Raw genomic sequence first — 144,179 nt, forward strand, 5'->3', positions numbered from 1 at the left:
TGTGTGGAGTGTGGTGTGGTCTCAGTCCTGGCTGGGTGACCAGCAGACGACCGTGATGAATAACACACACACACACACACACACACACACACACACAAAGATATTGACCACCCTGATTAGGCCACATTTGGAATATGCATCAGTAATTTGGTCACCATACATGAAGAAACATGTCAAGAAACTGGAAAGAGTGCAGAGGTTAGCAACAAGAATGATACCAGACTTTAAGGAGGTACTGTATGAGGAGAGGTTAGATAGGCTGGAATTAAGCATGTTGGAAGAAAGAAGAGTCAGAGGGGATATGATAACAATGTTCAAAATAGTACATGGAGTGGACATATTGGATAGGGAGAACCTGATCACGATGGCATCCAGTAATTACCTAAGAGGACACCCAAAGAAAATACTGAAGGACTTCTGCACGAGCGACATCAAGAAGTATAGTTTCCCGTATCGGAGCATTGATGCATGGAACAAACTGAGCGTGGATGTGGTGTGTGCGGCGAGTGTCAGTCAAATGAAGGAAAAATTGGACAAGTGTGGACAAAGAGACAGGACATAGAGAGCTACGGCTCGGGCTCTGTAATCACAAATAGGTAAATACAAATAGGTAAATACACACACATACACACACACACACACACACACACACACACACACACACACACACACACACACACACACACACACATATACATATATATATATATATATATATATATATATATATATATATATATATATATATATATATATATATATATATATATATATATATATATATATATATATATATATATATATATATATATATATATATATATATATATATATATATATATATATATATATATATATATATATATATATATATATATATATATATATATATATATATATATATATATATATATATATATATATATATATATATATATATATATATATATATATATATATACACACACACACACACACACACACACACACACACACACACACACACACAAACACATTTGTAAATAAAATTTTATTATACTTAATTAAGGCATGTGCCGCGTGTATGATCATATGCAATGTTAACAACTACATTTAATTTATGGAAAATAGTGAATGACTAAAGATGTGACAAGTCTGCTTTGAGATTGAGCTATATGCACACTACTGGATGTATGTCGTGTATAAGAATATTCGAATAATGATATGCGCATCTAACACATGGGCACTGCATGCTATATACATTTCTACACGCCCAACATATACCGTTCTTCCGTCATTAAGTAAAGCAACATAATTAATTAATCAAATCTTTTGAATCTGTTAGGCAATGATGCAACATTTATCTCACCGCTGCTTTCATCTTTTGAACTGTTTGATGTAAGATAACAAGTCCTCTCATGCAAACAATTTTGTCGCAATGCCAGGCACCCCAATTACATCAAAAAGCTTCATATTAAAACAAAATATATATTGATCTACGGTATCCAGGGAGTGGGTGGCTAGGTCCATTCTCCTCCTTTGTTGTATTTCATTATTAATGCAACAATAAATCTATCAATCAATCAGGTTTGCTCTGAATATGCATGCCATCACATCTCTCTTCACAGTGTAAAATAAATAGTATTAACTAAGTTTTCACAATAGGAATAATATAATATACCGTAAATAATTTTATTTTAACATAAAAGGCAGCTTCATTGTGTTACCAGAGTTTAGACTTGGCGTCACCCTGCTACTCATTGCCAATTTCCTGGCGCAGTGACGAGCCCCCACCCCTCTTCCCTTGCCCGGCCAGCATCCATCTCCTGGGGGCGGTGGGGACAGGTGTCAGCACTCACAGGAACAATGGGAAACCTGATTACGTACGTATTGGACAGGTTCCGATGCCTCTGTTTACTTTCACGAGCACACACATGCTTTCATCACTATCATTATGTGCTGCCGCGGGTGTCCGATTGAGATGCACACACGAGAATGAAGTAGTGGAGTAATTCATTCATAACAATGGAAGAATATTACCAGACACGACTCTCACGTACACGAATAGTTTTCTAAGACTGACGGTAAGCTATACCTCAGACAATGGCAGGACGCGGATACTTAGAGAATCAAACAATGATGATGACCCAGCACAATACATATATCACGCACACCACACCCCACACTAACACACTGACGCACTGCACCGCCTGTGTAGTGAAAGAATGAAAAAGACGCTGACCATGTATGAATATATACTCTCCATGCAAGTTACTATATTATGCTTCACACGATACTGTACGTATGTACTAGTAATAATGTCAGTAACTATAACAAGAATAATAACAAAAGAAAACAACTCGAACACATTGAATAGTAATTACGTGACCAGAGCAACGTACGCGCGGCAAGGGCCAAGGGGCCGGTCTCTGGAGGAGACGGGGCTGAGATAAATGAAAGGACAACCTAGCTCCAACTCCGCTACTCTTCCACTGGGACGTGGCTATACTAGAGATCTTATAAAGATGATCTCTAGGGAAGACCTGTCGGGAAGCAGAGCAGCTGCGCCAGGGAGGCTGGAGAGTCGAATAACAGGGCGACGGGGCTGGAGCAACATCCTGCCACTCAGCGATGGGAGTTGAATAGTTCACTAGGAACAAGGGCGCATAGGATTTGTACAAGACACGTACGGAACAAAGATACGTAAGGACTCTGAGATAAAAGTTTAAGGAGTGAAGGATATGTGAGAGATGGTTGATGCGTGGCAAGAGAGGACAGATACAAGGTGAAGCTATCTCGGGTAGTGAAGAAATTAAAGCATACTTATGAGAGAGAGAGAGAGAGAGAGAGAGAGAGAGAGAGAGTTGAGGGAGTTGAGTTGAGGTAGGGCGGGATGTAGGTAGAGCTCTTTCTCTTCCTCATCTCCTTGTGATAGTGACAGTGACAACATTGACTGCTTATAAATACAGATTATACATATAATGTAATATTATTATAACTGGATAATGGATATAACTATACATCTGTACACTTCTGAATGATACAATCGTTACACCATTCATCTCTCTGTGTGTATTTGACAACAGCAGTACGTGCAGTGCTTCCCTTTTAATGTAAAATACCCTAAACTAGGGTAATTGGACCCTTCTTAGGGTAGTGTTTAGGGTAATGCATAAACTAGGGTAATTTTAGGGTAATCTGCCGTCCTACGGATAGGTGTGCTTGGAATGATGCCAATCTGGTGACAGGCTGGTTCTCTTTCATGTTCGATTCATGTACACAATCATCCCCGTGACTTGTATCATCCCTTCACCCCCGCCATCCCCTTTCTGCACGTGTCTCCCAAAGCTGTGCCTACACCTACGGGAGACACACTGCATCACATGACAGGGTGGCCATGAGGCTCAGATTAGGCTACAAATACTTTTGGGAAGTCAGTGCTTCTCCTGGTGTGTGCTGTGTGTAGTGTGCTACACCAAGGGGACACACTCTGCGTCACTATATCATGGAATGTCCTCTCATTGCTAAATTTAGGCCACAAGGTCAGCATGACTTGTACAGCCTCATTGACCATCTCCTAGACTCTGCCACCCTCAGGGATATACTCAGGGAATATCCTCAGTTTACTCCCAGACTGTAGGATGTCTTAGGCAATAAGGTGTGTAATATGTGTATTTATTTATTGAAATACTTGTATTCTTGCTGTGTATACTGTCCAGAGTTATTTTAATGATACTTTAACCTTAAGTCCTTGCCCAGGGGGTGGGTGGCAAGGCCCATCCTCCTCCTTTGTTGTAATTATTTATTAATTCAACAATAAATGTATCAATCAATCAATCAATCCTCAGTCTCCACTCACCCGTCTACTATGAGTACACGTTTTGGACCTTCGGACGGTTAGATCACAGTTCACACACAGAGTCAGTCACTTGCGAGGACGAGTCCACACAGAGCAGTCGCAGTACTGGCTGTAGTGTGTAGTCCTGTGTGTGTGTGTTTGGGGGTGGGGGGCATATTTAAACTTATATATGATAAGAGTGTATTAATCAACAATTATTGGGCAACTTTGACAATCTAGGGTAAAATCGACAAAAATCTAGGGTAAGATTTCATCAACTCATGGAAACACTGAGTACGTGGCGGAATATCTATATTGATAATGAAAGAAGAGAAAGTACAAGTCTTGAGTTACTACATTGAGATGCCACGTAATGTTTGTTGTACCTTTACGTCTTCACCTTTCATGTACACCATCACTGGCAACACTGAAGCCAGCAACATATGTGACCTCAAACGCCAACGGAACACTCAAAGTTGGGGACATGGTGGACAAATTATGGCCGTTTTAGATATGCAGTGTATTAGTATATTAGACCGTAGGAGGTGGGGTCTCGATCCCGATCTATTCCTCACGGTTTGCATCTTTCAATAGGATAGAAGTTTAATGATTAGTCTCATGAAATTTTGACTTGCCTTCCGTCACATTTAGGGGACTGGCACATTCAGTTGACATTTTTCTCCTAGCTTACATGAACAGTCACGTAATGGGAGTTCAAAACCTATTTTCACTTCATGTAGTGTAACTAATCTCAGATACAATACATGATAAATTCACCGAACATCACATGCTCATGATTTCATCATGACAACTTTCCCGTCAACCAAAGGGAAATTAGAGACACTGGAGGAAACAGTGTTTTAATTTTAACTCCCTTGGGTACAGGGAGCATACATCACTGACAGAGATAGTTGGGGAAAGGCAAGGCAAGGAGTCAAGAGCCCATGGGAGAAATACAGGAGTAAGCAAGGTAGTAATAGATACAGTTAGGTGCAGGGCCGTCAACACTTGAAAGAGTACGGTACTCTCTCAGTGGGTTGGAATAAGATAGCTGGAGTTAGTTGGTGACTGATGTAGTGCCACTGTACGTGTACATACGTGGCTGGAAAGTGAGTGGTGAACTTGCTCTAGATGAGAATAGATGTTTGATGACCTATGTATGCCTGCATGTGTTACATTACATAAGAGGAAAATAAAACTTAGTCTTACTGCAAAAATGAAAGGATTTATGCGTTTTGTACATACATTACACAAATACAAAAAGAATGAACATTTTGTACACAATACCATTTACAAACAGAGTGGTATTAACATTTTATCAAGAAAACTTACACTTAACTAGGAATGGAGAAAGCCTAGAGTAGGTTCCTCCTAGCTGGAACAGGAGAATAGTGTACATGTGGAGAGCTTTGGCAAGCTATTTACAGTATAAATAATAAAAAAAAAAACTCTTATAAACACAATCATTACATAACTGGTAAGCATCACTTGATATATTAAAATTAACACACGCAAGAGTTAGCCTTCTACAAGCAAAAAAACAAGTACTCAAGTCAGTTTCTAAGCCAATTTTACATGCTAACAGTACAAGGGCTGATTATGAAACCTTCACACTTTTATATACATCTAAGTAAAATAGTTTATATTTCTATAGTCACTGTAGTCTTAAGATGTGGATGCCCTCAAGCTAATTACAAAGGAATAATTAACAGCATTCTGAGTAAAAAAGAAAAAAAAAGTGATTGTACATGACTCTTCAGCTGCAAAATGTAAAATACTTGGCAATTCCTGTTGTTAATTACAAACATATAAAACATTCAATACTCATGTTGCATTGTTGCCAATGTTAAAAAGAAATGTTTTCAATATGAAATACAATTCAAACTACTTGCCCTATTCAACTCAGAATTGTCATGAATAGTGAATTTCAAGTGCCTTTCCTGGTAATGAAATGGTTTTAGGCATGTAAATCAGAGATCTCCCTAGAAAGTAAGAAAGCAAATATTCTGCATTAACATTGCTACTTCTCTTAGAGCAAGGACAATTAAATACCATCACCATCAAAGATAATGATGGTCAAGCATATTTTCCCAAACTTGGGAATACAAACACTACAGTGATAAGCTACTTTATGTATATAGGAGTGGGTCTGTCTCTTACATAATTTCCTGGTACACTTCAGTTCCATGTTTCTGTGGTTATAGTATGGTTATTGGATCACAACTCATTTTGTCTTCATTTTTACAGCTCCATTCAGCCAGAACAAGACAAGATGCTGGACTATGATGCTCTGTGCTGATATGACTGCTCTGTTCCTACTGATTCTTAGAACTTTAGTGTTGGCAGACACATTAGTCTTAAGTCTGGCATATCAATCCTATGAGAGCTACAAGATAAGGATACACAGCATGAACATTCTTATAGTTCCCATGTTGTAACAGACCCACATCCATAATGAACACATCTAATGGATCCACACTTCATGAACTTCCTATGCATGAAAAGAAAAAAGAAAAGAAAAGTACTGCAGACTGGGAATGTATCACAAAGAGAACATATAGCTTTACTATAGATTTTACTTATATATGCGACATATTCCCTTTGGTAGAAATACTAATAATTCTATGAGAGTACTGGTATGGACAGCACACTGGTTCCTCCTCCACTGGCCATCAGTTACTGAGTAAAGGACTATCACTGAGGAGCCACATCACTTTTTCTCAACATAGCTTTTGATCCATCAAGGAAGTAATACTACCCTATTGATTTTAAGAGTTAAAGAACACCACTTCTCTATCTTTACAAATCATAACATAACCCACTAAGGAGGGTCTCAAAAAATTATGATATAAATTTAGATATAGCAAAATCACTAATGAGAAAGTATTTACAGTTTGCGCAAGACAGGCGTTAAGAACCAGACAACGTCCACCAAAAGCGTATCAATCTGTGTGACCCAACAAGGTGCCAAATTGGATGAGCCGCGAACTCTTGAGAGGAATAAATCCTGATTTGGAAACTATAATTTCCATATGGGTAAATTATACGGAAATTAAATTATGTAGGAAAGGTAATGAAAATATAAAAAAGACTAATAGGAAATTTTAAATTAAAAACTTTCAAGCTGTGATATATACATATATATATATATATATATATATATATATATATATATATATATATATATATATATATATATATATATATACAAAGCTATATATAGTCGTGAATTGTGAAATAAAAGCAATATATATTCTTGAGAAAAGAGATAAGTTCTTTGATTCAGAATTGTAAAGTAGTGGAAGTCAATTCACTGACAGACAGGAGGGAAACACTGCATCACACTTGGATTTGTCTAAAAGACTTGGACTAACACCAGTTTAAAAGCACTCAGGTACAAATGATCATTGTGACCTTACTGGTCTGACATGATACAAAGATGTGCATCAAGCCAAGCCATTGACCACAGAGATTTTTTTTTTTAAATCAGTGGTCTGCAGTCTACTCAATTTAAATTGGAAATGTATGGCACTAATATCCCATTAAAAAAAATTGTGCTGCAAGAGCTCACACAAGTGAGCAAGTTTTTCAGAGTATAAAAATATTTTGAAATATGAAAAGGAACGTTAAACTTTTAACACTTAATGCTTATTCTGTGGAAAGAGATGAAGACTGTTGTTTCAAAGCACTATCATTCATAAAGATCAACAATATCATCAAAACTACAGAAGCCACATCCTTTTGTCTTGGGAGAAGATATTTAGCTCAAAAATACCACAGGTGAGCCATTAAGTGTCCTCTACATAAATGAATCACAGAATGGGATATAGCTGCTTATTATCTACTGCAGTCCTATTGCTAGTATGGATGAATCTCTCCTCAATCACCAGTATTTCTTGTACAGTCACTAAAGATGGAACTTTTACATACACATACATGAGGATTCTAGCAAAGTCCTACACTGCAAGAAACACAAATTGTTTTGTTCACTGCAAAGAACCACTGCTGGAGCCTCTGGCAGCTCTAGTGGACACTCTCCTTCCACTGCCAGAGGTGCTTTTCCTTTGTTCCCCTCCCACACAACATGAGCATTTCTTTTTCTTGGCATGGTCCCGTGAGGATGAGCGTCTAGTATTAACACCACTAGGGGGAAATTCATGAGAGTGTATTGTGAGTGGACTGCCATCCCTGCTGCTGGCACTGCTCTCTCTGCTGTGCCGCCGCCGTCTCCGTCCCCCACTGATGCTAGGGGTGTCAAGAGCTGCTGGAGCGACGGCACACTCAACACTATAATTGCTGCTGGTATCCGAGGTGCCACTGATGTGGCGGCCACGGTTCCCCCGTGGTACTGCAGAATCCTCATCCAAATGGTTTTGCACTTCCTCTTCCATCAAAACATAGCCATCACCTCGTTTAGCAGCCCGTGCACCTCTGCCACCACGCCTCATCTCCTCACCACACTCCCCTTCACTAAACTTCATGTCAGTGGTATCCTCACTTTGCTTAATTTCTCCACCTATCTTTTGCTCCCCTTGACTCTCTTCCTCCTTCATTTCCCCAATGCTGTCTGTTTCTGTGCGCTTCTTTGCCCCCCTAGTTCTTCCGATTCCACCATCACTGTGTTCCTTTATGATCTTTTCTAGTTTTATAAGTTTTTCATCTTTGATGTCAATACCTAATAATCCAGATCCATGCTCTTGTTTAATATTGGCTTCACTTTTCAAAGACTTTGTACGAGTTCGATTCAATGAAGTTGGAGAAACTGCATTACTAGAAGCTGCTATAGCACGTTGAGAGCTTCTACGCTTGTTTCTACCAACACTGCTGTTTCCAATTTTAATATTAGAATGTGCAGGATCATCTTCATGTCCATTCTTGGTTGGTATTTCTTCTGTCTTTACTTCATTTTCATTTATTACACTTAGTTTTCTTTTGTCAGGGGGGCAAGCCGAATACTGACTACGTTTTCTACTGTTCCCTTCTTGAGATTTCTTCACTTCACCATCGATCTTTCCATCAGATTTGCTTTGTTTCCTTGTTTTTTCCATTCCCTTCATTGCAACAACTTCAGCCACAATTCTGACATCCTCAACTTCTTGTTCATTCAATTCTGTGTTGTTTCCTCTTTTCTGTTTGCCTTTTTGGTATGATGCTTGAACTCCATCATTCTGTTTACCTTGAACATTGTTTGATGGACCTGCAGTTTCCTCTCGATCTGCAGACTGCTTATCATTATGATGCCCATTAGTTGGTTCTGATGGCTGATTAATGACACTTTTAGCCTGTGAAACAATGGTGTTGTCAAATCTCCAAGGTGTCTCCTGTGACCCATGGTTTATAATGATGCTTCCTGATGATGGTATGTTATGGGTAGTTATTCCACGAAGGGTGGCCACAGGCAGTTCTAATTGAGTTGGTGACCTTGTAGAGGTGATGGTGTGGTCTTGTTCACTTTCTCGGGGATGCAGATCTATTGTCACCTCTATTTGTTCCTGTGACTCTAGATCTGGTTGTAAAGTGTGTTGCTGATTGTTTGAAACACTAACTGTGTTGTTTCCAGTGTCTTCACTTGTGCTTGAAGACACACTGACACCATCTCCTTCAATTGAGAAGAGTCCAGGGAAACCAGTGGACGAGTCACAAAGAGAATCTTCACTGTGATTAACATCAAGAGGAATGTTTGCTGTGAGGGCATCATTTAAAGAAGGAGACTGTGCCATCATGGAATCTGCAGATCTAGGTGACCATGTAAGGAGAGGTCCTGAGGACACCAAATCACTCAAGGCTGGAGAATGTGTCCTAACTTCCATACCAGAAACTAGGGGCAGTGTCCCTGCTTCCAAGCTCTCCAGCCCTAATCCAGTACCAGACTGATGAAGGTATACATCTCCAGATGGTGAGGTCAATGCTCCCATTTGAGTGTCACCTTCAGGAGAGATCCCTGTCACAGAGAGGCCAGGAGCAGGTGGTGCTGAGGAGTGGCCAGGCTGTGTCAAACCACCACCTGAAGAATCATCTGAGGTAGCAGGAGGTTCAGTGAATGGTAAGTCATGTGTTGTGCTTGGGGAAGAGTAGGAGGATCCTGAGTGCTGTGACTGTGAGACTGAGGGAGACAGTGCTGCTTCAGTCATGTATGCACTCTGAATCTGTTTTGTTAATGTTGCTGGACTTGGTGGAATCTGAACCTCTTCAACACCTGCAGAAGAATACATACCAATTAGAAAACATACTTAAATAGGTTATATTTTCAAAAATAAAATTACATCCACCATCTTACATGTTCTTGAGATATAATGAGGTATACAATGTTCAAAAAGGTCTGTAGCCTGTTTACAACATTACAATTTCCCCAATTAACACATTCAGAGGTGCATGTGTTTTTCAAAGTTACAGATTTCTTAAAGTACACAATCTATGCATGCAGCTCTTTTCTTTAATATTCTATGAAGATATTTCACATTTTATAGAAAACATGTTAAGCTGGAGAGTAAGAAAAAGAAAGATACTTATCGGACAAGTATTTTTACATAAAAAAGTTACTTACTAAGATCACTCTTTAAGGAGTCAATTGAATTACTCCGCATGTCTTGGGGTCTTGTTGCCAGGCGTATGCGAGACTGTGCATTGGCTTGCAATCCCTCATGACTGGAGCTAGACATGGATGATGTGGTAATTCCTGCTTCTCCTGTGCCACTGACAAGTGAACCTGCTGTGCCAGGTGCTACTGTTCTTCCATTTGCATCCACAGCTCCGACAATTAACCTTCTTCCAGGATTCCCTCCTCCAGACCGAATTACTGTGGTTGGTTTTCTGGGAGGTTGTGAAATTTGCAACTGGACATGTGACTGATTTCCTCTTTGGGGAGTTTTGTTGTGTGCTACTGAAGGAGATGCTGTAGCTGTTTCTTGAGCAGCTCCTGAACTGTTAGCAACTTGCTGTATTCCTGTTCCTGAAGTGAAGCACTTATCTGATATTTTTTGTTCTGGCTGAATTTTTTGTGTTTGTGTTTGCTGAGTTTGTGGTGAAGGCTGCTGTGGACTTCTCATAATGAATGATTTTAAGGTTAGAAATGGAGGCAGTGGTCCAGCAAGTCCCTCACCAACACTCTGTTCACTACTATTGCTCTCTTCTCCCATTTGAAAAGATGACGGGGTAGGAGATGGTTCTGTTGCAGGAGAGGGAGTATGGGGAGAGGCTGATACAGGTTGTGGAGTTGGAGGTGATGTTACAGCATTTACTTGTGGAGTGAGTGGAGAGTTTGGGATGGAAGAGAGGGAAGGAAGTTTAATAGGGCCACTTGTGGTAACAATGCTAGTACTATTTGCTGTGGACAGTGATGGTGAAGGGATGCCTGATGTGTTTGTAGGTGGTGATGGACTTGAATTTGTGGATATTTTAGAAACAGCTGGTGCACTTAGAACACTGGTGTTTGCAATAGTGACCATATTATTGGGAAGAGTATTTGGCAAGGATGCCATACTGACTGGTATTTGAGAAGTCTGTGAACTTGCACCCGACAGTTCTTCCTTACTCGCAATGCAGAGTTGTTGAATTACACTGCTTTTCTGTTGAGGTTTTTGCTGTTGTTGTTTGACTGGTGAAGTGGGAAGCTGTTGAACTGCTACCTGTTGTAATACTTGCTGTCCTCCTGATGTTTGCACCACTACTTGTTGAACTCCTTGGTGACTAGCCAGCTGCTGCTGCTGAACAATCTTACTGACAACAGATGGAGTCTGTGTCAGAGCTGAACCTCCTCCAGTTAACAGAGATGCAATATGACTTTCCATGAGATCATTCATACTGATTCGTCCCTGTATTGTGACATTAGGAGGAGGGCCTCCTTGATTGGCAGATTTTGCTTTATTTATAGGTTGACGAGTTGTGATTGTTGTTACTTTTCCACAATGTCGAATAAGCTGGACAAATCTACCTCCTGCAATGCCTTGTGCAAGGTTTGTTGAGTTACTTGATAAATTACTTCCTTCAACCTTTACATTTGACACCATTACTCCCTGGAGTATTTGTGGAGCTGAAACAACAACTTCAGGGCTACCTTCAGCCTTTATCTTCTCATCAGGAACACTGTGGTTTCCAGGAGTAGTGCTACCTTGACTAGACACAACTTGAGAGGAGAACTGAACTGGCTGGCCACCAGTAGCACTACTTGAGGGACCAACTGAGTTATCATTAGCAGGACCTGGTGAAGGACTTGGGGAGGGGCACCCAACTATGGAGCCTTCTGAGACTGCTGGACTATTCCCTGCACCCCCTTCAACCTTCTTAACTGGACTCTTTTTTTTGGTGGATGTTTTTCCTTCATTTTTTGGAGGTGGGCAGTTTTTTCTGTTTCTAGGGGCTGGTTGAGGCTGTGGAGTATTGGCCAAATCTTGCTTGTACTGCTCCAGGATAGCCTGAATACGAGCTTTGGTTTCATCACTTTCTTCCAATTGAGGTTTGGCCACAGTTGGTTTAGGAGCTGGAGCTTTTGGAGGTGGTGGAGTTTTGGGCTTGGCCACTACAGGCGGAGTAGCTGGAGGGACAGTTTTTGACTTTGGTGGTGGTTTTTTAGTCTTACTGGAAGTAGACGATGGTGACGATGCAATAGATGAATGAGACGAGGTAGAAGATAAAGCTGGTGAAGCTGCAGGAGGAGGCTGCTGCTGGTTCTGTACACCACTGGCAACAGTGACTAATCCTGTGCCAGAACCACTGTGATTGACTAAAATGAGAGTACCTGCTTGAGTAGTACTAGGAATGGTTATGTATGTTCCTTCAGTTAATCGTGTTCCACTTGCATCATAGACAGTTGTGGGAACAGAATATACATAACTTGAAGATGTTGTGACTGCAGGATTATCATTAGCCATACTCAAAAGCTGTGCAGCAATCATTGACTCCTCAGAGGACATAGGAGTACTTGTGTAGCTGTCCACACTTGCTTCTCCATCAGCTCCCTCTTTTCCCGATTTATTTGATACTTTTTCAAAGACAGATTCAAATTCCCTTATCTGCTCCAACGTTTCAGAACTGACTGCATTAGTTGGAGTCAAAGGAAGAGAAGGTATATTTGCTTGTTGTGGAGGTGTTGGACTTGTTGAAATGGTATTGGGAGGACCACTCATTCCAGGGATGCCTCCTGATAGAGAGAGAGCTGCATTGCCCCCACTTCGTAAATGGTTCATGGCAACTTGATTCACTAACTGACCTGCTGAGGGCTTCACAGCTGTTGTCAAGGTCTGAGTTCCAACACTCTGGGTACTTGTAGAGCTTGCAAGGGCAGTCTTCAGGTAGTGACTAAGACGTTCACCAAGACCCTCATCTTGGGGCAGACGAGCCACAGTCACATTAGTGGTGGCAGTGGCCCCTGTGGTTTTCTCTCCATCAGTACCTTGTTGCTGCTGTTGTAATTTTGCCCCCAATCCTTCTTCAAAAGGAGCCGCATCTCCTGATGCTTGAGTAGATGAGGTCTGAGGCCTAACAGTGCGGATGACCAGTCCACTACGGCTTAATACTTTCTGGACAATAGTGGTAGGTGGAATTTTAGCCCTCACTGTAGTAGAAGGAACTTGGGGCTGTATCACTCCACCCTCTCCTGCTGTTGACACAGATGTGCAGGTTCCTTGGCTTAGAGAAACTACTTGAGGCTTCAACTGACCTGATGGAGTATTTAGACCCTGGAGGGCAACAGGATGTGGTACAACCACAGTGCGGACTATCTGTCTGTTTTGCACATTCTGTAGAATTTTTACATTGTGCAACACATTGACCTGGCGACTACCAGTTTGGTTTATGACTCCAGTCACTTGTTGTTGCTGTGCAGCTGTGGTTCGTATTGTTCCGCCACCAGGTTTTATCACTCTTGTTCCAGCTGGTAATCTTAAATCTAATGAGGAAGATTGCACAATTCCGATACCTGTTGTACCATCACTAGTGTGAACTTGAACAATTTGGCCAGGTAAAAGCACCTGCTGCACTGCTCCAGAGCCACCCTCACCAACACTACTGTTTACTCCAACACCACTACTGCTGACAATTCCACTGCTGGCGACTACAACACCTCCTCCTGTGGGAGCTCCAACAACACCACTCGCCATGATCACACCACTGTTGGCATTTGATCCACTTGCAATGACTACATTGCCAGTATTGTTGCCAGTACTGCTCAAGGCACCCACCACAGCATTTGTTACCTGGCTCTCCCCAGTAACTGCCATAGGAACACTACTGCTACCTACTATGGATGTTATGGTACTAGGTAGAGCAGCAGTAATGGTGGTGATAGCTGTGGTGGACTGGGTATGGAGAGGGCTGGGAGGAACTGGTCTGTCTCTGAGTAAAGTCTCTAACATACTAGCTGCCCTGGTGTCCCCCGGAGGGCTAGCCACGGTGGTGGTACAAGTGGTGGCTCCTCTGGTGGTGCTGCTCATTTGGGTGATGGTGGTATTGCTCTCAACACCACTTAAACACACACCTTCATTTTGAACAACATCCCAGGATTGCTGCAGTAGTTGCTGTTGCTGTTGCTGCTGCTTGCCAGTATTTCCACTTTGTGTCCCCATGGGGGAACTGCTTGGAACAGTTGTGAGGACACTACCTACCACCGTGGCTGAGACTAAAGGGGTCGGCGTTGAAGAGGAAGAGGATCCTGACCCAGAAGGGACACCTCCTGGTGTAGACGGAGAACTGTCAGTTAATGGAGGTGATGTACTCCTGTTAGTAGCTGCCTCTTGTGTTCCCAGGCTGCCAGTAACCACCACACTACGGGAATAAGTTGTTCGGATAGTTGATGCATTTGTTCTGACAGCCATGATGGAGCTTCCTGAACGAACGACTGATGAGACTGTTGTGTTGGGACGAGCAACTACAGTCGGAAAACTTGCTGGTCTGGAGACCACAGTTCGGGTACCAGAACTGCTACCTGATCCACTGTTATTGCTGAGGCCGCTGGGTCCAGCTCCATCTGATTTGGGTTTTCTCACAACCGTAGTACCTTTGGGTAAGACCCGACTAAGGTTAGCAGGACTTGTCTTGTCTGATGGAGGTAAGTTCGGAGGATTGTTACTGACAGGCATTGCAATTGCAGTTCGACTACTTATGGCTGATATAGCATTTTCTGGGGACATTATTCTGTTTAAGACAGTCTTCTGAGCATTTGCTAAAGCTAAGGCAGATCCTGTTTTTCTTCTATAAGTGACTGTTGTACCTTGTTTTTTAAGATAATCTAGGCTGGCATCAAGTGTCATACTCTTTCTGGTTGCATCTTCTGGCCCTTTACCTTTGAGACTGGGGTTTTGCTGCAGCAAAAATTTTGCATAGGAATCATCATAACCTGATGTTGGTCTTTTCAGCAGCTTCAAATAGTTATTTTGACCTGGGTTAGGGGGACGACTGCCAGCTAGAATGGATCTATTGAAGGAAGCAAAGCGCACTTTGCCATCTTTGTGACGAACATAACATTGGACTGAAGGTGAGCGCGGGAGAGGGACTGAAGTGGTTGGACGAGCAGCACTGGTGGGATTGGGTGCCACAAAGGATCCTGCATATCTCCAAGATTCACGTGACTGACTAGACTGAGTTGCTTTCCCAGAAGCAACTCTTTTCCCTGCCATAGCTGTTGTCATTGACCTCTGAAGCTGCTGATCTACAGCTGATTTATCCCTTTCTGTTAAAACAACACGTGGATTAAGATTCAACGAACTGAGAGGAGGTGCAAAATTTTCAGCAGAGCGCTGTAACCCTTCAAATTCAGAGTCATATATAAGATCACCTCCATATTTTTGGTGTCTAAAGAGTCGCAAGCTATTCAGTAAGCTCCTATCTTTTCGTAGTTTGCCCGTCTCAGCATCAATCCTGATACGCTTACTTCGGTCTTGATTGCTCACAGCTGTTACTCTCTTGCCTTCTATGACCCCGCTTCGCTCAGAGTCAATGTGTAAGTATGTCTTATTTTTATTGTCTATATCAGACTCTTCTGATTCAGACATTGAAATCATGTAACAGGAAGATCCCTTCAACTGTTCAACAGCATCAAGATCTGAGTCTGAGTCATAAGGTCTACTAATTTGTGATATTTTCTTTGGTCGTCCTCTTCCTCTTTTTGTTATCTTTGCTGTATCAGTGTTGGCCAACTCGACAATTGGAGAGATGTGACCTCCCTTAGGATGTGCACTGCTCTCATCATCTGAGACTTCATTTTCAGATTCATGCTCAATAAAGTGTTCATATCCCTTTTCAATGCCAGTGAACTCTGTAATTTCTGCAGATGGCATGTTTTGAAACTGACTATAATCAATATTGAGATACTTCAGTTCCTTGGTCATGTTCTTAGCACTGTCAGCATCCTTGATGTACTGCCCACAAATTTTTGAGAGCTCACCCCAGTCCAACACCCATGATAACACTTGCCACCGTGGACTGCTGAGCACAACTGCTAGGTCATCACAGAGTTCTTTAGTAATACCTAACTGTTCTGCATCAAGGACTTGGTTAGGTTGGGTCAACACATCATAATTCTGATGCCCTGGAGAAAGATTTGTCAATTTAGATTTACTGGGCGGCTCTTGACTTAACTGTTCGATAAAGTTTTCTGTACTTTTGTAGAACTTATCCATAGAATCTACATCATCTTTCATTCTGGATTCTCCATGGGATATACTATCCAATTCCTTATCATTAGTACTTATATCTTTGGTTTGTGACAATGAGAGATCTTCCATCTTATTTTGAGCACTATTTTCAATGATCATCTGTGACTCTTCAGAATCAACAACAGATGACATATTTGGGTAAGGTTGTCCTGTGTCTATCATGATGTCTGTTCGACAATGGTCTTCACATGATAGACCTCTCTGATCACTCACTGGAGACACAAGGCCTTTAATGTTAAGCTCATCAGTTTGTAAATCATTTTGACTCACTTGTACTTCACTGGAACTAGTCACTTCCATGTTATCAACATTAACACTATTTTGAACACCAACGTAATTAAGACTATTGTGGACTGGGTCACTGACTGCAGAGTTTTCCAATGTGGACAAATCAGGAATTTGTGAGTCATCTTGAGAGCATGGTGTTGTATGAAAATCACTTGAAGATGATTGAAGGCAAGTGGTGGACTGTGTAGTTTGTACAACACCAGTGCCCTCTGATGTGTTGAAGGAGCCTGTTTGTATGTCAGAAGTTGAAGTGGACTGCAGGCACGTGGTAGACAGTTCCATTTCTGTACCATCACTGGAGGCTTCAGGACGCAAAGTGGCAGATGGAAAATGTGGGGCAGGAGAGGATATGCTATAAGATGTGGGAACAGTAGTGAGTGGGGAGGATGGTACTGGATGAGAAGCTGGGGGAGCATGAGAGGGGGATAAGTGTGGAATACTTGGAGATGAGGAAAATTGGGGAGGAGATCCTGGTTGATACAAGCTAGGTGGTTGAGACATATCAGATGAATGTGGGACAAGTGATGAAGGTGCTGGAATGAAAGTAGGAGAGGACTGATTAGTAGAAAAGGAGGATTGTGGCAGAGGAGAGATTGGATGTGGTGTCGAGTGTTTTGAAAATGAGTGTGGTTGTTCAAGAACATGGGAAATATCAGATGACGGAGAGCTGCCAGCAAAACTGCTGAGTAAAACCAGGCGTTCAGTGGTTGGGTGAAGGCTAAATGCAGTGAGGACACACTCCCTTGCCACACTTTTGTGATGGGTGAAAACTGTGGCCAGATCCATGAATCCATCCGCCATCTGTCGCTCCAATTGCACTTGCTCTTCTTTCTGAGATCCTTCAGTTTGTTTCAGTTTTAGGGCTTCTAAGCTGTTCATGTCCATTGTGAGGGCACGAATCAACAGCTCAGTCACAAGTGAAGCCAAGCGATTTCCAAACTGAAATTAAAGTTCTTAATTAGTATCTCAAATTATATATATATATATATATATATATATATATATATATATATATATATATATATATATATATATATACAGTGGTACCTCGACATACGGATTTAATTCATTCTGTGATGGTCGTTGGATATGAAAAAATCATATATCAAATCAAATTTTCCCATAGAAATCAATGGAAACAGAATTAATTCTTTTAATTCTTTATTGTGATACAAATTATCCCCCCAAACAATTAACATGCTTTAAATACCAACCTAATATAGATTTAATGTTTATTGTATACATGATATAAATGTACTATATTGCCCAAAATAACAACTTAACCTGCAAAACTCGGGACACGTCGATAGATGTTCATCACGCAAGACTCAGAGCACGTCGATAGACGTTTAGGCTTTTTACGGCTATATTTAGGCTATTTTCTTCCCATTTTCTTTGCTTGTGAGCTGGCAACACTCATCAGGAGTAAACATATACTCTATGTCACTGTGTCACCAATGATGGATGGTGGGAGCGACAGTGATTTCACGGTGTCTGATTTTGCCACCTCTCCAGCGTGCCTTACTTCTATACCTCGGGTATCTCACCATGTTGTGGGGAGACAACTTTTGAATGAGAGTGGTATCAGGACAGGCGACAGGGGGCGAGAGAGAGAGAGAGAGAGAGAGAGAGAGAGAGAGAGAGAGAGAGAGAGAGAGAGAGAGAGAGAGAGAGAGAGAGAGAGAGAGAGAGAGAGAGAGAGAGAGAGAGAGAGAGAGAGAGAGAGAGAGAGAGGATACAAGAGGCCTGTTTTCTATCGCTCTAGCCAAGGCCACTGAACCCAATCGGATGCAAGGATGATACCACCTCATTCAACCTGTGATATTTTGGTAACCATGACATCTAGACTTCTGGCTTTTTGCATTGCAAAGAGGAAGAGTTGCTTGTGGGCAGAACACCATTTGTACTCATTCGTTTATTATTGAATATTTAAGTGTAATCAGTATGTGAATACAAGCTATTTTGTGTGTTTCTCACCAAACTTTTATTTTTGGGACCCATGTCTTGAGTTCACAAAACTTAAGAAAAAAATACACACTGCCGAGGAGCACAGACACATACATGCACAAAGAATGATTGATACATAATGGAGGCTGAATGTTTGGGTGGACGCAGGTAGCCAAGCGACTGCTGCGCCACCTCCCGATGGCTATTCATATCTTAAAATTATCTTCGTATTTCAAGGCGTAAATTATATTAAATTTTTCGTCATAAATAAAAAAATTGTATGTTGGGGTGTTCGTATCTCAAGGTATTACTGTGTGTGTGTGTATATATATATATATATATATATATATATATATATATATATATATATATATATATATATATATATATTAAGCCCCTGCACTTGGCGAACCTCAGCTTAGTGAAATTCACTTTTGGCGGTAGGGTGGCCACAGACCACCGAGTGCATGCTTGGCAATTTGAATTCAAACTTGGCAGTCTCCTGGCGGCCGCATGGTGAACCACACGGCTCCCAGTGACGTCAGACCTCTTTCTAAACGTATCAGAACGCAGTGTGAGAGTCCCTTTCAGCCATTTTGTTAGTGCTACCCTCTGCTCTGCTAGCGTGGGGAACGAATTCTGGTGATTTACCACAAACATGGCCTCTACCAGCGCAACAGGTGGTACCAGTCGGGGTAAAGACAATGGGGGTGGTGGCGAGGACGAAAGTGGGCGACGGAAACGGGTGGAAAAACGGGAGTTACAGCCTTTTTATCATGTCTTATTATTTATTGTTTATTGGTATGTTTTGTACATGTGTTCTAATATGTGAAGGCAAAAGATTTTATTTCAGCTTGAAAGATGGTATTTTAGAGGTCAAAAGAGGGACTTTGGCAATGGCCAAAGACTGATTGAGTAATTTTTTAGGCAATTTAAATTGTATAAAGAAATAATGCTTGGTGAAATTCGCATTTGGCGGTAGTTTTGCCAGACTAATTAATTCGCCAAGTGTGGGGGCATACTGTATATATATTCAAAAGCATTATGAAATCAGTAGTAAGAATGTTCTAGATCAGAATATTACACACATACCTTCTTGTGAAGGATGGAACCCATAGAGTATATGTGCTGTGAGGCTTCACACAGCTGCATATATTTGTGGATCATTTGAATTAGTACATCATCAGCAACTGCAGCAGCTTCTTGGACACCACACCACTCGAGAAACACAGCCCTGTAGTAAATTATGGAAATGAGTGCACCAGTATCACACATTAACTGATTTCAGTATTCTTTTTGTAAAAAAAAATATGTATATAAATCAATCCTGAAAACTGCAATACTGAATGAAAACAAACACACAATAATAATCACACATCCCTTCTCTCTTTCAACTTTACTGACATACTGTCTGCCCAGCTCACATGGGACTACCTCTTGAATACCCAGCACTACTATATGTACATTGTGCACTAACTCTTCTCTCATTCTATTATTCCATCTCAACAAACATGACTCTGGACAGAATGTCTGGCCCATTTACAGTAATTCTTTAATTCCTTAAAACAAATCATCCAAAACTTTCATTAATTACTTATTCAACTTTATGGATACACAAAGTAGTAAAACAATTTATTATCTCTGATGTTCAGTTTCTACACCTTAAAACATTCATGACTAATTGCAGTCATCTTCCTTCTTTGTAATCAACACACCACTATCTTCAAACAAAACTGTTCTCCAGTTATGATCATCTGTGCATATTTCTGTTCCAATACAACCAACTTTTACCTTCATTTACCTTACAACTCAATCAATAAACAGAGTTATCTCACCATGGCAACAGTACACATCCTTGTTTAACAATGAAACTTTCATCTCCCTTCCTTTCCCCAACAATAACTTTATTGCACTACAATAGTAGCAGCAAAGTGTACATGTGAAAGTGGATATAGTTCTGAGCAATGTCAAGACTATGTACACTAAAGTCACACTTGGAGAAATGTTGCTTGAAAACTGCTTGATTTTGTGATACAAAGCACAAGCTCTTTGTATAACCTCCACTGCCTTTTCATATACTAATGTGTATATGATGTACTGATGCATCAGTATCGATAGTATCAGCTCATTTAAGGAGTACTGGTATTGGTATCAGTATCAGCTGATTTTCTGCAGATACTACCGATACTTAAAAAGGAATTTATTACAATATGTATCTCAGTCTACAAGTTATTCTGTTAAGCAGAATTTGGATGTTTTATAGTGATAAAAATAATTTATCTATGATTATTTAGTATAATACAGTGTATTGAGTCCATGGTGTGTAGTAATAGAATGCAGTCAACTCTCGATTAACATGAGTTTGAATAATGCAATTTTAATTTAACGTGACTTAATATTTACCATATTTGACGGCTTGCAAGACGCATCCTAATATTTGAAAGAAATTTCTAAGAAAAAAAAGTAATTCTCATACAAGAACACATTCACCATATACCCGACCACTGAACACAAAAACATAAGCAAGGAGTCTGCAAGACACTATTGTATCACCACTCATTACAAATTTGCTGGAGCACTTACCACAAATTCACAACTATGTAAATAAAAACACCATAGGTAAATATGTACACACAGTGAAGCAGTCCATCTCTTCTTGTTTTAGTGGCGGGCGACGACACGTATTGCATGTATTGTTTACATTATGTAATCACTTGTCCGATTTTGTTTGTATGGCGATGACATACTAGTTGGTGGTTAGTTAGTGTGAGCAAACCTTTTATACTGTAAAAGTCCTCAATTTCTGAGGTTAGTCATTCGGAAATTCCAAAGTTTCGGAAATCTGGGAGGCTGAATAACTTAGGTTATTAAAATAGCTGAATCTGCCAATTGCCAATACCGAACATGTCAGTGCTGCAGTTTGTATTTATTTTATTTTGCAATCGTGCTTCACAGGCTTTATCAATGTGAATATAATTCACAAGTGGAGTTTTGACTCTTGCTTGAACGAGTAATCCATTTGGATGTTCTATTAACCCCTTCACTAAGGTGACGCTTAAGTGGGCGTCATGAAGCCCCAGTAGCAAATACGGTGACGCCTACATAGACGTCATATTTCTTTTCTGAGCTTTCTTCAGTTCAGTTGTCCCGTATAGTGTGTTGGACACCAACTACACACGCCGTATGCTGTCCTTGAAATCCTAGTGCTCCTCCCACCATCCTTGTCTCCACCAATCACTAAAGATAAGCTACATGCGTCCTGCCTTGTGTCTAAAATTACCCAATGGCATAGACTGTTCCCATCTCTCTCTCTCTCTCTCCATTCCCTCCCTCCCTCCCCATCTCCCTTCTTTCCCTCCCCCTCTCCCTCTCGAAAGATAAGTTACATGCATCCCGCCTTGTAACATTCGTGAAAACACACACACACACACACACACACACACACACACACACACACACACACACACACACACAGTTAGTGTTAGGAGAGTGGTTAGAGCGCTGGCCAAGCCAGAGGACCGGGTTCGATTGGCCGGGTGGAGATATTTGGGTGTGTCTCCTTTCACGTGTAGCCCCTGTTCACCTAGCAGTGAGTAGGTACGGGATGTAAATCGAGGAGTTGTGACCTTGTTGTCCCGATGTGTGGTGTGTGCCTGGTCTCAGGCCTATCCGAAGATCGGAAATAATGAGCTCTGAGCTCGTTCTGTAGGGTAACGTCTGGCTGTCTCGTCAGAGACTGCAGCAGATCAAACAGTGAATTACACACTCATACACACACACACACACACACGAACGAACTATAATGATGGGAGATTTAAATTGTAAAGAGGTGTGTTGGGAGGACTGGTCAATGGAAGGATCAGAGACAACATGGGGAAATACACTATTGACACTGGCAATGGAAAATGTGTTAACTCAGTGTGTCAAAGAAGGTACTAGGTTTGGAGGAGAGGGAGCATCGTCAAGACTGGACTTGGTCTTTAGTACAGAGCCAATGGTCATTGAGGAGATGAGGGTGGAGTGCCCTTTAGCAAAGAGTGATCATGCAGTTTTGGAGTTCAAGGTGATAGATGAAGAGAAATCTAGAAGAAATGAAGAATATAAAGTGGGAAGATGGAATTATGCCAAGACAGATTTTGGAAACCTAAAGAAATTCTTTCAAGAGACAAATTGGATGAAATTCAAGAGTGCTAAGGAGCAAATGAAAAGTGGAAGGAATTTATAAAAATATACAAAGAAGGTGAGAAAAATTTGTACCAATAAGACAACATAGAGAAGTTGGAAAGCAGGACTGGTTTAACGATAGATGTGAAAAGGCTAGAACAAGAAAAGAGGATGCATGGAAGAGGTGGAGAAGGAAAAGACGGATTAAGCAGTGGGAAAGTTACAAAAGAGCAAGAAATGAATATGTGTTGATTAGAAGAGAAGAAAGAAAGAAACAAGAAAAGGATATAATTGATAAATGTAAAGACCAACCAAGGCTTTTTACAGACATGTGAACAACAACATCAAAAATAGAGAAAGTATTGAAAGTTTAGAAGTAAATGGAGTATGCAGTGAAGATCCCAGGAAATGGCAGAGGCTATGAATGGATGCTTTCGGAAGGTATTCACAAAGGAGACTGCTTTTGACAAACCACTGGTAATGGAACAGAAAGGGATTATGAAGGAGTTTCAAGTAACTGTGGAGGAGATCAAGAATATGATGGGGAGTTTAGAAGTGAGAAAAGCTGTGGGACCTGATGGGGTATCAGGATGGATTTTAAGAGAATGCAGGGAGCAACTGGCAGAAAAAGTTTGTGAAGTAATTGATGCCTCATTAAGGGAAGGTGTAGTGCCCCAAGACTGGAAAAGAGCTAACATTGTCCCAATCTATAAATCAGGTAACAAGAGAGACCCATTGAACTATAGACCAGTGTCACTTACAAGTGTGGTAGCTAAGATGTGTGAGAGGGTGGTGAAGAATAGATGGACAGACTTCTTGGAGAAAAATGACATACTTTGTGAGTGTCAATTTGGTTTTAGAAAAGGGCGTTCATGCACGACAAACCTGATATGTTACTATTCGAGGGTGATAGATGTAATACAGGAAAGAGATGGTTGGGCTGATGGAATATATCTGGATTTAAAAAAGGCCTTTGATAAGGTACCACACCGGAGACTGATCTGGAAACTTGAAATGGTAGGAGGAGTGCATGGCAGTTTACTAAAATGGATGGAAGACTTTTGGTAGGAAGAGAAATGAGAACAATAATTAAGGACAGACCATCAGAATGGGGCTTGGTGGAGAGTGGAGTTCCACAGGGATCAGTGTTGGCACCAGTAATGTTCGCGGTCTACATAAATGACATGGTGGATGGGGTGTCCAGTTATGTGAGCCTATTTGCAGACGATGCAAAATTGTTAAGAAAAGTGAGATGTGACAAAGATTGCGAACTACTCCAGGAAGACTTGGACAGAATATGGAAATGGAGCTGTACATGGCAAATGGAGTTCAACACGACAAAATGCAAGAAAATAGAGTTTGGCAAGAGTGAAAGAAGAATCAGGAGTATGTACAAGATAGGAAATGAAGACATAAAACCAGTCATGAAGAAAAAGACCTTGGGGTGACAATTACCAATGACCTATCGCCAGAGAGACATATAAACAAAATAATTGGAGAAGTATTGAACTTATTGAGGAACATAAGAGTGGCGTTCAGATATTTAGATGAAGAAATGATGAAGAAAATAATTACTGCAATGATAAGACCGAGGCTTGAATATGCAACAATACAGTGGGCTCGAACTTAAAGAAACACATAAGGAAACTAGAGAAAGTACAGAGGGCTGCAACAAAAATGGTGCCTGACTTAAGAGATTTGACTTATGAAGACAGACTGAAAAGAATGCAACTTCCGACCCTGGAAAACAGAAGAGAAAGGGGAGACCTGATAGCAATATACAGAGTGATGATTGGCATGGAAAAAATGGATAGGGAAGATCTGTGTATGTGGAATGAAAGAATGTCGAGAGGGCATGGGAAAAAACTAAAAATGGCCACTTATAGGAGAGATGTGAAAAAATATAGCTTCCCTCATAGAAGGGTGGAAGCATGGAATAGTTTAGACGTGGAAGTGGTCAACGCAAGGAATATTCATGATTTTAAGAAAAAGCTGGACATTAATAGATATGGAGACGGGACAACACGAGCATAGCTCTTTTCCCGTATGTTACAATTAGGTAAATACAATTAGGTAAATACACACACACACAAATACAAAAACAACAAATTTTCTAATCTCTCTCTCTCTCTCTCTCTCCCTTCCCTCCCTCCCCCTCTTCCTCTCGAAAGATAAGCTACATGCATCCCGCTTGTGTCTAAAATATTAGCAAATGTCACACTCTCTCTCTCTCTCTCTCTCTTTTTCTCCGAAGAGAGAAGCGTCCACTTTCCTCTTTGAAGGCGATATAGTGACTAAAAAATAGCAGCATAATACACAAAGACGACAAGTATGACAAGCTTGCACGAGTTTCCCGCGCTCGCGCTCGGGAGCGCGGCACTACCACCCGTATATCATACAGGCGGGCTTTTTTAACATCCGGCACGAAGGGGTTAATAAAGGTATAAAGGCACCTAGCACATGTGTGCGTTCGTGTGTATGTATGTGTGTGTTGCTATGAGACAAGGGAGTGGCCCGTTTTCTCCACATGCCGAGTAGGCTCCAGGAAGGATTATGGTATCGGAAATACTTGTAGCAGCTAAGTACTGAGTTTACATCATATAAAAGGCTGAATTAAATAGTACTTATGCTAACATAACAATGTATTGACTCAACATACAAATCCAGGTCGCTATCGGTCAAGTGTCCAAGCTCACTTGAGGCTGGGTATTGCCTTACAATACATTTGTCTTGGAAGATGCACTAGTATTTTTCAGGGTATTTTTTAGGTAAAAAAAGTGCATCTTGTAAGCCGTAAAATACAGTAATCCTTTCGCTACCATCCCGTACACAAGTAGGTGATATGGAGGTCCTATGGTATATACCATCATGTACTATGATATGTGATGAAGCAAAGTTATCCATTTAGGACAGTATATTTCTGTTTATGTTGGCTCTAGGACATGGTGTTAGCTACTGGTATGTCTAAGCTCCACCCACAACTACACCCACAACACACACTAGCCAATTAGTGACCACTATGTGAGGCGCCCCGAGCCAGAGGGTACCAACCCTCAAAAATACGAAAATTGAGTTAAAGGCGGGATCATGTTGTCGAAGTGGAGTGATAATGCGTAAAAAGTCGCGACAAACTTCTCCGATCTGCGAGCAAGAAGGTACCAAGAGCAGGGAGGTGCGGCTGAGCCTCGCCGTCGCTCCCTTGCCAGGCCCATTACTCCCCCACCTCGGCAATCAGCTACACCATACACACATTCTCGATTTGCTCCGCACCAGTTTTGGTCTTGGCATCAAGAATGGCTTCCTCCAGTGATGAAGCTGCTGATCAACCTACTGCTGAAGGCTCTGATATAGCTAAGAAGAGGAAGGTTAGAGATGTATCAAAGTGGAAGAAGACTATAAGCAAGAAGAGGCGAGACAGTGGACAAGAATACACGAGCCGCTTTACGCATTGTCAGGATCATAAAAACCATGTTCCTGATAATGAACTTAACTGTCTAAAGCCAGTGTAAAGGATGATAGCCAATACCACCAAAAAAATCTAATCATATCTTAATAATAATGCATCTTATTCTACTTTGTAAAATCATAGAAAATAAATTTTAAAATACAATATCACAATCTTCTATACAGATACATCTCACACTATAATCTCTTCAGAAATGAAGAGAAAATAGGGAAATAAAACATTTTCGGGAATAAAAGTTGCGCTAGGGGGAAATATTGCTTTATTCGCTCATAAAAAAAAATCGTAAAAAATCGAGTTAAAAGCATATCGTCATAATTTTTTTACATAATGCTTGTTTTATTATACACTTTGAAAAAATAAACCTAAAACATAACCTTCCTGGGAAAAAATGTTCTGCTACGGGTGTAGGGGTATTTATAATAATCTCTGTAAAAGTTAGAACATAGAATATACTATTAAAAACCACATGGCATGACAGATCTTGCCGAGACCTTTCAAAATTATGTATAATATGATAATATTGTGACCGATCTTACGGTAGGGGGAAATATTGCTTTATTCGCTCATAAAAAATTTCGTAAAAAATCGAGTTAAAAGCATATCGTCATAATTTTTTTACATAATGTTTGTTTTATCATACACTTTGAAAAAATGAACCTAAAACATAACCTTCCTGGGAAAAATATTTCCGCTACGGGTGTAGGGGTATTTATAATAATCTCTGTAAAAGTTAAAACATAGAATATACTATTAAAAAACACATGGCATGACAGGTCTTGCCGAGACCTTTCCAATGATGTATAATATGATAATATTGTGACCGATCTTACGGTAGTATTAATTGTTCAACTTTAAACGCGTTTTTCTCGAAAGTAGGTTCGTGTGGGTTGGTACCCTCTGGCTCGGGGCGCCTCATGTATGGTGTGGCAACATTTCATATTTTGCCTTTGATCTCAAATGATTTAGTGTTGCTTTGACAGCATTACAGTGCTATATATCTCTTATTAGTATCACCTGGGCATTTTTGCCTATCATGAACGTCTGTGTGATGAAAATGGAAGAAAGCAGTATTTCTAGTTCTGGGTCAGAATAAATTATATGGCATCTGTTTTTACAAGTGCATGAGAGATGTTTCATTATTTAACTTTTCATTTACTTTTTTTTATAAGAAAGTGGTTGATAAACTGCATCAATGGATGAATGAAAGAACTGAACAGTACTTTAACAACAAAAGATCATCACCATTATCATCATCATCATGGTGAATATACTCGTAGCCTAACAACCAAAAGCCTATTCAGCTGCTGCTACTACTGCTGCTGTTACTACTACTACTATTACTTTTTTCATTTCTACTTGTGCTAGAAGCATACAACTACTTTTGATAATAGCACTACCATAATGAATGAGTAAACTCGTAACCTAACCATTAAAGGATTATTCTGCTGCTGCTGTTGCTATTACTGTCACATGCTTACATCACAATATAAAATATGAAGAATCAAGAAATGAAGAAAACATGGATATATATATATATATATATATATATATATATATATATATATATATATATATATATATATATGATAGTTTACAGTATGTAGTGTTATCGTACCTAGCTATAAAAGGGATTAGAAGGGGAGAAGGGTCACAACGGGAAACAGTTTTAATGACCCAGGCCAGCCCAGGCCAGGGTACCTGGTAAAACATCCTGTGACAAGACAACAACTAGATGTTTTTGTCATTCTTATATGTTGTTGGTAGCACATAGGGTTTCACGTGGCTTTTACTTGAGGGGCGTGTTGTCAAGACATGCCCGCCCCCTCCCCCGAGATTCCTGAAGGAAAACTGTAGAGGCATGGGTCGAAGAGAAACGAGAGGAAGCAGAAAGGGAGGACAACTGAGGGTCTGAGCGGGGCCACCCTCAGCTGTATAGCTGAGGAGGCATGAGCATTTTGTACTTCATATAACAAACAGTAAGTGGAGCTATAAGTTACAGTGCAGTCTTTGAGGTAAATTAGGATGAAGGAATCATGATAGGATGTTCAGGTATTATTCTAGTATATGTGGTTATGTGTATGTACTTGGATCAATATGATGCCATTATATACTTACATTCCTGTGTTACAAGTAAAGAATCGTGTGTGCATCTTTGTACGTATGATGCATGTGGTAATGCTTTGACGAGTAAGTTACATAACATAATTACTTGTGTGTATTCGTGTACGAAGTTAATTTAGTTCTTATGTATGGTTACCAAGAAGAAGTGGGTTTGTTCCATATGAGATTTGTTGAATGAAATTACATGCGCGGATATATCAAGATTTGTCATTACATTCAGTGGTGTGTTATGATGTCATTTTAAACGAAGTAAGGTAACCAAATGTGAATGGTAATATATTCAGTGGTGTGTTACGTTGGTTGCTTGTATTCATGTACTAAGTAAAAGTAATTTTTATATATGGACAACTGGGTTGAAAAGGAGAAGTTGTAATTATTGCATATGATATTCACTGATAAATGAAACAGTGTTTGGATGTTGTAATAATGTTATGAGGATATAGTGAAAGACATTGAGGTAGAATTCATTCTGATGTAAGAATATAAAGAGGAAGAGAGAAAGTTAGAATTATTGCACCTTAGAATTATGTTCAGTAATGAGTTACATTGTTGCACTCGTATATGAGGTTGGAGTAATCTTTATGTGTGGTTGTAAGAAGAATTGTAATGATTTGCAGTGGAAAAAGCGACAGAAGGAATTGTGATTGTCATTTGCTGTTGGTACTATATCAAACATCTTATGTATAGATATTTTTGTTAATTAGAAAAAAATAAATTAGCAATATAAATAAAAAATAAAATAAAATAAACTAATAAAAAACATTGCTTATTTACAACAAGTAGCCAGAAAATTTATGCAACGTTGTGCAACACCTTGGATATGACACTACTAGTACTACTACTACTACTACTACTTCTGCCTCTACTAAAAGCATACTACTACTTATAATAGCACTTTCATAATATTTTCTTATCTTCTTTTCTATTTCAATTTTTCATGTATTTGATTGCCTATATCATCATTATTTTTTATCATTATTGTTGTTTTGCATATGCCTAATGTATACAGTGAATGTGGAAAGGGTTTTTAAACAAATACAAAAGAAAATTACAATGGGAAAAAGGTTTGTGAGTGATAGTGTGTTACCGGACATCATGTGGGCAACCGGTTGGTGACCTGAGGCAGTATCGTGGCTGGCAGTGACATGCAGTTGGGCAGTAGTGAAGGGGGTTTTGGAGATATGATTAACTGACGCGATTTATTCAATTTAATACGGATTACCTTGACTTGATGATGTCATGCGCACTGACAAGAAATCAGTATTCTCAAGAGTGAACGCTGCCTTCTAGCAGCTCAGGAAGGCAATGATTGTTGCAAAGATGAACCAAGACTCATGCCTTTGTCATTAACTTTGAATAAATTTTTCCTAAACATCTATTATTATTAGTTTTCTTGTGAATTAACTGGCTTTAGAAACATAAAAAAATATATGTTATTGTTCAAATAGCCTACTTTACAAAAAATTGTGATTGAGACCAAACCCCGGGGTGGAATTCACAAAATTTGTTGGTAGTGCATCAATAATACCAAAGCCTTAGTGAACGAACAGGTCTGAGGAACATCATCATCGCTGCATCTCCATTTCCCAAGTTTTCTATTAGAATTCTACTTGCTTGATAAGTACCCATTTATGTAGATAGCTGGTGGACTGTCCTCTTCCCAGCCTGCACAGTTGAAAGAGGTTGCATTTCTCTCCTGTGTTAAGGCCACTATAAGGCCATTTGAGCTTTTACTTAGAAGCACTTTTTCCTGCCTCACCAACTCTAGTAATAAATCACGCTCTGCAGCAGTAATAGAGCTGGTTCTCTCAATAAAATTTTCCATGTTCCCTGTTTTGGAACAGTGAGGCAGTGTGGTCTGGCTCAATCAGCTGTGATGATAAACAAACACTGTTACCAACCACCACCAAATTACACTCATGGCTTATTTCAATAAATGCATTAATAATAAATGTATGAATATGGGATAATATTCCTGGCTTATAAACTCATATGACAAATTATGTTGAATAAATAATTTTCTTATTTCCCCTTTTTTTTATGTAGGAGAAAGGGCCAGCAAAAAAAAAAAGGCCCACTTGGGTACTGGTACTCTAGAAGAAAGAAAAGTGTTAGCCAAAATTAGGGAGTAAATGTTTTGATACCTCCTTCTTAAAAGAAGATAAGTCGTAGAAAGGCAGAAATACAGAAGTAAGTACTATTTAACTCTTGCATTAGAGAGTTGGACAGAATAGGGATGAGAGGAAGAAGAAAGCCTTGTGCAGCGAGGCTGCAGGAGGAGGGGAGGCATGCAGTTAGCAAGATCAGTACAACAGTCAGCATGAAAATAGCAATAAAAGATAGAAAGAGATACAACATTTCGGCGGAGGGAAAGAGGCTGAAGACAGTCAGAGGAGGGGAGTTGATGAGATGAAAAGCTTTTGATTCCACCCAATCTAATAAAACTGTGTGAGTGGAACCCCCCCCCCCTAAACATGCAAAGAGTACTCCAATCAGGGGCAGATAAGACCCTTGTACAAAGTAAGTAGTTGGAGGGGTAAGAAAAACTGGTGGAGATGCTTCTGAACACCTAACTTCATAAAAGCTGTTTTAGTAAGAGAAGTTTCCAGTTAAGATTATGAGTAAGGGACAGGCCAAGAATATTCAGTGTGGAAGAGGGAGACAGTTGAGTATCATTGAAGAAGAGGGGATAGTTGTCTGAAAGGTTGTGTCAAGTTGATAGATGGAGGAACTGAGTTTTTGAGGCATTGAAAACTACTAGATTTTCTCTGCCCCAATCGGATATCTTAGAAAGATCAGAAGTCAGATGTTCTGTTACCATCTACCACAGCAGCAACAGAATGGTCAGATAGGAAACTTTAGATATAGTTGCAGAGAGAAAGAGAGAAACCGTAGAGAGGCAGTTTAGAAATCAGAGCTTTATGGCAGACTCTATCAACAGCTTTTGATATGTCTAACGTGAAAACAAAAGTTTCACCAAAATCTCTAAAAGAGGATGACCAAGACTCCGTAAGGAAAGCCAGAAGATCACCAGCAGAGCAACTTTGATGAAAGCCATACTGGTGATCAAATAGAAAATTGCAAAGTGACATGTTTAAGAATCTTCCTATTGAGGATAGATTCAAACACTTTAGAAAGGCAAAAGATTAAAGCTATAGGACAGTAGTTTGAAGGATTAGAAGTCACTCTTTTTTAGGAACAGGCTGAATGTAGGCATACTTCCAACAAGAAGGAAAGGTAGAAGTTGATAGACAAATTTAAAAGAGTTTGGCTAGGCAAGGTGCAAGCATGGAAGCACAGTTTTTGAAAACAATAGGAGGTATCCCATCAGGTCCATAAGCCTTCCGAGAGTTTAGGCTAGCGAGGGCATGGAAAACATCATTACAAAGAATTTTAACTAAGACATGAAAAAGTCAGAGGGAGGAGGAGAGGCAGGGACAAGCCCAGAATCATCCAAGGTGGAGTTATTAGCAAAGGTTCAGCTTTAGACAAAAGAGATGGCAGTGGTGCCATCAGGATGAAATAAAGGAGGGCAAAAGATTAAAGCTATAGGACAGTAGTTTGAAGGATTAGAAGTCACTCTTTTTTAGGAACAGGCTGAATGTAGGCATACTTCCAACAAGAAGGAAAGGTAGAAGTTGATAGACAAATTTAAAAGAGTTTGGCTAGGCAAGGTGCAAGCATGGAAGCACAGTTTTTGAAAACAATAGGAGGTATCCCATCAGGTCCATAAGCCTTCCGAGAGTTTAGGCTAGCGAGGGCATGGAAAACATCATTACAAAGAATTTTAACTAAGACATGAAAAAGTCAGAGGGAGGAGGAGAGGCAGGGACAAGCCCAGAATCATCCAAGGTGGAGTTATTAGCAAAGGTTTGAGAGAAAGGTTCAGCTTTAGACAAAAGAGATGGCAGTGGTGCCATCAGGATGAAATAAAGGAGGGCAAGATGAAGGAAGAGGTGAAGTTATTGGACATGTTTTTTGGCTTGATGTCATAAGTCTCGAAGGGAGTTTGAGTTTGAAAGATTTTGACATTTTCTACTTATGCAGGAGTGTTTGGCAAGTTGAAGAACAGACTTAGCATGATTCTGGGTAGAAATATAAAGTGCATGAGACTCAGGAGATGGAAGGCTCACAAGAACAGGCTGTGTTAAACCAAGGTATAGAAGGTTTAGGTTGAGAAAAAGAATGAGGAATGTACACCTCCATGCCAGACACTATCACCTCTTTTAAGCGTTCAGCACACATAAATGGGTCTCTGACACAGAAACAGTAATCAGGCCACACTTGAATTCATGAAATATGCAGATAGCCCTATTGAAGACATTATGGAAGAGGTGCAGGAAGTTAAGTTGGAAGCAGAACAATGCTAATCTGTGTAGTTGGCCAAACCAGCCTTGTCTACTAGCAGGAAATTTTGCACTATTCTGAACTGTTAAAGAAGAGCTTCATGAGCTTCATCAAAGATTCTGAGCAGTGTATAGAGTTCAAAGGTAATACGGAAAGAATATTCATGTCACTCGATAGAGCAGAATAAAAGATCATCACTGCTTAAGCCATTGACTGCTTGCCAGCCTTCCTTGAAGAATGGTGACTCTAAATAATGGGACTGTGATGCTGCAGTCCAGCCATAGCTGCTAAAGAATACGTGAGAGGTAGTTGTAGTTATCAGCCAGTCTTCATTGCTCAACCCTGGATACAATCGCCAGCCATGCTCGTCAAGATGATAAACAGAGAATGTGTAAGCACTCTAATCAATTGTTAATTAATCTTATGCAACAAAAATGTAATTTACTATATCATCTGGGTAAAGGCAAGATTCTGAACAGTTCTGTTGTATTATATAATATTTTTTCTTAACCTCTACACCAATAACTTCATAAGGATTTTTCATCACATCTATTGAACTTATGTATCAAAATTCTAGATACAGCTTACCCACATACAATGTGTTAATCATATACATTAAATTGCTCTAACATTCTACATTGATGCCACTATTACACAACATTGTTGCCAATTTCTTTGTTCCCTTTTAATGTCCAAACAGGCAATGTAAAAAAAAAGTTCAATTTAATCTGTTGCAAGTATCAATTTTATCTACTCTTGATCAGCTAAACATTGAGAGATTTTAATTTGGTGAGGACGACAATACCCACAGCCTTCATGTCTAAGGGTCTAGGACAACTGGCCATGACCACCTGGCTACGGAAACTGTGAATACATAATTCATGTACTCAAGGCTGATCATTTCTGTATTCAAGGCAGCTCATTTCTGTACTCATGGCAGCTCCTCATACCCTCATCAGTGAATAATTGATTCTTGAACTAATTTTTCAATTTTAAATTCAGCATTAAGTAACAAAAAGTAAAACTATGAAATAAGAAACAAAATAAAGGAGTTTAGATTATAAAACTTGAAAGAATCTTCAAAGATTTATTAAATTACTGAAGAAGGAACCAATTGTGAGCTGTATGTACTTTGAAGGCTGTAGTATATATAAGTGAGGCCTCTGAAAGATGTCAGTCAGGTAGAAGTATCAGCAAGGTCACATTCCCCTGCTCATCTGCCATGTTTGTATTATATAAACTTTTATGGAGAAAACATGTCTTGATTTTTACCTCAACAGTGATGTGCAACAGTCATAATGTTTTTGGAAATACACTAATTTATATTGAAAAGGAGAGAGAAAGATAGAGACAGAGTGTAAGGAGATGGAGCGAGGTTGGAGAAAGAAAGCAAGACCATGATTTATGAAGAGCTGGAAATAGCGGGGAAATCCTGGTGAAGCCCACAGCCACACCTAAAAGGCCAATTTAGGTTGACCCGTACATAGTCAGTCCTCATTCAGCCTTCTGGCTGCCATATTAAACTCTTTATTAAAAAAAAAAAAAAAAAAAAAATCTGGTAAAATTGCTTTATGACGTATTTTATTGGAATAAATAATTAAAGATATGTATGCAAAAATCTATGAACAGTGCTAATAAAAGTAGTATTGGTAGTTATTAGTATTTGTAAAAAATATTTCAATGTCTTTATTGATTATAAAACAATTTGCATTGGTAAAACTGATAAAAAAGATGATCAAAATTTCCTTATGAAGTACTTTATTTAAATAGAATAATAAAAGATACATAGGCAAAAATCTATGAACACTCCTAATAAAATTATTATTGGTAAAAATAATTTTGCACTTTCTTCACTCATTAAGAAGTAATACCCAAAGCAAAAATCTATGAAAAGTTTTGGGCAATTCCCCAAAGACATCAACAACATTTCGTCTCTGATATGTACTGACAAATGTTTTAATTCTTTCATTTGCTTCCCTATATTTCTTCAACTTGACAGGTGACTCTTGCGCTGCAATCACCTGCTCTTAAAATATCTCTTCCACATAAGGAGCTGCCTTGAGTACAGAAATGAGCTACCTTGAATACAAAAATTATCTGCCTTGAGTACATCAATTATGAATTTGCAGTTTCCTCCCAGTCTATATGGTGGCCAGTTGAGCTGTGTCCAGTTGTCCCATTCCCCATGTCTAATATATAAATATAAAATTTTGCTTATGATGGAAAACTGACTTGCCACATTCATATTGCAAAAGTTATCTAACTGATTCAAACACTTAAATTCTGCAATAGCAACAGGGGATGGAACTATCTGAAATGGAACATAATAAATTAGCCAAACATCTACATTCTATAGCTGGACTTACCAGAAATCATGACTGTACTTCTTAACAATTGATGTGGCTAAAAATATTTGAATGGCAAGATCAGCAATCTTTAGTCGATGCTTCCAAACTTTTGCTTTGTCTTGCTTAGTCACCAACCGCTGAACAAGATTAACTCCTTCGTGTACATCCAGTGCCTTCACCTGTTAAATGATGCACATATTGAAAACGTGGATTCCTTACATTACTTCTGCCCCATCACTAATTGCAGAATAAAACCCATCAGAATAATATAATAAAAAAAAAATAAAAAAAAAATATATATATATATATATAAAATAAATAAATAAATAAAAATCATTCTTTTACACCTCAATGGTTACTGAAACATAAGATGACACTATCAGTGCAGAACTTTAAATCAATCAGTCAAATACATCAGTTATCAAAATCACCTACTACACTCAAAATTCCTCATATAACTTTCAAAAACATCCACATATCTGTATACATACATACTACGATAACACTTAAAAAGAGAAAAGAAAAAAAGACCATTATGAGCTTGCCTCAATCCTAAAAAGAGTAAATAGATATACAAACGTTTCACAACCATCCATTATACAAAAAAAAAAAAAAAAAAAGTTACTCTAAAATATTTTGTTGGCACCAAGAGAATTTTCAGACTCAATCCAAGATACAGGATACTTTGAGCCAACAAAAATAAAGACATTAACTGAGATGAAGTTAATAAAAGGTGCTATACTATAGTTGTACACTCTATGGCTACAAGAACACAACATACTAAACTCATTCTTCAAGAGGCTTCAATATTCTTTTCATCTTACAAAGTGATTCTTTACTTACTTCTTCTAAAAAGGCTTTGCGCTGAAATTTGTACAGTAATACAAAGTAGAGATCAACGAAGTGGTTATGATCTTCATCTGTGTATAGTGGGACACCCATGCCTTCTGATCTCAATCGTATGCATCTGAAAAAACACAGAAACCAATAAGTTTGCATGTAACTTGTAACTGGCAAGTGATGAGGTACCTGTTAACAAGACAGAAAATTTTACAGCAATAAATAGCAACACTATATGAAAACAAAAAAATAAAAAATACACCATATAAGTTGTTTAAACAGCTTGCTCAAATCAATGTTATGATGAATTAAGTTAAAAATGTAATCCATAATCAAGAAAGGGTAACAGCGGAAAAAAAAAAAAAAAAAAAAAAAAAAAATATATATATATATATATATATATATATATATATATATATATATATATATATATATAAATACACTTACATACCTTATGCACACTTTGAGAACTCTGAAGGCAAGTTCCTCACATCTTGATTCAACCATTGTGTCCACACGCACTCGCACAACCTCCCAACTTTCATTGGAGATGTATTTTATAGCTGAAAATTTGATGCATAGTAATGTGTATTCTTTTAATTGTTATCTATAACCACAAAAACACAAAATCCTTTAATGAAAACTAATTACTATTAACATAATGCATGACATGACTATATACCTAGTAAGGACAAATACAGATGGTTCTTGTATAAATTCTAACATACCTTCTTCATCTTGAACTTCAGAATCCGAAAATATTGTCTTTGTTGTTTGACCCCAGGGGTCGGACACAAGGGGAAGAAGAGTGCGACACAGAGGCTGAAGCACAGCCACTCTGGAACACCTTTGCAATGTCACACCAAGCCGTGTTTTCACAATTTGGGCAAGACCAGGCCATTCTCCTTGAAGAATTAAACGTAAACTCCATCTGAAAAGATTTACAGCTTGCAACTTCATGCCAGAAAAATAATACAGTAACTGTATTTTCAAAAATCAATGCTAGAAGAGTATGATGTAATAAGGTTAATAAAAATAGGAGCCAATAACACAGGCAATAACATCATTTAGAAAACTACCATTTTCTGTATAAAAGCAAAAACTAATTACATACCTATAAAGAAATGTTGCAAGGGGCTGCAACTGGCCAACATCTCCTTCAACAGTTCCTGCTAGGTGCTCCCAGCCTGACAGAACAGCACTAACTCTGTTCTCATAGCTCAAACCTGGCCGACTGAGTTGGTTTTCGATCTCCTGCTGACATGGGGAAGAGTGTCATACCAATGAATTCCTTACTAGTGAACACACTGATGTAACTTTAACATCTTTTATGTATGTTAATATATTACATAGATATTATCAAACTTATTTCATAAAATTACAACATTAGACAATGATCCCATATCAACTTATCTATACAACAAACTTATTCCACATATTTACTAAGATTAAGCAGAGATCCTATATCAACTTATCTATAAAAGATAAATGGATAATTTTTCAATATTTTAAGATCATGTGGGGAAACTTTAGTCAATCTGGTCAATCATAACCTTAGACAAAAGTGTATTGCAAACATTTCAAAAGTAACACACGAGTAACATTATTCATGATGATATAACTAATAAGCACTTAATTGAAATTGAACAAACATTTTCACGTTATTGGAATCAATTTTGAATTGAATGTGACCGAAATGTCATCAAATATTGGTTAAATTATTACTTTAATTTTAATGAGACATTTTAATACTTTCTTGAAGAAAAATTAATTGTGGAACTACTGTCAAGGTGATAATAGCTGCCAGTAGAGCCAAAAATAAATGCTACAGAGAAAACCACAAGTAAGATATGGTAGGCTGAGCAATGATCACACTAATAGGCCTAACAACATTGTCTCGTGCAGGAATGTTTCCCTATAGACAATTTTATATTTTGGATTTGGTAAACAAAAAAGGATTGTATAATGACAGTGAGTTTTAACATTACCATACCATAAATGGGATGGCTGCTCACTACAGCTCCTAATTTAGGTCCCTGTCTTTTACAAGTGGCTGCACTAGTAATGACACAGGTTGGCATTTGACAGAAGTGCAAGCAGGTGAGAACTTCAAGTAAATCTTTTTTCATTGTATATTACATTAAATACCCATATGATTAATATATCTAATGAGTACATCAAACAGCTTAAGGAAAACAACCAACATGAAGTATGTTACTGCTTTTGTGTGTGTGTGTGTATTTATTTATATATATATATATATATATATATATATATATATATATATATATATATATATATATATATATATATATACAATACATAGCAAATAGAAACTCCAAATCATAGGCAACACCAAATTTCATCTAGTGAATAAAGCTATAATGCAAATTTTACATATTTGCCAAAACTCTTTTGCAATTAATATTTCAATAGACAGTAATGATGAGGTTGGGATTAGAACGATTAAACTAAACATTTTCCTGTAAATTGATATGAATGAACAAAAGTAAAGGGAATGAAATGGAAAAATGTCGACTAGCGACTGCAATTATATATAAGATATAGAAACTACAAGAGAGAGAGAGAGAGAGAGAGAGAGAGAGAGAGAGAGAGAGAGAGAGAGAGAGAGAGAGATATATATATATATATATATATATATATATATATATATATATATATATATATATATATATATATATCCAGTTTCCTTATTCTATTGGGGCTAACATGTCCTAATAGAATAGGGTTACCATATGCCAAAACCACTCCTCCTGATGAAGGACTATGGGAACCATTACCCTAAGTGAATGCCCTTCCTAAGCTCAGACTGTAGTTAAGATTCAAAACCATGTGCTTGAGGACCCTGCAGCTTCCAAAACATGGCTGGTCCCATTGTACCACTGCAGCCACCATATATATATATATATATATATATATATATATATATATATATATATATATATATATATATATATATATATATATATATATATATATATATATATATATATATATATATATATATATATATATATATATATATATATATATATATATATATATATATATATATATATATATATATATATATATATATATATATATATATATATATATATATATATATATATATATATATATATATATATATATATATATATATATATATATATATATATATATATATATATATCACACATAAACAAATGCAACAGAAAACTAAAGTAACTTTGTTCCGCTGAAGCAAATAGACAAGATTATGGGAACTAACTTAAATAACATTATGCAATCATTGAATGCCTGTTATAACACTATCAGATGTCAAATTATGAGCTATGATGACAGCAAAATAGTCTGAGGCACGAACAGTGAATTCATTAAACACTAAATGTGCTATGAAGAGCAATGACTAGGTTCACAATTCCATACAAAAAAATTACATTATAACCTAAACTAATACTGCCATGAACTGAAAGACATACAACACCAAACCAGGTATTCAGAATAGATGAGAGAGGGTAGGCAGGAGGGTGTCTGTCTATTCAGGTGTAAATATTTAAAAAATAAAATTTAATAAACATATAAAATAAACATCTAAGTCATGACATATTCCAAGAGTAAAACAAAACTTGTGTACTTATTGGTAATTCTAATGAGACGGAAAATATAATTTCAATAAAAGCATAACTTCAGTCATAAATGTGTTAGTGTTTGTGGCTGTGTCCCTAAGATGGGAGTAATGAGGACGTCCATAAAAGCACAGGGCACTGATGACAGCTTTATACAAATGCACATTCCATAACACCACTCACTTGGCCCTAAATATTACACACAAATGTCTACAACTCGCTAAGAAGAGTGGACGAAATTTACATATGTACACACTTAGAATCTCACCCATATATCACCATTTTCCGCACTCAGGCTTACCGTGTACACGGTTGGCACTAACCCTAGCCATCAACACCAGGGCAACACTCATGCATGCCTTTTGACCCAAATATTAAATACCACTGAAATTCCAGCGTCTACGTGACCGCCGTCAGTCATTTTTCACTCCACTAATATTTATTTTTTCTCTATACACACCTTTAATTTGGCACTTGGTGCATCATTACCTCACGGGAATGGTAACTCGGGGTATGCAGTGTATAAAACAGCTACATGTGTTAAATTAAACCCCCAACATACCTCGAGAGCACAGTATTTTACCAAAAACAGGGACATTTTCTGGCTGTCAACAACGTTTATAGACCTCATTTCTCGCTTATCTACGCTAAGAAAGCGGCCCATAATATTTTTCTAATATTCCTCGGATCCTCAACTTACTTGGTGAATGGTAGAAAATTGCTTGCTAGTCTCATGTGTAGCAGAATCATCATTTTTACTATCACTTTGACCTGACTCCTCCTCCGAGGCAGCCATCTTCTCCCCTACAGCCCCGCGCCGCCCATTGGCTGACGCTCGCCTAGCCACGCACATCCATCTCCTCCTGAAAAGTAATCCCTCCCTTAGAAATCCCCCATACACACTCCCAAGCTACATGTCTTATCCAAATTTGGGTGAAGAAATATAATCTACGGGTTATTTAATTCATCAATGTCCAGTTTACAGCGTTTTTTTGTTTTTCTTATGAAATCAGGAATATATTGTAATCTCTCATATAAATCCCCTCCAAGACTGTGTAACTACATAATTAATATAAATTTAAACAAAAAACGATAATGTTTAAGCTATCTAATTCATGGAAGTCCAGCTAATTGAGTTTTATTTATGAGAAAATACGTAATCTACCTAGGCAGCATAAATTCTACGAAAAAGAGATCTTTATTTGCTCTAGTAAGTTGAAAAATAAGATTTTTAGCTCACCTAGTGAAGTAAAATTTATTGCAATGTTGTTAAAGAGATTTGAAAAAAAATCAGTTTTGATACCTCGTGCATCAGAGACGTAAATAAGGAAGATTAATACGAATAAACTAAACAAACATGCAAATCTAACCCAATACAATCCAATAGATAAGGAAGAATGAATAGATAATAAATCTCAGCAGTGGTATATAATTCCCCACACACATCGCTTCAAGTAAGAACGAACAATTAACAAAAAAGAAACATTTCATATGCAGATTCTGTCATAAAGATAGCGAGGAGAGTGGCATAGTAAGGAAATAGTAAGAAATAGTAAGCGCGTGGAGGGAGGAGTGTCAACATTATAGGAACGCGAGGGTGTTGTTGTTGTGTTGTGGTGTTGCAGACGACACGGTGTTGCGGCGGTCAGCTGGTACTCCGCGGTCTCACGTAATGGTATGCACTTAACTACCCACTCTATTAGCACCTCATAGTTATCCTCATAGTGATAGAATAACCATGTTTTGGGTTGTTTACATTGAATGTTATGCACGTGGTGTCTGTCATGTGCTTATTTTTCCCTTTAAATGTCGTCGGTGTTATTAATGCCAACAGTTAGAACATCAGAACCTCACAGCGTAACGTCAAATATGCTTAAAGTCAGATAATAGCTTTGTTTTTAGCTACTCTCTACTTTGTGTTGTTTACATGGTGTTTAGTTTTTACCTTTAAATATTGTCGGTAATTAGATTAGGAATAACTGATCTGATAGTGATTAACAGCTTCTCAGGTATGTGTAAGATGAATAGTAATGGTTTATTTTTTATCAATTTGCAGTTTCATCCAATCATAGAATCTGATGTGGCTCGTGTTTTTTTATTTTTTTTTCTGGTGAGAAATATAGTTAAATGATTGATGGTATATACTATTTCCGTCACAAGTAAATATTTTCGAGCCATGACAGTTTTCAACTCCAACTTGTGCCTACATCTCATTCCCAACGATCATGCGGGACGTCGTTTACTCACCTGGTTGGCTACGCTGTTCAAGACTAGGGAGATTCATTTTAGGTAGATAAGGGAAGCCCACAACTTGCTGGCACGCCAGCTCATTTTCTATGTACCTCATGAGTTATAATTTCTGGAGAAAGGGCTGAGTTGTGTACCATATGCACAGAAGATAAACAGCTAGGAATAGTGGTTAGGATTAATCAACATACTCAAAGAGTGTTTGGCTTAACTGAATATGAAGGTACTATTTGAAGGAACTAATTGAGTCACAACTAACGGTGTCATCAGACAAGGAGTTCCAGAGGTCAATACATCTGATACTGAAGAATCTGCATTTACACTCCAGTGAAATATGGGGCTTGTATATCTTGAATCTGTGACCCCTGGTGTGTGTTGTTGTAGAGAGGGTAAAGAGATCTTGAGGTGAAATGGAGGATTGATTTTGGATTATTTTCCAACATTGAATAAGGTCTGCCCTGATTAGTCTACCTCGGACAGAATAGAGGTTCAGAGCTTATAGATGGTCTGCATAGGTAAGATCAGTCATTCCTGCGATTTGTTTAATCCACCTCTGCTGTGTCGATTTCAGAAACTTTAGGTCACCCAGGTATCCTGTGTTCCATACAGTAGAGCTAAACTCTAGTAAAGGTCTGATGTGAGGTTTGAACACGGTGATAATAAATTCCTTGTCGCGACAGAGTGTTGATTTCAGCAAGTTATTTGCCAGACCTGCAGCTTTCTTTACAGTCTTTGAGATGTGACAGTGGAATTTCAGGGTAGAGTCAACTGTAATACCCAGATCTTTGTGGGTAGATACAATAGAGAGGGCAATGGTGTCCATAGTATAAAGGTGTAGTGGGCCAGTGTTGATGTGGTCTGTTGATCCTCTTTGGCAACGCAGCACAGCACACTTATCGAGGTTGAAGTGCAGACCCCATGAGTCAGCGACTCTGCATACTGTGTTAGTGTCCCTCTGACAGATTTGCATTGCAAAAGACGTTGTAAATCAACAAAATCACGTAAAAATCTCTGAAAATACTTTGATGGTGGAAGTGGTGGTGGTAAGCGTTGCTTTGTTTATGTTGAGCAGAGTTGCCAACCCTACATTTCTTGTTGTGTCTACAATCCCCGATCCAAGTGTTACCAACCAAACTCAATGTAAATAAAAACTAGCAGGGGGCTGTGCCCTCCCCCAGCAACCCAACTCCCAAGGATTACTAAGTAAATCCAATGGAATAACATTCTAGGTCGGGGGCACTGCACCCCCAGACCCCTCCCCCTTCATTGATACTAACCAAACAAAACATTATGACTTATGCTTGTCAGAAAATCGTTGGTTGGGTGAAATTAGAAATTGTCCAGCTCATCCTCCCCTCTCCTGGCTTAAGGTGGTAATTCGATGACTCGATATCAATATCGGTTTTTTGGCTCTCCCATTGCTATTTTTTCACCGAATTCAATAATATTTATACACAAGGTGTACGTTTATGGTGTACGTCTTCAGTGTTAATTTGGTACACAAATGTGGCGTAGTTTTTTTGCAATAAATATTTTTTTGGCGATAAGAAAATAATTCAAAATACCATTATAAAATCAAAACTAATAACAGTGTGGCAATTTCCTCTTAACCACATATAATATACATAACAACAAATAAATGTTAGCATCGGCATACACATAACCTATGTTATAACAATTTCATTACACGCCAAATTGTTACCTTTTTTTCATCAAAAATTTGAGTTTATAAGCCTGTTGTAAATTTATTTGAGTGAGTTCATGCATTATCATGCTAGCATTTGTTAAGATGAGGTTGTTGATCATTTTGCTGCAAAAATTTTTGAAATTGACCAATTACTGAAAAAGTTATTCAACAGTATATGCTGAAAAACTGAAAGTCGAGAAAACGCATTTTCTGTGAACATCTTCAAAACCCCCACATAACTCGCTTCCTCACTCGGGGCAACGGTTTCCTAGCAGGTGGGCTTTAAGATAGGAGGTACCCTAAAAAGTATCCCCTTTAGCCCATAAATTCCCATGAAAAGCCCACATGGTATAAAAAAAAAAAAAAAAAAATAACTCACTCCAATATGTACCAAACTCAGATATGTACTTACATAATCCCTTGACAACTGCTTGGAGGCTGGTAGTGGCTGTTTAGATAGTTTCAGGCCATGTTACATCATGGCCTTACACGTGGCATTGTCACAATTTGGGAACCCAACACGTGTAAAATACGATCAACAGGTAGGCTGCACGCACGCCACTCCGTAAGGCTGTATCGATTGGTACTGAGGGAGTAGCGTCTTCCTCACCCTCACTGCCTGATACTAAACTATCGTACATCACGCAAAAATAAATAAAACAGCTCAAAAAAAATAATAAATACAAGCAAAACAAAGACTAGAAGAAAAAGGGGCGTATGCACGCTTGGGTATTGAAAGGGCTGGCCCTTTAAACCCGCCATTACCAGGTAAGCAGTGCGTTATGTGCCTGGCAACTTCGGCCATGGCTTCCCTCTCCAGAGACGAACCCAAGTACCAAGTTTCCAATTTTTCAATTTTTTTGACCAAATTAACGAATTTCCACCTTAAAGGTTATTATGTCAGGTTTAACTAGTTAATAACCCTTAGGGATGATTTGAGGAGTGCAGCCTCCAGCGAGAAGGTTTGGTTAATAATCCTGGCAGGGGTGATCCAGTGTACCCCTGGCTAGAAGGTTATAAGGTTGGATTTACTTATTATGCCTTGGGGAGGGGGTGATAGCAGATACAGCTGGAAATGCTGCATTGGCAACATTGCTCAACATTAACAAAGCAACGCTTGCCACCACCACTTCCACCATCAAAGTATTTTCAGAATTTTTAATGTTATTTTGTTGATTTCCGACTTCTTTCACAATATACATTAGCTACTCAAATTAATGCTCCCCTAACCAAAACCTCAGTTTCCCACAGGTCCCACAAGATCGTTTGGAATGAGATGTAGGTATAAGATGTAGTTGAAAAACTGTCATAACATGAAAGATATTAATATGCAACTGAAATTTGATATACCATCAATCAATTCACTACATTTCTCACCAGAAAAACATGAACCACATCACAGATTCCATGGTTGGGTGAAACTGTAAATTGACCATTTTTGTTCTATAGGAGTGAGTATGACTCCGAGTTTACAAATTTACCTTTTCTGTGTACTGTAATTGTAATGTTCTTGTAATCTGTAATTATAGCTGTTTGAAATGTATTTATGAATGAACCAATGGTGAAATATAGCTGAAATCAAGGATTTTATAAAAGAAAACAACAATCGTTGTAAATCTCTGATCATGGTATATTAATTTCAGAACTTTATGTAGCAGTCATTGAAGCTAATGTACTTCTTTCATACAGCAATAAGAGAATGGTAATGGTTGACCTCTACAATGTCAGGTAAGCTTTTTTTTTGTACTTCATGTTTGTTTTCCATTCCCTTTATTTCATGTAGATCAGTTATGAAAGAAAGGTGTAAGTACATATACATTATTATTTTTTCTGTTAACCTCTTTATTTTTCCTCACCATTGCTGAAAATAATTTTGTTTTCCTCTTATAATGTGTACTTTGGTGTTTATTGAAAACTATAATATTTAATCTCTACAGTATAAAAATAATGAAGTGATGTTAAAATTGTTCTTCTGTTCTATCAGCAATGGCCGGCAAGCGTTTTGTGGAGGCTTACAAAAGCTTCTTCAATCCCAAACCAGTAAGCCCACCATTTCTTCATGTGTGTCAAGTTGGGGACCCAGTATTACGAACAGCAACCAAGCCTGTGGTGTTGGAATGTCTTGACAGCCCTGAAATAAAGCAGGTTTGGTGTGACAGATATTCCTTTAGGTATAGTTAAAAAATGTTTTGCAGCAATAAATGCTCACTTTGTAGGAGATATAAACTTTGTCTGGTTCTTCATTACTGTTCCTGATTATGTTTTGATTATAAGAAACTCATGATATTTTCCTGTTATAGTTTACAATTTACATATGTAGTTTGTAATCTGTTTCTGTATTTCCATCTACCTATGACTTGAGTTAATTTAAGAGGGAGGTTTCAAGACATTTATCTCATTCTTTTAGCTAACTCTTTTGATTCTGTTTAGGGACTGGCATCTCAGTGGGCCTATTTGGTTAATAATTTTTGCTGCACTTTGCCAGATTTTCCCTCTTACATGGAAAAAATAAAATCTTTTATATTGGTTTGATATACATTTGCCTTATTTTTTTACATGTCAATTAATTTGATGCACATGAAACTTAACTTAAGAATGATGAAAGTGTATTGTAATTTCAGGTGATCTTACAAATGAAACAAGTCATGAAGAGATATGATAGTGTTGGTCTGGCAGCTCCTCAGATAGGTATTCCACTAAGGTATGCATTAAGGGCTACAGTTCAGTAATGTACCACACTCAGGTCCACCATACTTCATATTTTTTTTCCAATCTATAAATCACTATGTTTTGTAAGACTGTCTAAAACTGATATTGAAGGGCAGTGGAAAGCTGAGCACAGTTAGTGAGTTTGGGAGGTTACTCAACTAAAAACTAATAACAATAACTAATGACTTAATTAATAACCTCAAATCTCATCTCTTGCTAAAACAGCTTTCATGAAGTTAGGTGTTCTGAGTCATATCTGCCGGTTTTTCTTGCCCTTCCATCTTCTAACTTTGTACAAGGGCCTTACCCGTCCTTGTGTGGAGTACTTTTCACATGTTTGGGGGAGTTCCACTCACACTGTTTTATTAGATAGGGTGGAAATCAAAAGCTTTTTGTCTCATCAACTCCCCTCCTCTGACTGACTGTCTTCAGCTTCTTTCTCACCACTGTAATGTCATTTCTTGCTATCTTCTACCACTATTTTCATGCTAACTGCATGCCTCCCCACCTTCTGTGGCCTTGCTACACAAAGCTTTCTTCTTCTCACCCCTATACTTTGCAACTCTAATGCAAGAGTTAACCAGTGCTCTCAATCGTTCATACCTTTCTTAGGAAAACTCTGGAACTCCCTGCCTGCTTCTGTATTTCTATCTTCCTATGACTTGATTTCTTTTGAGAGGGAGGTCTCAAGACATTTGTCCTCACCTTTTGGCTAACTCTAATGATATCTAAGGGAACTAGCAATTAAATGTTTTTTTTTTTTTTTTTTACACCATTGGTTATTTTCCCCACTTACATAAAAAAAAATTATTTTGTTTGTAGATAGTCAAACTTTTCAATACTTGGAATGCAAAAGTTTTACTTAATACAGTACTCGAAAAAATACCTGATAGTTGAACGTCCACACACGTGGTTATAAACAAAAGCTTCTTGGTCTCTCCCTCCCCCATTCTGCCAGTTGTGCTGCTGCGGTCATCAGAATAAAATTCTCCTGCGTTATGTCCATAGTTTTTAATTTATAAACTTACATTAACACCAAAGGCTTATTAATGATAAAAATATCAGGTAATTGAACAGCCACACACATGGTTGTAGGTTGTAAATAAAGCTCTGGCTTTTCCCTTCTTGCTGCTGCCATTGTCTCATTATGATTCCAGTACTACTGGTAATACCAAAACAAAATACCATTATTCTGGTATACTGGATACTGGTGTGCATCCCTAGTCCTGTCACAGTCGTGAGAAAAACAACTTTCTTCTGCATTCTGTCGGTAGTTTTTAATTTAGAAAGTTATAATGGCACCAAAGAGGCGTTTAAGTGGTGAAATTAAGGAATCTAGTGAGAGTGAAAGTGTTAGTGAGCCACAGGCCTCCACTAGTGTATTCACAGGAATCACACGAGGAAAAATGTTACCAGACGTTTTCATGGATGGTGACTTGTCCTCTGATGACCTCCCTCCTCCTCCCACCCTTCTCCCCTCTTCCTCTAAGTTATCCATCACCAGCCTTCACTTACAGTATGTACAAATCAAAATGGTATAAAAAATTACATTGAAATTCTTATAAATTTAAAGATTTGCTAAGATTAGAACAAATTAACTGATTTATAGGTATCAATAATTACATTTTTTGATACTCGAACAACCATTTGGAACAAATTAAGTTCGAGTGTTGAGTCTCCCCCTGTATTTTTATTTATTTATTTTTTTTTTGTAGTATTCTTATTTTCCTTTGATGCCTTTTCACATGTGAAAAAAAAGAGCTTCAGTGAAAATATTAAATTAATGACCATTATATTCTTTTCAGTATGATTCTGTTGGAGTTTTCTCCTAAAAGAAAAGAACAGTTTGGGGCTGATGTGTATGCTGCACGAGAAATGTCTACTTTACCTCTTACTGTGAGTGAAACAGACTTCTTGTACTGATACTGCTCTTGATTTTTTGCTTTTTTTTTTTTTCTGTCAGTGGAGGAATTAGATTCAGCTCACTCATGTTGAACTTTGAAAATAAAACTGCAACTTTTTATAACTAAATATTTAGATTTTTTTTTTTTTTACAATTTCTACTTAATTGTCAAAAGTTTTTCGTTTTGACAAGAAAAGGGATATCTTTCACTTGAATATAAGTTAAGGAAATATGACAGTTAACTAATTTGTACTATGGACAACTTAGTGTGTGTCAAATTGTGAACTGACAAGTTGCCTCTTTGTTTATAAAGCACTCATTGAAAGGATAAACACTTGAAATGGAACATGGCACATTTATATTTTTCATTCATGAATTATGATTCAAATATCTCAGGTATGATGTGAATTAAGGCATTTCATTGACAAAGGTAGAACAACCTTAAGGAAGGATAACTTGTAGCTGTAAGGGCTCTCTCCACTGAGTCCTAACAAGTCCAAGCAATTATTTATTGTATGGTGCCGCAATATATAAAACAAAAGAGAATATGTTTCAGAAAATGATGAAACAAAATACATTTGATAAAGTGCTGCTAAAATGAAGTAGAACATACTGAAATTGCATGAATCGCATTCCTGCACAAATACTAAAGAAACTGCATGAAAGTCAAAGAGAAATATTGCCCGAGCTGGCCAATAGCAGCACCGTTTTAGTGTTGCCATATTAAAAAAAAAAATTTATTAATTTTTTTTTTATGTGTTTTCATTGGAAGATGTCTGGTGACATCACAATTAGGTATATACAATAGGTGCCCATCTCGCATGAAGCTCATAAGAGGCTTAACAGCTGATCCAGGGGGGACTCATGACAGTTGCCTCCACAAATAAATTTTCTCTCATTTTCCCAATGTTTTTTTTTATTAATTAATTAATTAATTAATTAATTAATTTTATTTTATTTATTTTTTTATGTGGGAAGTGCTGTTCGGCTTTCGCCCATTAGTGGTGCTGGCAATTTTATTTATTGTGGTACCCTTATTAGGGCCCATATCACTACCCAAGCGCATCTTTGGTGTAACCACCTAGAACCTAGTTATCATGGTGACATGTAGGTAACTTTAAACAACTCGACAAATGGCGTAGCTTCAAAGTGGTATGTGGTGGGATTCGAACCTATTTGTGGATGTCTGCCTGATCCCATGCTTACCATCTAATCCACTATGCTGCTATGCCACTGCAACTTGTACTGCAACTCTTTCATACTTGAATTTCTTTTCAAGCACACAACATTATAGGTATACAAGTCACATACTCACCAAACTTGCACGGTAATGTAACTTTTTTCAAGCAAACAATGTGACAAAATTAGCTTTAGGTTTGTTAGCCATGGCATCCAAGAGAAATAGAATTGCTCCTGTGTGGAGCTATATGGAGCAGACATCTGATGCTGGTGTGCAAAGATGTACTAAATTTTTGTGGTGGTACTTCCAGCATGTTGAAACACTTCTGAACAAGACATCCTAAAGAATATGCCTAGTTAAAGGAACTTGACAAACTGGTAGTTAGAATGATAGTGGAAGACCTGCAACCACAATCTGTTGTGGAAGACAAATGGTTCAAGAATCTAGTTCATGGACTTAATGCTGAATATGACTACTTACTAATGACATATGGAAATCCCATCAGACAAAAGGATTCCTAACAGTGACAGCTCACTACATTTCTTCACAGTGGACTCTAGAGTCTGCTGTGTTAGATGCTGCACACATGGTTCAGTACCACACATCAGGAAATATTTCAGAGGAGCTAAGACTCATTTGCAACAAAGGGAACATATTAGATAAAATAATGCTGCTAATATAACTGCAGTAATAGAAATGAGCCTGCAACAAATCCGGTGTTTTGCTCATACATTAAATCATGTTGTCCAGGACTCAATTAAAAACACAGAGGATGTCCAAAAACTCAGAAAAATCAAGGTCATTGCAAATTTCTTCCACCACAGTGTGAGGGCCTCTGATAAGCTTATTCAATATCCAACTGCAGGAGCAACACAATTAATGAGCTAAAAAGCTGATTCAAGATGTAGAAACCAGTTGAAATTCTACATACTATATGATGAAAAAATATAATGAGGAACACAAACTTGTCACCACTACTCTGTGCCAGCTGGGGAAGAACATCATGTCCCTCAAGGAGGAGGAGCTTGCACTCCTCCATAACACAATCAACCTTCTGGAGCCATTTGAGGAAGCAACAAAAGAAATGACATCAGAAAAGATGACCTTCCTCTCTAAAGTAATACTGATGGTGAGGGGAATCCAAGAATTCATCAATTTAGCCAATGCCATGAAACCCCAGATAACTTAGTCAGTGTTATCTTAGCAGGCAACTCCAATAGCAGATTGGAGATTCTATATGGTAGAAAGAGTTTTCTTTCTTGCAGCAGCTACCCTCTTCGATCCATGATTCAAAAAGGTGCCATTCTCAGAAACCTCCAACGTCAAATTGATGGAGGAATGCTTAGTCAACCTCATGCATTCAGATGAGAATCCAAGTGCTGCAAGCACATCACATGCTGCAGCAAAGCCACCTCCAACAACCATGAGTCATCAGAAAAAGAAATCCCTTTGGAGCAGGTTCGATCCTAAAATTGAAAAAAACAGTCCAGGTATCTTCACAGCCATCGACAGGTCTGCACATTGAAATGAGATGTTACCTTGAAGAACCTCACATACCAAGAGATGAAGATCCTCTAGGATGGTGGAAAGAACGTGCAACCCTCTTCCCCAAGTTAAAAGAGCTGACAAGAAGATATCTGTGTATGCCTGCATCCTCCGTTCCTTCGGAATGACGTTTTTCTAAGGCAGGTGAATTAATCTCCCATAGACGAAGCAGTCTTAAGGAAGAAAATATAAACATGATTCTCTTTCTGAATAAATAACTTGTGAAATGTTGTACCATAAAATATGGATAAATGCATGTATATTTTGTATCCAAAGGAAACTTACTGTTTGTGATATTCAGTCTGTGATGAGGAAACATTTATTTATTTACTTATTGATTGTTACTTTATAAATCATAAGGATGTTCTCTTCTGTGATATTGAATGTGATACGGAAATTTTTATTCATTCACTGGCTATTTTGTTTAAGGACAAAGGATTTTCTTTTCTCTGATATTGAATCTGTGATAAGGAAGCAATCTCGTATATCAATATTAAATATATCAATGTATCTTGACTTGTTTTTCCCATATGTACATACAATATGAATACATTCGTTTAATCGCCAAGAAATACTGTTGTATGAAATGTTGATAATATATACAGGTAATTCTCGATTTACGCGATAGATGCATTCCAAGAGGCATCGCGTATATCAAAATTCGTGTAAAACAAACTTGTAATTCTCATAAGAAACAATGCGGGATGTGGTCCAAAATAATTTGTACAAAATACTCTTTATTTGGCTAAATTAACATGTTTTTATTATTTACCATTCTGAATACTAGAAGTGTATTTAAAGTAAAGGGAAAAGCAAGAAATAATAAGAGAAAGTAAAAAAGAGAAAACAACAAAAAGAATACGTAAACACAACACTTACTGCGTCACTGCCTTCACCACTCACACCACAGTCAGTCACCATCTTCCTCTGAGCTTTTCCACTTTATCAAAAATCCACTTATCAAAAATAACCCCACAGTATAAAAGTAAACACTAGTAAAAAAATAAACGAAGGATGCCAATGTCTTCATCCCTCACAAGCACTCGCCATCGCTGTCCACTCTCTGGCACGTAGTTTGAATTGTGTCTGGTGCTCAGTTTGAAAATGCGGTTGTACCAAATCACAAATAAGCAAATGGATTGCGCAAATTTAATTAATTATGATATTTTTTCGGTCGCGTATTAACAAAAAAACGCGTAAATTAAACACGCGTAAATCAAGAGTTACCTGTATATGTAAGATTCTCCCTCATTTTGTTACTTTATATGAAGTGCATTTATTCAATGATGATGTAATGAAGATATGGAATTTATTATTTCAAGAATATATTTAATATGAACTTGGGATTCAATATTATGTACTACAGGCAACGCCCGTTTGACGAAGGTTCACACAATGAAATTTCGTTACAACGAAGGTTTCATTTTACTACCATCTGCTCCTTTAACAAACACCAAACTCGCTTTAACGAAGTTTTATCCAGGTATTTTTTTCCAAATTTGAAAGTCCCACCGTATCATGCAAGCTGACAGGCTTTTGAATACATCAGGAGCTGCTGGTACTAAGGCCTGCCTCAGGAGAAATCCTAAGACACCTGTAGAATAAAGATCAAGATCAAGCCTCTCCTGGACAACACAAGCGCTGCCGATACAAAGGCCTGACTCAGAAGAAATTCTGCGTCACCTGTAACATCAAGATCAAGATCATGCACACCACTCAATCCCCAGTCAAAACATAACAGCGTCACCAGCAGCTCATCTTCCCTAGTTCAACTTACCATCAAAACGCCCTGCAATGTGGCCTAACTTTCCTAAGAAGACCAGGAAGTGTCTTACTCTCGAAGTGAAGCTGGGTATTATTCACAGACACGAGAGAGGCCAGAAAACTAATAACATTGCTGGCCACCATCTTGACTCCATCTACTGTTTACTATTTTCAAGTCAGCAGACTCTATTAAGAAGGCTGGTGAGACCGTATCTTCCTTGCAAGCTAAAAAAAAACCACCTGAACTCATGACTCTACAATGGATAAAATGGAAAGCCTTGTGGAAATGTGGTACATAAGTTTTGTATGCGGTACCATGATGCGCACTTTGTTTACATTCCACAGGTTGCCGGTTAGTGTCTTTCCCGTTTCACTCTCCCTCCCTTCATAAAGTTAAGATCATCAACATTATAAAGTTACGTACATACATACATTAGTGTACATTATAATGACTTAAATTAAACTACCTAAATGTTTAACTTCATAATTTTTACTTTCATTAAACCTTTCACTGTACTATGATGCACTCTTGCTTTGCTTACTCTCAATGGAAGTTCAAATCAGGGGTTAAACTTGTTATAATCGGTTCGATTAACGAAGTTTCGCTTAACGAAGTGTTTTTTAGGAACGTAACCCCTTCGTTAAACGGGGGTTGCCTGTACTTAATTACTGTATTCAAGAAATAAACTTATCCCTTATAATGTCTTTTAATTGATATTTCCACACTTTTACATTTCACTTTAATTGTGAATGAATATGTTAAATGCATCAAAGTTTTTTTATGTATATCAGTGACGTATGTTCAGCAATAGATAACAAAGATAAATAAACATATGTTATTAAAAGAATCCTATGTGTGATAACTAAAGAGTAAGCAAAGTGATCACTCAATATTTTCATTACTTGGTAATCGATAAAACTAGACAGCTCCCAGACTCGCTAGGACTTGTTAACTCCTTCAATACGGTGACGCCTATGTAGGCGTCATGAAGCCCCAGTAGCAAATACGGTGACGCCTACGTAGGCGTCATATTTCTTTTCTGAGCTTTCTTCAGTTCAGTTGACCCGTATAGTGTGTTGGATACCAACTACACACGCTGTATGCTGTCTTTGAAATCCTAGTGCTCCTCCCACCATCCTTGTCTCCACCAATCACTAAAGATAAGCTACATGCATCCTGCCTTGTGTCTAAAATTACCCAATGGCATAGACTGTTCCCATCTCTCTCTCTCTCTCTCTCTCTCTCTCTCTCTCTCTCTCTCTCTCTCTCTCTCTCTCTCTCTCTCTCTCTCTCTCTCTCTCTCTCTCTCTCTCTCTCCCTCTCCTCCCCATCTCCCTTCCCTCCATCCCCCTCTCCCTCTCGAAAGATAAGTTACATGCGGGAGTCCCGCCTTGTAACATTCGTGAAAACACACACACACACACACACACACACACACACACACACACACACACACACACACACACACACACACACACACAAGACACAAACCGTCGCTGTCGTTGAGAGAGAACGGCTCGTCTCCGGCTGCGTACAGGAAGAAAGAAAATACCTATGGTATTACAGGGCCCGGGTAACTCTAAGTTCTGTGTCCGTAAATGTCCTACTGTCTCTTAGTGTTGAAAGTGAGTGATATGGAGAGTGATCTCTGAGAGGGGAGTGTGGACGGTGATCGCTCTGGCCGTAATCAGCTGACAACAACAAAAATGGCGTCCAGGCAAACTAGAGACTTAGAAGGTTTTATTACTATGCCAAAAGGACTGCAGAAACTTGACATGGATGCAAGAATCCAGGCGCTGGAGTGTAAGTTCCTAAGTATTTTGACAATAGAAGAAAAACTGGATAGAGTTCTAGCCGAGAATGATTCATTTAAAAAAGAGATCTACTTGTTAACGCTAGAGAATAAAGAGCTGTTGAAGGAAAAAGTAGAGATGGAGAAAGAAAACCAACAACTAAGGAAACAATGCAAAGAAATGAAGGCTAAACTCATGGAAATGGAGATAAAAATATCCGAAGGGGACTTGAAGAAAGAGGAATGTCTTAATCTAATTGACACTAGGATGAAAGAAGTGAATCATGAACATCTGGAGGTACAAAGGTCGTTTAGAGATAGTAAAAAAGCAGGAAGAGGAAAATAAAGGGATTACGCAGAGGGAAATGGTAAAGGCACTAAAGGAAAATGAGTATGTGGTGAGAGATATTGCTGAAAAGAAAAAAATGTGTGATCATAATAGGATTGCGGGAGGAAACTAACAGGAACTGGCAGGACAGGAGGGATAAGGAAAATGACAAGATTAAGTCTTTACTGAACAAGATCTCTGTGGAAGAAGAGGACCTATATGCTGAGGTAGAAGAAAGTGTGAGATTGGGAGCTTTTGAGGAAGGCAAGAATAGACCATTAAAATTGAAATTAAAGTCTCAGGTGGCAGCGGAGGCCTTGTTGAGGAGGGCTTGGAAACTTAAGGACTCTGAGGAAACCAAAACAATTTACATAAGAAGAAATATGTCACAAGATGAGAGAATGAAGATGAAGGAGCTAGTATCTGAAGTGAAGGAGAGGAATGACAAAAGAACAGAGGAGGAAAAGATCAAGTTTTTTGGAGGATGAGAAATGGGAGGCTAAAGAAGTGGTGGATAAAACAGACGGAATAGGCATTACATGGAAGAACGAGACTAGGAATGGAATAAAAGTGACTTACACGAACATAGATGGATTTCTGTCTAAGAGGCTAGAATGTATGGATTACCTAAGAAATAACAAACCGGACATAATGTGTGTAGTGGAAACAAAGCTAAGGCCGAAATAAAGCTAGACTGGTTTGTTGTAAAACACTACAAAGTATGGAGAAATGATAGAAAAATAAAGGTGGTGGTGGTATAATGGTTCTTACTAAGGATGATCTGATAGTGAAGGAGGTGAACTATAGTAAGAGAAATGAGGAAGTGATAAGTATGCTTATAACAGATGGCAAGAGGGACATTAATATTATAACAGTATACATACCATCCAGAACCAGTGCTTGGGAATATGAACAGTACCAAATGGTGATGAGAAATACTCTAGACAGAATGAAGCAAGAACTCAACAGAAAGGATAGAGTGATGATAGTTGGAGACTTTAATTGCAAAGAAATAGTGTGGGAAGACTATGAAGTGGTGAAAGGTGGTGAGTGGGCAGAAGAATTGTTAAAGGTAGCAACAAATAACTTGATGGCACAGTGGGTGAGATCACCAACAAGGTGCAGGGGACAGGATGTTGCAGCAAGGTTGGATTTGGTATTTACCAGGGGAATCTCTCTAAAGAGGAAATTGAACATGAAAGTCCCTTGGGGAAAAGCGATCATGATGTCCTAAGCTTTGAGCTGGATACAGAATTAAGCACGAATAAGATTGTGGAATGCAGGGAGGAAAAATTAAATTATACTAGGGCAAATTATAACCATATAAGGGAGTTCTTTAATGAAATTGACTGGTCCGTGGTATACCAGGAAAGGGATATGCAATTGAAATACGATAAATTTATGGATTTGTATAACTCTGCTGTGAAAAGTTTGTGCCATATTACAGGAAGGGACTTTAAATAATAAACAGTGGTTTAATAGAAATTGTGAAGAAGCAAAAAAGAACAAAGAAAAGGCATGGAAGAAACTTAAGAAAAGCAGTGATGTATTATCAAGGGAAGGCTACAAAACAGCAAGGAATAGATATGTTGAAGTAAGGAGAACAGCACAGAAGGAATATGAACAGAGGGTGGTGGAAAACTGTGATAGTGACCCAAAAATGTTTTACAAATTCATAAATGGAAAACTAAATAAAAGGGAGGCAATAGAAAAGGTAAAAACGGGAAGAAGTATATGAAGATGCTGGAGAGATAGCTGAAATTTTGAACGACAACTTTTGCAAAGTGTTTACAAAGGAGGAGCATTTTATGGGAGGAAGGCCTACGGAAATAAAGCAAATGCAGGACATCATGGTTACTAAGGAAGATGTAAGGAAAATTATAAGCAATCTGGATATTAATAAATCAATGGGGCCTGATGGCATATCTGGGAGGTTGCTAAAAGAATGTAAGGATCAATTGTTGAACCCCATATTTGATATTGTGGATACCTCCATACGAACAGGATTAGTCCCGAAAGAGTGGAAAAGAGCTGACATTGTGCCTATATATAAGAATGGTAGTAGAATGGAACCGCTAAATTATAGACCAGTATCGTTGACTAGTATATTGTGCAAGGTATGTGAAGAAGTAATTAAAGCTAAGTGGAGTGAGTATCTAGAAAGTGAAAACATTCTGAGTGAAAGACAGTTTGATTTCAGAAAAGGAAGATCGTATGTATCCAATTTATTATGTTTTTATTCAAGAGTGACTGACATACTGCAACATAGAGAGGGATGGGTGGATGCTATCTACCTGGACTTGAGAAAGGCCTTTGATAAAGTACCACACAATAGACTGATGTGGAAACTAAAGATGACTGGAGGAGTAAATGATAAACTAGCAAAATGGATGGAAAATTACTTAATGGGAAGAGAAATGAGAACAGTGGTGAGAGGAAGGAAGTCCGAGTGGAAGAAGGTAACCAGTGGAGTTCCACAAGGGTCAGTGCTGGGTCCCATCATGTTTTTGATTTATGTTAATGATATGCCAGTAGGAATTGACAGTTATATGAACATGTTTGCAGACGATACTAAAATTATGAGGAGAGTAAAGAATGTGGAAGATTGTAACAAGTTACAGGAAGATCTTGATAAAATATATGAGTGGAGTAAAGAGTGGCAGATGGAATTTAATATAGACAAGACCCATGTTATGAAAATGGGAAGAAGTAGATACAGACCAAACTGGGATTACAGACTGGGTGATGAGAAAATTAAAGAGACCAATGAGGAGAAAGACTTAGGAGTAACCGTGCAAAACACTTTGTCACCAGAGAAACACATTAACAAGATTTTTGGGAAAACATAAAACATGCTTCAAAATATTGGCCTTGCATTCCACTACCTAGATGAAGGAATGATGAAGAAGATATTATGCACCTTAATAAGACCCCAGCTAGAATATGCAGCATGTGTCTGGTCACTGCATATGAAGAAAAATGTGAAGAAGGTAGAAAGGGTACAAAGGCTGGCAACAAGGATGGTACCAGGACTCAGGGAGTTAGACTATGGGGAAAGACTGAGGAAGCTGGTGCTGACCACATTAGAAGAGAAAAGAACAAGAGGAGACATGATAACTATGTATAAATTGGTGAACAAGATTGACATACTGGATAGAGAGTTGATAAAGGTGACCACAAGTAATTATCTCCGAGGACATGGAAAAAAGCTAATAAAGGACATCTGTCTAAATGACGTGAGAAAATACAGTTTCCTCCATCGTAGCATTGATAAGTGGAATAAACTGAGCAGTCATGTCGTTGACGTGGTGTGTGTCAATCAGATGAAAGAGAGATATGACAGGAATGGACAAGGAGACAGGACACAGAGAGCTTAGCTCAGGCCCTGTAATACACAAATAGGTAAATACACACACAAAAACAATAAATTTTCTAATCTCTCTCTCTCTCTCTCTCTCTCTCTCCTCCCTTCGTTTCCCTCTCCCTTCCCTCCCTCCCTTCGTTTCCCTCTCCCTTCCCTCCCTCCCTCTCTTCCTCTCGAAAGAAAAGCTACATGCGTCCCGCTTGTGTCTAAAATATTAGCAAATGTCACTTTCTCTCTCTCTCTCTCTCTCTCTCTCTCTCTCTCTCTCTCTCTCTCTCTCTCTCTCTCTCTCTCTCTCTCTCTCTCTCTCCTCTGAAGAGAGCGTCCACTTTCCTCTTTGAAGGCGATATAGTGACTAAAAAAATAGCAGCATAATACACAAAGACAAGTATGACAAGCTTGCACGAGTTTCCTGGCTGGGCACTACCACCCGTATATCATACAGGCGGGCTTTTTTAACATCTGGCGCGAAGGGGTTAAAGGCAGTGCCTGTCAAATCCAGCATTTGGTAGTCACCATGCTCTGTCTACCCGACTCCTAAGAGAGAGCGAAACTTGGTTCCCAGACTCGCCTTGTGCAGGGATTCGTGTAGCAATGCACTGGTGAGTCCAATCTCTGGGACTCAGTATGCACTTTCCACCTGAGTCCCAGAGGAGAGCGGGAATTGATTCTGAAACTGGTTCCCACGGATCCACCAGCCTCTGGACTCAGAACCGTGAGTTCTCAAGATACCGAGTCCTGCCCACCACTGATAGACACTTCCTCCATTGTTTTCTTCCCACCACTAGATGAGGTGTGATGTCTTAGTTTGGCCACACTTCTTTGTGGGGATACTGACCTGTTATATGGATAGATAGATAACCCATATGAAGTGTATTGTTTCTATTGATCTGAGGGAACAAATATGTCAAATGACTGGCATTAAAAATAAATCAACACTGGAAGTAGTTTGTTGTAATTTGTACTTTTACATTGTTAATATTATGCATGGATAAGAAAGTTGTTATTTTGTGTTTTGTGTGTAGCTTTCATGCACTTTATTTACACAAAAGGCACTATATCTCTTTTTTTTTTCATTGAAAATTTTTCAAAACTAACTGTAGAAGTCTCCATACAGTCTGTCCAAGTATATTTTGATTTTGCTCCACAGTTAGTAATAAACCCCAAGATGGAGGTTATTGATTACAACAAAATAGAGCTTCCTGAGTCCTGTGAAAGTATTCGAGGATAGATAGATAACCCATATGAAGTGTATTGTTTCTATTGATCTGAGGGAACAAATATGTCAAATGACTGGCATTAAGAATAAATCAACACTGGAAGTAGTTTGTTGTAATTTGTACTTTTACATTGTTAATATTATGCATAGATAAGAAAGTTGTTATTTTGTGTTTTGTGTGTAGCTTTCATGCACTTTATTTACACAAAAGGCACTATATCTCTTTTTTTTTTCATTGAAGATTTTTCAAAACTAACTGTAGAAGTCTCCATACAGTCTGTCCAAGTATATTTTGATTTTGCTCCACAGTTAGTAATAAACCCCAAGATGGAGGTTATTGATTACAACAAAATAGAGCTTCCTGAGTCCTGTGAAAGTATTCGAGGCTACAGTGCTGTGGTACCAAGATACAAAGCTGTCAGATTATCAGGTAAGACATGCTCACTATGGTCACTTTTGTCATGTTTCAGAATCTGATTATGTTTTATAAGCATAATATTGTATTGTAGAGTCGGTTCATTTGTTTAATGAAGGAGTTTTCCTACCTATATGTCTAACAAAAGTTACTTTTGTCATCTTTTTTTTAATGGCAGCTGTCATTGCCTAAAACTGCCTCTGATGTGTATCATAAGCCTGCCTTCTTCTTCTTCATCTTCCTTTCCTCACCACTTCTGCATTCCTCTTCCTAATCTATATGATTGTCATACCTCTTTCATTGGCCACCCTATCCTACCTGCTTAACGCCCCCCCTTCTCTCTCTCTCTCTTTCTCTCTCTCTCTCTCTGACACCAGACACCGCGTAGTGTAGTAGTTAGCACACTCGGTTCACAACCGAGATGGCCAAAGTTGAGTCCCGGGTGCAGCGAGGCAAATGGGCAAGCCTCTTAATGTGTAGTCCCGGTTCAACCAGCAACAAGTAGATACGGGATATAACTTGAGGCGTTGTGGCCTTGACATCCAAGTGTGTGCTGTGTGTTGTGTGATTTGGTCTCAGTACAAATCGAAGATCAGTCTATGAGCTCTGAGCTCGCTCCATAATGTGGAGGGCTGGCTGGGTGACCAGCAGGCGATTGGTGAATCTCTCTCTCTCTCACTGTCTCTCTCTCTCTCTCTCTCTCTCTCTCTCTCTCTCTCTCTCTCTCTCTCTCTCTCTCTCTCTCTCTCTCTCTCTCTCTCTCTCTCTCTCTCTCTCTCTCTCTCTCTCTCTTTCTCTCTCTCTCTCTCTCTGATACACCTCAGAGGCAGCTCTAGCCAATAACAGCTGCCATGAAAAAAGTACAACATATAATTTTTCATTAGAAATATGGTATTAAAACTGCTTCATCAAGTAAGGAGCTGATATATTTACATGTGTACATATATGTCAGTGCCTTTGTCTCTTGTCTAATCTGTGTGTGTGTATTTACCTAATTGTATTTACCTAATTGTAACATACGGGAAAAGAGCTATGCTCGTGTTGTCCCGTCTCCATATCTATTAATGTCCAGCTTTTTCTTAAAATCATGAATATTCCTTGCGTTGACCACTTCCACGTCTAAACTATTCCATGCTTCCACCCTTCTATGAGGGAAGCTATATTTTTTCACATCTCTCCTATAAGTGGCCATTTTAGTTTTTCCCATGCCCTCTCGACATTCTTCCATTCCACATACACAGATCTTCCCTATCCATTTTTTCCATGCCAATCATCACTCTGTATATTGCTATCAGGTCTCCCTTTCTCTTCTGTTTTCCAGGGTTGGAAGTTGCATTCTTTTCAGTCTGTCTTCATAAGTCAAATCTCTTAAGTCAGGCACCATTTTCGTTGCAGCCCTCTGTACTTTCTCTAGTTTCCTTATGTGTTTCTTTAAGTTCGGAGCCCACTGTATTGTTGCATATTCAAGCCTCGGTCTTATCATTGCAGTAATTATTTTCTTCATCATTTCTTCATCTAGATATACGAACGCCACTCTTATGTTCCTCAATAAGTTCAATACTTCTCCAATTATTTTGTTTATATGTCTCTCTGGCGATAGGTCATTGGTAATTGTCACCCCAAGGTCTTTTTCTTCATGACTGGTTTTATGTCTTCATTTCCTATCTTGTACATACTCCTGATTCTTCTTTCACTCTTGCCAAACTCTATTTTCTTGCATTTTGTCGTGTTGAACTCCATTTGCCATGTACAGCTCCATTTCCATATTCTGTCCAAGTCTTCCTGGAGTAGTTCGCAATCTTTGTCACATCTCACTTTTCGTAACAATTTTGCATCGTCTGCAAATAGGCTCACATAACTGGACACCCCATCCACCATGTCATTTATGTAGACTGCGAACATTACTGGTGCCAACACTGATCCCTGTGGAACTCCACTCTCCACCAATCCCCATTCTGATGGTCTGTCCTTAATTATTGTTCTCATTTCTCTTCCTACCAAAAGTCTTCCATCCATTTTAGTAAACTGCCATGCACTCCTCCTACCATTTCAAGTTTCCAGATCAGTCTCTGGTGTGGTACCTTATCAAAGGCCTTTTTTAAATCCAGATATATTCCATCAGCCCAACCATCTCTTTCCTGTATTACATCTATCACCCTCGAATAGTAACATATCAGGTTTGTCGTGCATGAACGCCCTTTCCTAAAACCAAATTGACACTCACAAAGTATGTCATTTTTCTCCAAGAAGTCTGTCCATCTAGTCTTCACCACCCTCTCACACATCTTAGCTACCACACTTGTAAGTGACACTGGTCTATAGTTCAATGGGTCTCTCTTGTTACCTGATTTATAGATTGGGACAATGTTAGCTCTTTTCCAGTCTTGGGGCACTACGCCTTCCCTTAATGAGGCATCAATTACTTCACAAACTTTTTCTGCCAATTGCTCCCTGCATTCTCTTAAAATCCATCCTGATACCCCATCAGGTCCCACAGCTTTTCTCACTTCTAAACTCCCCATCATGTTCTTGATCTCCTCCACCGTTACTTGAAACTCCTTCATAATCCCTTTCTGTTCCATTACCAGTGGTTTGTCAAAAGCAGTCTCCTTTGTGAATACCTTCCGAAAGCATCCATTCATAGCCTCTGCCATTTCCCTGGGATCTTCACTGTATACTCCATTTACTTCTAAACTTTCAATACTTTCTCTATTTTTGATGTTGTTGTTCACATGTCTGTAAAAAAGCCTTGGTTGGTCTTTACATTTATCAATTATATCCTTTTCTTGTTTCTTTCTTTCTTCTCTTCTAATCAACACATATTCATTTCTTGCTCTTTTGTAACTTTCCCACTGCTTAATCCGTCTTTTCCTTCTCCACCTCTTCCATGCATCCTCTTTTCTTGTTCTAGCCTTTTCACATCTATCGTTAAACCAGTCCTGCTTTCCAACTTCTCTATGTTGTCTTATTGGTACAAATTTTTCTCACCTTCTTTGTATATTTTTATAAATTCCTTCCACTTTTCATTTGCTCCTTAGCACTCTTGAATTTCATCCAATTTGTCTCTTGAAAGAATTTCTTTAGGTTTCCAAAATCTGTCTTGGCATAATTCCATCTTCCCACTTTATATTCTTCATTTCTTCTAGATTTCTCTTCGTCTATCACCTTGAACTCCAAAACTGCATGATCACTCTTTGCTAAAGGGCACTCCACCCTCATCTCCTCAATGACCATTGGCTCTGTACTAAAGACCAAGTCCAGTCTTGACGATGCTCCCTCTCCTCCAAACCTAGTATCTTCTTTGACCCACTGAGTTAACACATTTTCCATTGCCAGTGTCAATAGTGTATTTCCCCATGTTGTCTCTGATCCTTCCATTGACCAGTCCTCCCAACACACCTCTTTACAATTAAAATCTCCCATCATTATAGTTCGTTCACAGCCACCCAACATTTCTTCCAGACATGTTCCTGTATCACTTATCATTTCTTCATATTCCTGTACTGACCATGCATTTGTCTTAGGTGGTACGTACACCACTATGTAGTGCCTCTTTTTCCTTCATTAGTTTCTGCTCTGATCTTTAGCACTTCTGCCTTTCCCATACCTTTTTCACTTGATCCACCTTTATATCTTTTTAACCAGCAACATCACTCCTCCTCCCATCTTACCTACTCTATTTCTTTTCCAAACGTTATATTTCCTTCTCCAACCTTCATCAGGTCTTCTCCTCTCTCAGTTTTGTTTCAGTAAGACCCACAATATCTGGGTTCTTGTCCCTCAAGTAATCGTTGAGTTCTAAAATCCCGATATCACTCCATTTATGTTGGAATACATTACATTTCGCTCATATGTAAGTTTCTTTAGTCCTTTCTTGCTGTACTTTTCTGGGTTATGAACCACTTCCTCAGTCTCATATCCAAGATTCTCCAGAAAAACTCTTTCTTCTCTTCTTCTGTCCTCTCTTCATTTTTTTCAAAGCCTCCTTTCTCAACTCATTTAACATTTCTCTTTCCTTTTCACCGAGATCTCTTCTCAACCAAATCTTCCTTGTTGTTTCCTGCTGGGCTAGCCTCCATGACTTCTCCACCAATTCATCTACATCCTTTTGTGACTTAAGTTTGATTCTTATTGGCCTCATACCTTCTCTTGTGAACTTTCCAATTCTATGGAAGTCCTCTATTTCTTGTACTAGGTCTTTTCCTCCTCTTGCACCACATTAATGATATTATTTATCACCTTTTTATGTTTTCTCTCTCTCCATTTTACTCGGTGTCTTATCCTCCTCCACACCAAATATCACCACACATCTCTTTTTGTCTACAGTTTCCCTCACCAATGTCTCATTTGACTTAATAACCTTCACCACTTTCTCAGCTATCTTCTCTTCTATGATCTGTTGATCTATAATTTCAGCAAGGCCCAAAGTTTTCTCCCTGACTCTTTGATTTCCTTTTCCAGACTTGCAACTTTGTAATTTACCTCCTTTCTTTCCACTTCCTGACTTTTTCCATTCAGCCTGCTTCTCCATCACTTTTCCTAGAGATTCTCCACATTTTTCGCAATTCACTTTAATTAGCTTAACTTCCTCTTTCAGTGCTGCATTTTCCTTCTTCATATCGGCACAGTCTCTTTTTACATTGTCATAACTCGTTTCCAGGCCCTCATACTTTTCAAACAGTTTTTCAATTTTACCTTCTAACTCCAGAATTTTCTTCACATAAGTGCTCTTCTCCATTATTCCTTGAAACCCTGTGAAGTCTGATTCCTCTTTCGAGTTCACGGCCGCCATGTTGCGCAGACGTAAACAAACCAGCTGATGGCTCAAACGCAGGCTACAGTTTATATTTACCTTCACTGGACATTATTTTGCTAATCAACAGTTAACATGACTATATGGAGACGGGACAAACATTACCAGCTCCTTTCCCACCTTGGTTACTCTTAGGTAACTGTAGAATTATAGATGATTGCTCTGGAGCTCAGCGACCACCTGTGTGTGTGTGTGTGTGTGTGTGTGTGTGTGTGTGTGTGTGTGTGTGTGTGTGTGTGTGTGTGTGTGTGTGTGTATTTACCTAGTTGTATATTACATGCTACGAATAGGGCTCATAGTGACCTGACTCTATATCTACTTTTATCCAACTTTTCCTAAATTTATGCACTTTGGTTTGCTCCTACAATCTCTTCACTCAATCTGTTCCAGTTGTCCACCATTTTATGTGAAAAGCTAAACTTTTTAATGTTACACAAACATTTACTTTTCATGATCTTGAAGTGTCCTCTTCTTGGTCTATCTCCATCCTCTGTCAATGATACCAGGTCTTGTCATCTATCTTTTCCATATGGTTCACTAACCTGTACACAGTTATTAGATCTCCTCTTTCCCATCTATCCTTCTAAGTTGGTAGTTCTATTACTTTCAGTCTTTCTTCATAAGCAAGATCCTTTATTTCTGGCACCATCTTTTCAGCAGGCCTTTGGATTCTTTCTTGTTTCCTGATGTCCTTCTTCATCACTGCTGCATATTCTAGTCTAGGTCTTATCATAGTGCTTATGATCTTTATCATCATATAATTGAATGTCACCCTAATATTTGTTAGTGTTTTGTATGTTGAAGCAAATTACCCATTTATGTGTCTCTCTAGAGTCAGGGTGTCTTGCATAATCACTCTCAGGTCTTTCTCTTCTCTCTTTTCACTATAACTTCTCCCATTTTATATTCCCATATGGATCTTTTATTACTTTTTTTTTTATCCATTTCCATCACATGGCATTTCCTGGTATTAAATTCTAATTTCCACTTTTGGCCCCATTCCCAAATTTTGTCAATATATTTCTGCAATTCCATTCAGTTCTTTTTATTCCATATTGCTCTCAAGAGTTTTGCATTGTTTGCAAACAAATTTTTGTAGCTACTCAAACCCTCTTGTGTATCGTTAAATTATACAGGGGTTCTCAACCTTTATAATTTTTTGTACCTCTTGAAGTCTTTCAATATTGGTATGTACCCCTTATCCACAATACAGTGTCAGGAAAGGTAAAAATGAATGCATGATTTATTGACTTAGTTTATTAAGTTTAGATTGTGTTATATATGTGGAGCAGACAAAATTTTCAATTAATATAAGTATGTCACTATAATGTAGTGTTGATAGGAACTAGTACTTCACGGGGAAACACTAAGTGACTAGCATGCAATACATTTACCAAAACAGAACTGTATCAGACAGTTTTTGATCATTGTGGCAGTGAACTAGTGCTGCTTACAGCTAGTCACAACTTGTTACTAGTAATAGTGATAGGTAAGTCACTGTGTGTGTGAATAGCATATAAAAATAATAAATCAGAACTAAATACTATAGTTTTGCAAGGTTGTGTGGTAACTGTAATCCAAGAGAGCTTTCTCTCAAGTGACATAACTCCAAGAGTTTCCTTGTTAACATTGTTAAAGTGTCCTGGTTCCAGTGGAGAAGACGTCTATCCTAGCACATGTAGGCCACTTTGAATACTATAAACAGGTTTGCAGTTATTCAAAACTGAAGCATTTTAAGAAACCTGCAAGTACTCCCAAAATTCCTCTCATGTACCCCTAGGGGTATATGTATCCCAGGTTGAAAACCCCTGGTTTAATATGTTCTTGGAACATAATTGGTACCAGCACTGAACCCTGTGGTATGTCACTAGTAATTGTGCTCCAATTTGATAGGGTGTCTCTTATCATTGTCCTCATTTATCTTTCTGTTCAGTGGTCCATCATCCAGTTATAGGGCATATTGTAGTTGAGATTTGAAAAATTAATTTTAAGAAAGTTATAGGATTTATGACTTGAAATTTTTAGAATATTATCAGCCAACAGTTGTCTTTGATGTGTAAGAATATGAATATGAAAGAGTAATGATGTCATGACTTCATGACATTGTGCACAGAATTGCATTCAAAATGTCATACAGCTCTTATTTCAATTGTTTTTGAAATGTGGTTTGGTATGGACGTACTGTTGACCCTCATTAACTCGGACTGATAGGGGAAAAGTTGGCCCGACAAATGGGAATGTCCGATTTACACAAATTTCATTCCTGTCCTGACTCCATAGTACTGGCAAAGGCAGGTCAGCTCCTGTGCACGGTGCGGGTGCCAATCGCCTGCGGTCACCTTGGCAATGAACAGCTGGTACTCTGGATCATCTGTGGTCCCCTGCACTACCGCTGCGTTGTCGAGCACAATGACGTCACCACAGTCAAGTGCGGCCACTGCTGCTGCTGCCATAGCTGCCTCCATGTCACTTGCATCCTCCTCATCCCTAGTCTCTGGGGGCTCACAGAGTGCAGGGTAGCATGATAAGAAGTCAGCTGTACAGTTGCACTTCCCAGGGAGATACTTAATTTGGAATCTGTATGGTAGGATTTTTTCCTTCAGTGAGAACAGCCTTAGGTTCACGATGTCCTTCAGCGCCCTCTCCCCCAGCAGCTTAACTAACGGACGGTGGTCTGTGATGATCAGGAGATTGGGGCACCCAAGTAGGAACAGGCGCGCTTTGCAGAGGCACCAAGCGACTGTGAGTGCCTCCCTCTCTACTGGTGCGTACCCTGCCTCAGCAGGTGTGAGGTGACGGCTGCCACACAGCGCGAGGCGCCACCCACTCTTGCAGCAGAATGGGCGTTCTCTCATTGGGCAGTGGCAATGTTGCTGCAATATCACGAACCCAATGCTCACTTTGCTCCAGTCAGTCAGCACTGCCGTGGGCCTGTCCTTGTCATAATACGTTAATCCCTCCTTAGCAAGGCTGCAGATCACATTCTTTGCTTGTTGGAACTTCTCTTGCAGGGTACCATCCCAGTACACCTTGCCCTGGGGTTTCCGAAGTAACTTGCGGAATGGCTCCATGACTGGTGTGGTGGCCAGGAAGGGTGCCAGCTGGTTGACGAACCCATGCCAGGAGCAGATGTCGGTCAGTGATGGTTCAGCGGGCATGTTGAAGTTTCTGATTGCAGACAGTCGTTCCTCTGTGGGCTTTTAGACGTCCCACCCAACGTGGAAACCAACGAAATCCACCTCTCCTCCCAAACCTGAACTTCTCTGGCTTGAGGGTAACTTCTTTTGTGCTGTATGTCTCAAGGAAGTCATATGCATGCTAGAATGCCTCTTCTACGCAGGGGTCAAACAGCAGCGTGTCATCAACACACTTAAACTTCCTTGGAATCCCTGCAATGGCCTCATCGAACCGTCTGGTGTATGCATCGGGGGCAGCACAGTGGCCCATTGGAGTCCTGCAGTACCTGTATCGGCCCCATGGTGTGATGAAGGTAGTGAGTTTTTTGCTTGCTTCATGTAGCTGGACCTGGTGGAACCCCCCGTGTGTATCTGCAATAGTTTTATAGGTGTGACGTGGGATCCCAGACACCATGTCAAATGGTGTCGGGGTGTGGTGGGTTTCTCTCTTGCAGGCTGCGTTCAGCTTCTGGGAATCGATGGTGCGCCTGGGCTGCCCTGACTTCTTGGCCACCACTACCATCCTCGCGCACCACTCTGTAGCCTCTCCCACTGGCACTGATTCCTAGATCCCCATCCTGACGTCATCATCCAGCTGTTTCTTCACCTCTGCTTCCCAGTGTTTAGGGACAGAGGCCAGTGTGTGACATGCATAGGGCTTGGCGTCTGGTAGCAGGTGTATAGTGTGTGGCTTGCCAGCCATCACCGGAAGGGGACTCTGTTTGTATCGAATGCGGATCCTGAGAAGTGACAGAGAAGCCATTCTTCCAACCGGGGCACGTTTTCCTCTAGGGCAGGAAGCGGCAGAACAGATGGGCGTGGTGGTGTGGTGACAGCTGATTGTGTGTCACTGGTGACGGCAGCAGCTCCAGCCACGACAGTGTGGTGCGGGAAGCGTTCGTGGACCAGTTCCAGCTCCCTGCAAGCCCGCAACAACATACAGCACTGTGTTGCTGTATTTACAATAAAAACCTCCTGTGTTGTGGACCTGTCACCATACTGCAGATGGCAGGAGATGGAGCCCAGGGGTTGCAGGCTGATGTTCGCCACCGCAAACTTCCTCGGTGTGTCAGGGACGCCGTCTTGATATCCAGTGCAGCCAGCAGCTCCAGACCAGCCACACACTCCTGTGCTCCCGTGTCCGGTACTGCCTGGATTCTAGCCGACTTTCTTCCCCCCTGGGCGTGGCTGACAGTCACCCAGATGCGTGATTGACACATGGCCGCACCTGCGGCAGCAATAACGATACCAGACGCCTCCAAATCCTCAGTAGCTGCTGCTCCTCCTGCGGTTTTCCCCTTGCTCCTGCACATTCTCTGCACGTGTCTGACCCTACCACAGCTGTGGCAGGCCAGGGCCTCTGCGGGACACAGTCCTTTCCCTAGCTTGTGTGTCAGGCCACAGTTGCCACAGCGCTTCATCTGGTGTGGTGGGCGGCCTTGCCTGGGGCTGCCGGGCGGGCCAGTGGTGGGCTCCAGCAGTGAGAAGGGGCTCATCTGCTTGCTCGTCTGGCAGCGACATCACCCCTGCTGCCCCAGCCACACTTTCCCGCCCAAAGCTCCCGCCCTCGGCGACGTGGCGAGCATCTTTTTGGGCGGCCTCGAAGGCAATGCAGAAATTACGTAACGAATCCACATCACTGAAGGACTCAAACTCACGAAACACCTCCTCTTTTAGCACTACACTATGTAAACCACACACTAGCTTATGAAGGAGCATGTATTCCGACAGGCTACACTGAGGACACTGGAACTCAAAGTCAGCTGCAAGCTGAGTTGACCGCGTAAAGTACTCACAAATGGATTCACTGGGCCCGTGCACTGCCGAGAAGAACTTGCACTAATCTGCCTGGTTGGTCGCTTGCAAGGCCATGCGACCTACCGCATCCAGGATTTCCGGAATGGGGAGGACCTCCCACTGCTGCGTGGAGTACCTGGCGTCTAGAGAGCGTTGCAGTGAACAGAGGAGGCGGATAAGCAACACTGCTCCAGCCGGTGCGAATCCATTAAGGGCCAGCCAATACTCCACCGAGCACCTCCAAGATCGGAAGGCTGCAGTGGATTTCTCAGGGGCTGACGACCGAGGGGCTGAAGAGTGGTGGATGGGCCTCACCGCTACTTGGCGTTGCAGGGGCTGTGATGACTTCGGTCTGCGCCAGGAGCAGCTGATGTGCTTGTCCCAGGGCCGTGGGTGCCTGGGATCACCGACTGCTGGACCTTGGGGTATGAGTTGGCAGACGAGGATGACGTCCAGCCATGGCAAATGCATAGATCCGTAGGCTATCACTGCACCATATAGGAGGGGGGGAGTGAGACACAGGATGTGCTTCCTGTCTTTATTGATGCTTGGCGCCAACTGGGTCTTACAGGGTGATGGGTGATGCCTTGCTGCCGATATAGCCCAGCATATCCTACACAGGTCCTTTTCCCTTTTTACTTTTTCTAGTACTATTCCATCTCCCATCTTATAGATTCCCACTGGTCGTCTTTCACTTTTTCCCATTTCCATGACATGGCTTTTATCCACATTGAATTCCATCTCCCATTTTTAACTCCATTTCCGCAGTATTTTACAATCCTCTTTTTGTTTTATGACCCTGCACAGTTTCGCATCGTCCGCAAACAGATTTGTGTAGCTGTTCACTCCCTCTGGCATGTTGTTTATATATATGAGAAAAAGTATTGGCGCCAATACTGACCCCTGTGGCACTCCGCTTTCTACTGGTCTCCACTTGGACTTCATATCTTTAACTACCGTCCTTATTTCTCTCCCCCTCAAATAATTTTCTATCCATCTCAATGTGCTTAGTTTTAAGCCACCCTTCTCCTCTAACTTCCATAGTAATCTTTCATGTGGCACTTTATCAAACGCCTTTTTTAAATCTAAATAAATACAGTCAATCCATCCCTCTCTCTCTTGTACTTTATTAACTATTCTAGAGTAGAAACTCGATAAATTTGTTACTCATGACCTACCTTTTCTAAAACCAAATTGGCTATTTGATAATAATTTGTTGTCTTCAAGAAACTCAATCCATTGTTTCTTTATTACTCTTTCATACATCTTGCATATTACACTAGTTAGTGATACCGGTCTGTAATTTAAAGGTTCTTCCTTCCTTCCGTTCTTATATATGGGAATCACCTCAGCTCTTTTCCATTCTACTGGTACTGTTCCATTTTCTATTGAGCATTTTATGATGTTGTATATAGGACTTGCTATTTCTTCTCTACATTCTGCCTGAGACTTCATCCAGTCCCATTGCCTTCTCATCTAATTCCTTCATTAACTCTTTTATTTCAAGCTTGGTTACTTTAATCTCTTTCAAATGGACAGTCTCTCTATTACCCTGTGGTCTTTCAAATTTTGATTCCTTAGTAAAGACCTCCTGAAATTTACTATTTAACAGTTCTGCCATACTTTTTGGGTCTTCCACCATCCCGTTCTCTCCTTTTAACCTTTCTATAGTTTCTTTTTGTCTTATTTTTCCATTTATGAATCTGTAGAACAATTTCGGTTGCTCCTTGCATTTTTTGACAATGTCCTATTTATAGTTCCTTTCTTCTTCTTTCCTCACCTTAACATATTCATTTCTTGCTGCCTTGAAGTTTTCCTTATTTACTGGATTTCTATTTCTCTTCCACCTTTTCCATGCTCCATCTCGTTTCTCCTTTGCCCTAGCACACCTTGCATTAAACCAATCTTTCTTTCCTTCTTCTTTAGGTCTATGTTTTGGGACATATTCCCTGACTCCTGTTTTGTATATTTCCAAAAATAAGTTATACTTCTCTTGCACCATCTCTGAGTTTTCCATCTCCTCCTAGTTTATGTTTTTAAAATAGTTCTTGAGGTTCTCAATATCAGCCTTTCTGTAATTTAATCGGTCTCCTTTGTATGATTCGTCTCTATCTTCCTTTCCCTCTTCTATATCCATTTCTAATATTACATGGTCACTCTTTCCCAATGGGCACTTATATCTTATATCATCGTTCATTTGTATACCCCTCATAAAAACTAGGTCCAATCTCGCCGGCTCATCATTTCCTCTGAATCTTGTGTTTTCCTTTATTCTTTGGACCATCATATTATCTATCATTAGATTTAGGAATCTATCTCCCCAGGCTTCTTCCCCCATACCACTTTCATAATTTTCCCAGTCCACTTCTGTACAGTTGAAATCTCCTACTAATATCACTTTTCTCCTTTAATGATTCTCGTAAGACTCCTTATTGTGTCATTTATCACGTCATTATATTCTTGATTGGTCCATGAATTTGTTTTTGGTGGCACATATGTTCCAATGATTGTTAACTCCTTTTTATTAATATGTATTCTGATTTCCTTTCCCCAAACTCCAGTTGATTTACCACCATCTCCTTCCTTAACATCATCATGACTCCTCCTCTTCTTTTACCCACTCTGTCTCTCCTCCATATATTATACCGTTTATCTATGTCTATTTTTATTGCCTCTTTTAACAATATCTGGTTCTTCTTTCTTTATGTAATCTCTTGATTATAATTTACTTGATAAAGCCCCATCTATGTTCGTATACATAATTTTTAATTTCTTGTTCTCTTTTATATACCATTTCCTTATCCTGTCTCCTATAATTCTCCAAAAAAATGCCTTCTTCTCCTCCTCTGACCTTTCATTATTTTTTTCCTTTGCTTCTGCCACCAGTTCGTTGTGTCTCTTCCTTTCCTCCTCGTTTCTATTTTTCTTTATATATATATCTTTGCAACCTTCTGTTTCTCTGAGTTTTGTTTTTCTATATAGTATTTCTTCCTGTTGCTGCTTGTGATCTTAGTAGTATCTTAATTGGTCTCACTGTTCCTTCTGTGGATTTCTTTTACTTCCTCTTCTAAGTTCTGTCTATCCTCGTCATTTAGATTTTTTAATAGGTCTTTTACTGATTTCATTTCCTCTTTCTCCCTTCTTGGTCTATATTAACATTTTTTTCTTTCAGGCCAAAAATAATTACACTGTGTGTGTGTGTATTTACCTAGTTGTAGTTTTACAGGGCCTGGGCTTTATGCTCGTGTGGCCCTCCATATCTACACTTATCTAATTTTTCTTTAAAACTATGCACACTCGTTGCTGACACCACTTCCTCACTCAAACTGTTCCAAGTCTCAAAACATCTTTGCGAGAAACTATATTTTTTAACATCTCTCAGACATCTTCCCTTCCTCAGTTTCTTACTATGCGATCTTGTGCTTCTAGTGTCATATTCTTCTCTCAGGATTAGTTTCTCATTATCCACTTGATCCATTCCGTTAATCAATTTATAAACTTGTATCAGATCCCCTCTCTCTCTTCTCTGTTCCAGGGTTGGTAGATCCATAGCTTTTAATCTCTCCTCATATGTCATCCCTTTATATTCTGGAACCATTCTTGTAGCCATTTTTTGTAGTCTCGAATTTCCTTTTGTGTTTCTTTTTATGGGGCGTCCACACAACTCCTGCATATTCCAATCTAGGTTGTATTTTAGTACTTATCAATTTCTTCATCATTTCTTTGTCCATATAGTGAAATGCTAATCCAATATTCCGTAGCAAATTATATGTGTCTCTGAAAATTCTAGTGTGTGTGTGTGTGTGTGTGTATTTACCTATTTGTATATTACAGGGCCCGAGCTAAGCTCTCTGTGTCCTGTCTCCTTGTCCATTCCTGTCATATCTCTCTTTCATCTGATTGACACACACCGCATCAACGACATCACTGCTCAGTTTATTCCACTTATCAATGCTACGATGCGGGAAACTGTATTTTCTCATGTCATTTAGACAGATGTCTTTTATTAGCTTTTTTCCATGTCCTCGGAGCTGATTACTTGTGGTCACCTTTATCAACTCTCTGTCCAGTATGTCAATCCTGTTTACCAATTTATACATATTTATCATGTCTCCTCTTGTTCTTCTCTCTTCTAATGTGGTCAGCCCCAGCTTCCTCAGTCTTTCCTCATAGTCTAACTCCCTGAGTCCTGGTACCATCCTTGTTTCCAGCCTCTGTACCCTTTCTACCTTCTTCACGTTTTTCTTCATATGCGGTGACCAGACACAACCTGCATATTGTAACTGGGATCTTATTAAGGTACATAATATCTTCTTCATCATTCCAATATTTTGAAGCATGTTATATGTTTTCAAAAAAATCTTGTTAATGTGTTTCTCCGGTGACAAAGTGTTTTGCACGGTTACTCCTAAGTCTTTCTCCTCATTGGTCTCTTTAATTTTCTCATCACCCAGCCTGTAATCCCAGTTTGGTCTGTATCTACTTCTTTCCATTTTCATAACATGGGTCTTGTCTATATAAAACTCCATCTGCCACTCCTTACTCCACTCATATATTTTATCAAGATCTTCCTGTAACTTGTTACAATCTTCCACATTCCTTACTCTCCTCATAATTTTAGTATCGTCCGCAAACATGTTCATGTAACTGTCAATTCCTACTGGCATATCATTAACATAAATCAAAAACATGATGGGACCAAGCACTGACCCTTGTGGAACTCCACTGGTTACCTTCTTCCACTAGGACTTCCTTCCTCTCACCACTGTTCTCATTTCTCTTCCCATTAAGTAATTTTCCATCCATTTTGCTAGTTTATCATTTACTCCTCCAATCTTCTTTAGTTTCCACATCAGTCTATTGTGTGGTACTTTATCAAAGGCCTTTCTCAAGTCCAGGTAGATAGCATCCACCCATCCCTCTCTATGTTGTAGTATGTCAGTCACTCTTGAATAAAAACATAATAAATTGGATACGCACGATCTTCCTTTTCTGAAACCAAACTGTCTTTCACTCAGAATGTTTTCACTTTCTAGATACTCACTCCACTTAGCTTTAATTACTTCTTCACATACCTTGCACAATATACTAGTCAACGATACTGGTCTATAATTTAGCGGTTCCATTCTACTACCATTCTTATATATAGGCACAATGTCAGCTCTTTTCCACTCTTTCGGGACTAATCCTGTTCATATGGAGGTTTCCACAATATCAAATACGGGTTCAACAATTGATCCTTACATTCATTTAGCAACCTCCCAGATATGCCATCAGGCCCCATTGATTTATTAATATCCAGATTGCTTATAATTTTCCTTACATCTTCCTTAGTAACCATGATGTCCTGCATTTGCTTTATTTCCATAGGCCTTCCTCCCATAAAATGCTCCTCCTTTGTAAACACTTTGCAAAAGTTGTCGTTCAAAATTTCAGCTATATCTCCAGCATCCTCATATACTTCTTCCCCATTTTTTACCTTTTCTATTGCCTCCCTTATATTTAGTTTTCCATTTATGAATTTGTAAACATTTTTGGGTCACTATCACAGTTTTCCACCACCCTCTGTTCATATTCCTTCTGTGCTGTTCTCCTTACTTCAACATATCTATTCCTTGCTGTTTTGTAAACTTCTCTTGATAATACATCACTGTTTTTCTTAAGTTTCTTCCATGCCTTTTCTTTGTTCTTTTTTGCTTCTTCACAATTTCTATTAAACCACTGTTTATTATTTAAAGTCCTCTTTCTGTAATATGGCACAAATTTTTCACAGCAGAGTTATACAAATCCATAAATTTATCGTATTTCAATTGCATATCCCTTTCCTGGTATACCACGGACCAGTCAATTTCATTAAAGAACTCCCTTATATGGTTATAATTTGCCCTAATATAATTTAATTTTTCCTCCCTGCGTTCCACAATCTTATTCGTGCTTAATTCCGTATCCAGCTCAAAGCTTAGGACATCATGATCACTTCTCCCCAAGGGACATTTATGTTCAATTTCCTCTTGTAGAAAGATGCCCCTGGTAAATACCAAATCCAACCTTGCTGCAACATCTTGTCCCCTGCACCTTGTTGGTGATCTCACCCACTGTGTCATCAAGTTATTTGTTGCTACCTTTAACAATTCCTCTCCCCATTCATCACCATTCACCACTTCGTAGTCTTCCCACACTATTTCTTTACAATTAAAGTCTCCAACTATCATCACTCTATCCTTTCTGATGAGTTCTTGCTTCATTCTGTCTAGAGTATTTTTCATCACCATTTGGTACTGTTCATATTCCCAAGCATTGGTTCTGGGTGGTATGTATACTGTTATAATATTAATGTCCCTCTTGCCATCTGTTATAAGCATACTTATCACATCCTCATTTCTCTTACTATAGTTCACCTCCTTCACTATCAGATCTTCCTTAGTAAGAACCATTATACCACCACCTCCTTTATTTTTTCTATCATTTCTCCATACTTTGTAGTGTTTTTCAACAAACCAGTCTAGCTTTATTTCGGCCTTAGCTTTGTTTCCACTATACACATTATGTCCGGTTCGTTATTTCTTAGGTAATCCATACATTCTAGCCTCTTAGACAGAAATCCATCTATATTCATGTAAGTCACTTGTATTCCATTCCTAGTCTCTTTCTTCCATGTAATGTCTATTCCGTCTGTTTTATCCACCACTTCTTTAGCCTCCCATTTCTCATCCTCCAAAAAACTTGGTCTTTTCCTCCTCTGTTCTTTCGTCATTCCAAGCCCAATATTTTGAAGCATGTTATATGTTTTCCAAAAATCTTGTTAATGTGTTTCTCCGGTGACAAAGTGTTTTGCACGTTACTCCTAAGTCTTTCTCCTCATTGGTCTCTTTAATTTTCTCATCACCCAGCCTGTAATCCCAGTTTGGTCTGTATCTACTTCTTCCCATTTTCATAACATGGGTCTTGTCTATATTAAATTCCATCTGCCACTCCTTACTCCACTCATATATTTTATCAAGATCTTCCTGTAACTTGTTACAATCTTCCACATTCTTTACTCTCCTCATAATTTTAGTATCGTCCGCAAACATGTTCATGTAACTGTCAATTCCTACTGGCATATCATTAACATAAATCAAAAACATGATGGGACCAGCACTGACCCTTGTGGAACTCCACTGGTTACCTTCTTCCACTCGGACTTCCTTCCTCTCACCACTGTTCTCATTTCTCTTCCCATTAAGTAATTTTCCATCCATTTTGCTAGTTTATCATTTACTCCTCCAATCTTCTTTAGTTTCCACATCAGTCTATTGTGTGGTACTTTATCAAAGGCCTTTCTCAAGTCCAGGTAGATAGCATCCACCCATCCCTCTCTATGTTGTAGTATGTCAGTCACTCTTGAATAAAAACATAATAAATTGGATACACGATCTTCCTTTTCTGAAACCAAACTGTCTTTCACTCAGAATGTTTTCACTTTCTAGATACTCACTCCACTTAGCTTTAATTACTTCTTCACATACCTTGCACAATATACTAGTCAACGATACTGGTCTATAATTTAGCGGTTCCATTCTACTACCATTCTTATATATAGGCACAATGTCAGCTCTTTTCCACTCTTTCGGGACTAATCCTGTTCGTATGGAGGTTTCCACAATATCAAATACGGGGTTCAACAATTGATCCTTACATTCATTTAGCAACCTCCCAGATATGCCATCAGGCCCCATTGATTTATTAATATCCAGATTGCTTATAATTTTCCTTACATCTTCCTTAGTAACCATGATGTCCTGCATTTGCTTTATTTCCGTAGGCCTTCCTCCCATAAAATGCTCCTCCTTTGTAAACACTTTGCAAAAGTTGTCGTTCAAAATTTCAGCTATATCTCCAGCATCCTCATATACTTCTTCCCGTTTTTACCTTTTCTATTGCCTCCCTTTTATTTAGTTTTCCATTTATGAATTTGTAAAACATTTTGGGTCACTATCACAGTTTTCCACCACCCTCTGTTCATATTCCTTCTGTGCTGTTCTCCTTACTTCAACATATCTATTCCTTGCTGTTTTGTAAACTTCTCTTGATAATACATCACTGTTTTTCTTAAGTTTCTTCCATGCCTTTTCTTTGTTCTTTTTTGCTTCTTCACAATTTCTATTAAACCACTGTTTATTATTTAAAGTCCTCTTTCTGTGATATGGCACAAACTTTTCACAGCAGAGTTATACAAATCCATAAATTTATCGTATTTCAATTGCATATCCCTTTCCTGGTATACCACGGACCAGTCAATTTCATTAAAGAACTCCCTTATATGGTTATAATTTGCCCTAATATAATTTAATTTTTCCTCCCTGCGTTCCACAATCTTATTCGTGCTTAATTCCGTATCCAGCTCAAAGCTTAGGACATCATGATCGCTTTTCCCCAAGGGACATTCATGTTCAATTTCCTCTTTAGAGAGATGCCCTGGTAAATACCAAATCCAACCTTGCTGCAACATCTTGTCCCCTGCACCTTGTTGGTGATCTCACCCACTGTGTCATCAAGTTATTTGTTGCTACCTTTAACAATTCTTCTGCCCACTCACCACCATTCACCACTTCGTAGTCTTCCCACACTATTTCTTTGCAATTAAAGTCTCCAACTATCATCACTCTATCCTTTCTGATGAGTTCTTGCTTCATTCTGTCTAGAGTATTTCTCATCACCATTTGGTACTGTTCATATTCCCAAGCACTGGTTCTGGGTGGTATGTATACTGTTATAATATTAATGTCCCTCTTGCCATCTGTTATAAGCATACTTATCACTTCCTCATTTCTCTTACTATAGTTCACCTCCTTCACTATCAGATCTTCCTTAGTAAGAACCATTATACCACCACCTCCTTTATTTTTCTATCATTTCTCCATACTTTGTAGTGTTTTACAACAAACCAGTCTAGCTTTATTTCGGCCTTAGCTTTGTTTCCACTACACACATTATGTCCGGTTCGTTATTTCTTAGGTAATCCATACATTCTAGCCTCTTAGACAGAAATCCATCTATGTTCATGTAAGTCACTTTTATTCCATTCCTAGTCTCATTCTTCCATGTAATGTCTATTCCGTCTGTTTTATCCACCACTTCTTTAGCCTCCCATTTCTCATCCTCCAAAAAAACTTGGTCTTTTCCTCCTCTGTTCTTTCGTCATTCCTCTCTTTCACTTCAGTTACAAGCTCCTTCATTTTCATTCGCTCATCTTGTGACATATTTCTTCTTATGTAAATTGTTTTGGTTTCCTCAGAGTCCTTAAGTTTCCAAGCCCTCCTCAACAAGGCCTCAGCTGCCACCTGAGACTTTAATTTCAATTTTAATGGTCTATTCTTGCCTTCCTCAAAAGCTCCCAATCTCACACTTTCTTCTACCTCAGCATATAGGTCCTCTTCTTCCACAGAGATCTTGTTCAGTAAAGACTTAATCCTGTCATTTTCCTTATCCTCCTGTCCTGCCAGTTCCTGTTAGTTTCCTCCTCAATCCTATTATGATCACACATTTTTCTTTTCAGCAATATCTCTCACCACATACTCATTTTCCTTTAGTGCCTTTACCATTTCCTCTGCGTAATCCCTTTATTTTCCTCTTCCTGCTTTTTACTATCTCCTAAAGGACCTTTGTACCTCCTGATGTTCATGGTTCACTTCTTTCATCCTGGTATCAATTAGATTAAGGCATTCCTCCTTCCTCAAGTCCCCTTCGGATATTTTCATCTCCATTTCCATGAGTTTAGCCTTCATCTCTTCACATTGTTTCCTTAGTTGTTGGTTTTCTTTCTCCATCTCTACTTTTTCCTTCAATAGCTCTTTATTCGCTAACGTTAACAAATAGATCTCTTTTTTGAACGAATCATTCTCGGCTAGAACTCTATCCAGTTTTTCTTCTATGGACAAAATGTTTAGGAACTTACTTTCCAGTGCCTGGATTCTTGCATCCATATCTAATTTCTCCAGTCCTTTTGGCGTAGTTATAAACCTTCAAAGTCTCTTGTTTGTCTAGACGCCATTTTGTTATCGTCAGCTGATTACGGCCAAAACAATCACCGCCCACACTCTCCTCTCAGGGATCACTCTCCATATCCTCACTTTCAACACTAAGCGACAGTAGGACATTAACAGGACACTAACTTAGAGTTACCCGGGCCCTGTAACACCATAGGTATTTTCCTTCTTCCGTCCGCAGCGAGGCGAGCCGTCTCTCAGCGACAGTGTGTGTGTGTGTGTGTGTGTGTGTGTGTGTGTGTGTGTGTGTGTGTGTGTGTGTTTACCTAATTGTATTTACCTAATTGTAACATACGGAAAAGAGCTATGCTCGTGTTGTCCCGTCTCCATATCTATTAATGTCCAGCTTTTCTTAAAATCATGAATATTCCTTGCGTTGACCACTTCCACGTCTAAACTATTCCATGCTTCCACCCTTCTATGAGGGAAGCTATATTTTTCACATCTCTCCTATAAGTGGCCATTTTAGTTTTTCCCATGCCCTCTCGACATTCTTTCATTCCACATACACAGATCTTCCCTATCCATTTTTCCATGCCAATCATCACTCTGTATATTGCTATCAGGTCTCCCCTTTCTCTTCTGTTTTCCAGGGTCGGAAGTTGCATTCTTTTCAGTCTGTCTTCATAAGTCAAATCTCTTAAGTCAGGCACCATTTTGTTGCAGCCCTCTGTACTTTCTCTAGTTTCCTTATGTGTTTCTTTAAGTTCGAGCCCACTGTATTGTTGCATATTCAAGCCTCGGTCTTATCATTGCAGTAATTATTTTCTTCATCATTTCTTCATCTAAATATACGAACGCCACTCTTATGTTCCTCAATAAGTTCAATACTTCTCCAATTATTTTGTTTATATGTCTCTCTGGCGATAGGTCATTGGTAATTGTCACCCCAAGGTCTTTTTCTTCATGACTGGTTTTATGTCTTCATTTCCTATCTTGTACATACTCCTGATTCTTCTTTCACTCTTGCCAAACTCTATTTTCTTGCATTTTGTCGTGTTGAACTCCATTTGCCATGTACAGCTCCATTTCCATATTCTGTCCAAGTCTTCCTGGAGTAGTTCGCAATCTTTGTCACATCTCACTTTTCTTAACAATTTTGCATCGTCTGCAAATAGGCTCACATAACTGGACACCCCATCCACCATGTCATTTATGTAGACCGCGAACATTACTGGTGCCAACACTGATCCCTGTGGAACTCCACTCTCCACCAAGCCCCATTCTGATGGTCTGTCCTTAATTATTGTTCTCATTTCTCTTCCTACCAAAAGTCTTCCATCCATTTTAGTAAACTGCCATGCACTCCTCCTACCATTTCAAGTTTCCAGATCAGTCTCCGGTGTGGTACCTTATCAAAGGCCTTTTTTAAATCCAGATATATTCCATCAGCCCAACCATCTCTTTCCTGTATTACATCTATCACCCTCGAATAGTAACATATCAGGTTTGTCGTGCATGAACGCCCTTTTCTAAAACCAAATTGACACTCACAAAGTATGTCATTTTTCTCCAAGAAGTCTGTCCATCTATTCTTCACCACCCTCTCACACATCTTAGCTACCACACTTGTAAGTGACACTGGTCTATAGTTCAATGGGTCTCTCTTGTTACCTGATTTATAGATTGGGACAATGTTAGCTCTTTTCCAGTCTTGGGGCACTACACCTTCCCTTAATGAGGCATCAATTACTTCACAAACTTTTTCTGCCAGTTGCTCCTGCATTCTCTTAAAATCCATCCTGATACCCCATCAGGTCCCACAGCTTTTCTCACTTCTAAACTCCCCATCATATTCTTGATCTCCTCCACAGTTACTTGAAACTCCTTCATAATCCCTTTCTGTTCCATTACCAGTGGTTTGTCAAAAGCAGTCTCCTTTGTGAATACCTTCCGAAAGCATCCATTCATAGCCTCTGCCATTTCCTGGGATCTTCACTGCATACTCCATTTACTTCTAAACTTTCAATACTTTCTCTATTTTTGATGTTGTTGTTCACATGTCTGTAAAAAGCCTTGGTTGGTCTTTACATTTATCAATTATATCCTTTTCTTGTTTCTTTCTTTCTTCTCTTCTAATCAACACATATTCATTTCTTGCTCTTTTGTAACTTTCCCACTGCTTAATCCGTCTTTTCCTTCTCCACCTCTTCCATGCATCCTCTTTTCTTGTTCTAGCCTTTTCACATCTATCGTTAAACCAGTCCTGCTTTCCAACTTCTCTATGTTGTCTTATTGGTACAAATTTTTCTCACCTTCTTTGTATATTTTATAAATTCCTTCCACTTTTCATTTGCTCCTTAGCACTCTTGAATTTCATCCAATTTGTCTCTTGAAAGAATTTCTTTAGGTTTCCAAAATCTGTCTTGGCATAATTCCATCTTCCCACTTTATATTCTTCATTTCTTCTAGATTTCTCTTCATCTATCACCTTGAACTCCAAAACTGCATGATCACTCTTTGCTAAAGGGCACTCCACCCTCATCTCCTCAATGACCATTGGCTCTGTACTAAAGACCAAGTCCAGTCTTGACGATGCTCCTCTCCTCCAAACCTAGTATCTTCTTTGACCCACTGAGTTAACACATTTTCCATTGCCAGTGTCAATAGTGTATTTCCCATGTTGTCTCTGATCCTTCCATTGACCAGTCCTCCCAACACACCTCTTTACAATTAAAATCTCCCATCATTATAGTTCGTTCACAGCCACCCAACATTTCTTCCAGACATGTTCCTGTATCACTTATCATTTCTTCATATTCCTGTACTGACCATGCATTTGTCTTAGGTGGTACGTACACCACTATGTAGTGCCTCTTTTTCCTTCATTAGTTTCTGCTCTGATCTTTAGCACTTCTGCCTTTCCCATACCTTCTTTCACTTGATCCACCTTTATATCTTTTTAACCAGCAACATCACTCCTCCTCCCATCTTACCTACTCTATTTCTTTTCCAAACATTATATTTCCTTCTCCAACCATCATCAGGTCTTCTCCTCTCTCAGTTTTGTTTCAGTAAGACCCACAATATCTGGGTTCTTGTCCCTCAAGTAATCGTTGAGTTCTAAAATCCCGATATCACTCCATTTATGTTGGAATACATTACATTCGCTCATACGTAAGTTTCTTTAGTCCTTTCTTGCTGTACTTTTCTGGGTTATGAACCACTTCCTCAGTCTCATATCCAAGATTCTCCAGAAAAACTCTTTCTTCTCCTCTTCTGTCCTCTCTTCATTTTTTTCAAAGCCTCCTTTCTCAACTCATTTAACATTTCTCTTTCCTTTTCACCGAGATCTCTTCTCAACCAAATCTTCCTTGTTGTTTCCTGCTGGGCTAGCCTCCATGACTTCTCCACCAATTCATCTACATCCTTTTGTGACTTAAGTTTGATTCTTATTGGCCTCATACCTTCTCTTGTGAACTTTCCAATTCTATGGAAGTCCTCTATTTCTTGTACTAGGTCTTTTCCTCCTCCTGCACCACATTAATGATATTATTTATCACCTTTTTATGTTTTCTCTCTCTCCATTTTACTCGGTGTCTTATCCTCCTCCACACCAAATATCACCACACATCTCTTTTTGTCTACAGTTTCCCTCACCAATGTCTCATTTGACTTAATAACCTTCACCACTTTCTCAGCAATCTTCTCTTCTATGATCTGTTGATCTATAATTTCAGCAAGGCCCAAAGTTTTCTCCCCAGACTCTTTGATTTCCTTTTCCAGACTTGCAACTTTGTAATTTACCTCCTTTCTTTCCACTTCCTGACTTTTTTCCATTCAGCCTGCTTCTCCATCACTTTTCCTAGAGATTCTCCACATTTTTCGCAATTCACTTTAATTAGCTTAACTTCCTCTTTCAGTACTTCATTTTCCTTCTTCATATCGGCACACTCTTTCATTACATTGTCATAACTCGTTTCCAGGCCCCATACTTTTCAAACAGTTTTCAATTTTACCTTCCAACTCCAGAATTTTCTTCACATAAGCGCTCTTCTCCATTATTCCTTGAAATCCTGTGAAGTCTGATTCATCTTTCGAGTTCACGGCCGCCATGTTGCGCAGATGTAAACAAACCAGCTGATGGCTCAAACGCAGGCTACAGTTTATATTCACCTTCCTGGACATTATTTTGCTAATCAACAGTTAACATGACTATATGGAGACGGGACAAACATTACCAGCTCCTTTCCCACCTTGGTTACTCTTAGGCAATGGTAACTGTAGAATTAGAGATGATTGCTCTGGAGCTCAGCGACCACATCCGCCATCGACGATGTCCCGTGTGTGTGTGTGTGTGTGTGTGTGTGTGTGTGTGTGTGTATTTACCTAGTTGTATTTACCTAGTTGTAGTTTTACAGGGCCTGGGCATTATGCTTGTGTGGTCCCGTCTCCATATCTACACTTATCCAATTTTTCTTTAAAACTATGTACAAGTACACTTTGCTGATACCACTTCCTCACTCAAACTGTTCCAAGTCTCAACACATCTTTGCGGGAAACTAAATTTTTAACATCTCTCAGACATCGTCCCTTGCTTAGTTTCTTACTATGCGATCTTGTGCTTCTAAAGTCATATTCTTCTCTCAGGATCAGTTTCTCATTATCCACTTCATCCATTCCGTTAATCAATTTATAAACTTGTATCAGATCCCCTCTTTCTCTTCTCTGCTCTAAGGTTGGTAGATCCATTGCCTTTAGTCTCTCCTCATATGCCATCCCTTTAAATTCTGGAACCATTCTTGTAGCCATTTTTTGTAGTCTCTCTAATTTTCTTATGTGTTTCTTTTTATGGTGAGTCCACACAACTCCTGCATATTCCAATCTAGGTCTTATTTTAGTACTTATCAATTTCTTCATCATTTCCTTGTCCATATAGTGAAATGCTACTCCAATATTCCTTAGCAAATTATACGTCTCTGAAAATTCTATCAATATGGCTTACCGGTTGATTATTTTCTTCCATTGTCACTCCCAAGTCCTTTTCCTTTTTTACTTTTTCTAGTTCTACTCCATCTCCCATCTTATAGATTCCCACTGGTCGTCTTTCACTTTTCCCATTTCCATGACATGGCTTTTGTCCACATTGAATTCCATCTCCATTTTTGCTCCATTTCCAGATCTTGTTTAAGTCTTCCTGTAGTATTTCACAATCCTCTTTTGTTTAATGACTCTGCACAGTTTCGCATCGTCCAAAAACAGATTTATGTAGCTGTTCACTCCCTCTGGCATGTCATTTGTATATACGAGAAAAAGTATTGGTGCCAATACTGACCCTGTGGCACTCCGCTGTCTACTGTTCTCCACTTGGACTTCATATCTTTAACTATCGTCCTTATTTCTCTCCCCTTAAGTAATTCTTCATCCATCTCAATGTGCTTCCTTTTAAGCCACCCTTCTCCTCTAACTTCCATAGTAATCTTTCATGTGGCACTTTATCAAAAGCCTTTTTAGATCTAAATAAATACAGTCAACCCATCCTCTCTCTCTTGTACTTTATCAACTATTCTAGGTAGAAACTCAATAAATTTGTCACATGACCGACCTTTTCTAAAACCAAATTGGCTATTTGATAATATTTTGTTGTCTTCAAGAAACTCGATCCATTGCTTCTTTATTACTTTTTCACACATCTTGCATATTACACTAGTTAGTGATACCGGTCTGTAATTTAAAGGTTCTTCCTTCCTTCCGCTCTTATATATGGGAACCACCTCAGCTCTTTTCCACTCCACTGGCACTGTTCCATTTTCTATTGAGCATTTTATGATGTTGTATATTGGACTTGCTAGTTCTTCCTACATTCTTTCAGTATTCTGCCTGAGACTTCATCCGGTCCCATTGCCTTTTCCTCATCTAGTTCCGTCATCAACTTTTTTTTTCAAGCTTGGTTACCTTAATCTCTTTCATATAGACAGTCTCTCTATTACCCTGTGGTCTTTCAAATTTGGATTCCTTAGTAAAGACCTCATGAAATTTACTATTTAACAGTTCTGCCATACTTTTGGGTCTTCCACCATTCCGTTTTCTCCTTTTAACCTTTCTATTGTTTCTTTTTGTCTTATTTTCCATTTATGAATCTGTAGAACAATCTTGGTTGTTCTTTACATTTTTCGACAATGTCCTTTTCATAGTTCTTTTCTTTTTCCTTTCTCACCTTAGCATATTTATTTCTTGCTGTTTTGAAGTTTTCCTTATTTTCTGGATTTCTGTTTCTTCTCCACCTTTTCCATGCTCCATCTCGTTTCTCCTTTGCTAGCACATCTTGCATTAAACCAATCTTTCTTTCCTTCTTCTTTAGGTCTATATTTGAACATATTCCTGACCCCAGTTTTGTATATTTCCAAAATAAGTTATATTTCTCTTGAACCGTTAATGAGTTTTCCATCTCCTCCCAGTTTACGTTTTAAAATAGTTCTTGAGATTCTCAATATCAGCCTTTCTGTAATTTAATCGGTCTCCTTTGTATGATTCATCTCTATCTTCCTTTCCTTCTTCTATATCCATCTCTAATATTACATGGTCACTCTTTCCCAATGGGCACTTGTATCTTATATCATCGTTAATTGGTATATCCCTTGTAAAAACTAGGTCTAATCTTGCCGGCTCATCGTTTCCTCTGAATCTTGTGTTTTCCTTTACTCTTTGGACCATCAAATTATCTATCATTAGGTTCAGGAATCTATCTCCCCAGGCATCTTCCCCCATACCACTTTCATAGTTTTCCCAGTCTACCTCCTTACAGTTGAAATCTCCTACCAATATCACTTTTCTTCTTTCCTTAATGATTCTTGTATCTATCATGTCTCTATATTATATGTTTCTTTTTATGAGGGGTCCACACTACTCCTGCATATTCCAAACTGGGTCTTATTATAGTACTTATCAATTTTTTCATCATTTCTTTGTCCATGTAGTGAAATGCAACTCCAATATTCCTCAACAAATTATATGTTTCTCTAAAGTTCTATCAATATGGCTTACCTTGATTGTTTTCTTCCATCATCACTCCAAGTCCTTTTCCTTTTTACTTTCTCTGTTCTCTCCATCTCCATCTTATAGATTCCCATGTCATCTTTCACTCTTTCCCATTTCCATGACATCTTTTGTTCACATTGAATTCCATTTCCCACTTCTTACTCCATTCCCAGATCTTATTTAGGTCTTCTTGCAGTATTTCACAACCCTCTTTTTGCTTTATAACTCTGCACATTTTGTATCATCTGCAAACAGATTTATGTAGCTGTTCACTCCTTCTGGCATGTCTTATATAAATGAGGAAAATATTCCAATACTAATCCCACAGCACTCTTTCAACTGCTCTCCACTTGGACTTTATATCTTTAACTACCTTCCTTATTTCTCTCCCTCAATAATTTTCTATCCATCTCAATGTGCCTCCTTTCCACCTTTCTCTAACTTCCATAGTAATCTTGCATGTCATTTTGTCAAACTTTTTTAAATCCAAATAAATACTCAACCATCCCTCTCTCTTGTACTCTATCAACTATTCTAGAATAGAAACTCAGTAAATTAGTTACACCACTGTCTTTTCTAAAACCAAATTGGCTATTTGATATTAATTTGTTGTCTTCAAGGAACTCGATCCATTGTTTCTTTATTATTCTTTCACCATCTTGCATATTACACTAGTTAGTGATACTGGTCTGTAATTTAAAGGTTCTTCCTTCCTTCTGCTCTTATATATGGGAACCACCTCAGCTCTTTTTCATTCTACGGGTACTGTTTCATTTTCTATTGAACATTTCATAATGTTGTATATAGGACTTGCTAGTTCTTCCCTACATTCTTTCAGTATTGTACCTGAGACTTCATCCGGTCCCATTGCCTTCTTTTCATCCAGTTCCTTCAAGCTTGGTTACTTTAACCTCCTTCATATAGACTGTCTCTCTATTACCCTGTGGCCTTTCAAATTTGGGATTCCTTAGTAAAGACCTCCTGGAATTTATTATTTAATAGTTCTGCCATACTTTTTGGGTCTTCCACCATCCTGTTCTCTCCTTTTGACCTTTCTATTGTTTCTTTTTGCCTAATTTTTCCATTTATGAATCTGTAGAACAATTTCGGTTGCTCCTTATTTTTTTCAACAATGTCCTTTTCAAAGTTCTTTTCCTCTTCCTTCCTCACCTTAACATATTCATTTCTCGCTGCCTTGAAGTTTTCCTTATTTACTGGGATTTCTATTTCTCCTCCACCTTTTCCATGCTCCATCTCTTTTCTCCTTTGCCCTAGCACACCTTGCATTAAACCAATCTTTCTTTCCTTCTTTAGGTCTCTATTTCGGGACCTATTCCATGACTCCTGTTTTGTATATTTCCAAAAATAAGTTATACTTCTCTTGCACTGTCTCTTGAGTTTTCTATCTCCTCCCAGCTTATGTTTTTAAAATAGTTCTTGAGATTCTCAATATCAGCCTTTCTGTAATTTAATCGGTCTTCTTTGTATGAATCGTCTCTATCTTCCTTTCCCTCTTTTATATCCATTTTTAATATTACATGTTCACTCTTTCCCAATGGGCACTTATATCTTATATCATCGTTCATTTGTATATTGTGTGTGTGTGTATTTACTTAGTTGTATTTACCTAGTTGTAGTTTTACAGGGTCTGGGCTTTATGCTCGTGTGGCCCCATCTCCATATCTACACTTATCCAATCTTACTTTAAAAGTATGCACACTCGTTGCAGACACTACTTCTTCATTTAAACTGTTCAACGTCTCAATACATCTCTGGAAACTATATTTTTAATATCTCTCAGACATCTTCCTTTTCTCAGCTTTTACTATGCGATCTTGTGCTTCGATGTCATATTCTTCTCTCAGGATCAGTTTCTCATTATCCACTTGGTCCATTCCGTTGATCAATTTATAAACTTGTATCAGGTCTCCTCTCTCCTTCTTTGTTCCAGGGTTGGTAGATCCACAGCCTTTAGTCTCTCCTCATATGTCATCCCTTCAAATTCTGGAACCATTCTTGTAGCCATTTTTGTAGCCTCTCAATTTCCTTATGTGTTTCTTTTTATGAGGGGTCCACACTACTCCTGCATATTCCAATCTGGGTCTTATTATAGTACTTATCAATTTCTTCATCATTTCTTTGTCCATGTAGTGAAATGCTACTCCAATATTCCTTAGCAAATTATATGTTTGTCTAAAAATTCTATCATTATGGCTTACTGGTTGATTGTTTTCTTTCATCGTCACTCCTAAGTCCTTTTCCTTTTTGACTTTCTCCACTTCTACTCCATCTCCCATCTTCTAGATTCCCATGGGTCGTCTTTCACTCTTTCCCATTTCCATGACATGGCTTTTGTTCACATTGAATTCCATTTCCAACTTTTTGCTCCATTCCCAGATTTTATTTAGGTCTTGTTGCAGTATTTCACAATCCTCTTTTTGCTTTATAACTCTGCACAGTTTTGTATCATCTGCAAACATATTTATGTAGCTGTTCACACCTTCTGGCATGTCATTAATATAAATGAGGAAAAGTATTGGTGCCAATACTGACCCCTGTGGCACTCTGCTTTCTACTGCTCTCTACTTGGACTTCATATCTTTAACTACCGTCCTTATTTCTCTCCCCCTCAAATCATTTTCTATCCATCTCAATGTGCTTCCTTTTAAGCCACCTTTTTCCTCTAACTTCCACAGTAATCTTGCATGTGTCACTTTGTCAAACACCTTTTTTAAATCCAAATAAATACAGTCAACCCATCCCTCTCTCTCTTGTACTCTATCAACTATTCTAGAATAGAAACTCAATAAATTAGTTACACAAGACCGTCTTTTTCTAAAACCAAATTGGCTATTTGATATTAATTTGTTGTCTTCAAGGAATTCGATCCATTGTTTCTTTATTATTCTTTCACACATCTTGCATATTACACTAGTTAGTTATACCGGTCTGTAATTTAAAGGTTCTTCCTTCCTTCCGCTCTTATATATGGGAACCACCTCAGCTCTTTTCCATTCTACTGGTACTGTTCCATTTTCTATTGAGCATTTTATGATGTTGTATATAGGACTTGCTAGTTCTTCCCTACATTCTTTCAGTATTCTGCCTGAGACTTCATCTGGTCCCATTGCCTTCTCTTCATCCAGCTCCTTCATTAACTCTTTTATTTCAAGCTTGGTTACTTTAATCTCTTTCATATAGATTGTCTCTCTATTACTCTGTGGCCTCTCAAATTTGGATTCCTTAGTAAAGATCTGGAATTTTTTATTTAATAGTTCTGCCATACTTTTTGGGTCTTCCACCATCCCGTTCTCCTTTTAACCTTTCTATTGTTTCTGTTTGCCTAATTTTTCCATTTATGAATCTATAGAACAATTTTGGTTGCTCCTTACATTTTTCGACAATGTCTTTTTCGAAGTTCTTTTCCTCTTCCTTCTTCACCTTAACATATTCATTTCTCGATGCTTTGAAGTTTTCCTTATTTGCTGGATTTCTATTTCTCCTCCACCTTTTCCATGCTCCATCTCTTTTCTCCTTTGCTTGGCATACCTTGCATTAAACCAATCTTTCTTTCCTTCTTCTTTAGGTCTATATTTCGGGACATATTCCCTGACTCCTGTTTTGAATATTTCCTAAAATAAGTTATATTTGTCTTGCATTGTCTCTGAGTTTTCCATCTCTTCCCAGTCTACGTTTTTAAAATAGTTCTTGAGATTCTCAATATCAACATTTCTGTAATTTAATCGTTCTCCTTTGTATGTATCGTCTCTATCTTCGTTTCCTCTTCTATATCTATTTCTAATTTTGTATGGTCACTCTTTCCCAATGGGCACTTATATCTTATATCATCATTCATTTGTATACCCCTTGTAAAAATTATGTCCAATCTCGTGTGTGTGTGTGTGTGTTTGTGTGTGTGTGTATTTACCTATTTGCCTATTTGTGTATTACAGGGCCCGAGCTGAGCTCTCTGTGACCTGTCTCCTCGTTCATTCCTGTCATATCTCTCTTTCATCTGATTGACACACACCGTGTCAACGACATCAGTGCTCAGTTTATTCCACTTATCAATGCTACGATGCGGGAAACTGTATTTTCTCACGTCATTTAGACAGATGTCCTTTATTAGCTTTTTTCCATGTCCTCGGAGATGATTACTTGTGGTCACCTATATCAACTCTCTATCCAGTATGTCAATCTTGTTCAACAATTTATACATAGTTATCATGTCTCCTCTTGTTCTTCTCTCTTCTAATGTGGTCAGCCCCAGCTTCCTCAGTCTTTCCTCATAGTCTAACTCCTGAGTCCTGGTACCATCCTTGTTGCCAGCCTCTGTACCCTTTCCACCTTCTTCACATTTTTCTTCATACGCAGTGACCAGACACATGCTGCATATTCTAACTGGGGTCTTATTAAGGTACATAATATCTTCTTCATCATTCCTTCATCTAGGTAGTGGAATGCAAGGCCAATATTTTGAAGCATGTATGTTTTCCCAAAAATCTTGTTAATGTGTTTCTCCGGTGACAAGGTCTTTTTCCTCATTGGTCTCTTTAATTTTCTCATCACCCAGCCTGTAATTCCAGTTTGGTCTGTATCTACTTCTTCCCATTTTCATAACATGGGTCTTGTCTATATTAAATTCCATCTGCCACTCCTTACTCCACTCATATATTTTATCAAGATCTTCCTGTAACTTGTTACAATCTTCCACATTCTTTACTCTCCTCATAATTTTAGTATCGTCCAAACATGTTCATGTAACTGTCAATTCCTACTGGCATATCATTAACATAAATCAAAAACATGATGGGACCCAGCACTGACCCTTGTGGAACTCCACTGGTTACCTTCTTCCACTCGGACTTCCTTCCTCTCACCACTGTTCTCATTTCTCTTCCCATTAAGTAATTTTCCATCCATTTTGCTAGTTTATCATTTACTCCTCCAATCATCTTTAGTTTCCACATCAGTCTATTGTGTGGTACTTTATCAAAGGCCTTTCTCAAGTCCAGGTAGATAGCATCCACCCATCCCTCTCTATGTTGTAGTATGTCAGTCACTCTTGAATAAAAACATAATAAATTGGATACACGATCTTCCTTTTCTGAAACCAAACTGTCTTTCACTCAGAATGTTTTCACTTTCTAGATACTCACTCCACTTAGCTTTAATTACTTCTTCACATACCTTGCACAATATACTAGTCAACGATACTGGTCTATAATTTAGCGGTTCCATTCTACTACCATTCTTATATATAGGCACAATGTCAGCTCTTTTCCACTCTTTTGGGACTAATCCTGTTCGTATGGAGGTTTCCACAATATCAAATACGGGGTTCAACAATTGATCCTTACATTCATTTAGCAACCTCCCAGATATGCCATCAGGCCCCATTGATTTATTAATATCCAGATTGCTTATAATTTTCCTTACATCTTCCTTAGTAACCATGATGTCCTGCATTTGCTTTATTTCTGTAGGCCTTCCTCCCATAAAATGCTCCTCTTTTGTAAACACTTTGCAAAAGTTGTTCAAAATTTCAGCTATATCTCCAGCATCTTCATATACTTCTTCCCCGTTTTTTACCTTTTCTATTGCCTCCCTTTTATTTAGTTTTCCATTTATGAATTTGTAAAACATTTTTGGGTCACTATCACAGTTTTCCACCACCCTCTGTTCATATTCCTTCTGTGCTGTTCTCCTTACTTCAACATATCTATTCCTTGCTGTTTTGTAGACTTCTCTTGATAATACATCACTGTTTTCTTAAGTTTCTTCCATGCCTTTTCTTGTGTGTATTTACCTGGTTGTAACATAAAGGAAAAGAGCTCTGCTCATGTTGTTCCATCTCCATATCTATGCAAATCCAATATTTCTTTGAACTTATCTATTGTCCTTGCTTCAATAACTCTCTTATCTAAACCGTTCCGTATCTCTACACATCTTTGCTGAACTTCTTGATATCTCTCCTGCAGTTGTCTTTTCTTATGTCACTCTTGTCTTTCTTGTCACTGTTGTCCCAGACTAGTAAGTCTTCTCTATTTAATTTTTCTAGTCTATTCATTGCTCTGTACACTGCTATTAAATCTCCTCTTTCCCTTCTCTGGTCTAAGATTGTAAGGCCTAGTATTTGTAGTCTTTCTTGGAGTAGGCAGTAGTCACCTGCCGCCCGGTGGAATACTCCAGGAGAGGTACTTACGAGGATGTAGGCAGTGCTGCAGACTGAGTGATTCCCGTGTCCTCTCTTCCCGGTTCCCTTTGTGGTCTCATTTATACAATTGAGCAGCTGCAGCCTGCCCTCTAAAGACAACTTCTACTACTTCCTACACTACACTACAACACCTTACACTTTTACACTCTCTTCAAATCAAAATTTAATAATGGCTTCACCACGCCCTGCCTCGGAGTCCCCTCTGGGAGGGACCATAAATGTCCCCAGGTCGGACTGCCCCTCTGCTGTCGACCTTGGGTGTCTTGACACTTCATCTAATACTTTCACTATCAATTTCTGCAACATTCGTGGCCTTCGTTCTAATTTTCAATCTGTGGAACACCACCTCTCCTCTACTAAACCTCATCTTCTCTTCCTAACCGAAACACAGTTGTCTGTGACTACTGACAGCAGCCCCTTTTCTGTTCCCTCCTACTTGCTCTATCCTCATTTTCAATCCAAAGCTGGATGTTGCGCATACGTGCGTAACGACACCACTTGCTCTCGTGCCCACAATCTTGAATCTTCAGAATTTTCTACCATCTGGCTAAGACTTCAATGTCACTCTCTAACTAAATTCATCTGTGCTGTATACCTCTCACCTAATTCCTCTGACTATGTAAAATTCTTTGACTATTTGACTTCCAAGGTGGAGCACATCTTATCTCACTTTCCTTTTGCTGAGATCTCCATTTTAGATTTCAATGTTCACCACCAGCTTTGGCTTTCATCTTCTTTCACTGACCAACCTGGTGAACAAACCTTCAACTTTGCTATCCTTCATGACCTAGAGCAGCTAGTGAAGTTCCCTACCCGTATTCCTGACCGCCTTGGAGACACGCCCAACATTCTTGATCTTTTCCTAACCTCCAACCCTTCTGCTTACTCTGTTAAACTTTCCTCTCCGTTGGGCTCCTCCGACCACAATCTAATTTCCGTTACCAGTTCTATCACTCCAGTGCAGCCTCAGGACCCGCCTAAGCGGAGGTGCTTCTGGCATTTTAACTCTGCTAAGTGGGAGGAACTAAGGCAGTACTATTCTGATTTCCTTGGGATGATTATTGTTTTCATGTCAGAGATCCTTCTCTTTGTGCCGAGCGCATAACAGAGGTGATTATCTCTGGCATGGAGCTATACATTCCTCATACTTTCTCTAACCCTAAAGCTAAAAAGCCTTGGTTTAACTCTGCTTGTTCTCGTGCTGTCAATGATAGAGGCGGCTCACAAACGGTTCCGTAGCCATCCAACTGCTGAAACTCATGCCCTATATATTTCTGCCCGTAATCATGCCAAATCTATTCTCCAACTTACTAAAACTCTTTCATCAATAGAAAATGTCAAAGTCTTTCCAATTCTAACTCCTCTCGAGATTTCTGGCATCTAGCCAATAATATCTCTAACAACTTTACTTCTTCGTCTTTCCTCCTTTACTTCATCCAGATGGCTCTACAGCTGTCTCTTCTTTTCTAAAGCTGAACTCTTCGCTCAAACCTTTGCTACCAACTCAACTTTGGATGATTCTGGGCATATTCCTCCTACTCCTCCACCCTCTGACTACTTCATCCCTAAAATTAAAATTCTTTATAAAGACGTTTTCCTGGCCCTCTCTGGCCTTGATTCTCGGAAGGCTTACGGTCCGGATGGAGTCCCTCCTGTTGTTCTCAAAACTGTGCTTCCGAACTCGCTCACTGCCTGGTCAAACTCTTTCATCTGTGTCTCTCTACTTCTATTTATCCTTCTTGCTGGAAGTTTGCTCACATTCAACCTGTCCCTAAAAAGGTGACCACTCCAATCCTTCTAACTACCGCCCTATAGCTTTGATTTCCTGCCTTTCTAAAGCCTTTGAGTCTATCCTTAATAGGAAGATAATGAGGCATCTATCAGCTCACAACCTTCTCTCTGATTGCCAGTATGGTTTCCGTAAAGGCAGATCTACTGGTGATCTTCTTACTTTCCTAACTGAATCTTGGTCATCCTCTTTTAGGGACTTCGGTGAAACCTTTGCTGTCGGCCTTGACATATCGAAAGCCTTCGATAGAGTCTGGCACAAATCTTTAATTTCTAAACTACCCTCCTACGGATTCTATCCTTCTCTCTGTACCTTCATCTCCAGTTTCCTTTCCGATCGTTCTATTGCTGCTGTAGTAGACGGTCACTGTTCTTCCCTAAAACTATCAACAGTGGTGTTCCACAGGGTTCTGTCCTATCACCCACTCTCTTTCTATTATTCATCAATGATCTCCTAAATCTGACTCAATGCCCTATCCACTCCTATGCTGATGATACCACCTTGCATTATTCAACAGCGTTCAACAGACGCCCAACCCAACAACAATTAAATGACTCAAGGCGAGATGCTATAGGACGCCTAACTTCTGATCTTTCACTTGTTTCTGATTGGGGCAGAGAAAACCTGGTTTTGTTCAATGCCTCAAAAACTCAATTTCTACAACTATCTACTCGACATAACCTTCCAGACAACTATCCTCTCTTCTTCAATAACACTCAACTTCCCTCTCCTCTACATTAAACACACTCGGTCTATCCTTCACTAAAAATCTAAACTGGAAATTTCACATCTCTACTCTTGCTAAATCAGCTTCCAAGAAGTTAGGTGTCCTATGGCGTCTTCGTCCATTTTCTCTCCCTCCCAGCTGCTTGCTCTGTACAAGGGCCTTATCCGCCCGTGTATGGAGTATGGCTCTCATGTCTGGGGATCCACACACAGCTTTACTAAACAAGGTGGAATCTAAAGCTTTTCGTCTTATCAACTCTTCTCCTCTAACTGACTGTCTTGATTCTTTAAGTCACCGCCGCAATGTTGCATCTTTATCTGTCTTCTACCGCTGTTTTCATGCTGTCTGCTCTTCTGAACTTGCTAACTGCATGCCTTCCCCTCCTGCGGCCTCGCTGCACAAGACTCTCTACTTCTTCTCATCCCTATTCTGTCCATCTTCCTAATGCAAGAGTTAACCAGTATCTTCACTCCTTCATTCCCTACACTGGTAAACTCTGGAACTCTCTACCTGTGTCTGTATTTCCACCTGCCTATGACTTAAACTCTTTCAAAAGAGGAGTGTCAAGACACCTCTTACGTTAACTGGACCCTCCTTTTAGATTTTTTTGTTTTTTCTCTTTCTCCTACTTTCCTTTTAACAGGGCCTGGCAACCAGCGGATTTTTTTTCCAACACTTTGTTTTCCCTTGGCCAGTGCCCTTGTAATGTAAAAAAAAAAAAAAATTATTTATTGGTGCTAATACCTACTCCTGTGGAACTCCACTTAAGACTTTTTCAGGCTGTTTTTTTTTATCTTTTATAATTTTTCTCATTTCTCTGTCTTTTAGAAAGTCAGCCATCTATTTAAAAAGTTCTCCCATTAATCCTCCATTTTGTTAAAGTTTCCACAGTAACCCTTTGTGCGGGACCTTGTCAAATGCCTTCTTTTTATGCAGTCCACCTAGCCATCTCTTTCTTGCACTATGTCAAATACTCTTGAGTTGAAGCTTATTAAATTTGTGACACATGATCTTCCTCTTCTGAATCTATACTGTCTATCTGTCAACATACCTTTCTCATCCAAATATTACATCTATTTCTTCTTTATTATCCTTTCACATATTTTTGCTATTACACTGGTCAATGACACTGGTCTATAGTTTAATGGATCCTCCTTATTTCACCCTTTGAATATGGGTACAATATCTGCTCTTTTCCAATCTGTTGGTACTTTACCTTCTGTTAAGGAACTCATAATGATGTTGTGGACTTTGTCTGCTAACTGGTGACTGCATTTCTTTACAATCCAGTTTGACAATCCATCAGGACCTGAGGCTTTCTTTACATCTTTATCTTCCATTATTTTCCTTACTTCTTCTACTGACACTTGTATTTCACAAACACGTCTGTTAATTCCACTGGGGTTTGACGATGGAAATTGTCTGTTAATTCCCTGGTGATGACTGACTGGAAGCAGTTGCTCATCACTTCCTCCATATCTCTGTATGTTTCGTCATTGTGTTCTAGTTTGCTTATTTCTCCTTTCTTTTTCAGCTTGCCATTTACATATCTGTAATACAATTTTTGGTTTATTTTATCCACTACATGCTTTTCGTAGTTTTTCTGTTCCATTCTCCAAATCTTAATGTACTTGCTTCTTTTCTGGGTGTAGTCTAACCAATGATTTTGTCATCTATTTCTTCTTCATCTATTCCTGGCTTTTTTCTCTTTCCATCCTTGCTAATTGACATCTGTTAAACCACACATGGCACATGTTTCATTATTTCTTCATTATACTTGTCCATTAAAATATTCCACTTGTCTTCAGTTTTCTTTGATATATAAAATTCAGTCCAGTCTGCTTGTTCAAAGTATTTCCTTAATTCTGCAAGGTTAGTTTTACCTATAATTGTACCTTCTGTTTGTATAGTCTTTGTTCCTAATTTCTTCTGGTCCTTCTTTCATCCTGAATTCAAGTAATACATGATCCCTTTTACTGAGTGAACTCCTATATTTCAAGTTATAAAGTATCTCTGGTTCTTTAGTAAATATTAAGTCTAATTTAATGGTTGTTGATTTGCTCTATACCTATATCTTCTTTTAAATAATCATTCAACACAATTTTTGCTGTTGAAATACCATTTACATTTGTGTATGTGACTTTTAATACTCTTCCTCTTCTACAGTGATACTTATTTCCCTTTTATTCTCCTCAGTCTCATGTCTTTGACCTTCCAGTAGTAGCTTGTCCTCTCCTCTGATGTTCTGTCTTCATTTTTTTTTTTTTCTTTGGCTGTTTCCCATAGTAGCATGAGTATCAGCTCTTTCCTCTTCATTTAGATTGCATCTCAACCATACATTTTTATACACTTCTTTCCTTCCCAGCGTCCACGAGCCTGCCAGGATTTCCTTAGCGCCTGCTTGCGATCTTATTGTAATCTTTAACGGACATATTTTTCTCTCCTCATATTTCCCCAGTCTATGGACTTCTTCAATTTCTTCACTCAATCTCTTGCCTTCTTCTTCATCATCCTTCACCCCCATCACTACTTTCTCATCCTGCTTTTTCTCATATTCTTCTTTTTCGTGTCTAATTGGCATAACTTTTTTCTTTAATCCAAAGATAACAAAGCACTTTTTCTTTTCCACAGTATCCCCAACCAAATTTTCCTTTTTCTTAGTTACCTTTACTATCATTTTGGCTACCTTGTGTTCAATTTCCTTGGCTGATTTATCTATAATCTTTTTAAGACTAACTTTCTGCTGATCCTGGTCCATCTTCCAACGATTTTGCTTTTCACTTATTTTCCTCACTTGATCTTCATTATCTTCTATTTTTTTTTCACTAGCACAAACATTGTTCTTTAGGTCATCATAGTTTTTCTTTAGCACTTCCACGTTTGCCTTCATTTTGTACGAATTTTTTTGGACCACATCCCACATCCCCCCTATTATCTATTGTTTCTTATGAGAATTACAAGTTTGTTTTACGTAAATTTTGATATACGCGATGCCTCTTGGAACGCATCTATCACGTAAATCGAGTTACCTGTATCTTACTTATGTGTTTTTCAGGGTTCAGATTTCCTGTATAACCACTCCCAGATTTTTTTCCTCTTTAGTTTTCATTATTTGTTCCTCTCCTATCTGATAGTTCTATACTGGTCTTCTCTTACTCTTTCCTAATTTTATTGCGTGACATTTCCTGGCATTGAACTCTGACTTCCACTTCTTACTCCACTCATAAATTTTGTTTTATATCTTCCTGCAGCAGCAAACAGTCTTCTTGAGTTTTGATTATTGTTAGCAATTAATATAACTGTTTACCACATTTTGTATGTCATTTACATAAACCTGGAACATAATGGGGGGCTAACACTGACCCTTGTGGCACTCTATTTTACTTTACCTCAAGATGAATATGTATCTCTGATCACAGTTCTCATCTCTCTATCCTTTAAATAATCTTTTATCCAATCTAATAAAGTTCCTCTCAGTCCTCCTATGCTCTCTTAACTTCCAAAGTAGTCTGCCGTGAGGACCTTTATTTATCAAAAGCCTTTTTTTTTTTATGTCCGGCTATACCATTTTCACCCATCCATCTCTGCTCTTCAGTCCTTCTATTACTCTTGAGTAGAAACTTAATAAGTTCAACACACATGACTTTCCTGTCCTGAATCCAAATTGTCTGTTCGATATAACCTGTTCTTCTTCCAGATATTTAACCCATTTTTCTTTGATAACAATTTCACATATCTTCCCCACAACACTTGTAAGTGACACCGGTTTGTAATTTAAGGGCTTAATTGACTTTCCTCCTTTGAATGTTGGGATTATGTTGGCTCTCTTCCATTCTAGTGGTACTCTCCCTTCTTTTGATGAACTTGTAACCATTTCCCAAATTGGATCTAACGGCTGCTCTTTACATTCTTTTTAGTGCCCAGCCTGATACACCATCCAGCCCCATTGCTTTTCTGACATCCAAATTATCTAGTGATCTTCCAATATTTTCTTTGTGCACTATGAATTTATGCAATCCTTGGTAATGCAATATCATATATAGTTCTGTAAATTCATCTTCGGTGAACACAGTTTTGAAGCTCTCATTTGTTATTTCATTAATTTCTTTTGATATTTGGAATGTCTTCCCTCCTTTAATTATTTTTTCTATTGTTTCTTTATTCTTCATCTTACCATTTATAGATTTGTTGAAAAGCTTGGGGTCATCTTCACTTTTTTTTACCACATCTTTCTCAAAGTTTCTTTCTTCCTCTCTCTCCTTACTCTAACTTTTTCATTTCTCGCATCCTTATACTACTGTTGGTTATTTTTCTTCTCTGCTTTTTGAGTTTCATCCAAGCTTTATCTTTTGCCTTTTTAGCTTCTATACATCTGGCATTTTACCACCATGCGTGTACACTTTTCTTTACTGTATAGATAGGTACATATTTCTTCACTCCTTTGTTATATTTTTGTAGGAGTATTTCATATTTCCCCTGTATTGTCCTTCCGTTCATAATGTTCCTTCATTCAATAGCAGCACAAAATTTTCAAAATCTGTTCTTGCATAATTTAATTTTTCTTTTTTTGTAATCTTCTCTGTATCTTATCCCATCTTCTTCCTGCATTTTCAACACTAATGTTACGTGATCACTTCTTCCCATTGGACTAAGGTATTGTATGCTGGGTGGGGGTTCTGGCTTCTTTGTGAATACTGAGTGAAGTAACGATGGTTGTTCTTCCCCCTGTACTGTGTTGATTCTTCCACCCACTGATCCAGTGTATTTACCATAGTCAAGTGTAACACCTCCTCGCTTCATTGTCCAGCATTACCATTTCATGTCTCTCCTCAGTTTACTCTTTTACAGTTAAAGTCTCCTCCTAATAGTATTCTTCCATCTCTTCTTATCTTATTATCTAGCCAGTTAATCGCCTCTCTTTGCATATCCTCATGTTCTTCAGTTCCCCATGTATTTGTTTTAGGTGGCACATATGTAACTATGATTTTCCTTTTTTCAATTCCTCTGTTTTGATTGTTACTCCCATTACTTCCACCATACCATCACCATATTGCACTTCCTCCACACATATATTATCATGAACCATTATTAGCACTCCTCTCCCTTTTCCCTTCCTGTCTCTTCTCCAGCTATTATATCCCTCTTCTTTAAAGCTAACATGGATCTCCTCTTTTAGTTTTGTTTCTACTATGCACATTACATCCAGTCTTTTTTTCATTCAAATAATCTCTAACCTCCAACACACTGAATAACAACCCATCTATATAAGACACTGTTACATGACTTTAGAGGCACAATAATAATAGTAATAATAATATTAATAATAATGATAATAGTAATAATGATGATAATGTTTGCATAAGGATTGAGGTAATATAGGTAAAGTGCAAAAAGAAGGAAAAGTTTCTTAATAAGTTTTATTTGTCACATTTCAGGTGTGGATGTGAAAGGGGAGCCTGTGGTGTTGGAGAAAAAAGGCTGGTTAGCAAGAATCATTCAGCATGAGATGGACCACCTTCATGGAAAACTATACATTGATTGTATGACAGCAAGAACTTTCCAAAATGATGGATGGCATAGAATTAATGTTCATCAGGGGAGAGTGAAGATAGAATTTCATAAAAAATGATATCAGATAAACAATTTCCTCTTAAATATATATATATATATATATATATATATATATATATATATATATATATATATATATATATATATATATATATATATAGAGAGAGAGAGAGAGAGAGAGAGAGAGAGAGAGAGAGAGAGAGAGAGAGAGAGAGAGGTCCTCTTTTACTGTGTACCTCAGTTAATACATTTGCAGCTTTATGTGCACCGTCACTTTGTTCCTATCACTTGTACAATGCGCAAAATTTCTGACTTTATGCACACTTAGCGAAAGAAACTTTCATTTGAGAACAAAATATATATGCTATTATTTTTTTTTTTTTCTTGTTGCCAAAAAACTAATAAAATAGATTTAAATAAATTTAAAGATGATATTTTAACAATAAAAATAATAATTAGATGTTAAAATATATAAATTAAACATTACATAACAATAAACCTATGAGACACTTTGACGCTGTGTTTGTGTTTTGGTCCATTCATGTTGTTCCACTTCCATCTTGCCTGTGTTACGGTTTCATGTTTCATATTTGTTAAGCATTATGATATTTTGACCTTTGTAGGTTGGTGATACATAATACTGGTTATCTTTCTAGGTTTGTTAATGTGGTTCCTTCCAAAGAGAAGGGTGTTAGAGGTATAGCTTATTAAAAAACTTAAAATATTTTCGCTTCAAGAGAAACTAGACATCATAGCCAAGGTTGAGGCAGGTGAAAAGCTCTGTGAAGTAGGCAGATCTTACTCTATTAATGAGTCTGTAGTGCATAACATGGTGAAATATAAAGGTGCCATAAAGAACACAGTGCAGGAATAATTCTTATGTGAGGTCTCAGGGGTCAGTCATGGTGGGTCCCAGTCCCAATCTTATTTATAACATAGGGTTCTATTACTCCATTAATGTGTTTTCGATATATGTGCACATTTTCTCGGTCTCTTTCCTGCACATTAAGGGAGGATCCCTGTATATATATATATATATATATATATATATATATATATATATATATATATATATATATATATATATATATATATATGAGAGAGAGATGAACTAATGTATGAAAACAATATTAGAATAGCATGAAGATGTTAAACTTTTAGGATTAACTGAATGAAAATGCAAGTTACAACATTAATATGCATATATACAAGAGTGAAAGATTGTACAGTAATTCAATTGCTTTAAAGGTTGATGTGTAATCTGAACTAGAGAGCAGTACTGTGGATGCTGAACTCATGGTGAACAGATGCCATCACATTATAAGGTGCTTCATGGAAACCTATACAGATACATGAGCAATAATTGACTTATTTTTTGCTAGAATTTGGGTGAAGGCAGTCCTTCACAGCTGAGAGGAGGAGTCTGCTGATGAGGTGATTAGCAAGTCTCATTACAGTAAACTAATAAGTAGACTGAATAGATGAGTGGCTTGATGCCAAAATCACTTCCTATTGTCTGTTCACTTGCACTTCTGCTTCTCAGGACAACAGGTATTTGATGAAGCCACTGAAATTCTCTGAATAAGGCTGTGAGAGATAGATTTTGTTCGTGGCACATTCAGGATGAAAATTTGGGAAGGCTAACCTGAATTCCTGTACCTCTTGAGATTGGTGGTGAGCCACTGCAAGCAAAGCAAACTTTTTCAGCCAGGGGCTTTGTGGAGGTGCTGTAATTTCTTTTCAAAACTTAGCAATCTTGAAAGTATTTTCAAGCTATATGCAGAGATATTTTTATGTATTAAGAGTAGTAATGATTTATTAATATGACTGAATAATTAGATTAGCTTTGCTCATTAAGGATAAACAATAGCATTTTTCAGAAAGCCTTGTTGCATTATTGTTCCTTATATTCATATTACCTTGCACCATATACTCATAATAAACAAAAAATTGAGGGGCAGCTTCAGTTCCCTCAAGCCCCCTACCCCCTGGATCTGCCCCTGAATATGTACAAAGTTAAGGAAGAAGGATTTTTACACAAAAATAAAAGATGCAAGAGCAGATGCTTATTATTTCTAGTTTACATTGTCTTGTTTACCACACGACCCCGCTTGTCAGGAAAAGCAAAAATTCAGGAAAATTTCAGACAATAGGGTTAAACAGTGTGTTATGAAATAAATTTTGCTTAAGAGGAAGGAAGAGAGTAATGCATGTTCCAGAATATGTACCTATGTACTTTCAATGACAGAATAAGAAAAAACAAGCTTTTGCATTTCATCCATAATACAGTGGTACTTCGACATATGATCACCCTATCATACAATTTTTTTTATATACGACGAAAAATTTTATACAATTTATGCCTTGAAATACGACGATATTTTTAAGATACGATTAGCCATTGGTAGGTGGCTTGGCTACCCACGTCCACCCGAACATTTAGCCCGCGTTGTGTATCGTTGTTCATGCTTTATGCGTGTATGTGTCTGTGCTCCTCGGTAGTGTGTATTTTTTTCTTAGTTTTGTGAACTCAAGGGTCCCAAAAGTATAAGTTTGGCGAGACACACACAAAATAACCTGTATTCACATACTGATTACACTTAGAAATTCAATAAACGAGTGAGTACAAATGGTTTTCTGCCCACAAGCAACTCTTCCTCTTTGCAATGCAAAAAACCAGAAGTATCTAGATGTCATTTTTACCAAAATATCACAGGTTGAATGAGGTAGTATCCTCGGTTTATGTGGTCTTGCGTCCGATCGGGTTCAGCGGCCTTGGCTAGAGTGCGAGAAAATGGGTCCCTTGTATCCTCTCTCTCTCTCTCTCTCTCTCTCTCTCTCTCTCTCTCTCTCTCTCTCTCTCTCTCTCTGATACCACTCTCATTCAAAAGTTGTCTCCCTGTAACGTGGCCAGAGACCCAAGGTATAGAAGTAAGGCGTGCAGGAGAGGTGGCGGAATCAGACACAATGAAATCACTGTCGATCGCTTCTACCATTTATCGTTGGTGACACATTGACGTAGAGCATATGTTTATTTCTGATGAGTGTTGCCAGCTCAAAAGCAAAGAAAATGGGAAGAAAATAACCAAAATATAGCTGTAAAAAGCCTAAACGTCTATCGACGTACCCCGTGCCTTGCGTGATAAACGCCTATCGATGTGTCCCGAGTTTTGCGAGTTGAATTGTTATTTTGAGCAATATACAGGCAACCCCCGTTTAACGAAGGTTCACACAACGAAATTTCGCTATAACGAAGGTTTAATTTTACTACCATCTGCTCGTTTAACGAACACCAAACTCGCTTTAACGAAGTTTTATCCTGGTAATTTTTTTCCAAATTTGAAAGCCCCACTGTATCATGCAAGCTGACAGGCTTTTAAATACATCAGGAGCTGCTGGTACTAAGGCCTGCCTCAGGAGAAATCCTGAGACACCTGTAGAATAAAGATCAAGATCAAGCCTCTCGTGGACAACACAGGCTCTGCCGATACAAAGGCCTGACTCAGAAGAAATTGTGTCACCTGTAGCATCAAGATCAAGATCAAGATCACACGCACCACTCACTGCCCAGTCAAAACATAACAGCGTCACCAGCAGCTCATCTTCCTTAGTTCAACTTACCACCAAAACCCCCTGCAATGTGGCCTAACGTTCCTAAGAAGACCAGGAAGTGTCTTACTCTCGAAGTGAAGCTGGGTATTATTCACAGACAAGAGAAAGGCCAGAAAACTAATAACATTGCTTCCCACCATGGCTTGACTTCATCTACTGTCTACTATTTTCAAGTCAAGAGACTCTATTAAGAAGGCTAGTGAGACCTCATCTTCCTTGCAAGCTAAAAGAACCACCAGAACTCGTGACTCTACAATGGATAAAATGGAAAGCCTTGTGGAAATATGGTACATAAGTTTTGTATGCTGTACCATGATGCGCACTTTGTTTACATTCCACAGGTTGCTGGTTAGTGTATTTCCCGTTTCACTCTCCCTCTCTTCATAAAGTTAAGATCATCAACATTATAAAGTTACGTACATACATACATTAGTGTACATTATAATGACTTAAACTATACTACCTAAATGTTTAACTTCATAATTTTTACTTTCATTAAACCTTTTACTGTACTATGATGCACTCTCACTTTGCTTACTCTCAATGGAAGTTCAAATCAGGGGTTAAACTTGTTATGATCGGTTCGCTTAACGAAGTTTCGCTTAACGAAGTGTTTTTTAGGAACGTAACTCCTTCGTTAAACGGGGGTTGCCTGTAGTTAATTTATATCATGCATACAATAAACATTGTATTTATCTTATATTAAATCTATATTTGGTTGGTATTTAAAAAGCATGTTATTTATTTATTATTTTTTGAGTGAGCGGTAAATTCATATAAAAAAAATGAATGAATTGTATTTCCATTAATTTTTATGGGAAAAATTGATTTGATATACAACGATCATCACTGAATGAATTAAAATCGTATGTCGAAGTACCATTGTAGTTGCAAAGTGGAGTAGACTGGACAAGAAAAATGTAATTAAGTGTAGACTACAGTAATACTCCGCTTAGCGAACGTTTGTCTAACGAATTTCCGGTTTATACCTGGTAATTTTTGGGAGGCAATACTGCCGAAACATGCTGCCGACAACTCTGGCTGGAAGCTCTCGGGAGCAAGTACGTTCACACTACTGGGGAGATGTTGCTGGGAGCATCAGCTGGCAGGACGTAAACAAACCAACAAGATGGCTCTCCGCAAGAACTTTTTGGGTCCTGATTCTTCCTCCAGCGATGAAGAGGCAGCGATGGGTGTTCTTTTTTTACATGAATTGACGATGGCAGGAAAAAGGAAACGTCTGTGGATGCGCTCGTGGCTGAAAAGACGGGAAACGAAGAGTGTGTACCATACTCTTCTGGCCGAACTTCGCCTGGAAGACTCCGAGACCCTGCAACAATGGATATGCCTTCCAAAGGAACAGTATCAAGAGCTGCTACTGCTTGTGACTCCTCTTATCATGAAGGAGGATACACATCTGAGGGATGCAGTAACACCTGGCGAACGCCTTACACTTACACTGTGGTACTTGGCATCCGGTAAGTAACACCAGCTATCTGTCCAACCTGCATAAAATGGGGAAAATACTTGTCCTCTGTAAAAAAAAAAATTGTGTGAAATAACCTGGTTGCCCAATTTATTTCCTTAAGTGTCTTACTAGTCTCTTAAAGTGCTTTACAAAGGAAAAAAGTTTGAAAGGTAGAGTTTTAGATTTTACTGTGTAGGGTGAAGCACATGAACGTACCACATATGAGATTGGACTATTTAAAACTCACTACAGCTCTCCTTCAAATTTTAATGAAGTTTCCTTTATGTAAAGACTCATTTTCTCTTTCTCTTCTCTACTCTCTCTGTAACACTCCCACTTTCAGGCACACATGAATTTCTTTCTTTACTGTTATTAGTATGGTTGCATATGTCACATGATATGTGTCAGTTTCATTTAATCATTTGAAGAGCACAATTTGTAAACCTCTGGACATATTTTCTCTGTTGTAATAGAATTGATTGGTAGGTCATATTATTATTATTTATTATTTTTTTTACCACATAAGGATAAAGATTGAAAGTATATGACATATATGCATATATTGAGAAATGTTTTGCATTCAAATAAACAACAGTATGAAAGAAACATCTTATTTATTTATCATGTTTATCTACATAAATATTTATGCATAACTTGCATCAATTCGATGCAGGCCGCTGATCTTTCAGCAGGTGACAGCAGTTGCATATTTTGTCCAATTGCCTGTAATACACCATTCATGTATTCTGTGGCTTGATAGCCACCACCATTTTTTTCAACCCAAACTTTCTTTGCCTTATTACTAAAATAATTATGCATTACTGAGTAAGCCGCCACAATATATTCTTCTTTCTTCCATTTTCGGCCCATTCTGTCACATGATGAACCTGCATCATTGTCCATGTTGGGTGGCAGTATGGCTGGCGGTGTACATGGGTTGGGAGACAGCATTTCAGAAGTGGACGGTCCTAATGTAGCGACTGGAGGGCTGGGAGATGGAGATGATGGGTCCTCCAGATCTGCACTATCAACGTTGATGACTTGGAAGTCGAGTCCGAGTCCATCTTGTTGCAAGGAGACCTGAAAGAAAAAAAATGAATAAATAATCATGAAGAAGTATAATACCATAAACCTATGGCCCACAGACAGGCAACTTCTGTTAAAAAAAAAAAAAAAAAAATATATATATATATATATATATATATATATATATATATATATATATATATATATATATATATATATATATATATATATATACACACACACACACACACACACGGAATGGACCAAGTGGATAATGAGAAACTAATCCTGAGAGAAGAATATGACATTAGAAGCACAAGATCGCATAGTAAAAAACTGAGGAAGGGAAGATGTCTGAGAGATGTTAAAAAATATAGTTTCCCGCAAAGATGTGTTGAGACGTGGAACAGTTTGAGTGAGGAAGTGGTGTCAGCAATGAGTGTGCATAGTTTTAAAGAGAAATTGGGTAAGTGTAGATACGGAGACGGGGCCGCACGAGCATAAAGCCCAGGCCCTGTAAAACTACAACTAGGTAAATACACACCGCGTAGTGTAGTGGTTAGCACGCTTGACTCACAATCGAGAGGGCCGGGTTTGAGTCCCGGCGCAGCGAGGCAAATGTGTAGCCCCTGTTCACCTAGCAGTAAATAGGTACGGGATGTATCTCGAGGGGTTGTGGCCTCGCTTTCCCGGTATGTGGACTGTGGAGTGTGTTGTGGTCTCAGTCCTACCCGAAGATCGGTCTATGAGCTCTGAGCTTGCTCCGTAATGGGGAAGACTGGCTGGGTGACCAGCAGACGACCGTGGTGAATTAAACACACATGGCGTAGTGTAGTGGTTAGCACGCTCGACTCACAATCGAGAGGGTCCGGGTTCGAGGCGAGGCAAATGGGCAAGCCTCTTAATGTGTAGCCCCTGTTCACCTAGCAGTGAATAGGTACGGGATGTAACTCGAGGGGTTGTGGCCTCGTTTTCCCGGTGTGTGGAGTGTGTGTTGTGGTCTCAGTCCTACCCGAAGATCGGTCTATGAGCTCTGAGCTCGTTCCGTAATGGCGAAGACTGGCTGGGTGACCAGCAGACTACTGTGGTGAATTACACATTTACTTTCTAATGACTTTAAAACACATAGTACAACAATGATGTATGTATTTTTAATGGTACATTATATGAAGATTTCAGAGTAGGGAAACCCTAAAGGACACATGAAACACTTGTGGATTATGTTACCTCCCTCACTTGCTCCAGCAAGGCCACCTCAGCCTCCCGATTCCAAAATATGAAGTTGTCTGCATTCATCAGGGATGCTTCTCTGGGTGCCGACATGTTTGTTTATAATTGCCGCTACACAGTTGCATCCTCCCCGCTGAGTTGGAAGGACGTCATAATTATCACTCTCCGTGTTTACACGAGTTGCAGCCCCTACAAGAGAAAATCAGAAGTGATTTGGAGTGAACACGCCTACTCAGTGGCTACTGAGGGAGGTCTAGGCCCGTTTTGCCAGCCAGAAATAAGCCAGAAGACAGAAAATAAGCGTCCTTGCCTGGGTTTGGTGGTGCCCCCCGCCACAAAGCCTGCTGCTTCCCACGTGGGCCCAGCACAAAGGACTATGCTCGTCGCAGGCACTGTTGAGGTGGAGGTAGGCATAGCAGCCCTAGAGGACATGGAGATTGTTGAGGAGCCTCGTTCTGCACCATCTAGCAAGGAAAAACACCAAGAAAATGCTGCTGCTGACCAGATTCCCTGTCGAGATGTACCTGCCCTGGCCACCTCGGACCGTAAACAAAGGCATCATCTGTTCTTCCCTGTTGGCCATGGGAAGACGGCCAGTGAGCTTTTCAGCTGGTTTGCTGCCCTGCTGAAACAACACCCTGACCTGCAGCCACTGTACAAGGAGGGACGGAACCAGCCCTATATATTGGTCAGTACTGACTCCTCCTTTTACGCCACCCTGTTGAGTGAGGGCTTTCTGGGCCTGGTTATGGAGTGCCCTGGCGAGGAGGGCACTCACCCTGTTATTATCCATGGAGTGGCGACCCACATCAATGTCAACCTGATAGAGGTACCAGCTGGATTCCATGGGCTGAAGAGGAGGATGGTGGGGCAGATGCCTAGGCTCCAGTTGTTGGGAGTGGTAACAGGTAAGGTACCCAGTGAGGTGCATCTCCTGGACCTCGGACGTCGGCGTGTGGAGCGGTATACACCTGAATCTGACCTGTGCCGCCACTGTAGTCGCTGGGGATGGATGGATTTTAAATAAGGCGCCGCAACAGCCAAGGTCATATGGCGCCGCTTCAAAAATTAAAAATGTCAGAGTAGTTAAAAAATACTAACTAAAAACAGTTAAAAACAATACAGTAGTTAAAAACTAAAAAAAAAGACAATAAAACTAAATAAAATATTAAAATACATAATAAAATAAGAATAAAATTCATAGCTTTGGGAGAAGGCCAGCTTCTCCCAAAAACCTAAAAACGTCATGGCCCTGGGCCAGACATTCTGGTCCAAGGACCTTTGAGAGATAGTAGACACCGCTATCTCTACCGCGACACCGGTAGAGGTAGCGGTGTTGTAACTCGATCAAACTAGGGCACTCCACCAGCAGGTGCCGCACGGTGAGCAGCACCAGGCAGTCTTCACAGTAAGGCTGAGGGTCCCTGGTCAACAGGTACCTTTGTGTAAGGTACGTGTGACCTATGCGCAGTCGCGCCAATAAAGTCTGTGCACGGCGATCCCGGACATGGGAGTATGTCCACTGAGGGATAGTGGAAGTAGTGATCTCTCCCATTTTCGAGGTTGCGACCCTCGTTAGCCATCTCCTCTGCCATAATTCTGCAACTGCCACACGAATAGAGTGAAATACATCTCGAAACGGAACAGGGGCAGGAGATGAAGCGCGACTTGCTGCCTCTTTAGCGAGGCGATCTGCGTGTTCCCGGGAACACCTACGTGACCAGGGACCCAACAGAACCCAACACGATATCCTCTTTTGGTAAGTAGATAGAGCCACTCCAGGGCTGATAAAACCAGTGGGTGAAGGGAAATAAAAGAAAAGAGCAGTAAGAGCACTGAGACAGTCACTAAAAATTGTAAAAGACGAAACCAGTAGAGTAAAAATAATCTGTAAAGCGAGGACTATATCAGACAGCTCCGCAGTAAAGACGGATGCCACTGAAGGAAGGCTGCCAGACTGATAAAAAGAGGGGAAAACCACACTAAACCTAACACCTGCGTCGGATTTGGAACCATCAGTAAAAACAGGAATATCATCAGAATGGATAAAAAAGTGTTCTAAAAACCGTGTGTGGGACAGAGCTGGCAGAAAATCCTTGTCATCCATGGCAGGAGGGCATAATGAGGTAACAGGAAGCTGCCAATAACCAACTCGTGGGAACCAGAAAGAGTACACAGGAGTGGGGTCAATAGATAACTCCGCCATGAGATTTGCAACTTGAAGGCCAAAAGGTTTAGGGAGACTCGGTCGAGTGACATACGCCTGCGAGCGCGAGTCCCGCAATATTGACAGACAGGGGACAAAATCAGGAAGACGGTGGGTGCGAAACCAACATCGGAGCATCGAAGACTGGCGCCGGAGGTCGAGCGGCCAGAAACCAGCATCCACTAGATGGCTAGGTATTGGAGATGTCCGAAATGCACCCGTAGCCAAGCGGACTCCTGCATGATGTACGGAGTCAAGCATGCGTAGTCGTGCATCCGTTGCAGAGGAGTAGATTTCACAACTGTATTCCAGCTTAGAAAAGATTAGTATACGGTGAAGCAGCAGCAAAGTGTCCCTGTCCGCACCCCAAGAGGTGTGACTTTAAACCTGAAGAAGGGATAATGCCTGCCGACACGACACCTTAAGAGAACGGAAATGGGGAACCCAGGTGAGACAGTTGTCAAACAAATGGCCTCCACGCATGAGAGGCATCTATTGGCGAGGTATAAATCAGGGTCTGGATGTACACCACGGTTGCGACAAAAATGCACAGCTACGGTCTTCGAGGTGGAGAATTGAAAACCGTTCATGTTGGCCCAACCGGATACCCTATTGATTGCCAGTTGGAGCTTGTGTTCAATCAGTGACATCCTAGCAGCAGCAAAAGATATACACAAATCATCCACATATAAGGAGCTGTGAACGCTATCCGGTAGAGTATCTATAACACTATTTATGGTGACTGCAAATAGCGTAACACTAAGAATACTTCCCTGTGGGACACCGTCATTTAGAACAGTAGCATCGGAGAGAACACTCCCCACTTGAACCCGTAAAAGACGTCTCGATAAAAACTGCTGGATAAAAATAGGAAGGTGGCCACGGAGGGCAAAATTATACAAGGAACGTAAAATGCCATGACACCAAGCTGTGTCGTAGGCCTTCTCCAGGTAAAAAAAAATGGTTACCTGGTGGTGGTGATTAGTAAAAGCCTCACAAATAGAAGACTCCAGGGATAAAAGAGCATCAGTAGTAGACCTCATCTTTCAGAAACCATACTGTACTGATGACAAATAGTTCCCCCTCTCCAAGTGCCACATCAGCCTTACATTTACCAGCTTTTCCAACACTTTACAGATACAGGATGTCAGAGATATAGGACGATAGTTCGTAGCCTGGAGGTGATCTTTCCCAGGCTTCGGAATTGGGAGAACCACTGTGACAGCCCAGGAGGATGGAAAATCACCGGTATGCCAAATCATATTATAAAGATTTAATAAAAAGGTAAAAGCACGGTCAGACATGTGATGCAAAAAGGCATAAGGAATGTCGTCTGGACCAGGAGAAGAGTCATGACACTGAGACAAAGCAGTCCGCAACTCGGAAGCAGAGAAAAGAACATTATAAGACTCCCCTCCAGCGGAAGAAAAGTTTATGGCGAGAGATTCCATTCTCTGGTGGTGACGTGCAGAATACTTCCCAGCAATTTGGCGGACTTTGTTGTAGACATCCATAAGATGGGTGTGGACGTTTATGGAAGAGACATAGGCTTTCCAAGAGGCTCTTTGTGCCTCTTTCAAAACGCGGCGGGCCCGAGCTCGGCAGCGCCGAAAAGCTTCCAGGCACTGCGGGTCCCCATGATGTCGCCGGAGACGAGAGAAAGCTGCCCGTTTCTCTTCAACAGCTTTAGTGCATGCTGCGTTCCACCAAGGTACGGGACGCTTAGTAAAGCGACCAGACGTCCTATGGATTGTCTGAAGCGCTACTGAAAGTAAAAAATCAGTAAAATAATAAATAGCCTCAGCACAAGTAGAAAAGTCAGCCAGCGGACGGATAAAAGAGCTAAGGTCTGTGAATCGAGGCCAATCTGCCTTGTCTAAAACCCAGTGTGGGGGCCGGGACTGTGGCTCAGAGTTCAAAGATTGTAATAAAATCGGAAAGTGGTCACTACTGTGTAAATCCGGTAGGACCCGCCAATTAAAATCAAGGAAAGAATTAGATGTACACAGAGAAAGATTAATAGCTGTAAAAGTCCCAGTAGGATTGTGGAAATGTGTAACATCCCCGGAATTTAAAACCTCCAATCCCTCATCCTCAATAAAAGAACTGATTAAAACCCCACGAGGATTACTAGCACCTTCATCCCACAATGGGTGACGGCCGTTAAAATCCCCCAACAAGAGGAAAGGCGGAGTCAGCTGACGCACCAGGCTGTCAAGCTCACCCCTGGAGACAGGAACCCGAGGAGGGAGATATAAACTGCAAATAGTGAAGGATCGTCCCATAAAAACCTTAACAGCAACCACCTGAAGGGGAGAGTTGAGTTGCAAGGGGACAACAGGTATGTCTTGACGGACTAGAATAGCTGTGCCACCGTGGTGGCCCTGGTCAGGGAAAGGAGTGCTAAAAGAGGCACGATAGCCAGGAGGACTAGAATAAGTACTATCACCTAGCATAGTCTCTTGTAGAGCTACACAGGCTGGAGAGAACTCCGACAGCAAAGCTCGGAGTTCCCCCCACGAGGCGCAAAGGCCTCTACAGTTCCACTGTAGAAGCTTGAAGATGACTATTTAGGTGCATTGGACGGGTGAGCCTTTTGAAAGGGCTGCCCGTGACTCACCTGACTAGAAATATTTAAGCGACGAGAAGACACCGGGAGTTGTGATGTCCCGGGTCGTTGGACCACTGCCTTTCGGCCTACTGGTGAGTGATGCGAACCATCATCACACCTACCGGTCATCGGAGGACGAGGATCAGGCTGGACTGCACTTTTTGACACAGTTGGTCCACGAGGGGCAGCTGTGACAATATCATCAGACGTATCCATGCTAAGACCATCCTCATCATAAGAAGCCCATTCTGAGACAGAGGATGTCACAAGAGACTGGACAGAAACTACTGGAGCTACCCTAGCAGAGCGGTCCCTGGAGAAGTCACAATTATGTGCACTGGGAGAAACCTTAGACTGCTTAGGCTGAGCTAAATCTAATGACTCTGCAGAGCCGCGGTGCCGTTTGGTCATGCCCTTCAAAGGCTTAGGCGATGCAGGAGGCAAATGGACATCCACTACATGGGTTAGTTTGGTCAAGTCCGTATTATTCTTGTCGTTTCTTGCAGGTGACTCAACTGAGTCGTCAGACAAAAGGGCAAGCTGTAAAATGTCCTGCTCCAGGTGATACCTGGGGCATTGCCTGAAACGTACCTGGTGAGCATCACGGCAATGGAAACAGTAAGCAGCAGCATTGCAATGCTCCTCAGAGTGTGAATCTAGTGCAGAGCAATTACCACATCGAGCAGCTTCCTTACAGGAGCTTTTACTGTGACCATACCCATAGCAAGAGAAACACTGAAGAGGGCGAGAAACAAAACGCCTCACCCTAAGATTGATGGGACCGATATGAACACGGTCTGGGAGGGTGGAACCAAAGAAGGTGAGAAGGACCATGTTGGTAGAATTCCTCATCTTGGTCACCTTCTGGACTGGGTTAGGACACATAACCAGTATTTCCTCTTCAGGAAATTCGTAAAGATCCTGACTGTACACACAACCTTTACTATAATTAAAGGTGGGATGAGCCTTCACAGTCTCAAATATGCTCTCAGTAGGGCATGGGAGATGTTGTAACATCCTCGCCTGCGTAATATCTTTAGCTCGCACGAGCACCCCCTGCTATCCAGCAGCTAATGGCGGTGGTGAGTGGTGCACTAGCCGCCAAAGTGGACAATCTGACTGCAACAGTCTCTGGTCTTAGTACCAAGTTTGCCACCTTCAAGAACCAGCAGCACACAGTATGCAGTGAGACCTCCACTGTGGCCCCAACCCATCCCTAGCCAGCGGGGCTCAACAGGGCCAAGGAGAGAGTGCCGTGTGTCAGCATAGCCTGTGCGACCCACCCACGAAAAAAGACAAGGCTGCAGGGCAATGTGCAACTGCTGCTGCACCCACACCGAGGATGGATACCCCCGCCAAGCCAGTCAAGGGAGCCACACGACAGCCCCAGAACCTCTCAGGGAGCAAGTCACCTGTGGTAGACTGTGAGGAGGATAATGCAGGTGAATGGACACTGGTCAGCCGAAAGAAGAAGCGGTGCTACAGCCCAATCCCAGCCCGGACTGCCAGCCCCGAGCTGGACCAGGAACCCCTGAAGACTGCCAGCCTCGAGCCAGACCAGGGACATCTGAAGACTGCCAGTTCCGAGCCAGACCAGGGACATCTGAAGACTGCCAGCCCCGAGCCAGACCAGGGACATCTGATAGCAGCCATGCAGATGCTGATGGAGCAGATGTCTCGCCTGACACAGGAAGTGGATGGCCTGAAGACACAGATGCAACACCATCGCGATGAACGGTAAGACTTATCGCACCCTAACATGGAATGTCAATGGTCTACATGCCCGTTTCACTGACTTATACTCTCATGTCCTCCATAAGCCTGACATTATTGCCTTACAGGAGGTAGGGCCAAGGGTACCTGAGCTGCGGGGTTATGCTTCCCACACCCTCAGTTGTGGTGACGGCAGTAGTCGGGGGATGGCCACTTACATTAAACATGGGATTCCAGTTAACTTCATGGAAATGGGGTCACTGAGGGTATTGAATTTATTACTATTTGCTTGCACACTGTGGGTGAAATTATTTACTTTGTAAACATGTACATTCATGCTGGTGCCTTAAATATTGCAAATTTTCCTGAATATGTTCTTGAAGAGCAAAGTGTTATCATGGGTGACCTTAATGCCAGGCATAAGGAATTAGGAAGCCACCTCACCACCAATGCCAATGGTGTGCACTGGAAGGCTTTCCTTGACACCACAGATACAGCTGTACTTACTGGGGACCACACATCCACACATGTTCAAGGAGGCAGACTTGATTATGTAGCCCTCATCAATATACCAACATATACTGCCCAAACTTATCTTGTCAGGTCATTGCTGAGCGACCACTTCACCCTGGAGACGACCCTCCCAGTGTAGTCCGCCCTGGCAGTGCCCAGGAAGGGCTTGACGGTGCCACCATTCAGGATGACGGACCTCGTCGTCCATGTGGTGGCATGGTACGCTGCCGTGAAGGGCTCCTTTGCTGATGCAGAGGCACTGTACGACGGACTCCTGCACACCATCGAGGGATTCATCGCGACTCCAAAGGATCCAGCAAGGGCCCATGCTCCACGCCGCTGGACTTACGCTACCGACCCTGTCATTATGAACTGCCAACATATGCTCGCTGCCTACCAGAGACGTTGGCAGCTCAACCCAGCAGACACAGTCACGGGATGCCATGGTTACCGTGGCTCGACACCTTACGGATCTACGGCAGCAGGAAAGGAAGAAGTACTGGGTCTCCTTCCTGGACAAGGTGCGCAGGACCCGGTCCCTCCGGGAGGTGTGGCACCATGTCAACAGCGTCCGGGGCAAGTCCAGACGGCAGGTGTGTGACCCTGATCCTGCAGGCAGGGTACGAGAAGTCGTCTTGCAGTGGAAGGAAGCCTCATCCTTCTCTGGCCTTCCTGTGGAACACCAGGAGGCGCTTGATCAGCAAAGACCACGAAAGATGGAGTTGCTTTGCCACAGTGTTCCTCTGCTGGACAACACCTGTGTGCCTATCACGCATGACGAACTCCTCTCGGCAGTCAAGTTGGGCAAGTCAACAGCTCCTGGCAAGGATGGCATTACCTATGATATCCTCAATGCTCTCCTGGAGGTAAAGGTAGACAACCCTATCTTGGATTTATTTAACATGTCTTTCACTGCAGGCAAGCTTCCCCGCTCTTGGAAAACAGCCATCGTCATCCCAATACCCAAAGGTGATGGCACCTTTCGCCCTATTTCTCTCACCAGCTGTCTGTGTAAGATGATGGAACGGGTAATATTGAACAGACTTATATACAAGGTGGGCCATGTACTCTCTGGCAATGTACATGGCTTCCTAAAAGGTCACTCTACAAGTCATTGTTTTGTTGAGTGTCTTATAAATAAGGATGCTACATGCAGAGCTTTCATTGATCTCAAGGGTGCCTTCGACAGGGCCAACAAAGATGTTATTATGGAAGAACTCATTCTCAAAGGTGTCAATGGTAGATTATTAGGATGGATCAGGGACTATTTGTACAATAGAACAGCACAGGTTTGGTTTCAAGGTGCAGTCTCCTCTGAGGAAGTTTTTGAGCTTGGAACACCACAGGGTGGAGTCCTTAGTCCAATGCTTTTCAATGTTTTAATGGACAAAATTGCGCTGTTCCTTTCCACAGGGCACCCAGGTCCTCATCTATGCTGATGACATACTCCTCCAATGCCCCACACCCAGGATTCTCCAGGTTGCTTTGTCACAGCTGGCAGCGTTGTGTGTCCAAATGGGACTAGTGATTAATGAATGTAAAACAAAATTTGAAGCTAAAGGGAAGGTCTCTTGGCTGCCCACTGTAAATAACATTCCCATCCCTAGAGTTCATATACACAAGTACCTGGGTGTTCAGATGAGCTTTAGGAAGTCTCTTCAAGCCGTCCACTATGTTCGAGACCTCTGTCTGCCACGGCTAGCACCACTTAGGCTGCTAGCTAACAGGGGCCTGGGGGCGGGCATTCCAGTCCTAAGAATGTTCTATATATCTCTCATACGGTCCCTTATTGATTATGCCGCCCCTGTTTTACTACAGTTTAGTGCCACTGAACTCCGTCCCCTGGAGCTTGTACAGAATGAAGCCATGTGGATAATCTTGGGATGCCCCAGGACTGCACGGATTGAAGTCCTCAGAGCTGAACTGCACCTGCCGAGTATTATGTGTAGGGTACAGGAAATTACTTGTCGCAAAATTAGTCGGATGCTATGCACGGGCTCTGACTCTCTAAAGGGATCACTTATCCCCCTGTATCATGATCCTTGCACTCCTACAACACCATACCTCAGGAAGATCTTGGTAGTACTGACAAGTGTAGGTGTAGCCGAGGCTTGTATTAATGTTGTTATGTCACCGCTGCAACCCGCCTGGAACCCTCACCGTGTCAGTGTTGATATTCACTCACTGCATCAGCTCAAGAGGGACCGGCTCCCTCATGTGCTGCAAGACATGTTCATGACTAAATTGTCCAAGTACCCACACGTTCAGGCTATTCATGTTTATTGTGATGGGTCACTCAATGGCAGCAGGTCTGGATGTGGGCTGTTCATCCGTGACTACATCTCTGCCAGTCTCTACACTGACACTGAGGTTTCCAGGCGGCTCCCTGCACCCATGTCTTCCACTAGAGCAAGCTGTATGCTGTACTGGAGGCGCTCCACATTGTGGCGCCTCTCCATAAGAATGTATATTTCTTTATTGACAGTCAGGCTGCATTGTACGCCCTTCAATCCCCCTTCCCCATGGACTGTGATCTAGTTAATAAGTGTCTTGATCTCATCCACGCCCTAGAAGGTGCTGGTGCCATGGTCCATTTCATCTGGATACCCTCTCATGTGGGTATCCCGCTAAATGAAAAAGCAGACCACCTTGCTCAGTGTGCCCTACAAGATGACACAGTGGACCCTGGCACTGAGTACACTCTGGGTTATGTTAAGAGTAGCATTAAGGACTTTATACAAAGTAGCATTAGTGATCAGTTGGAGCTTTGTTGCCATAGGGGCAGTAGCACTAGTCTTCACTATGCACATGTCTCCCAGAGCTGTGCTTACACCTACGGGAGACACACTGCATCACATGACAGGGTGGCAATGAGGCTCAGATTAGGCTACAAATACTTTTGGGAAGTCAGTGCTTCTCCTGGTGTGTGCTGTGTGCTGTGTGCTACACCAAGGGGACACACTCTGTGTCACTATATCATGGAATGTCCTCTCATTGCTAAATTTAGGCCACAAGGTCAGCATGACTTGTACAGCTTCATTGACCATCTCCTAGACTCTGCCACTCTCAGGGAAATACTCAGGGAATATCCTCAGTTTGCTCCCAGACTGTAGGATATCTTAGGCAATAAGGTGTGCAATATGTGTATTTATTTATTGAAATACTTGTATTCTTGTTGTGTATACTGTCCAGAGTTATTTTTGTGATATTTTAACCTTAAGTCTTTGCCCCCGGGGGGTGGGTGGCAAGGCCCATCCTCCTCCTTTGTTGTAATTATTTATTAATTCAACAATAAATGTATCAATCAATCAATCATAATTGCCGCTAGCGGCAATACAAGACCAAAACGGTCGGCTAGCTGCGAGAAGCACTCCCAGTCTCAGACCGAGACCCAAAATGCTATCGGCAACACGTTTCGGCAGTATTGTCTCCCGATAATTGCCAAGTGTAAACCCCCCTTTAGACCAAAAAGTCCGCATAACATACAACCACATCCGTTTTAGTGAATTTTCTGGGTTTGAATGGCACCAATCGCTATCTGTGTAGTTTTCATTGTTCGCCAGCTGGTTTAATTCACAAGTTGGTCTTGCCTATCCCGCCGAACTGTTGCTCTTGTGGAAGCCCTATTGAAAAAAATATATATACTGATATTCATGCCTACATACCTCATAATATAAACGTTTGGCTATTTATCTATGTGTCTGATTGAAAATGACATAAAAAATATGCAAATATATTTTCCTAATGGTGCAAAGTATGGATGTACCAGTGTCCCATCAAAATATTTTTTGTAAGTCTAATAGTACATATATACCTTATCACAAAATTTTCAGAGTTTCTGCATAGGATAATGCTCCACTCAAAAAGAGCAGAGCAAATATCACTGAGTAGCATTTAAAAAACAAAACGATTTTCTGAGTGTGTGCCGAAATAACCTGGCCAACATTACCGAAACCGAATTTTCGTAACTGAATCACAACAAGCGCGGCCCGGATCCTGTTGGAGTCACCAAAATTTATACTTCAGACGCTATGCCAGTGAAGAACTACAGGCCGATTGCGTTAGTTAACACAGTAGGCAAAGTGTTCAGTGCGGTGTTGAATGAGAGATTGTGCAAATGGATTGAGAGAGTTGGAGTGTTAGGCGAAGAGCAAAATGGATTCCGAGTGGACAGGAGAGCAGAAGACAATCTGTTTGTGGTGAATGAATTGATTGAGAGAAAGAAAAGGGATGGTAGCAAACTATACTTAGGTTTCCTAGACATAGAGAAAGCATATGATAGGGTAAACAGAGAAATGCTAGGTAGGGTGTTAGAAAAAATTGGGTTAAGTGCAAAGATAGTTAACATAGAAGTATGTATGTGGATACAAGAGCTAAGTATAAACTAGGGGATATAGAGACAGACTGGGTGAAGAGTGAAAGAGGAGTTAGGCAGGGTTGCATATTATCACCAACCCTCTTTAGCTTATATACAGAAGAATTGGCTGCTAGAATGAGGAGAATGAATGCAGGTGTAAATGTGGGAAATGATAAGATAGGTGTGCTCTTGTATGCAGATGATGTTGTAGTCATGAGTGAGTCGGCAGAAGAGCTACAGAGTATGCTTGATGTAGTAGATGGGTATGGAAGAGATTTTGGAGTGAGATTTAGTAGTGAAAAGAGTAAGGTAATGGTTGTGCATAGGTCAGAGGATGAGAGGAACCATGTGTGGAGATTAGGAGTGAATGAGGTGCAGCAGACAGATGAATATAAGTATCTGGGGATGTGGATGAGTCCGGATGGCTGTGTAAAGATTAAGAATGAGAAGATAAGTATGGCAAATCAGTGGGTAGGTCGTCTAGGAAGTGCAGCAAGGATGAGGGCGAGTAAATATGACGTGCTGCGAGAAGTTTGGAAGAGCGTGGCTGTTCCGAGCATCATGTATGGTATGGATGTGATTGCTTGGAATGAGAGTGAACTAGATAAGTTAGAAATAGGGCAGAATAGAGTTGCAAGAATGGCACTTAATGCACCTAGATATGCAGCAGTAGAGGCCCTTAGGGGTGATATGGGTTGGAGCACTTTTAGAGAGAGATATGTGAAAGCGACCCTAAAGTATAAGGCTAGGTTAGAACGAATGAATGATGCAAGGATAGTGAGAAAAGTGTTTCTGTGGAATGTCAGGAGTAGCAAGTGGGGGAAGAGGTGTGTCAGGCTGGTAGCAAAGAGTGGGTTAGTAAGTAGTTGGGTTTTTCAACAGGTAGAAGGAAGACATTTAGAGAGAGACTGGAGTATGATTGTTAGAAATGGAGAAGGTAGAGAATGGGATGTAAGGAAGTGGAAGAGTGAGATAGACAGAGTAGTGAAAGGTGTGGGACTGGATGACTGGAGAAATAGGATGGAGCAAAAGAGTACCTTGGTATGGTATAGAGAGAAAGAGGCCCCAATGTATGAAAAGTGGTATGACGGAAGCCTGGGTGGTGATCTTCTCTTCCGAGCTAGGGCACAGTGCATGGATGTGAATGCAAGGAATTATAGATGGTCAGAGTCCCGCAGCAAAGTGTGCCAGATGTGTGACTTGGGAGAGGATGAGACAGTGGAACATGTGGTGGTGGAGTGTGTGAAGTATGCCAGAGACAGGTATGAGATGATGCAAGTGGTGCTGAGGGAGCTGGGGCATGACAGAGTGGAGATGACAGGAAGGGAATGGATGGTGTTGCTGCTGGGACTGTGTGGGGAGACGAATGAAAGGATGATTGAGGCTGTGAAAGAGTTCCTAGAGAGAATGTGGCGTGCCAGATGCAGGAACTAGTGGTGTGAAAGATGGTGATTGCCCTCTTTGTTGTCTGGTGTTCTTTATGTTCCCTACAGGAGCTGCCGATACAAAGGCCTGACCCAGAAGAAATTCTGCGTCACCTGTACCATCAAGATCAAGATCAAGATCAGTGTTTACGTGTGCAGTAGCAGACTGCAAGTCGACTTCGCGCAAACGAGATAGAGACGTGAAAGGCTGGAGGGTCTTTCCCAGGAAAAAAAGTTCCAGCACGGAGATGACTTTGGAAAACAAGGTGTAAGCGCGGGCCGACCTGGAAGGCATCCAAGTTCCACGCAGTTTGCTCAAAACATTTTATTAACTGGAATAAGGGACCATCCTGATCCTGAGTTATTTGAATACAGCGAGTGGCGATGGCTCTTAACACGCTAGATTTGTTTACTTTTCGATAGAACAATCTCGGTGCATGGTAGACAATATCCTGTATACTGTTAATTTCTTAAGACTATTAATTATTGTGATTTTCTGTATGAATGTAATTCATATTAAATTTTATGGAAAGAAAAAGGCATTGAAACTAAGCTTTTTTCATTAATGATCTTTCTATTTTTTGTCCCAGAAATGGAGATGGTAAAGAAGAGCGTTCTACATATATATAAATATTTCCACTTTTTTTTTTTAGCTTATATGCCACGAGTACATTCTTAGAAAGATTATAACTATTTTATTAAACCATTTAATATTTACAAAACGTGCAGAAAAGTACGTTCCAGTTGATCAACTTTCTGTGAAATAATTAACCCATCTGGCGGTTGAAGGCACCTACATAGCAGATTGCGATCGGTGAGGGACCGAACGCGGCAGCTTCGCTGTGATTGGCTGGCTCCCCGCCTGTCTCTAGCGCTCCTGCTGGAGCTGGATCCAAGATTCTTTAACAACCTCAGAGCAACCTCCTGCCGCGAAATGGCTTCCATGAACGCTTGGAGGGACGATGACGAGGTTGCTCTGAGGTTGCTGGGAACATCAACTCTGGAGGTGGTGTTACTGTCTTATATATGCATATATGTTCACAAAACAACATTTCTATTAGCTTTTTAGAAACCTTGTCCTCAAGAAAGGATTGTCTTGTAATGCATAAAGTGAAATCTTACATTGAATACCAAAAAATAAAGCAGAGATGATGAGATCGGCCACAGACGGTGGGGACTCCAGCTACTTGGCCGCTTCTTCTTCTTGTGACCTTTTTAGTGTGTTGTCTTTCACCACGATATTAAATTTGTTTCCACTCTATTGGCTGCTATAATGGATATCATATCTTAGTATTCATATACGTTCATGCCATGAGGATAACATGGACTCCGTGGCAGTGAGTGATAGTGAATTACTAATGAAATAGCGAGGTATTTCATTAGTAATTCACTATCACTCATATACTAGTTATTGTATGCTACACATGCATAAAAAAGGGCAGTCAGTAATGATGGGAAACTTGTATAGTGTCATAACTATGAAACCTCAACTCAAGTTAATGATGAAAGCTCATGAATTGCTGAAATAGATGAGGACATGAAGTGTGTGGAAACTGGACTAGTCACTAAAATAAAAATAATAAAACAAACTAATCTAATAAAGATAGTCTAAATATGATGCAGCTGCATATTACCTGTATAAGAACAACAATTGGAAGTGAAAGAACCAAGGAGGAAGGGCCGGCCCGACGCAAAAGCGAAGTAGGCGGTGGCTTAGGGCCTCGAGGCCACAAGGCGGCCCCCCAAGAGCAATAAAAAATATATTGTAGCCTATTTCTTATTTTTCGCCCATGTATAAATAGTTATTTCTATACGATTAAAGATATGGAGACAATATGGAGTTGTAAAAATATATTATAAGTAATGTTATGTGGTTCTTTGTACTTAAATCACCCATAGATTGTGCTAAATCACCCTTAAATCCAATCAAGTAGTATTTACATGGGATCATAAATGCTCTTCGGGCGGCCATTTTTTCCTGGGTATTGCAGATCGGGCACCACCCTCTAATATTCTTCCATGGGACCATAGGAACCCCCCTTCAATGAAGTAATTTGTCCTGCTGCTAGGCAACAAAGGCCATATAGCTGCTACATGTCATTAGTGGGATTCGAATCGATGCCCCGCGATCTACCACCATCGTGACAGAATGCGGCGCCTTAATCCGCGTGACCACTAAGGACACTAAGAGTGGGTGAAGTAAACCATTTGTGTTACTTTGTTTTAGGTACAGTACAGTAGCTCTGTTCACTTATATCATTAAATATTTGTGTGGTATTTATTCATTATTTTATTTTATTCTTTGTCTTTGTACAATGGAATTTATAATTATTTTTGTGAGCTAATAAAGTTAAAATTTGGAAGTGTTATTTGTTTTTATTGATCTTGCATTACAATTTATTGTTCCACATTGCCGTTGCACTTTTTTTTAAACCAAAAATAATTAAACATGGCATATTTACAGTAAGAACATTGTCTACCTGTTTATCTACTTTGGGGGCCCCCAAATACAATTTCGCTTAGGGCCCCATGGAGGCTTGGGCCGGCCCTGCAAGGAGGTTCCATGGGATGAACACATTTAATGTTGTTTACCTTATTATTTTTTTTATTTGATTTATTTGATTTGTTTATTTATTTTTATTTTATTTTTTTAATTCATACCATGTGGGGTTTTCATGGAAATTTATGGGCTAAAGTAGGTAGTTTTTGGGTACCTCCTATCTGAAAGCCCACCCACTAGGGAATTGATACCTCGAGTAAGGAAGGCCTATCTATCTATGCTCAGACTGTGGCCAGGTTTCAAACCTGTGCGCTTGGAGACCTAAATCCTAAAGCACGCATGGTTTCACTGTACCATGGAAGCCCCATGGAGGGGAGGAGGAGCTAAAACATTTTCTCTGACAAAAAAAAAAAAAAAAAAAAAAAAAAAGTATATCTAATATAAAAAAAAATATTTTCGAATACACTGCTTCTCTTTGTGTGTGTGTGTGTGTGTGTGTGTGTGTGTGTGTGTGTGTGTGTGTGTGTGTGTATTTATCTAGTTGTATTGTACAGGGTTTGAGCGGGGGTCATAGTGTCCTGTTTCCATATCTCCATTTATCCAAATTTTCCTTAAAGTGATGCTCATTATGTACTGTAACAACTTCATTATCCAATGCATTTCACTTTTCCACCGTTCTGTGTGGAAAACTGTATTTTCCAATATCCTTCATACACTGCCTCATCCTGATCTTCTTTTCATGTCCTCTTATCCTTCCATTTTCTGTCAACAGCACCAGATCTGCTTTGTCTATCTTTTCAGTGCCATTGACTATCTTGTACATTGTTATTAGGTGTGTGTGTATGTATTTACCCAGTTGTATTTACCTAGTTGTATGTTACAGGGTTTGAGCGAGGCTCATAGTGACCTGTCTCCATATCTACATTTATCTAACTTCTCCTTAAATTTGCGCACACTTTCTGCTGTTACAATCTCTTCACTTAACCCATTCCTGATGTCTACTGTCCTATGTGGAAAACTGAACTTCTTGATATTCCTATGACTGACTTTTCATGATTTTCTTGGAATGTCCTCTTGTTTGTCTGTCGCCCTGCTCCATCAGTGTTACCAGGTCTTGTCTATCTATCTTCTTCATACGGTTTACTAACTTATACACTGTTATTAGGTTTCCTCTTTTCCGTCTATCCTTTAAAGTTGGTAGCTCCATCTCCTTCAGTCTTTCTTCATAGGGAAGATAATTTATTTCAAGGACCATCTTTGTAGCAGCCCTTTGTATCCTTTCTAGTTTCTTGATATCTTTCTGCCTATATGGCGACCATAGCACTGCTGCATATTCTAGTCTAGTCATAGTGGTTAATATCTTTTTCATCATACTTTTATCCATGTAATTAAATGCTACCTTGACGTTCGTTAGTGTCTTGTATGTTGAAGCAAATAATCCATTTATATGTATTTCTGGAGTCAGGGTGTCTTGTATAATCACTCCCAGATCTTTCTCTTCTCTTCTTTTCATTATAATCTCTTTTCCCATTTTATATTCCCATGTAGGTCTTCTATTACTTTTACCCATTTACATTACATGGCATTTCTTAGTATTAAATTCTAATTTTCACTTCTGGCTCCATCTCCAGATCTTATCAATAGTTTTCTGTAATTCCATACAATAATTTTTTTTTTATAACTCTCAAAAGCTTGGCATCATCTGCAAACAAATTTATGTAGCTACGCAAACCCTCTTGTATATTGTTGACATATTTCGAACATCATTGGTGCCAACACCGAACCCTGTGGTACGCCACTGGTTACAGTGCTCCAACTTGATGGTGTATCTCTTATCACTGTCCTCATTTCCCGATCTGTTAAGTAATCTGTCATCCAATTTAAGATATTTCCCTTAATTCCGCCCATTTGTTCTATTTTCCATAGGAGTCTTTTGTGTGGTACTCTGTCAAAAGCCTTTTTAATATCTAGATACACTGCATCCACCCATCCATCTCTTCCTTGTACTTCATCTATTACTCTTGTATAAAAGCATAGTAAGTTTGTTATACATGATCTTCCTTTTCTAAAACCAAATTGGGAGTTATTAATGATTTCATTTCTCTCCAGATATTCCAACCATTTTTCTTTGATAACAATTTCACAGATCTTACCCACCATACTAGTTAGTGACACTGGTCTATAACACTGGTCTGCTATGTTTTCAAGGTCTAACATATAATACCTGATTTTAGACCATTTTTTTGCACTGAATCCAAAAATCATGCTCATTTTACTCAATCAGATCAGGTTAATGAATATTAGCACATTAAAAATATCCTAAATTCCGATCTATTTCTAGGTGATTAAAACGCAATATTAAAAATATTAGACTGATTTATTCACAGAAGGCTTACAAAATATTTTGAATAGATATCAAGAAGAGTATAATGAACTAAGGAAGCTACTCATGGATGAATGGTCTCTTCAGGGACTTCCGTTTGTGCTGAGCAGACTGCGCATCCCTCTTTAGGCACCAGCAGTAGTCAGCCAGAAAGTTGACATCCAATCGGCCTTGATAGCGTTCCTCCATAACTCTGATATATTGGTGAAAGCACTCACCCTGTTCTTCACTGAAGTCTCCACAATTTTCTGGAAAATAGTCCAGATGAGACCGGAGGAAGTGCATTTTCACTGACATGCGCGTACCAAGTTAGAAAAATTCTCCATTAACTCACCAACCACCTTCTGATACTGGGAACTTCTGTGGTTGCCAAGGAAGTTTGCAATGACTGACTTAAGGGACAACCAAGCAAAGAGTTCAGCAGGATTCAGTGCATCATCAAAACTAGTATCCTTGATGAGTTCCCTTATTTGAGGACCATCCTGTCTTAATTTTCTCCATGGTTTTTCGTTGAAATTTCTGATGTAAGAAAGCAAATCCTCCACCTTCCCTGTCCCATGCCTTTACAAAGTTGTTCATTAGACCGAGTTTGATGTGGACGGGTGGAAGCAATATCTTGCTCGGTTCAACCAAAGGGTATGACAAAACGTTGTGTGACCCAGGTTTTAATCCTTGTCTTGATGGCCACTCTTGTCTGACATAATGCTGGTCATCAACACGGCTATCCCATAAGCACAGAAAGCATGGATACTTTGTGTAACCACCTTGAAGTCCTAGAATGAGTCCAACAACTTTAGGATCTCCACAGATCAACCATTTATGTTTCTGGTAGTTCAGAGCAGACAACAGACGTTCCATGCTTTTGTGGGATTCTTTCATTTCAACTAAGTGCCCAACAGGGATCGATGAAAACTTGTTTGCGATATTCAGAAGAACTGCTTTGAGACTTCTGTTAGATGAATCAATGAAACGTCTCTATTCCATAGCATCATACTTCAGACCAAGTAATTCAATCAAGTCAGCAATATTGCTACAGTAAACCAGTGAAGATGCTTCATCAAACATGAAAAAATGTCTAAATTCTCTCGTGGTCTGGCATCAATAGAATGTTCCTGGCGCCAGTAGACGTTTCTCTCGAAAACGAGAACCCAGTAGCTGGGTAAACTCCTCCGAAAGGTTCAGGTCTCATGTCAGGTCATTGAGTTCGGCTTGGGTCAAACGCACCGGTTGGTCGTCGTCTTCCGGCCTGTATTAATCACACTTAGCTGTACCAATCATGTCACTAGATTCGGAATCAGATCTAGATTCCATGGTGACATTTGGCTCAGAAACAGGAAGATCGGGGACATGGGGGACTGGCTTTATGGCAGAAGGAACATCAGGGTATTGAACATGGTGCTTGTTCTTGCGATTGATGCCTTTTAGATTTGTCATGCAAAAGTAGCAGTCGGTAACATGATCTTTCCCGTCCCTCCTCACCATTGGGACACCAAATGGCATATTCTTCCTTTTCTTGTTTCTCCAATCCCGTAAGTTCTCTACACATGTTTTGCAATAGATATTTTGACTCCAAAGTAAACGTGATATGCCTTCTTCACAAAATCAGTGATTTTTGCTTGACGGTCTGGAAGAATAACATACCACAGATGTAACAAAACCTATTAGGATGTTTTTTACACTTCCAATCCATTTTTATAGACCTAAAAACGGAAATGGAAATATTTATTAAAGGTTACCCACTACCTGGTTTTGCAAAAGCAAAGCCCATAAATGCATGGATTGCAATATTTTAGAAAAATATGCTGGAAAAGAAGTTGACTGTATCTTAGAAACCAGACCTGACCCGGGAAAATAAACTGTATTTTTTAATTCAGCGTGCAAAAATGGTCATAAATCAGTTGGAAAACCATTGACCTTTTCTAAAAGTTTTGAAACGCAGACCAGTGTAATTTAGGGGCTCAGTCATTTTTCCTCCTTTGTATAATGGGACTATATTGGCTCTTTTCCATTCCTTTGGTACCTTCCCTTCCCTTAAAGAGTTGTTAATTACATCCCAAATTGGTTTTACCAGTTGCTCACTACATTCCCTTAGTGTCCATCCTGACACTCCATATGGTCCCATTGCCTTCCTCACATCCACCTTTTCTAGCAATTCTCTAATTTTCTGTTTTCTTACCACGATGTTCTTAATCCTTCCTGTGCCGCTGGGTTGATTGGCTTTATAAACTCGCCCTCTTCATTAAATACTGATTTAAAGCTCTCATTCATAAGTTCACTCATTTCTTCTGATGTTTTGTATATTGTATTCCCCTTAATCAACTTAGTAATGGTTTCTCTATTTGTCATTTTACCATTTATACACTTATAAAAAGCTTGTTTTTTTCACATCTCTTCACTACATCCTTTTCAAAGTTTCTCTCCTCCTCCCTTCTTATCCTAATGTATTCATTTCATGCCTCTTTATACTGCTTCCTATTTATTTCATTACATTGCCTTTTTAATTTTTTCATGCTGCATCCTTGCACTTTTTAGCTTTTGCACATATAGCATTATACCAGTTGTGTTTGCTCTTTTTTACTCTATATTCAGGAACATATCTCTTTACCTCCTCATTATACTTGTCTAGAAATATATCATACTTTTCTTGAATTGTCTTTACATGCATAATTTCTTTCCAATCAATACTACCAAAATAACTTTTGTGTGTATTCACCTAGTTGTATTCATCCAACTTTCCTTTAAAACTATGCACACTCCTCGCTGACACCACCTCCTCACTCAAACCATTCCACACCTCCACACATTTTTGTGGGAAACTATATTTCTTCACATCCTTCAAGCATATTCCCTTGGCTATCTTTTTACTATGCGATCTTGTAGTTCTATTTAAGTTTTCCTCTCTCAACATCATTTGCTCATTATCCACTTCATCCAGTCCGTTCAACAGTTTATAAACCTGTATTAAATCTCCTCTTTCTCTTCTTTGTTCCAAGGTAAGCAAATTCATTTCTTTTAATCTCTCCTCATAGGTCATTTCTGCCAATTCCGGAACCATTTTTTTGCCATTCTCTGCAATCTCTCCAACTTCCTTATATGCTTCTTTTTATAAGGGGACCAAACCACTCCAGCATATTCCAATCTTGGTCTAATTACCGTACTAATTAATTTCTTCATCATATCTTTATCCATATAATGGAAGGCTAATCCAATATTTTTAATCAAATTATATATTTCTCCAAACATCTTGTCAATATGAGCCTCAAACTGCCCATGGTCTTGTATTATCACTCCCAAATCCTTTTCCTTTTCCACCTTTTTCAACACTACTTCTTCACCCATCTTATATGACCCTCTTGGCCGTCTTCCACTCTTCCCCATCTCCATTACATGACTTTTGCTCAGATTAAATTCCATTTGCCACCTCTTGCTCCACTCCCAAATCTTATCCAGATCTGCCTGTAAATTTCACAATCTTCTTCACTCTTCACACACCTACACAACTTCGCATTATCCGCAAACAAATGAATATAACTGTTTACTCCTCTGGCATATCATTAATATATACAAGGAAAAGTATTGGTGCCAGCACTGAACCTTGTGGGACTCCACTCTCCACCACCAACCAGTCCGACTTTGCATCCCTTATTACCGTTCTCATCTCCTCCATCTCAAGTAGTTTTCCATCCACTTTAACACTTTTCCTTCAGTCCTCCATAAATCTCTAATTTCCATAGCAGTCTCATGTGAGGTACCTTGTCAAAAGCTTTTTTAAATCCAAATATACACAGTCCATCCATCCTCTCTCTCTTGTATTTTGTCAACCACTCTTGAATAAAAGCTCAGTAGATTTGTTACACATGACCTCCCTTTCCTGAAGCCAAATTGATGATCCGATAATAACTTATGATCCTCCAGGAACCGTATCCAATATTTCTTTATCACCCTCTCACAAATCTTACCGACCACAATTGTTAGTGACACAGGTCTATAGTTAAGAGGCTCTTCCTTACTGCCTCCCTTATAAATGGGCACCACTTCAGCTCTTTTCCACTCTACTGGTACTTCCCTGTTTCTAATGAGCACCTTATAATATCATATAATGGATCAATCAATTCTTCTCTACATTCCTTCAATAATTTTCCTGAAACTTCATCTGGTCCCATCGCTTTATCATCTTTAAGTTCCTCCAACATTTTATATAACTCCTTTTAGGTATCTTAATGTCATCCATGTGCACATTTCCTTGTACATTCTGAGGCTTTACAAACATTGTTTCTTTAGTAAATACTTGTTGAAACCTATTATTTAGCAATTCCGCTATATTCTTAGGGTCATCTACTATCCCTTGCTCTCCTTTTAATCTTTCAATGGACTCTCTCTTTTAAGTTTACCATTTATGAACCTGTAAAACAATTTTGGATGTTCCTTACTCTTGTCTACAATATCTTTTCAAATTTTCTTTCTTCCTCCTCCTTACCCTCACATACTCATTTCTCGCCACTCTATAATTCTCCTTATTTAGTATATTCCTGTTCTTTTCCATCTTTTCCAAGCCACATCTCTCATTTCTTTAGCCTTAACACAAGTTGCATTAAACCAATCCTTTCTTCCTTCCTCTCTCGGTTTATACTTTGGTACAAATTTCATAACTCCTTCTTTATAATATTTCATAAAAATCTCATATTTTTTTGCACTTCTTTGATTTGTAACATCTCCTCCCAATCTAATGTTCTGAAATAATTTTTCAAACTTTGTGTCCATCTTTTTATAATTTAATCTACCACTCCTGTATGTCTCATCCTTCCTTCGCTGTGTTGTTGCTATCTGCATTTCCATAACCACATGATCACTCTTCCCAATGGACATTTGTATTGTATATCTCCACATAGGTACACTTCTCTTGTTAACACCAAATCCAGTCTAGCGGGTTCATCATCTCCTCTATATCTAGTATTTTCTTCACCCTCTGTTCCATCATATTTTCCATCATTAGATTAAGAAATCTCTCTCCCATGCTTCCTCTCCAACACCACTTACTAGATTTTCCCAATCCACCTCCTTACAATTAAAATCTCCTACTAGTATCACCTTTCTTTTTCCAGATAATACACTTTCCAAACTCTGTAAAGTATCCTTGATCATATTGTCGTATTCCCTTAATGTCCAAGAATTTGTTTTAGGAGGTACATAGGTCACCATGATTATTAATTCTTTTCCATCACTTTTTATCCTTATGCTTATCACTTCTGCATTGTTCTTCCCATACCAAACCTTATCCACATTTATTTATTTCTTCGTCATAATCATAACTCCTCCTCCACCTTTACTCTCTCTATCCTTTCTCCATATATTATATTTATTATCCAAATTTATCTTTGTTTTTTCATGCAATTTTGTCTCAGTCAAACACACTATAGCAGGCTTCTCCACTATCATATAGTCTTGCAATTCCAATCTACTTGACAGTATCCCATCTATATTAGTATACATTACGGTCCACCCACTGCTCCCTCTAGGGGTTCCTCCGTATTCCTTCTTTCCACATACCACTTTCTGACTCTCTCTCCTATAACTCTCCAAAAAAACTTTTCTCTTTCCTCCTCAGACCGCTCATCATTTTTCCTTCTCGCCTCTTCCACCAATTCCTTATATCTTCTCTCTTCCTCATTTCTATTCTTTCTCACAAACACCTTTTTACAACCTTCTATCTTTCTTAACTTTGATGTTCTATATAGGATATCCTTCGCAGATTGTTGTGACTTCAGTACTACTTTAATCGGTCTGCTCACTCCCTCCTTATACGGACCCAGTCTATGGATCTCTTCCACTTCTTCTTGTAGGTCTTTTTTTTCATCATCATTTAGATTTTTGAACAGATCTCTTAATGTTTTTAATTCTTCCTTAATTCTCTTAGGTTTATATGTTATATTTTGTTCTTTCATCCCAAATATTAACACACTCATCTTCTTTTCTGCTATTTCCCTTATCAATGTTTCCTTATTCTTCATTACATTAACCAGTTCCTTGGACCTTTCTTTTTTGTCTTCCTTCAACTGATCTTTAATTATTTCTTGTAATCCAACCATCTCTGCTTCCCTCGACTCAGTCCATTGTGTTTTCTTCAGTTCCCATTCCCTTTCAAACCTTTCATTCTGCTCACTAATAATTTCCTTAAAGTCATCTTTCTCCTTTACTACTCTCTCCATTTTCTCCTCCAACCGTCTCTTGTATTTTTCAACCTCCACTCTCAAGTGTGCATTCTCATCCACCAATCGTTTTTCATTTTCCTCCAGTCTCTTAACTCTTTCCTTCAAAGCCTTGCGGAATTCTCTATCCTGCTCCTCCTTACTCCTCTGAACTTTTAATTCCTTCACCAACTCCTCAAATCTCTTCTCCAAAATCACCAATCTACCTTGCAATGTTGCCCCTGTTGAAGATGGACTTTGACTGGCCACTTTCGGCTTTGCTCCCTGGGCCTCATCAACATATTTTGAATTTGGTAATTTATTTCTTACCGGTCTATCCATTTTTTTACTCTTCCTGGGAGCATGTGGGTGTGTGGTCACTGGGGGCCAGGCCTGGTAGCTACGTGTGTGTGGTGGGATGCGTTGGCGGCTGCTATGGCTGGCCTTTGTGTGGTTCCCACTCTGTCGTTTGGAGTGTGGAGGTTCTCACACCTCCGATCACTCCCATGTACACGCCACCAGGCTACGTTCATTCTGTACACTTGTTCACTCGCTCTGGTCGCCCCTCAATAGCAATAACTATTCTCACTCAAGCACATTGCTTAGCGTGTAGTGTTAGTTAGATGCCGCTCTGAGCAGGAGGCACGTCCGCTCTCCACGGAGCGCGGAGTGTGTGTGTGTGTGTGTCTGGGTGTGGGTGCGGGTGTGCATGGGTCCGTATAGCCCACCGCCACAATTGTTGTCACCACCACCTCTGCTAGAAGACTAGAATGTGTGTGTGTGTGTGTGTGTGTGTGTGTGTGTGTGTGTGTGTGTGTGTGTAATTCACTGTTTGATCTGCTGCAGTCTCTGACGAGACAGCCAGACGTTACCCTACGGAACGAGCTCAAAGCTCATTGTTTCCGATCTTCGGATAGGCCTGAGACCAGGCACACACCACACATCGGGACAACAAGGTCACAACTCCCCGATTTACATCCCGTACCTACTCACTGCTAGGTGAACAGGGGCTACACGTGAAAGGAGACACACCCAAATATCTCCACCCGGCCGGGGAATCGAACCCCGGTCCTCTGGCTTGTGAAGCCAGCGCTCAAACCACTGAGCTACCGGGCCGTGTGTGTGTGTGTGTGTGTGTGTGTGTGTGTGTGTGTGTGTGTGTGTGTGTGTGTGTGTGTGTGTGTGTGTGTGTATTTACCTAGTTGTATTTAGCCTAGGGCCTGGGCTTTATGCTCATGTGGCCCCGTCTCCATTTCTACACTTATTCAATCTTACTTTAAAAGTATGTACACTCGTTGCAGACACTACTTCTTCATTTAAACTGTTCCACGTCTCAATACATCTTAGCGGGAAACTATATTTTTTAACATCTCTCAGACATCTTCCTTTTCTCAGCTTTTTACTATGCGATCTTGTGCTTCGGATGTCATATTCTTCTCTCAGGATCAGTTTCTCATTATCCACTTGGTCCATTCCGTTGATCAATTTATAAACTTGTATCAGATCTCCTCTCTCCCTTCTTTGTTCAAGGGTTGGTAGATCCATAGCCTTTAGTCTCTCCTCATATGTCATCCCTTCAAATTCTGGAACCATTTTTGTAGCCATTTTTTGTAGTCTCTCCAACTTCATAAAGTGTTTCTTTTTATGAGGGGTCCACACTACTCTTGCATATTCCAATCTGGGTCTTATTATAGGACTTATCAATTTCTTCATCATTTCTTTGTTCATGTAGTGAAATGCTACTCCAATATTCCTTAGCAAATTATGTTTCTCTAAAAATTCTATCAATATGGCTTACTGGTTGATTGTTTCCTTCCATCATCACTCCTAAGTCCTTTTCCTTTTTGAGTTTCTCCAGTTCTACTCCATCTCCCATCTTATAGATTCCCACGGGTCGTCTTTCAATCTTTCCTATTTCCATGACATGGCTTTTGTTCACATTGAATTCCATTTCCCACTTTTTGCTCCATTCCCAGATCTTATTTAGGTCTTCTTGCAGTATTTCACAATCCTCTTTTTGCTTTATAACTCTGCACAGTTTTGTATCATCTGCAAACATATTTATGTAGCTGTTCACACCTTCTGGCATGTCGTTAATATAAATGAGGAAAAGTATTGGTGCCAATACTGACCCCTGTAGCACTCCGCTTTCTACTGCTCTCCACTTGGACTATATATCTTTAACTGCCGTCCTTATTTCTCTCCCCCTCAAATAATTTTCTATCCATCTCAATGTGCTTCCTTTTAAGCCACCCTTCTCCTCTAACTTCTATAGTAACCTTGCATGTGGTACTTTGTCAAAAGCCTTTTTTTAAATTCAAATAAATACAGTCAACCCATCCCTCTCTCTCTTGTACTCTATCAACTATTCTAGAATAGAAACTCAATAAATTAGTTACACACGACCGTCTTTTTCTAAAACCAAATTGGCTATTTGATATTAATTTGTTGTCTTCAAGGAACTCGATCCATTGTTTCTTTATTATTCTTTCACACATCTTGCATATTATATGGGAACCACCTCAGCTCTTTTCCATTTCACTGGTACTGTTCCATTTTCTATTGAGCATTTTATGATGTTGCATATAGGACTTGCTAGTTCTTCCCTACATTCTTTCAGTATTCTGCCTGAGACTTCATCTGGTCCCATTGCCTTCTCTTCATCCAGTTCCTTCATTAACTCTTTTATTTCAAGCTTGGTTACTTTAATCTCTTTCATATAGACTGACTCTCTATTACCCTGTGGCCTTTCAAATTTGGATTCCTTAGTAAGCACCTCCTGGAATTTATTATTTAATAGTTCTGCCATACTTTTGGGTCTTCTACCATCCCGTTCTCTCCTTTTAACCTTTCTATTGTTTCTTATTGCCTAATTTTTCCATTTATAAATCTGTAGAACAATTTTGGTTGCTCCTTACATTTTTCGACAATGTCCTTTTCAAAGTTCTTTTCCTCTTCCTTCCTCACCTTAACATATTCATTTCTCGCTGCCTTGAAGTTTTCCTTATTTGCTGGATTTCTATTTCTCCTCCACCTTTTCCATGCTCCATCTCTTTTCTCCTTTGCCCTAGCACACCTTGCATTAAACCAATCTTTCTTTCCTTCTTCTTTAGGTCTATATTTCGGGACATATTCCCTGACTCCTGTTTTGTATATTTCCCAAAATAAGTTATACTTCTCTTGCATCGTCTCTGAGTTTTCCATCTCCTCCCAGTTTATGTTTTTAAAATAGTTCATGAGATTCTCAATATCAGCCTTTCTGTAATTTAATCGGTCTCCTTTGTTTGAATCGTGTCTATCTTCCTTTCCCTCTTCTATATCCATTTCTAATATTACATGGTCACTCTTTCCCAATAGGCACTTATATCTTATATAATCATTCATTTGTATACCCCTTGTAAAAACTAGGTCCAATCTCGCCGGCTCGTCGTTTCTTCTGAATCTTGTGCATTCCTCTACTCTCTGGTCCATCATATTGTCTATCATTAGGTTCAAGAATCTTTTTCCCCAGGCTTCTTCCCCCATACCACTTTCATAATTTTCCAAGTCCACTTTTTTACAGATGAAATCTCCTACTAATATCACTTTTTTCCTTTCTTTAACGCTTCTCGTTAGACTCCTTATTGTGTCATCTATCATGTCTTTATATTCTTGATTGGTCCATGAATTTGTGTTTGGTAGCACATATGTTACAATGATTGTTAACTCTTTTTTTTACTAATATGCATCTTAACATACAGTACTTCTGCTTTTCCTTCCCCACATTCCACTTGGTTTATCACTATCTCCTTCCTTAACATTATCATGACTCCTCCTCCTCCTTTACCCACTCTGTCTTTTCTCCATACATTATACCTATTATCCAAGTTTATTTTGATTGCCTCATTTAGTTTTGTTTCAGCCAGGCATACAATATCCGGATTTTCTTTCTTTATGTAATCTCTTAATTCTAATTTACTTGATAAAACCCCTTTAATGTCCGTATACATAATTTTTAGTCTCTTGCCTTTATAATTTTTAGGTAAACTTGTTCCACTTTTTTCTCTTCCTTCTCGTTTATATACCATTTCCTTATCCTGTCTCCTAGAATTCTCCAAAAAAAAAAAAAGCCTTTTTTTTCTCTTCTGAACTTTCATTATTTTTTTCCCTTACTGCTGCTGCCAGTTCATTGTATCTCTTCCTTTCTTCCTCATTTCTATTTTTCTTTATATACATTTTTGCAACCTTCTGTTTCTCTAAGTTTTGTTGTTCTATATAATATTTCTTCTGTTGCTGCTTGTGAATTTTGTAGTATTTTAATTGGTCTCGTTTTTCCTTCTTGATATGGTCCCATTCTGTTTATTTCTTCTACTTCCTCTTCCAAGTTCTGCCTATCTTCGTCGTTTAGATTTTTTAGTAGATCTTTGACTGATTTCATTTCTTCTTTTTCTCTTCTTGGTCTATATTTTATATTTTTTTCTTTTATTCCAAATACGACTACACACTTCTTTTTTTCTGCAATTTCTCTAACTAGATTTTCTTTTGTCTTGAGAACTCCTATCATTTTGTTTGTCATATTTTCTTCTTTTTCTTTAAGTTGTTCTTGAATCACCTCCTGAAAATCAGCCTTATCTTTCTTATCTTGGAGTCTCCATGCTTGTACTTCTTTTTTAATCACGTTCTGTACTCTTTCCTCTTCCTTGTTTACTAGATCTTTCAACTTCTCTTTTTTCTTTCTTGGCTTTACCGAGTCCATCTTCCATCTGCTTCTTGTAGTTAGCTACTTCCTTTTTCAGTTCTTCGTTTTCTGCTCTTAGCCTAGCTTCGTTTTCTTCCACTTTTTTTTTTATCCTTTCTCTCAGTTTTATAAACTCTTTTTCCTCTTCTTCATTCTCTTTCATTTCCATTGTTACGTTCACCGGTTAAATGGGTAAGATTGGCATCGGGGAGCCGGTGAACAATAACAATAAAAAAAAAGCACTGCAGGTTCGACTGGTGAGGAAATGCAAAGGGGACACTTTAAAAAAGCTATTTTAATAACCCATAATGAAACTGACACACATAGATATAACATGAGACATGAAACACAGATATATAACATGAAACAGGAAAATGACATACACATATACATATAACACAGTAATAAATACAACAATAAAGAACCCAATTTAATACCTAACAATAATCCTAATCCTATATGGAGGCAATGTGGAAAACACGGGACGAGGGGAAGTGATACTTATGAGGTGTCACAGTGGTGAAGTGCTGGGTGATGGTTGATCCCACGGTAGACCCAAGAGGCGTTGTGTTCACTGGTTGAGGCCTGGACCTCAACTTGATTTCCAGAGAGCCAAGAGCTGGCTTAACAATTCCGGTTGAGTCGAATGGGGCCGCGTGAATCCAACTTCGGGACAGTAGCGGGGCTTCATGAAACGGTGACGTGAAGGGTTCATGAGACGGTAGCGTGGAAGGTTCACGAGACGGTGACGTGGAAGGGGAGGCGGAGAGGTGGCGAACGAGGTAACAAGCGGAGGAGGTGATGGTAGTGGAGTATGTTACGGGTGGGCCATAACATTTCTTCCCCCCTCAAGACCTCCGTAATGGGCTCATGAAGGAGGTGAGACGGGAGATCTTGATAAGGCGTAGGCGATGATGTTGTCCACCCCCTTGATATGGTGGACTTCCAAGTTGAAGGGTTGAGTTAACAAGGCCCACCTAAGAATGCGTTGGTTTCGGTTCTTCATGGCGTGAAGGAAGGCCAGAGGATTGTGATCGGTGAAGACCTTCGTAGTTTGAGGACCAGGATGAAGGTAACACTCAAAACGTTGGAGCGCCAGGACGAGTGCCAGAGCCTCCTTCTCGATGGTGGAGTAGTTGAGTTGATGTTTCTTCAGCTTGGCGGAGTGATAGGCGATGGGATGGAGGATGCCGCTTGTGGGGTCCGTTTGTAGTAGGACAGCACCCACTCCAACTCCACTCGCGTCCACTTGTAGATGGAAGGTGCGGGAGTGATCTGGCGTCCAGACCACTGCTTCCGAGGAGAGGAACGCCTTGAGGTGTTGGAAGGCTTGGTCACAGGTCGGGGTCCAGTGGAAGGGGACGGAAGTGCTGATAAGGTTCGTCATGGGGGGCGGCCAGGATGGAGAAGTTCCTACAGAATCTTCTGTAGAAACCAGCCATCCCCAAGAATCTCATGAGAGCTTTCCTGGTGGTAGGGACAGGGAAGCCAAGGATGGCCTCCACGTTGGCTCTCTTGGGGCGAACCTTGCCGTTCCCCACCACATGTCCCAGGTAGACCACCGTAGACTTCCTGAAGGTGGACTTGGCCAGGTTGATTGTAAGCCCGGCTTCCTGCAACCGACCCATCAGCCTCCGAAGACGGGTCAGATGTGTCACCCAGTCGTCCGAAGTCACCACCAGGTCGTCCAGATAGGCGGATGTTCCTTCCAAGTCCTGGGTGATGTAATTTATAGCCCTCTGGAAGGTGGCGGGAGCATTAGACAAGCCGAAGGGCATCACTGTGTATTGGTATAGTCTGAAGGGGGTGATGAAGGCGGATATTATTCGGGCCTCGTCCGAGAGAAGAATCTGGTAGTAACCTTTAAGTAAGTCTATAGTGGTTACAAATTTGGCTACTCCTATATTATCTATAAGGTCCTCTATCAAGGGCAATGGGTAGGAGTCTGGCACCGTCACTTTATTTAATTTCCTGTAGTCGGTGCAAAATCGACTACTACCATCTGGCTTAGATGTTAACAGGCAGGGAGAAGCCCAGGGGGATATACTAGGTTCTGCAAGGTGATGATAGAGCAGATAGTCTACCTCTTTTTTCATCAAGTCTCTTTTAATGGGTGAAATGCGATAGGCTGGTTGTCTTATAGGCTTGATGTCATTAGATATATATGTTATGTCATGTTGAATGTACAAAGTCCTGGAAGGTCACCTGTGATTTCTGAAAAGTCTAGCAATAACTTTTTAAGATCAGACTGTTGTGAAGGTGTTAAGGAAAGAAACATCTCATCAAGGTTGGACATGATTTGGCTGTTTGAGGGGCGTCCTTTAGGCGATGAGAAGAGGAATTCGATGTCGGAGTCTTCCTCAGGGGGCACAGGACCAGACTCCTTCCCTACCAGACATACAGGTACAATGCGAGACAAGTCGTCCTCTGGTTCTCTGGAGTGGTAAGGTTTCATTAGATTAATATGAACTAGTTGGGAATCCTTATGACGGTCAGGAGTGTGGACCACATAATTTAATGGACTTAGTTTTTGAGCCACAACATAAGGTCCCATGAACTTACTGTGAAGAGCATTGCCTGGAGTGGGGAGAAAAAGTAAAACCTTGTCTCCTGGTTTGAAACTTCTCATGACAGATTTGGGAAGAGAATTCTGTTGCATTTTAGTTTGAGATTTGAGGAAGTTTGATTTAGCAAAAGATCTGACTTCACTGATTTTATTTTTAAGGTTACTGATGTAGTCAGACACACTGGGGATTGAAGGAGTATTTTGAGTAAACCATTGATCCTTTAATATTTTGAGAGGCCCCCTGATCTGTCTACCATAGAGTAATTCAAAAGGGGAGTAACCTAAAGAATCTTGAGGAAATTCTCTTAAAGCGAAGAGAAGGAAAGAGATACTTTCATCCCAGTCTCCTTGATGCTCCAAGCAATATTTCATCATGGATTTTAATGTTTGGTGAAACCGCTCCAGACAGCCTTGGGATTGGGGGTGGTAAGCCGAGGAGGTAACATGGTCGATGTTTAGCTCATTCACTATCTGTCGGAAAAAATTGCTAGTGAAATTGCTACCCTTGTCAGACTGAATTTGTTTTGGAATTCCTACCGAGGTGAAAAAATGTATTAGATGTTTTACAATGGTCTTTGATGTGATGTTCTTAAGAGGGAATGCTTCAGGGTACCTGGTAGTGGGATCCATGAGGGTTAACAAATACTGATTCCCTCGTTTGGTTTTGGGTAAGGGCCCTATGCAGTCTAGAATGATCTTTTCGAAGGGCTCCGTCTGAACTGGAATAGGCGTCAGAGGAGCTGACGAGGAGGTAACATGGTCGATGTTTAGCTCATTCACTATCTGTTGGAAAAAATTGCTAGTGAAATTGCTACCCTTGTCAGACAATTTGTTTTGGAATTCCTACCGAGGTGAAAAAATGTATTAGATGTTTTACAATGGTCTTTGATGTGATGTTCTTAAGAGGGAATGCTTCAGGGTACCTGGTAGTGGGATCCATGAGGGTTAACAAATACTGATTCCCTCGTTTGGTTTTGGGTAAGGGCCCTACGCAGTCTAGAATGATCTTTTCGAAGGGCTCCGTCTGAACTGGAATAGGCGTCAGAGGAGCTGGCACAAGGCGTTCGTTAGGCTTACCCACAATTTGACATATGTGACATGTTTTTACATAGTGTGACACATCCTTTTTCATTCCTGGCCAAAAAAATTGTTGAAGGGTCTTCTTGTAGGTTTTTTGGATGCCTAGATGACCTGACAATCATGAGCTAGTTCTATAATGGCTGGTCTTACAGACAAGGGGATGACAACTTGATGTGTTTCTGACCAGGTGTCTAGTTGTTTAATTTCAGGAGGTCTGTAGGCAAGCATGAGGACTCCTTCCTGATAATAAAAACAAGGCAATTTAGATATATCCTTTGTCTCACTGGCAACATGTCTGATCTTAGCCAAAGTGAGATCCTGTTCCTGAGCATTAATCAAATTCTCCTTTGAAATGATGTTATGGTACAAGTTGTCAGTAGAGGCAATCATTGGTGGAGGAGGTGGTGAAAGGGCAGGGGACTTGGACTGAGACCTGGTGACTGCACACACTGGAAAGAAGTGAGGGTATGTTTCGTCCAGGGTCTTAGTGAGACTTTCTGTTAAGGGAGAATCAAGAACAATTAAGTTTGGAATAGCCAAGTTACCCGCAAGATCATTACCCAGTACAAGATGTACCCCCGGTACTGGCAGTTCACCAGGTTTAATGGCTACCACAACCTCTCCTGAAATGAAAGGGCACAGTAAGCTAATTTTACCCAAGGGATAGGAGAGCTGTGATTCAAGACCTGTAAGGATCACCTTCTCCCCAGTGAAAGCCTGTTTGATGTTAGGGATGACATCTTCCCTTAAGATGGATTGGGCAGCACCTGTATCACGCAGAACCTTAACATTTATTGCCTTGTCTTTACCATCAGTCAGGGACACTTTACCTTGATACATGTACGAGTCATAAAGTTTTAGAGGAGAGTTGACAGGGTTAGCTAGGGCCACTGGTTTCTTGTTCTCAAATGTGTTAGGTTTAGGGGCCACAAAAGAAAGTTGACGTTGAGAGGCCTTGCAATTTGGGTGTCTACATTTTTGGATCGTGTAACCTGGCTTCTTACAGTATGTACACCAGGGGGAATTATATACATTTGGCGAGAATCCGGTCGGCTTACCACCCACGCCCCAAAACCTTCCCCAAAGGAGGACCTAACATTAGATAGTGAACCACGTCCTCTACTACCCAGGGATCCCATCAACAAAGCAAACGCATCAGCCACTTTAGCGGCAGACATAAGATCACTCTCTCCCTGTTCTTCCACATGCCTCAGAATATTAAAGGGTAACTTGTTCTTCCATTCTTCCAGGACCATTAGATTGAGCAACTCCGAAAAGGTGGTAATGTTAAGGGCGGCTAACCATTTCTTAAATTGTCTTAGTTTCTCACTAGCAAATTCAACATACGTGTGAGACTCTGGTTTCATATACTTTCGGAACTGTTGTCTGTATCCATCAGAAGTGATAGAGTAGGCGTCTAGAATGTTACCTTTGATATCTTCATATTCTACTTCATCACTAAGGCCGTTGTATACCCTATAAGCTTTTCCTACTAGCTTAGGGACAAGGAGAGACACCCACTGATCCTTGGGCCATTTATTACTATTAGCAATGCTCTCAAAAGCGCGAAATGACTCATCAACATCAGATTCATCAAAAGGGGGAACTAGCGGAGCAGCTGTAGCGGGATTAAAGCTTGCTAACTTTTTCTTTATATCTATTTCTTTCCCTCTAAACTAAGCGTCATTTTGTAGGGCTAACTCCTGAATTTCTAACTCTTTATCCTGCCTTTTAAGTTGTAACTGAAATTCTCTCTCTTCTTTTTTTTCTTGTAGTTGCATTTGTTTTTCCTGCATCCGGTATTCTAGTTTAAGCTTCTCAATTTCCCACTGACTTATCCTACTGTTCTTCCTGGGGACTGTGTATTATAGTCCTCGTAGAGGCTGACATGGGAGTTAACTCTTCTATGGCATTTCTTAGCAACTGACCTTCTTGCACTAGATGTTCAACAACTACATTCTTAATGACCTCTTTAGTCATCTGAGACGTGATGGGAACATCAAAATGTTTAACGATGGCTTTCCATTGGACCTTCTTTATATTAGCATCTTTAAGTTGTTCCAGAGAAGGGTCAGCACAAAAATCTTCAATGTTAAACTGAGCGGAAGCCATATTAAATAGATGTTAAACCACAAAAAAAAAAAAATGATAAGCGAATTACTTAAGTGAGGAACTTGGCAGAGTGATAGATAATAAAGGCAACCTTGGAAATTACCTAGATTATACTTAAGCAAACACTTATGAGTACAATCACTAATGAGGGGTAAACTAGAGAGTTACGGCATTAAGAGGGATCCGGATTACTCTAGTTACGAGACTTGAGAGTGAGGAGCGAATTGTACTGAGACTTGTTATTGATAAGGAGGCGGATTAGTCTGAGAGACTAGTTAAAATGGCCGATTCTAACTAGCGAGAAAAATGATCCGCGAAGTGAGGGGATTGAGGGTTCGTATGAACATATGATGATCCCAACACTTGGATAACACTTATTACACACCTGCCTATGTGCAAAAAATAGAGATAGGTGCTATCGGTGAACACGCCTTTCTACCTGGTTTCCTGGTCTACCACTGCTATGCGATACCAATGAAAGTCACGAAGCACTTTTAACCCAAAAGGAGCTACTTGATCGCACAAAGGTAAATTTAAACCACACGCAGAGTAAGTCACAGAACAAAAACACATCAAAGTCACAACACCACAGAAACACAAAAAAATAATGTAATCACAGAAAAAAGTCACTGGAAAAATGGAACACTGAACATGGGTTATAATAGTCCTGTCACGGTCGCCAATTGTTACGTTCACCGGTTAAACGGGTAAGATTGGCATCGGGGAGCCAGTGAACAATAACAATAAAAAAAACACTGCAGGTTCAACTGGTGAGGAAATGCAAAGGGGGCACTTTAAAAAGCTATTTTAATAACCCATAATGAAACTGACACACATAGATATAACATGAGACATGAAACACAGATATATAACATGAAACAGGAAAATGACATACACATATACATATAACACAGTAATAAATACAACAATAAAGAACCCAACTTAATACCTAACAACACTTAACACTTCCGGTTGAGTCGAATGGGGCTGCGTGAATCCAACATCGGGACAGTAGCGGGGCTTCATGAAACGGTGACGTGAAGGGTTCATGAGACGGTAGCGTGGAAGGTTCACGAGACGGTGACGTGGAAGGGGAGGCGGAGAGGTGGCGAACGAGGTAACAAGCGGAGGAGGTGATGGTAGTGGAGTATGTTACGGGCGGGCCATAACACCATATTCTCCTTTATCAATTTATCTAGTTTACATTCAATATTCAACACTCTCTTAAGTAGTGCAGTATTCGCCGCATCGAAACCTTCGAATGCGCCGTCACCCTCACCAACATAGTCATCATCAGCTTTCATTTTTTCCCTAATCTCATGTCTGCATTTTGATGGAATCTCTTCTTTACTCATGATTCCTTAATAGTTGATTTCATGAAAAAAATGAGTCCACACTACCTGCCCAGGCCACTGTAAATGCTGTACAACAGGTACGTAGTGAAGATCAGCTGATTGTCGGAACGGCGCCAGTGCGTCCTTCCTCGACCGCGTCTCGTGTGTATGTGTGTGTGTGTGTGTATTTACCTAGTTGTATTGTACAGGGTTTGAGCAGGGCTTATAGTGTCCTGTCTCCATATCTCCACTTATCTAGTTTTTCTTTAAAGTTA

The 144,179-nt window shown here is 39.7% G+C and overlaps 2 protein-coding genes across 8 annotated transcripts; one reads left to right on the plus strand and one right to left on the minus strand.

Annotated features, from left to right (window-relative positions):
* Window positions 1–5,022: 5,022 nt before the first annotated feature.
* LOC123499077 (mucin-17-like) lies at window positions 5,023–40,456 on the minus strand. Of its 2 annotated transcripts, none has more exons than XM_045246680.1 (9): window positions 40,318–40,456; window positions 37,100–37,239; window positions 36,714–36,916; window positions 36,437–36,548; window positions 35,989–36,112; window positions 35,164–35,324; window positions 19,792–19,933; window positions 10,362–17,691; window positions 5,023–10,013 (listed from the first exon to the last, which is right to left on the minus strand). In XM_045246680.1, exons 1-9 carry the CDS (start codon window positions 40,411–40,413, stop codon window positions 7,804–7,806), a joined length of 10,518 nt encoding a protein of 3,505 aa, XP_045102615.1. In that variant the 5' UTR covers window positions 40,414–40,456; the 3' UTR covers window positions 5,023–7,803. The 2 variants fall into 2 exon arrangements, with proteins under 2 accessions (XP_045102615.1, XP_045102614.1); XM_045246679.1 differs by having other exon boundaries at window positions 37,100–37,242.
* Window positions 40,457–41,153: 697 nt separating this feature from the next.
* Window positions 41,154–102,928, plus strand: LOC123499078 (peptide deformylase, mitochondrial-like). Of its 6 annotated transcripts, none has more exons than XM_045246681.1 (8): window positions 41,154–41,292; window positions 45,195–45,279; window positions 45,536–45,696; window positions 46,173–46,252; window positions 48,066–48,156; window positions 59,666–59,786; window positions 66,865–67,012; window positions 100,732–102,928. In XM_045246681.1, the coding sequence occupies exons 2-8, from the start codon at window positions 45,273–45,275 to the stop codon at window positions 100,799–100,801; spliced, it is 678 nt and encodes a 225-aa protein (XP_045102616.1). In that variant the 5' UTR covers window positions 41,154–41,292; window positions 45,195–45,272; the 3' UTR covers window positions 100,802–102,928. The 6 variants fall into 6 exon arrangements, with proteins under 6 accessions (XP_045102616.1, XP_045102620.1, XP_045102618.1 ...); XM_045246685.1 differs by lacking the exon at window positions 66,865–67,012 and adding an exon at window positions 92,715–92,760 and having other exon boundaries at window positions 41,155–41,292; XM_045246682.1 differs by having other exon boundaries at window positions 41,173–41,292; window positions 45,241–45,279.
* The last annotated feature ends 41,251 nt before the right edge of the window (window positions 102,929–144,179 follow it).

This window comes from Portunus trituberculatus, chromosome 49 (genome assembly GCF_017591435.1).
Source record: "Portunus trituberculatus isolate SZX2019 chromosome 49, ASM1759143v1, whole genome shotgun sequence".
Taxonomy (NCBI): Eukaryota; Metazoa; Arthropoda; class Malacostraca; order Decapoda; family Portunidae; genus Portunus; species Portunus trituberculatus.

Excerpts from the sequence above, each read along its gene's own strand:
- LOC123499077 (XM_045246679.1), bottom strand. The coding sequence starts at position 40,413 with ATGGCTGCCTCGGAGGAGGAGTCAGGTCAAAGTGATAGTAAAAATGAT. Across the intron at positions 37,243-40,317 it reads AATTTTCTACCATTCACCAA|CAGGAGATCGAAAACCAACT; the intron begins GTAAGTTGAGGA and ends TCCCCATGTCAG. Across the intron at positions 17,692-19,791 it reads GTTCCATCCTTCACAAGAAG|TTTGGAAATCGCTTGGCTTC; the intron begins GTATGTGTGTAA and ends CTTTAATTTCAG.
- LOC123499078 (XM_045246681.1), top strand. Across the intron at positions 59,787-66,864 it reads CAAAGCTGTCAGATTATCAG|TACTGGCAAAGGCAGGTCAG; the intron begins GTAAGACATGCT and ends CTGACTCCATAG. Across the intron at positions 67,013-100,731 it reads AATGACGTCACCACAGTCAA|GTGTGGATGTGAAAGGGGAG; the intron begins GTGCGGCCACTG and ends GTCACATTTCAG.